The sequence below is a fragment of the Camellia sinensis genome, chromosome 1 (genome assembly GCF_055761805.1).
Source record: "Camellia sinensis isolate YWXY chromosome 1, ASM5576180v1, whole genome shotgun sequence".
NCBI lineage: Eukaryota > Viridiplantae > Streptophyta > Magnoliopsida > Ericales > Theaceae > Camellia > Camellia sinensis.
In genome coordinates, this window is record NC_138961.1 from 38057420 (window position 1) to 38179315 (window position 121896).

Genomic DNA, 121896 nt, shown 5'->3' on the forward strand with positions numbered 1-121896 from the left:
GGCATTCGCCAATGCTCAAAACAGTGCATGCCATCCACCATATCTGGAGTAAACTGAGCGCTGCCCGCAGGTGGTTCATCCCTCCAATCACATCACATTATCCCCTACAAATTCACTGATCAAGTGCCGATAGACTTTGCAGGACCTGGTGCGGGGATGACCCCATTGTCAAATAGATCCTGTACTTCATGGCGAAGACGGAAGCAGGCATTGGTAGTATGGCCAGTTTGTTGATGGTACGCGCAGTACTGGGTAGTATCATGTGTAGCCGGAAGAGGATTCGGGAGAGGCCGAGGCTCAAGGGGTTTGAGATGGCCTTGTCCAACAAGGATTTGGAGAGCTTTGGACAAAGGCATATAGAGGGCATGGAAGACCCTCCGACCTCGGGGTTGGTATTTCAAGGTTTGTGGATTTTTGCTGGGCGTACCAGCAAAGGGATTGGCAGATGCTGGCCTGGTTTGCCGATCTCTTCCGAGTGGAGGATTAGAGACAGCAGGATCGTCTCTAGTATGACAGTCCTTCTCCCGATGTTCCCTTTGATTCAGACCGCCCCCAACTTGAGCAGCGAAAGTGTCATCCACAGCTTTTGCAACAACTGCGAGGACTTGCTCTTTGTTCAGTCCCTCAGCTTTCAAAGCCTCAATATCCCACCGAAGGTGTTCATGGGGACCAATGCCTGCCCCTACTTTGCTCCTACTAGTCGCTTCCACTTTGTCAAGAGATTGGCTTTCCTCAAACGCAGCCCGTCCCAACATCGGGGAGTCTTTCGACATGAGGTTCCCGGTATGTGGTGTGGTCGATGATGGAGCCAATGTCTCGGAGGCCAGATCCGTCACGGTTTTTTGAAGATCTTTAATCATTCCCATCAACTCAGAAGTAGTGGGTTCACGGGTTTGAAATGGTTGAGGTTCGGGTGTACCCATCATGCATAAGTCCATGCTTTCTGGGATAAACACCTCAGGCTTGGGTAGATGGGCCGGGGTGATGTATACGCTGGGGTCAAAGGTGGATGGCAGTATGTGGATGTGATTGAGGTAGGCAGGAGATGTTTGGTCATTGGGGTCCGAAGGTGGAGCTATCGTCCGGTCGTCGATGAGATTTTGGATCTCATGACGAAGGCGGTAGCAACGGTCGGTGCCATGACCGCGCTGCTGATGGTACACACAGTACTTGGCGGGGTTATGCCTGGCTGGGAGTGGGTTGGGAAGAGGTTGAGGATCGAGGGGTTTGAGATGCCCTTTTTCCATCAAGGCTTTTAGTGTGCTAGTCAGGCTCATATAGAGGGGGGTGAAAGTTCTACCCTGAGTTCGGGCTGGGCCAGCTGTTTGTAGGCTCGGTTTGGCAAAAGGGTCGGCTGTGGCGACCGTATTGATTTCGGTGGGTTTGGGAATAGCGCTACTACCAGTGTTGGTACTCCTTGAAATCACCTTCCTTGTCAGTTCCCTTGTCCTGGGAATGATCCCGCTGTTGAACGCATTCTCGACTTGAACCCCCAGTTCATGCAAACTTTTGAAAGTGAATAGTGGAGCGACTATCAACTTTTGCAACATATCATGCTCGAGGTTTCGGACCATCATCTGCACTTGATCCTTCTTAGAAGGGCGACGATCTGTCATTTGTGCTGCCTTTGCTCTCCACCTTGCAATGAATTCCACAAAAGGCTCTGTTGGGCTTTGGCGAGTTGCTTCAAGCTCTTGGATGGTCATTTCAACTTGGGTATTGTAGGAATACTGATCGACAAAGGCCTCAGCCAGTTCTTCCCAGTTTTGCTTCACTGTATCCTCCAATTTGGTATACCAAGTGGCTGCCACACCCGACAGGGTTCTTCCATACAAAGAGAGTTTTTGTGGCTTAGTCAGACCCATCGGCTTCAGGACATCTAAGAAAACTCGGATATGTACCATTGGATCTCCAGACCCGTCGAAACGGTCGATATATGGCATTTTGAATCTGTCTGGGAGCCGGATGGAAGCCTCGGTGTGCCCATCCTCAATGCCAGGAATGGAGTTAAGGCCCTGTGCCCTTTTGAATTGCTTCTCAAGGTTTGCAATTTTCACTGCAGTCGGATTGAACTCATCAACATGAAAGGGTTGAGTTTTCTCATTAGGCTGCACCAGGGGTCTGAGCACCTGAGCTTGAGCCAACCCTTCTTGAGGATTCAGACACTGCAAATCTTCAACTGGCGGAATTGGATCAAAGTTCGGCTGGGGTCCCAAAGCTAGATGTGAGGCAGATGCTCCAGATGGGCGCTGCGTTTCAATACTGGTCTCAGCCTGCATGGCAGTTCCCTGACTTAGCGCTGCTGTCACGGCCGCAAACTCTTCCGAACCTTGTGCCATCACGGCCTGCTGAGTCTGAACAAAGGTGATGTGACTGGTGACTGACGGATTAGATGAACATATGAGCCCTGACCGGCTTTTCTTTACCTTGCCTCAGCGAAAGAACACTGATTACCCTTGAACTGAATCTCTGACCTGACAAAGTCTATCAGCACAAGTTCGATGAACCTCAGGGGATATCGGAGCCTTCTGAAGCTATGGTTCCCAGACTACCTTGCAAAAGAGAAAACAGACAGCATCTCAGCCTGATTCCACCTGAATAGATATGAGCCTATTTGAATGAGTGTGCTCTCTACTGAATTCTGCCCCAAACTTCGGCCTCAAAATCTGAGTCTGATACCCACGGGTAAAGCTGACTCCCAAATACTGATAGTAATGCCCGCAGGCCTGATGCCAAAATTCGCAAACTGGTGCCCGCAGGCCTGGTGCCCAAACTCATACACTGATACATGCATTCCTGTAGAGACGCACTCTAAAGCACATAACAGATAAGTGAGAGCCAAAACACCCCTATGTTGGGGTAGGGTTTCCCTGTCCTATCGTGTCAGGAGCTAGGGTTTCACTACGCACAGAGCGGTTTCAAACAACCTATAAACGGGTAAGCAACCTGTCCTAATTTGGAATGGTCACTATGGATCCGAATATGCACTAGGTCGAATGGTCAAAGAGGGTGCCCTGGTAAAACCGGGGTTTGTGTTCCCATACTGGCAGAGCCCACAACCGGTCAGCCTTATGGTCATGCCTTGACAAGACAAGCCTCCGGTAAACCGTTCAGGAATAGCAGATGGCAAACACGGTGTCCTAGGCGCACCAATGCAAATGCAATGCAAAGAAACACACAAGTGTAGTCAAAAACAGATATCACGAGTTCGAGTCAAGTTCTCTAAATCCCCAGCAGAGTCGCCAGAAACTGTAACAAGCCCGCGGGGGGACCTCGCTACAGCTCGGACTCGACTTTTCGTAGTCACGGTTCTAAGTCTGAACCAAAGAGTCCAAATCCGGCAAATCGTTTTGAGAAAACAGATTTTTGAAAGAAGTGCCAAACATGGACTGCTTTGCCAGATACAGAGTCGCCACCTAAATATTTTATTTTGGGAAATTTAGGAAACCCTGACTCGGTGCCAAAAGGCCACGTGTCCGTCATCACCAAAGTTGCCTCGGCTCGGGAACTTGGGTACGATTGGGGAAGGTCACTTCGTGAGCACCCCCGCTCGCCCGGTCATAGACCGGCCTCTACTAACCATGATATCAATTTTTGAAAACATTGTGAGTTCTTATTCCGGTTATTAGCCTAGGTTACTATGTGATGCACACAGCATATAAGTATAGACTGGATCGCCCGAATTGGAACAAAACATTTCATGCTTGTTTATTTGAAAGATGATTTGCTACTCGCAAGTAGGCTTAAAATGCAGATTTTACCACCCGCAGGTGGGTTTAGAAAAGATGGTTTTGCCACTATCTAGTGGGCTTAAAACAAACAGTCGATGATTTATTCCAATCTAAACAACTCAACCTTCACCCACAGGCATTCAGGCAGATATATCACATAAGCACATAGCCTCATGGTAAGCATGCTATTCATGGCAGTCACTCACACGCATGCGAGGATGCTAAAGCATAGAACTTACCGAGTACTCCAAGCCAAAATAGGAACTACATTAGAAATCATGCATGATCCTAAGTATACAAAAATGCTTAATGCAACACATGCAAAATGCAACTATAGCGGGCTCGGCTGTCCTAAGATGGTATATGAAATGCTACAACTATCATGTATTCAATTTAGAATCGAAAGTACAATGCAGTTAGTATGATGCGCCGAGCCCGGTGCATGCAATACAGATGAATGAATGCAAACATGCTGTCATACTGTATGCTAATTGAAACATGCCCTAATCTAACCATCATAAGCGGATAAATAAAAGGGAGAAAGACGTGGGGTTGGAAGACATGCATCACACACACGCACACTTATTACAGTTGTGCCCTCACTCGGAGGGTCCGAATAAATATACAGTCCAAATATTACAGTCCCCAAATAAAAGAATATTACAGTCCAAAAATATTACAAAATTCTAATTAATTAAAGAATTAACTAAGAAAGCAAATAAAACTGGCGTGCAGGCCAGGGACTGCCTTGCTTCTGATGGATGATGCATGTCCGGATTGTCTTGCGCGGAAATCCACCGGAATGCCCCAATTAGCCTCTGTTTACACCTGTTCTTGAAATGCGTGCCAAGCCCCAAAAGGTTGCTGATTCCTGGTTTTGCTGCAACAGAGAGCAGGAAAGGGGCATAGCAATGTATTTGCACAGATATATGCATGTCTCGATCCTCGTGCCACCAATCACGCGTACTGAGGCATGATGGCCGAGGAGTCGAAATGCACAACTCAATATAGGATGAATGCACATGAAACTACAGCTAAAACCTAACTCCATCATGGATAATCCGGAGTGTCGGTGACTGGGGAATTGAGACACATTCCGTCACTCGGAGTACGAAATGTACCTCGTTTCCCGTGCCCGGGCTAACTCTTATTCCGGACACGATGCAATATGCATGATATGCATGAAATGCAACTAAGATACAATCCTAACATACTCAATGCTATGAAAATGAGATGCCTCGAAATGCGTGCACACGGGCACGCAAACTGAGAAAATGATATGTCTCGAAATGCGTGCACGCGGGCACGCAAACCGAGAAAATGATATGTCTCGAAATGCGTGCACGCGGGCACGCAAACCGAGAAAATGATATGTCTCGAAATGCATGCACGCGGGCACGCAAACCGAGGCGATGATATGTCTCGAAATGCATGTATGCGGGCACGCAAACCGAGGCGATGATATGTCTCTCGAAATGCGTGCGCGCGGGCACGCAAACCGAGGCGATGGCGGAATGCAATGTAATGACATGAAAACATGATGTGGGCTTATACCAACATGAGTGAGCCTCAGCCACACTCACATGGGATGCCGGTGGATAAAAATAGGGTGCCTCGAAATGCGTGCACACGGGCACGCAAACCGAGGCAATGATGGAATGCTATGAAATGACATGGAAATGACAAGTGGGCTTATACCAACATGAGTGAACCTCAGCCACACTCACATCGGATGCCGGCGGATAAAAATGAGGTGCCTCGAAATGCGTGCACACGGGCATGCAAACCGAGGCAATGACAGAATATGATGAAATGACATGGAAATGACAAGTGGGCTTATACCAACATGAGTGAACCTCAGCCACACTCACATCGGATGCCGGCGGATAAAAATGAGGTGCCTCGAAATGCGTGCACACGGGCACGCAAACCGAGGCAATGCTAAAATGTGATGAAATGACATGGAAATGACAAGTGGGCTTATACCAACATGAGAGAGCCTCAGCCGCGCTCACATGAGATGCCGATGGCAAAAAAATGAGGTGCCTCGAAATGCGTGCACACGGGCACGCAAACCGAGGCAATGCATACGCAATGCAAATGACATGGAAAATGACAAATGGACTTATACTAACATGAGAGAGCCTCAGCCGCACTCACATGAGATGCCGTTGGCAGAAACTGAAGTGCCTCGAAATGCGTGCACACGGGCACGCAAACCGAGGCAATGCATACGCAATGCAAATGACATGGAAAATGACAAATGGACTTATACTAACATGAGAGAGCCTCAGCCGCACTCACATGAGATGCCGTTGGCAGAAAATGAAGTGCCTCGAAATGCGTGCACACGGGCACGCAAACCGAGGCAATGCATACGCAATGCAAATGACATGGAAACTGACAAATGGACTTATACTAACATGAGAGAGCCTCAGCCGCACTCACATGAGATGCCGACGGATAAAAACGGAGTGCCTCGAAATGCGTGCACACGGGCACGCAAACCGAGGCAATGATGAAATGTGATGAAATGTGGCAAAAATGATATGCAAGCATGCCAATGGAATTTCAGCACTAAAATATGGGGGAAAACAGTCCCGAAATGAGGCGAAATGACATGAAATGCAAGGAAATGTCCCGAAATGCAACATTAGGCACCCGAAATGACCTATAGCTATGCCAAACATGCACAATATGGATATGCAATGCAAAGACAGAAGCTAGAAAGTCCCAAAAGATGCACTTTTACAGTTATAAACATGGCCAAACAGCAAGCATAGGTAGGGGAAAAATAGCATGCAAGAATAGGGGCCAAAAGAGGGGTAATGAAGCAAGTGGTATAAGAAAAATCCAAACTGAAAAATTTCCTTCTACAACACTGAAGATGGACCAAAAATATGAACATTTACAGTATATGGAAGCCTCAAAATCAGTATAAAAACATGCTAAAAATATGATGCAAAATGAGGCTCAAAAGGTGCTAAAACATGAAGTATACAAAATAATCACCAAACAGAAAAAAAGTGTGAATGAAACATGAAGTATAGGCCAAAACAAGGCCACTTTCAGTTCGGAACAAGGTCCAAAAACAGAAGCAAAGAGGGCTACTAATTTATGCAAAAATGGGGCCAAATAAGGGATATAACTACAAGTGACACATAGAGACACCAAACAATGTTGAGCCCTTCTCCAATGTTGAAGAGGGGCTCAAAATAAGCCTTATATCAGTTTACAACATGCTCGAAAATAAATTGCTCATGGGTCAAAAATAGCATGCAAAACTATGACATACAAGATGGTCAATGAAGCAAGTGTATCATGGAGGGCTCAAACAGGGTTGAGCCCTTAATGAGAAGTGAAGATGAGCTCAAAAGATGGCCCTTTTCAGTTAGGGCCGGAGCTTGAAACAAAAAGGAAGTGAGGCTTAGAAATGGATCAAGAAAAAGGGTCAAAAGGGTAAAAGTGTAACTTACCCTTGAAGATTCGAATTTTTGTTGCTTCTTGGATGGATTTGCAGCTTCTTTAGCCTTCAAGAATCCCTCCTTGCTGCTGGAAATGAGATGGTGGTGGTAGAGCTTGGTGGTGTAGAAGGAATGAAGGTTATGGACTTAGGGTTTTTTGAAGAATTGAAGAAGAAGAAGATGGAGGTGGCTATGGAGCTTTGAAGAAAAGTTTTTCTAACCCTCAAACACTACAAGACTTGCTTGCTATATAGGCCAAAGAAGGGGTGTAAAGGTGGGGCATAAAGGAGAGCAAAATTCCCCCAAAAGGGTTCCCCCGGATGCAGATATTTTTGGGAGAAAACCAAGGCACAGCTGGAATGCACTCAGCCTGAAGAAGCAGGCCGGCCTACCACTTTTGTTGCAGGTGGCCGGCCGGCCACTTAACATAGCCGGCCGGCTAGGTCAAAGAAAAAAAACGGCCGGCCGGCCAGAAAAAATGGCCGGTCACCCCCTAGGATGAAGCCCCAGAAGTTAGCTTTCCAATGGCGCAAACCTTGCATTAAAATTCCTCCTGTAGAAAAAGTTATGCCCTTTTCCGTGAAGCCGCGCAGATTCAGTCCAAGCGGACTTCCACCAACCACATCTCTCCCCCCCGGACTTGGACTTGGGAGATTATTGAGTGCAAAATGAAGCCCCGGAAGTAAGCTTTCCAATGGTGGTGGCCTCATATCTTAATTCCTCTTGTGCAAAGAGTTACGCCCGTTTCGGTGAAGCCGCGCAGCTTTTTCTCCTTCCTGGATTCATGCTGAACCACTTTTGACCAAAAAGAAGTTGGCTTTTCGGCAAAATTACTAGCCTCCCACCAACTTTTGGTGTCCTCTCATGTGTGTAGATCACATATATGTGGTTTGGGGTTGGCAACAGTGACTCCAGGGTGTTCAACATTGCATTTGAAGAGGAGGGGCAAAAATGGAAAGAAAAATTAATGGCCGGCCATAAACTTTTAGGGTCCTCCCAAGTGTGTACATCACAGATATGTGGTTCAAAGTTCAAGAAAGTGGGCCCAAGGTGTTCAACATTGGCCCGGAAGAGGAGGGGCAAAAATGGAAATAACAATTAATGGCCGGCCATGACTTTTTTGGGTCCTCCAAGGTGTGTAGATCACAGTTATGTGGTTGAAAGTTGGCAACACTACCCCTAGGGTGTTCAACATTAGCCCGGAAGTTGGAAAAACGGGCGCCGGGAGGCTCCGGAGGAGAGATAACTGGTTGCTGCAACAATTACTAGCCTCCCACCCTTCAGTGACCTTCCTGGTGATAAAACAGAGGTACCTGCCAAAAATGAACGAAAACCGATGCAAAATGAATGTTCGGGGGCCAAAACACGCAGTTCGGGGCCCCGGAAACTGCCCGTTAAACACCGAAAGTGGCGTTCGGCCACGAAGTGGGTTTCTCAGACCCCAGTGTCCCTCAAAAGGGAGAAAATAAGATGTATGCCAGAAATCGGGGCAAACGGAGATGGTTAGGCGGTCCCGAACCGAGGCACACGGCCTGACGGCTCCGAAAACCGGAAACCGGGCTCCGAAATGGGAAAAATGGCCTACGGCCACCAAATGTAGCCCACGGGCACTGAGAGATAGTCTACGGGACCTCTCCCTTCCCTCAGGAAAAGAAACAGAGAAAACCGAGTCTGGTTCGCAAACCGAGACAAGGCACAGAAAAGGGTTCGGGAGTCCGGAGGCAGGGCTCACGGCCGCAACTCCGAAACTTCTGAACGAGCACATCATGCAATATCACCAAGTGCTCAACTGGTGACGTCTGAGTCTCAAGGTCGGTCAAAAATGGGGTGTCTACACCATACTCCCCCATTTACATTGTATTTACTACAGACCACCTTCTTCTATAAAGCCTCATCTTCATTAGCCAACCTCCACCACCACTTTATCGAAAGACAATCATTAAAATCTCTAATTCTTCGAATCCCCAGCCCTCCTTGCATCTTGCTTTTAGTAACCTCCTTCCACTTCACCAAGTGTAATTTCCTCTTCAAATCTGGTCCTCCCTATAGAAAAGCAGCCTGAATTCTTTCAATCTCCTTTGCTATTCCTGCTGGCATTTTAAATAAACAGAGATAGTACACTGGCAAATTGGATAACGTAGCCTTGAGCAAAGTCAACCTACCAGCAAATGATAAAAGCCTTCTTTTCCATCCAGCGGGCTTTAGGCTTGACCTTATCAACAATTGGTTTACAGGATTTCTTCCTACTTGGGCTAGCACCCACTGGCACCCATACTGATCAAAACAGTAATGTTAATAATACAAAAATTAAACACAGAATGGGATACAATCCTCTTACAAGGGGTGGGTCCCACATACATGTGTGTTTTGTCTCTTTTTGCAATTGTTGTTGCTAGATAGGCCATTTCATGTTTGTTCCAATAAATGAGATTGTGCTTGTTGTATTCAAGATTTGGAATTTGAACTTTGAATGATGTCTGGCCATGAAAATAATCTATGAATGAATGTGGAGGTGAGGTCTATTACATTAAAAACAATAATGACACATAATTTTCTAAGAAAATTTGATATAAAAATTTAGTTATATCTTGGCATTACTCAAAAATATAATTGCTAGCTTGTTGTGATTAAATTTTCTGAATTTGAAAAATATCACACAAAACCTCTTCTAATTCAGGATTTCATTTTTATTAATCTTTTGCTAAGATTATTATTATTAAGAAAAAAAACACACCTAAAGTTTGACTTCTGTAACAAAGAAAATACTAACTTTTTGATTGTTTGAAATTGTTTTCATCAGCAAAAAAAAAAAAGGGCAACCGATTGTATTAGTGAACAGTGGAATATTATATAAAAAATAATACATCAATACAATCCAGAACAACAAGAAGGAACAACCAGCAACACTACCACATTGGAAAGGTTCCAAAATAGGTAGCAAAGCATACCACATTGGAGAGGCTCCCAAATAGGTAGCAAAGCATAAGAGACACTGAAACAAAGAAACTCATAATTGTTTCAAATTAAACCATCAACATTTAAAAATATATCAATTCTAACCTTTGAAATCCTTATCACGTGGTTTCCTCTACATCTGAATATGAGTTTCTTTTTTTTTTTCTTTTTTTTCCTCTTTCAAAAGACTCATAGACAAATACACTTAACATGCACTGTCATGAATTAATTAATGAAATGCTATTATATACGATTTTGATACTATTGATAAAATATTTCAATTTGAGATTTAAAAAGGGCAAAAAATTCTTTGCAAGAACCATCCCAATACATTACAATAATTGGAGGAGACGTTATTTTTAGCAAACAACCACTAATTCCATACATACATAAGGTAAAGAAATTAAAATTTCATGTTCAACTTCTCATTTCTTCCCAACATTACGATTTGGGTATCACAGATTTAAATCAAGAAAACATTCTCTCTCCACACAAGAGAAAAATGCTTTCTATATTTGACCCCTCTCAAATCTTCTTGTGCAATACATTGGCACAACCCTCTAGTGGCATATATGTGATAGGGACAACAGTTTATTTCACAACACTAAAAAACTATCCATCAATCTTGGAAAGCACTAGGATGATACTTGTGGTCTTCGGTAGCTTTGCTTCCAAATCTGAAACTACAATGTGAGTGAATTTGTCATATAGTTTGTCCATGATTTCATGTCCAAACTGGTTTGAAATTATAGGCTCTGTGAAGGCCCTGACAACCTTGGTAAACTTTTCCCCTCTAACCCATTTATCATTCTCCTGCATTTCTAGGCTATCAAGATCAAACCCCTCTATATGATCAATTGTGAATGATCCGTCCCTCTCCACTATATCTTTCACTTCCTCAAGTGATGCAAAATAGCTGGGTATATTGAAGGTGTCTAATTTATCTTCATCTATCAATCCCTATTATCACGAAGGAAAGACAGAAAATCAATGGATTAGAATAAATAAAGCACATAATTTTAGGGTAGTGCTATGCCAAATATATATATATACACAAATGATGGGATAAGTATTGATTTTATCATTTTAAAGGAAAGAACTCATCAAGATGACTTATATTTTTAAAATGTTGGGGAGAAAAATTAAACAAAAAATTATTAATTTTGGACACATTGAACTCTGTTTTTCATGATCCGAAATAGTTGGAAAGCTTTAAGAATCTAACTGGTTTGAGCACCAAACTCTTAGTACGTTTTTGAGTTATGAATATTTTACCTTCAGAGAGTAAAATATGAATCAATGTGATAACATGTTCACAATAATTTCATTTTAACTCTGATTAAAGCGTAGTTTATATGTATGAAATGCTTTTTGAGAGCAATGAAGAATACTCATTTTTGTAAAATGCTAATAACTATTTCATGTAGCTGATCCCATTTGATGAGACTTAACGCTTGGTTTGGTTTGGTTTGGTTTGGCTAGGCTAATAACTATTTCATTTTAACTCATTTAAAGAATAGTTTATATATGTATGTAACTAATTTTGAGAGTAATGACAAATGATTGAAACCAATTTTAAGAAATGAGAGATTTTGCAAAAGAATATATATAACAAGTGAAATCAGACCTTTGTGGATGGCACCTAAGGGAATTTTCGGTTTATAGTTTGCATGTTTTACCATTTTTAGGCCTAGAAAAATTGTGTTCTAGAGGTATGTAAGAGCTTGTGAACATCAAACGAAGACATTTAATGGTAAAGAAGTGTTAAAAATTGCAACTACCTGTGAAACCAATTCAGCAATGGCCATAGCTAATAGTTCCCAAGTAAAGCAGCTCTGCATGTCTGAAGGATCAGAACATTGCCTACCACGAAGTATCAACACCATACAACCATTTGGAACCACCTCTTGGGATCTAGCATTGAGAAACATTGTGAAATCTTCATGAAATTGAGATAAGTAGGCTTCTCTTACAACAGGAGGGCTTGTCTTTGATATGTAAATCTTCCCCTTGTTTAATGCCAAGCCTTCTCTGCTTGTGAGTCCTTTTGGTGCCTTTTATTTCACCAAAGAAACCATTGAAATGGTTAGCGTGCAAGCTTATTACACATCAAAAGCAAATGGGTCATATGAAATAAGTAATACAACTTATACAAGCAGTACAATGATATTACATTAACAAAAAGAGAGTAGGATCGAACCATCATTCACTGCTTAAGAAGCACTTCCTAATTAAGTTGCACATGCACCAAGCCCATCATATGAAAATTCCAGACTTTATGAAATTTTTGGTAAACACTAGGAAAGACATGGAGAAAGACCTTTTTACACGTGTTTATATTGCCCATTTTTTGGGTCTACATATTTTGAATAATTTTACAATTTTTTAAAAACTTGTATATGTATCCATACAACAAATACAAATAAATACATATAGTACCGGTCATATAGTTAGAGTAAATATTGATCTTTCTCTAGTGGCATGGCATGGTCAATGAAAATTATTCATGTGTCCATCACAGTATGTGACCATCATCTAACTCCTCTGCTCATATTGTGATAGGAATTAACATAGGATAATGTGATAAGTACAAGGTTAATTACTAGTTGAAACAAATGGATGTACAAACCTGAGTAAGCCAATGAACACTGTAAGAGGAATGAACTAAATGTAAGCTGTTACGAGGAAAAAGCCGGCCATGGAAAGACCCCGGTACTCCCATCACATAACACGAAACTTCCTCACATTTGTTACCAATAACCTCAGACGACAGGCCTTTGAAGAGGGTATTGAAATCATTTCCAAAAAGATCATTCAAGTAAACCTGAAGTTCCAGTGTTTGGCAATTCAATTCCCTGCATTTCTTTTCCATCATTCTCTTGATCGTAGAAATCACTGCGAATGTGTTTGGACCCGCTGCACAACCCAAGTCCGCTGCGTTAAGAGCTTGAAGGTGGAAATCTCTGGAGAAGAGAGTTTCAACTGCATTTTCTAGCGCTGGCTGTGCCATTGAGGCCACTTGTTGCTACAAGAGAGAACAACTTTTGAGTTTGTTTCGAAAAAAGTTATATGAATCTGAGCACATATCACTAACGGTATATTTGATTGACAGGATTAGAGTATGAGATTGAGATTATGATTATTAATCTATAAGCCCAATAATCATGTGTTTATTTTAAAATTTTGTTTCAGGATTATTAATCCAATGGATAATTAATCTAACAAATTTGTAGGATTATTAGTATTGGGGTAGGGGTAGGATTATATATCCTGAGTTGGGAAATAAAATAAAAAGACTCTTTTACCCTTGACTAAAAATTAAAAAAACTTATTATTCTTATATAATTTTATATTTTAGAAGGCTAAAAATAATTTTTTTTTTTAAATATTTTTTGATATTTATTTTATCAAATTAGTTCATATTTGAAAAAATAAAAATAAAAAGCAAACCAAACATGGCCTTTGTATTTTGTATTTTGTATTTTTATTTTGCTTTTATTTATTTATTTATATTTTTTTTTCAAAACCACGTTTATGAAGAAATTTGATAAAGTAAAGATTGTAAAGAAACATTGATGGATTGTAAGATTGGAAAAAAAGATAAATATAGTTGTAATTGTACATTCATATGCTTTCTTATCTAATGCAAATCAAACAATGGGCAATGGAATAATTTATCCTACTAATCCAAATGGATAGTAAATACCATACTAATTTGAGATTATTAGTACCTTCACTATTAGTCTTGTGAATCAAACATGGCCTAAAAGTATTAAATTGTATTGTAAATTTAAACTTGTATGATGTATGTTAATTTTAAAATAAATTTGGTTCACACATTTCATTATTTAAGTACTTTTTATGGTGTGAATGATAGAGTTGTTACTTATCAAACTAAAGATTAGCATTTTTTTTTCTCTTAATTTATAAATATTGGAAAAAAACAAAATTATTTATAAAAAGTGCTACACTTTTCTAACTATTTAGCAAGTTAGTGCATTTTTTTGAAATCCTATTTCAAAATGCAATTTCAATATAAACTCGCAAGTTAAAGATATGATTTCATTGTGATATGACCACCCTAAGCATCCACTAACATTGCATAGGGTGCCAACGTGACATGTTGAAGATACGATTTCAATCTTGCAATGTCTTATTAAAATTATGTTTTTAAGATGCGATTTAACATGTGATTGTAATATGCACATTGTGACAAATTAGCCGAGTAATTGAATTGTAAAATTATAATACAGGTCTTGGAGTGTTGTTTTTCAATTTCACTCCAAACGATCTATTTTTAGTCTTTGAAGTACATATGAGTTTTAGAATTTCCTTGTAATTCTCTAATCGGGAGTTCTATCAATGTCGCATATGATTCATTGTAATATCTATTTTTTTTGTTTATTAAATTCAATAAAAATAGACATAAAATCACAGACAAAAATATTATAAAGTGACATGAATCAATTCATATCAGTGACTTGTCGTGCCATGCTATTATCAATGACAAACTACGTCATTCTATCTTAATGATATCAATATAATTTAAATGATTACAATTTTTAACTATCAACAACTTATTTTTATTGTCGGTGACTTATCAAGTTGTACTATTAGTAACATGGCTACAGTTTCTATTGTAGCTAAAATTAAAGGCATGTTTGCTTTGGCGGATTAAATTAGGTTGGATTGGTATTTTCATGACTAATAGTCTTAGAATTATGAATTCCTTTGGATTGTGTATCATATCCTATGTTTGAATTGAATTAGGATTATAAGGAGGGATTAACAAAATATTATCCAATCCGATATTTGTTTGAGGGGATTGGTATGGATAGGACATGACAGGACATAGGACATCCAATATATTGACCATAATACTCCTACGACAATTATTGTAAAATTTTGCACTAGCATGTGTTATAATTTTTAAAAAGCAAATTTCCCTATTCTTGTTCTACATTCATTTCGATTCATTTGAACAAAATTTAACATTCTTTTTTTTTTAATAGAAAAAAAATCAAAAATCATTCAACTATAAAATTTATATATATATATATATATATATATAAGCAACCATTAAAAAAAATACACTGCTATTTTAATCATCTAACCATTCATTGCCAAAATTCAAAAAAGTATTTATTGGAACAAAATTTAACCCTCACTTTTTTTTAATAGAAAAAATAAAAAATCATTCAACTATAAAATTTATATATACACACGCAATCATTAAAAAATATGAACTACTATTTTAATCATTCATTGCTAAAATTCAAAAAAGTATTCATTTAACCCCATTTTTTTAAACAGAAAACATCAAACATCAAAAATCATTTCACTATAAAATTTATATACACAAGCAACCATTAAAAAATATGCACTACTATTTTAATCATCCAACTACTATTTTAACTTTTTTTTTTTTTTTTGGAACAAAAAATATCAAAAATCATTCAACTATGAAATATAGCTATTTAGAAAACTAATGATCTCAGAAATATAGAAAATGAAGCAAATATATTTATGAGAAGATGCATACAAAATACCAATTGTAGACATGTTGAATTAAAAGTCTAGGGTGGTAATTAATGATTACTTCCATTCATAATTGTTAAAAACAATAATATTATTCACTATGCTTGGTTACCATTTTTTAAAAACATTTTTCAGAAAATTTTACTTTTTTATTTTCCTTATTTTTTTTGCTTTTACTGAATTTTTTTAATATTTTGAGCAATTTTTTTAATTTTTAGACATAACTAACATAAATATACCTAAAAAGTAAAGAAAAATTAAAAAAAACCTTTTAAAAATTCACTAAATACCAAAAATACAAGAATTCAGTACATATTTTGTATTTTTATGTATTTATTAATTTTTAAAAATATTTTTTCACAAATTTTATACTTTTTAGATACATCTAAGTAAGGTGCATCTAAAAAAGTAAAAAAAAAAATGTTTAAAATTTTAAAAATACCCACTAAAAACAAAAAAAAAATACGAAAACCAAAAAACTCAGTTTTCAAAAAACTTAATTCAAAAAATTCAAACCAAACACACTGATTGTTCTTAGATCATCTCTAGCCAAGAATATGTCAATATCATGTTCTTAGTTGCATTTTGAAATTGTTTTGGTTTTTTTTTTTAAATATTTAAAATTTTCTTAATTTTTTAAAATATTTACAAATTAAAAAAAAAATTATGGATTTTTTTTTAAATATTTCAAATATTTTTAAAATATTTAAATGAGGGTTAATATATATATAGTCATGGTTAATTTTGTCATTTGATGAGTTAGTCCAGACTTTTGCTTAATTCTCCAATTTATATCCTACTCCCTCTATAGGATTAAATAGTCCATCATATATGGGATACTATCTGGATGGATTATTAGTCCATACTTCAATTTTTTAACCAAACATCAGATTAATAATTTTATTAGACTATTAGTCCAATCCCAAACACATACCCACCCAAATAAACACGGCCTAAAGGAATAAAGTTTGATCCACAATTATTTTAGTGAGTGGAAAAAAAAAAAGACCTAACAATCCAATAAAACTTCAAAACTGTTATTTGATTAACAAAATCTATAACTTCATACAAAGTGCAAGGTATAACAATTGTTGAGTTAGCAGAAATTTTCACAGAAGTGAGAATTGGATATCAACAATGATACATCTCATTAATTTGAGAGCACTAATAGACTACTAATGAGGTGAAAATTCAAAAAAAAAAAAAAAAAAAAAAAAAAAAAACTTAAAGTCAAAACATCACAGTCAATGGGACCCATTCTCTAGAGCTCCTTTAGTGCTCCCAAACATTTTTTTATTGGATATACCATGAACATGAAGAGTAATGCTACTATACAAAGATACAAACATTATCTTACCGTGAAAGAAGAGTTTTGTGCATAACTACTTTCTCCTTCTCCTCTGTTCATGAACAACACTTCGTTCACCTTCCCCGCAGTAGCTAGCTCCATGCCTCGTCGGAAAAGTAATTTTTATAGCAAAGAGGCCAGCTGCCACAGCAGTGATATGAATATGAATAACCAGAAAAGCACTAATTTTTATAGCAAAGAGGCCAGCTACCACAGCAGTGATGTGAATAATGGCCTGAAGGCCTCTCTATAGTCTGGGTGCTCGGGTACGCCTAAGTTAGGATTTTTTTTTGGAGATATTATTGGTTGATTTTGCACGTGATACACAAGTATTTTAATTAATAAAAAAAATGAGATTTATAATTTTATATTAAGTGATTAAAAAATAATAGAAACATGACATATTATTATTGGTAAGTAGTACGCCACGTGACGTCCAATAAAACCAAATATTTTTTCAGTTTTTGAAACTAAAAGGGTGTGTTTGGTTTTTGTTTTGAGATAAATTTTTAATTTTTTTTTTTTTTTGAGAGATAGTTTAGAAATTTTTTTAGTTTGTTTGGTTGTATATTTTGAAAATAATTTGAGATTTTGGGATGATTTGATATTTTATTGTAGTTTGAGTAGATGTGTGTGAGAAAAAAAAATGATTGAGAAGAAAAGATAAGAAAGAAAAAGTGACTGATTGATATATACAGAAAAAAAAGTGATTTTGAAAAAAAAAATTCAAAATATTTAAACCAAACAAAATTTAAAAAAATAAAAATTAAAAATTATATCATGAGATACAAATCAAACAAACACAAAATCCCTCCCAAGCTAGCGTTAAAATCTTGCTAGTACAATCTCGAACTTGCCCAACAAACTCATATAAACAATTTAAAATATTATAAAACTGAAAAATGATAATTTTGTGGGTGAATTACACGGATGTCCTTATATTTTATCTTTTGTTTTATTTTAGTTTTTACATTTTTAATTGATTTGATTTTGATCCTTAATTTTAGATTTTACGTCAATTTGATCAAATTAATAATATCATTAGTGTTTTTTAAGAAAAATTATCACTAAATTAGTTGAGGTTTACTTACTGAGTTAGATAAATTCATAATTTTGAGACACATGACACTTATATACATATTTTTTTATTAAAAAATATTAAGAGTTGTAATCCATTTGACCAAATTGAGACAAAGTTAAAAATTTAAAATCAAAATCGAGCTAATTAAAATTACACCTTAATATTTAGTCATTACATCTTAAATATTAACTTAAATAAATACATTTTTCATTTTAAGTATATCTTTTTATTCTAAAAAAGTAAAATTTTGTAAATTATATATATACAGATATTAATATGTACATATGTACATACAAGAAAATTTTAAAGGGTATGTATCGTATGCACCTTATAACTAAAAAAAAAATGACATAATTTCATATTTTAAAGTCAAAAAAAAAAAAAAAGTCAACCAAATAATACATGAGATATTATGAGTCATAACTAAAATAAGATCGCAACTACAGAAAAAAAATTAATTATAACTGAAAAAAAAAATTTGTATAACTTAAAAGTATAATATAAGTTAAGAATACATACAATAAGAAGTATTTATAGTAAAATTTTACATGTACATAATATATATTAATAATCATGCTAGGGCGAGCAGGAAGAAACATTTCCAAATCCAACCCATCTACGAAAAACTTTAAAAAATAATTCTGATCCAATTTAATGAGTTTAAATATCAATCTTAAGACTTTAAAAGAAGTATTAAAATTGACAAACACTTATAGAGAAATTATTTAATACTCTAACAACAAATTTAGTTTGTTTGGTTTGAATTTTCAGGATTCACTTTTTAGAAAATTAAAATTTTTTTTTTCTTTTTTTTTCTTTTTTGTTTTCACTAAATTTTTTTTAATATTCTAAGCAATTTTTTTAAAATTTTTAGATACACCTAACACAAATATACTTAAAAAGTATAATATTTGTAAAAAAAATCTTTAAAAAATTCACTAATTACCAAAAATATAAATAAAAAAAATACAAAAATTCAGTACACTTTTCGTATTCTTATGTATTTTGTTAGACATATTTGATTTTGATAATTTGTTTTGGTTTTGATTATGTTTTTGATTATTTGAAAGAATTAATTTGATTGACCTATCTCAAATTATTCTTATTAATCTATCCTATCATAATTTTTTTTTTTTTTTTTTTTTTGAGTTCAAAATGAAGCTTAAACATATGATAAATCAGCCCAAAAATAACAGCAAATCAGCCCAAAAATGACAGCAAAACTGTAACGCCTTCAAAATAATGCATATAAACCCACATTCTTGACCTACATAGTCATAAGAGAATAAAGCATATTTCTATTTATCAGAGTTTTCATTACAAAAATATTACATGTTGATAACAAAAGTAAATGCCCTATGGGCTTACAACTTTCCAAGCCGACACTTGGTTACAAAAGGAGATACTAACTCTTACACATTAAACCCTCAACTTGAATTTACGTGTAATACCAAAATAACAAAACAACCAAAAGAGTCTTCAACTCCCAAAACCTTCCAAATTATGCCCTTGGAGGTGGCATGTCACCTGAACCTGAAAATGATGTCCCATATAGGGTGAGCTAATGCCCAGTAGAGATATACTAATCCAAGTATGAAAAATAACTAAAATATTAGCATTTGATAGATGGCTAGCACTTATAAACCAACTTATATCACAATACAGTTCCATGACAATTATGTCCATGTTTCAATCCACTTTCCTTTACTTATCCAATGAATTCATAACACATGGCTCGGAACCTAGCCAAACAATTAAATGAAACTACATCTCATATTAAAACACTTTCTTTATTCACAATTCAAATGAGTCTACAACTCATATTAAAACACTTCCACACTTCAATTAATATACATATTTGCTGTATTAATACTTTAATTTAATACGCATATTTGCTGTATTAATGGAGTCCATCCCCTATCTCCTCCCAAACAGGTTTGAGAGTCCATCCCCTATCTTCCCTCAAACCATGGAATACATCCTCTATCTCCTCCTAAACAATACGCATGTACAATGTATTTAAACAGTTATCATATACAATGATCAATTAATACACATATTTGTTGTATTATTCCAACCGTCATATTCAATGGCATAACACGTTTGATTAGTTTTAGTTTTCCCTAATCAACATGCGGTATCTACAACAATCAAGACTATCCTCCACTGATAGCCCAAAGCAGTTATCTCTAAACAGATAATAAATTTATCAACAGATAAAATATCAACATTTTCATAGGTGAGTGATTAAATTATCCAACTACACCATTTACTTCCACAATTTCCCAATTTCATTTTCCTCAACCCAATTTCACATTTTCCCAAATTAATTATTCAACGTAATTAGGGCTTTTTTCACTTATTCACAAGATTGCCCCCAAAGGCTCATATTTCACTCATAATTCATAAACAACTCCCAATTTCAAGTCTTTAACACATGTTTGACTCACACATGAAGAACTCCTCTTTTATAAATTACAAATCAAACCCTAACTTTTCCAAAATTACCAAACAACACCAACTAATCAAAATGACTAAAATTTATGTCCAGACTCATAGATTAGAGTAGGTTATCCCTACCTCAAGTGGAGAGACCAAAAGGAGAAGATGATGAAAACTCGAGGTGCTCCAAACTCTAAGATTTTCGGATCAAAAAGTAGCCCACATCAGGTCCACCATTTTTACAAAGAGATTAGGGTAGAAACACACTAGAGCTAGATGGATTTGTAGAGAGAAGGTAAGTAGAGAGAGAGGGAGCAGCCGGATCTAGGGTTTGAAGATAATAGAGATGAAAAAAATGATGTTTAACCCACTGCTGTCAACTGATATATTCGAAGCTCACTCGAGCAAAGGAATGGTCGCTCGAGCGACCAGACACAAAGAAACCTCGCTCGAGCGTAGAAAGCCTTGCTCGAGCCAACAATTCGAAGCTTCAGGTCTGCAACCCAGAAGCAAGTTCGAGCGAAGAAAAGCTCGCTCAAGTGAAGAAACCCAAAACATACAGCTTGCTCGCTCGAGCGAAGGAAAGCTCACTCGAGCCAAGAAATGCAACCTTCAAGTCAAAAAGAGACGCAGACGCAAGCTCGAGTGCAAGACTTCTCGCTTGAGCCACCAGACACATCACCCAACTCTCGCTCGAGCGAAGGATCCCTGGCTCGAGCAAAGGACCTAAAACACAGAGCTCGCTCAAGCGACAAAAGCATCGCTCGAGCAAAGAACCAAAATTCTGGACAGCAACCATTGGTTTAAACTCACTACCAACCTGTAACAAACCTGCCCATTACATTCCAAAATTCGAAAACAAGGAATTTAAGGACAGAAACAAGATATAAACAATAACCAACACCACGGAACCTAAGTCCGGAATACAACAACCAAAGGAGAGAAAATCGGGATCGCTATAACCTCCCCCCCCCCCTTAAAGAATTTCGTCCCCGAAATTGGTTACAAGTTTTAAAATTGTGATACTCAATTCTCAACAATATTATAATTCAACATTCAACATCCTGACCCATTACCGATCATCCCATCTCTTTGAAGAGGCAATTCACAATATAATTCAATATGCATTAAAATATGCTTTTCTTTGAAATTCAACAATTTCCAATACCATATTCCATCATTTCATAACATACTCAATGTTAATGATATATTTGCATTGCTACAGTACATTCAACATATACAATGCTAAATAAATTTCCATTTTCAAGGCATAATCCAAAATACTTCCATAAACCAAAACATATACAATGCTTTACAACTTAAGACACATTCAATGTTCTTAAAGTTTAGTAATACAACAAAATTCCCAATACATGGTTAAACATTAACAAACAAGTCCGGATATTTCTCACGGACATCCAACTCACGTTCCCAAGTGGCTTCCTCAATCCAGTGATGTTTCCACAAAACTTTTACCAAGGGTATCGTCTTGCCTCGCAAGATTTGATCCCGCCTATCCAAGACCCGCAACGGTCTCTTCTCATACGAGATATCCTCGTCAACCTCTAAGTCGGTCCAATCCATTACATACGATGGATCCGGCTCATACTTCTGAAGCATGCTAACATGAAACACGTCATGCACTCCGGACAACTGTGGCGGCAAAGCTAAACGGTAGGCAACCTTGCCAATCCTCTCAAGGATCTCGAAAGGGCCAATAAATCGAGGGGACAACTTCCCACTCTACCAAACCTCATCAATCCCCGCCTAGGTGATATTTTCAAGAAAACATGATCACCCACCCCAAAAACCAAAGGCCTCCTCCTACGGTCGGCATAACACTTTTGACGACTCTGGGCTATAATGAGTATCTTACGGATAAGCTCAACTTTCTCCGTCGTCTCCCGAACCAACTCCTGGCCCAACAAAAGTGCATCACCCACCTCGGCCCAACAAACTGGAGACCTACACGGTCGGCCATACAAGGCCTCAAATGGTGCCATACCAATACTCGATTAGAAACTGTTGTTGTAGGAAAACTCCACTAAAGGCAAGTGCCTCTCCCACAACCCACTAAAGTCAAGGACACAACCTCGAAGCATATCCTCAAGGATCTGAATAGTATGATCAGACTGCCCGTCAGTCTGAGGATGATAAGTCGTGCTAAAGGTCAATCTAGTGCCCAAGACACTCTACAAACTCAGCCACAACCTAGCAGTAAAACGTGAATCTCTATCTGAGATGATCGACACTGGGACCCCGTGCAACCTCACTATGTCCCGAATATACAAGTCGGCAAGATGATCTACCGAATCTCTCATGCACATAGGAATGAAGTACGCCGACTTAGCCAACCGGTCTACAACCACCCAAATAGCATCACTACCCCGCTGAGTCCTCGGAAGACCTACAACGAAGTCCATAGTGACATGCTCCCACTTCCACTCGGCTATAGGCAAGGGTTGTAACAAACCCGCTGGCCTCTGGTGCTCAGCCTTCACTTGCTGACAAGTAAGGCACTTAGACACAAAAACAGCCACATCTTTCTTCATACACCGTCACCAAAACTGGCGACCCAAATTACGATACATCTTAGTGCCTCCCGGATGCACCGCAAGGTGCGAATGGTGAAACTCTCGGAGTACCTCCTCTCAGCAAGACTCCGGCATAAACAAATGGTCTCGGTATCTCACACTCATGTCAGGATACACAGTCAGACCCTTCTTAACCTTCCCACTGGGGATCTTCTCCCAGAGGGATTCTACCTCAAGGTCACCTCGCTGTGCCTCTAACACTCGACTCACAAGTGTAGGCTGCGCAACTACAGAAAACAAGGCCGCAGACTCAACAAATTCACCCAGGAGCAAATCAAACTCGTCAAGTGCACCCAACATTTCCCACTTCCGAATGGCTATACAAGCTACATCACTAATGGATTTCCTGCTAAGGGCATCGGCCACAACGTTGGCCTTCCCCGGATGATAATGCAACTGAAAGTCGTAATCCTCAATAAACTCCATCCACCTCCTCTGCCTCAAGTTCAAGTCTTTCTATGTAAACAGATATTTCAGACTCTTATGATCCGAGAACACCTCGAATCTCTCACCATAAAGGTAGTGCCTCCAAATCTTCAAGGAAAAAATCACAGCTGCTAACTCTAGATCATGGGTAGGGCAATTCCTCTCGTGTATTTTCAACTGCCATGAGCCATCGGCTACCACTTTCCCCTCTTGCATCAACACACAACCCAAATCCTCTCGTGAAGCATCACAATACACTACATAACCCAAACCCCTCTCTGGAATAATCAACACTGGAGCGGTGGTAAGTCTAACTTTAAGCTCTTGGAATGACTTTTCACAAGTCTCACTCCACACAAACTTGACCCCTTTCCGCGTCAAAGTAGTCAACGGCGAAGCTAGCCTGGAGAAATCTTTCACAAACCGGCGGTAATACCTAGCTAATTCCAGAAAGCTGCAGATCTCAAAAACACTCTTAGGCTGTGCCCAATCCTGCACTGCCTCTATCTTGGATGTATCAACAGACACCTCTTTCCCGGAGACCACATGGCCTAAGAATTTCACCTCTCTTAGCTAGAACTCACACTTCCCAAACTTAGCATACAGCTTATGGGCTCTAAGCAACTCAAGCACTACTCTCAAGTGTTCCCCGTGCTCCTCCTCAGAGGGTGAACAAATCAGAATGTCATCCACGAAGACGACCACGAAGCGATCTAAAAACTCCCAGAATATCCGGTTCATCAAATCCATAAACATTACCATTGCATTGGTGAGCCCAAAAGGCATCACCAGAAACTCGTAGTGGCCATGCCGCGTATGGAATGCCGTCTTCGGAATATCTTCCTCCCTGACCCTCAACTGATGGTAACCCGATCTCAAGTCTGTCTTAGAGAAACAACGGGACCCTTTCAACTGGTCAAACAAATCATCTATACGGGGCATAAGGTACTTATTCTTAACCGTAGCCCGATTCAATTTCCGGTAATCGATACAAAGTCTCAAAGCCCTATCTTTCTTAGCAAAGAGGGTCGGTGCTCCCCACGTCAAAGTACTAGGGCAAATGAAGCCCTTATTTAGCAATTCCTAAAGTTGAATCTTCAACTCACTCAACTAGGCTGGGGAAAAACAATATGGTGCCATGGAAATCGGTGCCGTGCCGGGCACTAAATCAATAGAAAACTCCACCTCTCGATGGGGTGGCAAACTAACAAGGTCCTCGGGAAAGACGTCCGAGTACTCACAAACCACTCTGGGCAACTCAATCTGGATCTCATCACACTCACTACTCATAAAGCTAGCGAGAAGACCACTAAGCTCACTCTGCCCTCGCGGATCATACACCTGTGGCAAAACACTACAAACCCGATCCCCTAAGAAATGGAAACAATCCTCGCTCAAGGTACATACAGTGACCCTCTAGCGGTAATAATCAATAACAGCCCGGTATGACGATAACCAGTCCATACCCAAAATCACATCAAAACCCAACATAGCCATAACTACAAAAGAAAATGGAAGCCGGAGGTCGGCAACCTCTATATCATAGCCCCGACACCCTTGTTTCAAAATCAACTCACCCCTAACAGGAGATACAACACAAATAGGAGATGCTAACTGCACCAACTCCAACCCCAAAACAGATGTAAATGCAGCAGATATAAAGGAATGGGATGCACCCGTATCAATCAACACATTGACAACTGAGTTGCAAAACAAAAAGGTACCTCTCACAACAGATGGAGCCGATACAAGATCCTGCGCGGTAACAGCATACACGTGTCCTGAAGGCCTCTAATCTACCTGTTCACCTCTCAGAGCAAAAGACTACTGTCCAGACTGAGACGATGAGACTCCCTGATTGGCCCTCGTGGCCTAAACAGACTGAGTTGGCTGATAACTCTGCCTAACCACACTAGTAGCAAGAGAGCGGCTGACCTCTGCCCTGACTCTGGCTCTAAGGACGAGCCGAAGATAAAACTGTTCTCTGCCCTTCTCCCTTCTGCGGGCAAGCTGGAGACTTGTGGCCCAGCTGACCACATTTGTAACAAGTAATGTCTCCCTGACTGCCTCTCTTAGAGCCAGAACTCGGTACTGGAAAGGTAGACCTCACAAAAGCACCCTGGGACTGCTGAGGGTTAGAACCTCTCTGCCTCCTACCATCCCCCTGGCCATCCTGACTCCTCTTGGAGCCCCTCAACCTTTTCTCCTCCTCATGCATGATAATCTCCATATGGGCTACAACATCCACAATGCGCCCATACTACCAAGTCATGGACCCTGCAACTCTCATCTTGAGCCCGGTCCTCAACTTCTTCTCAAATTCCAGACAACGGCGTTCCTCAGACGCCACTAGCTCAGGTGCAAACCTGGACAAACTGGTAAATGCGGCCTCAAACTCGGCCACTGATGAACTCAGCTGCTTAAGCTGACAGAACTGATCTCTCAACTTCTCCCTGACAGCGAGAGACAGAAACTTCTCCTGAAAGACACCAACGAACGCCTCCCAAGTCCCACCAATACAGCCCCGAACAAACTTCCACCACTGACCCGCGTCTCCCTTCAACTGAAAGGACGCCAAGGTCACCTTCAATGCCCCGTCTTCGATGCCAAGCATCTCAAACGTATTAGTCATCTGCTAAAGCCACTCATCAGCCTTAAGTGGCTCTTTCGGATCACCCACAAACTCGTCTGGATTAGACCGAAAAAACTCCCTCTTCAAAAAGAAAGGCCCTGCCTAAACCACATGGGCCTGGACTTGGTTCTCTGCTCTGAGAATGTCCATGGATTCCCTCAATGCTCCTGCCATCTCGTGAGCTAAGGCGCCCATGGCCTGCTGACCTACTGGGTTGACCACATTGGCCTGACCAACACCTTCTTGCTGCGCCGGAATCTCATCCGGTATAGGCATCTCCTGCCTCCTAGGCCTACCACGCCTACCTTCATGTCCTCGACCTAACATCCTAATAAAGGTAACGAAAAACATTAGCACATTCACAAATGTGCCAAAGCAATAACACTCGCGCCCTAATGCAATAGACAACAGTAATTCATTCCACGTAAGCACATAATCACATAAGCACCTACAAATTTCATTTTCGGATATTGACAGTCCCGAGCCGTTGCTAGAATTCCGATTAGAAACGGCATTGATCAAGTGCTTTTCCAACAAGACTCCTAGAAACCCAAGGATCCAATCAACATCCTAGAAACTACATTTCATACCCACATAACCACTTAAACATGTTATCAATTTAAACACATAACATCATACATAAGTCCCTAACAAGCGAGACAAACCCATTGTGGTACTAACCACTTCCCGCGTACCCAAAGTATTCGAGCTCGGTACGCTCTAATACCAAGTTGTAACGCCCTCAAAATAATACAAATAAACCCACATTCTTGACCTACATAGTCATAAGAGAATAAAGCATATTTCCATTTATCAGAGTTTTCATTACAGAAGTATTACATGTTGACAACAAAAGTAAATGTCCTATGGGCTTACAACTTTCCAAGCCAACACTTGGTTACAAAAAGAGAGTACTAACTCTTACATATTAAACCCTCGGCTTGAATTTACATGTAATACCAAAATAACAAAACAACCAAAAGAGTCTTCAACTCCCAAAACCTTCCAAGCTATGCCCTTGGAGGTGGCATGTCACCTGAACCTGAAAGTGATGTCCCATATAGGGTGAGCTAATGCCCAGTAGAGATATACTAAACCAAGTATAAGAAATAACTAAAACATTAGCATTTGATAGATGGCTAGCACTTATAAACCAACTTATATCACGATGCAGTTCCATGACAATTATGTCCATGTTTCAATCCATTTTCCTTTACTTATCCAATGAATTCATAAACATGGCTTGGAACCTGGCCAAACAATTAAATGAGACAACATCCTATATTAAAACACTTTCTTTATTCACAATTCAAATGAGTCTACAACTCATATTAAAACACTTCCACACTTCAATTAATACACATATTTGCTGTATTAATACTTCAATTTAATATACATATTTGCTGTATTAATGGAGTCCATCCCCTATCTCCTCCCAAACAGGCTTGAGAGTCCATCCCCTATCTCCTCTCAAACCATGGAGTACATCTCCTATCTCCTCCCAAACAATACACATGTACAATGTATTTAAACAGTTATCGTATACAATGATCAATCAATACACATATTTGCTGTATTATTCCAACCGTCATATTCAATGGCATAACACGTTTGATTAGTTTCAATTTTCCCTAATCAACATACAGTGTCTACAACAATCAAGACTATTCTCCACCGATAGCCCAAAACAGTTATCTCTAAACAGATAATAAATTTATCAACAGATAAAATATCAACATTTTCATAGGTGAGTGATTAAATTACCCAACTACACCATTTACTTCCCCAATTTCCCAATTTCAATATCCTCAACCTAATTTCACATTTCCCCAAATTAATTATTCAACGTAATTAGGGCATTTTTCCCTTATTCACAAGATTGCCCCCAAGGCTCATATTTCACTTATAATTCATAAACAACTCCCAATTTCAAGTCTTTAACACATATTTGACTCACACATGAAGAACCCCTCTTTTATAAATATAGCGATCCCGGGTTTTCCCCTTTGTGTACAGTATTCTGGACTTAGGTTCTGTGGTTGAGTATTGTTGCATTTGTTTCATTTTCGCCCTTTAATTCTTTATGTTTGAGTTTTAGGATGTGTTAGACAGGTTTGTAACAGGTTGGTTGTGTTTAGGAACAAATGGTTACTGCCTAGATTTTGGTGTCTTCGCTCGAGCGAGACTTTTGTCGCTCATGCGAGATCTTTGTTTTAATTCCTTTGCTCGAGCCAGGGTTCCTTCGCTCGAGCGAGAGTTAAGTTTCATGTCTGGTGGCTCGAGCGAGAAGTCTTGCGCTTGAGCTTGCGTCTGCATCTTGTTCTGGACCTAAGAGTTGCATTTCTTGGCTTGAGCGAGCTTTCCTTCACTCGAGCGAGCGAGGTCTATGTTTTGGGTTCCTTCGCTTGAGCGAGATTTTCTTCGCTCGAGCGTGCTTCTGGTTGCAGACATGAATCTTCGAATTGTTGGCTCGAGCGAGGCTTTCTACGCTCGAGCAAGGTATCTTTGTGTCTGGTCGCTCGAGCGACCACTCTTTCGCTCGAGTGAGCCTCTGTTATATCAGTACACAACAGCCGTCCCCTTCATCATTTTTTGATACACTTTTCATCTCAAAACCCTAGATTCGGCTCTCTCTCTCTCTACACTTACCTTCTCTCTAGGGTTTTATCTATTTCTAGTGTGTTCCTACCCTAATCTCCTTACAAGAAAGATAGAGGGTCGTGTGGGCTACATTTTAATCTGAAAATTTGTGGATTTGGAACACTTTGGATTTTCATCATCTCCTCCTCTGGTCTCTTCATTTCGAGGTAGGGATACCCTACTCCATCTTATGAGTTTTGTCATAAATTTTGGGCATTTTGATTAGTTGGTGTTGTTGGGTAATTTTTGGAAAAGTTAGGGTTTGATTTGTAATTTATAGAAAATGGGGTTTTCAAATGTGTTAAATCCCATGTGTATAAGAGACCTTGGAAAATGGAATTATTTTTGTTATATTAATGAATTTGAACCTTAGGGTTGATATTAAGAATTCGGGAAAAATGCCCTAGTTATGTGATAAATTAATTTGTGGGAATATGAAATTAAGTTGGAAATTATGAAATTGGAGAATTATAAAGTTGAATGGTGTAGTTGGATTGATTAATCGCTTACCTATGTAAATGTTGATATTATATCTGTTTAATGCATTTATTTTCTGTTTAGAAATAACTGCTTTGGGTTATCGGTAGAGGATAGTCTTGATTGTTGTAGACACTACATGGTGATTAGGTGAATTAAAACTAATCAGTTAAATATGTCATTGAATATAACGGTTGTAATAATACATCAAAAATGTGTATTGATTAATCCTTGTATATGATGAGTGTTTATATACTTGGAATATGTGTATTGTGTGGGAGAAGATGGGAGATGTACTCCATGGTTTGAGGGAAGATAGGGGATGGACTTTCAAACCTGTTTGGGGAGGATATAGGGGATGGACTCCATTAATACAACAAATACTTGTATTAAAGTGAAGTATTGATACAGCAAATACGTGTATCACTTGAAGTATGGAAGTATTTTTTTTTTTTTAAATGAGTTGTGATCTCATTTGAATTGTAAAGTATGGAAGTGTTTTAATATGAGATATAGTCTCATTGAATTGTTTAGCCAGGTTCTGAGCCATGTTTATGAAATGATTTGGATAAGTAAAGGAAAGTGGAATGTAACATGGACATGATTGTCATGGAACTGTATTGTGATATAAATTGGTTTATAAGTGTTAACCATCTATGAAATGCTATTGTTTTAGTCATTGCTCATATTTGGTTTAAGTATATCTTTACTGAGCTATGGCTCACCCTATATGGGACATCATTTTCAAGTTCAGGTGATATACTACCTCCAAGGACGTAGCTTGGGAGGCTTGGGACTGATAGTTCTTTTCGTTGTTCTCTTTTGGTATTATATGTAAATTCAAGCCACGGGCTTAATGTGTATTTGAGTTAGTACTCTCTTCTTCTGTAACCAAGTGTTGGCTTGGAAAGTTGTAAGTTCGTAGGGCATTTACTTTTGTTGTCAACATGTAATACTTTTGTAATGAATACTCTGATAAATAAAAATATGCTTTATTCTCTTATGTCTATGCATGTCAATAAATGTTGAGTTTTATGTATTATTTTTTAGGGCAATACAATAAATTACAAATCAAACCCTAACTTTTCCAAAATTACCAAACAACACCAACTAATCAAAATGACTAAAATTTATGTCAAGACTCATAGATTAGAGTAGGTTATCCCTACCTCAAATGGAGACACCAAAAGGAGAAGATGATGAAAACTCGAGGTGCTCCAAACTCAAAGATTTTCGGATCAAAAAGTAGCCCACACCAAGCTCCACCCTTTTTACAAAGAGGCTAGGGTAGAAACACACTAGAGCTAGATAGATTTGTAGAGAGAAGGCAAGTAGAGAGAGAGGGAGCAGCCGGATCTAGGGTTTGAAGATAATAGAGATGAAAAAAATGATGTTTAACCCGCTGCTGTCAACTGATATATTCGAAGCTCGCTCAAGCGAAGGAGTGGTCGCTCGAGCGACCAAACACAAAGAAATCTCGCTCGAGCATAGAAAGCCTCGCTCGAGCCAACAATTCGAAGCTTCAAGTCTGCAACCCAGAAGCACGTTCGAGCGAAGAAAAGCTCGCTCGAGCGAAGAAACCCAAAACATACAGCTTGCTCGCTCGAGCGAAGGAAAGCTTGCTCGAGCCAAGAAATGCAACCTTCAGGTCAAAAAGAGACGCAGACGTAAGCTCGAGCGCAAGACTTCTCGCTCGAGCCACTAGACACATCACCCAACTCTCGCTCGAGCGAAGGATCCCTGGCTCGAGTGAAGGATCCAAAACATAGAGCTCGCTCGAGTGACAAAAGCCTCGCTCGAGCGAAGAACCAAATTCTGGGCAGCAACCATTGGTTTAAACTCATTACCAACCTGTAACAAACCTGCCCATTACATTCCAAAATTCGAATACAAGGAATTTAAGGACGGAAACAAGATATAAACTATAACCAACACCACGGAACCTAAGTCCAGAATACAACAACCAAAGGAAAGAAAACCAGGATCACTAAAAAAACAGCCTAAAGCAGCAACGTAACAGCAGCAACTCAAAGCTGCAGCAAAAGAAGAGCAGCCAACTGAGGAGGCGGTCGATCGGTCGGATGACCGATCGGACGACTAGGTGATTAACCAGTCAGGCCAATTTTCAGCAAACTTTTGCTTCTCTGCAGGGACATCCGGGTGGACATTCGAGAGGACATTGGGTGGATGACCGGTGGGTGATTTCAGCTCTGCTTCGCTCCGGTTGTCAAACCAGCGATATACTCGGCAACCGCGATAGTCATTCTTAACGAACGGGACTTGACCAGACATCCGGGAGGACGTCCGGGTGGATGACCACCAAGAACAAAACTTCATCTGGAACATCTAGGTGGACGACCACTCTGTGTTGTAACAGCTCTTTTTCAAATGTTCTTTTCATTAATCAGACCCATCTTTCAACATCTAATCATGTATGGGAAATGCAAGTTTGAGTAGAGTAGAGTAGATTTAACCAAAATCTCACTCAATCTTCTCAACACAAGTAATAGACAACGGTCGATGAATTTCTCCTTAATAAATAGAAGTGCTCCTGCTAAAGAAAGACAGCAACAACACGAGTAAGAAAATATTTCCGATCTTTCATCAATCTCTTTCTCTCTGATCATTTGAGAAGTTCTTTATCTAGTTTTCATTTTTCTCTCAAAAATTATACGTTGAGTCTTATAGCGTTGAGCCCATTTACTTGTATGAGGTTTACTGATACACATACAGAGCTTCAACATTTTATATCTACCTTTGAGAAATTATCCTTGTAGCTTTCTTTGAAAACAAAAACACCTTCATTAAATCTTGTAAGAGTGTGGTACATTCAGTGTTCTTGATTCCTTGAGACTGATTGAGAATTACCTAAAAAGTGCAGGGTTTAGGACTTAGAAAGTCTATGTAAAATCTGTGGAGGTTTGCTCCATTTTGTAAAGAGGTTGCTAGCACTCTTGCAAAGCTAGAAGATAATGGAAAATCTCAAGTGAAACTTGAGGAGTGGATGTATGTAACGCCCTCAAAATAATACATAAAACCCAACATTCTTGACATGCATTGATATAAGAGAAATAAACACTCTTCCATTCATCAGAGTAGTCCTTACAGATGTATTACATGTTGACAACAAAAGTAAATGCCCAACGGTTTACAACTTTCCAAGCCAACACTTGGTCACACAAAAGAGAGTACTAAGTCATATCATATTAAGCCCTTGGCCTGAATTTACATGTAATACAACAAAAGATAACAAAACAACAAAAAGGGTCTTCAACTCCCAAAACCTTCCAAGCTAGGTCCTTGGAGGTGGCATATCACCTGGACTTGAAAATGATGTCCCATATAGGGTGAGCCACAGCCCAGTAGAGAAATACTATACCAAATATAAGCAATGACTAAAACAATAGCATTTGATAGATGGTTAACACTTATTAAAACCAGTTATATCACAATACAGTTCCATGATACTTGTGTCCATGTTACGTTTCATTTTCCATTACTTATCAACTCATTTCATAAACGTGGCTCAGAACCTAGCTAGATAATTTAAATGAGATTACATCTCATATTAATAGTACATCCATTTCAATTGGGATAACAACTCGTATTAAACACTTCTTACTTCACAATAGATACACATAATTGTTGTATCAATCTCAAACAAAACACTTCCATACTTTATATATGATATACAAATTTGCTATATCAATACTTCAATAGATACACATATTTGCTATATCAATGGAGTACATCCCCTATCTCCTCCCAAACAATGTCCAATTTAGGAGTCCATCCCCTATCTTCCCCTAAACCGTGGAGTACATCCCCTATCTCCTCCCACACAACACAATTTATATAAACACATATCATATACAAGGTCAATCAATACATAAATTTGATGTATTATTCCAACCGCCATATTTGATGACATATTCAATTGATTAGTTTTAGTTCGCCTAATCATCATGCATTGTCTACAACATTCAAGGCTATCCTCCACCGATAGCCCAAAGCAGTTATTTCTAAACAGAAATTAAATGCATCAAATGGATATAATATCAACATTTTCATAGGTGAGTGATAAATTAATCCAACTACACTATTAAATCCCATAATTTTCCAATTTCAATATTCTCAACTCAATTTCTCATTTTCCAAAATTAATTATACAAATTAATTTATCATAATAATTAGGACATTTTCCCATATTTCACATATCAACCCTAAGGTTTGATTTCACCAATACAACAACATTAATTTCATTTTTTTGTTGGTCATATACACCCATAGGAGTTAATACCTTGAAAACCCCCTTTCCATAATTTACAAATCAATCCCTAACTTTTCCAAAATTGCCCAACAACCCCAATATATCAAAATGCCAAAAATTAAAGACAAAGCTCATAAGATGGAGTAGGGTATCCCTACCTCGAAATGAAGAGCTCAAAAGGAGAAGATGACCAAAATCCAAAGTGCTTCAAATCCAAGATTTTTCAGATTAAAATGTAGCCCACACAACCCTCTAACTTTCTTACAAAGAACTTAGGGTAGAATCACACTAAAAATAGATGAAACCTTAGAGAGAAGGTGTATAGAGAGAGAGAGAGCTCGGATCTAGGGTTTTGAAATCAAAAGAGATGAAAAAGTGAAGTGTTTACCCGCTGCTGCCTACTGATATAACACAGGCTCGCTCGAGCGAAGGATTGGTCGCTCGAGCGACCAGACACAAGGAACCCTCGCTCGAGCGAAGAAAGTCTTGCTCGAGCCAACAATTCAAAGCTTCAGGTTTGCAACCCAGAAGCACGCTCAAGCGACAAAATGCTCGCTCAAGCGAAGAAACTCAAAACATACACCTCGCTCGCTCGAGCCAAAAAATGCAACTCTCAGGTCCAGAACCAGATGCAGACGCAAGCTCGAGCAAAGGACTTCTCACTTGAGCCACCAGATACAAAACTCAACTCTCGCTCGAGCGAACAAACCCTGGTTCGAGCGAAGGATCTAAAACAAAGAGCTCGCTCGAGCAACAAAATTCTTGCTCGAGCAAAGACACCAAAATCTGGGTAGCAACCATTTGCTCCCAAGCACACCAAACCTGTAACAAACCTACCCAACACATCCTATAACTCAAAAATAAGGAATTAAAGGATGACAACAATATATAAACAACAACGAGCTCCACGGAACCTAAGTCCGAATACAACAACCAAATGGGGAAAGACCGGGATCGCTATAATATAGGCTTGGTTGAAACTGAATCACTATAAATCTGTTTGTTTCTTCTTCTCTAATCTCTTTACTTAACTGATATAACTATTTACCGTGATTAGCTGCCTACACTGTTAAAGTTGTTCATTGTGATTAATCATTAATTGTTATTCATCAATTTATCCTCAGTTAATCATTTGCCGTACTAGTTATTTTTATTGGGGTATTATTAATTTTTTTTTTTATAGAAATCCAATTCACCCTCTCTTGGATTGCCTTTTGGGTAATATATTTATTAATTTTTTAAAATATTTGTTTACAAATATAATTAGTTTTTAAATACATCTAAGTAAGGTGCATTTAAAAAATAAAAAAAATTACTTAAAATTTTAGAAATATTCACTAAAAATAAAGAAACACAAAAAAATAAAAAATTTAAATTTAAAAAATTTAAATCTAAAAAAATTAAAATCAAACACACTAAATAATATTTTAAAATAATAATGATTTGTCTAAATTGTAGGACCTACTAATTTTATATTAAAATTTTAAAAGACAATTAATTAAATGTCAATGTTCAATAATTAAATAATTTCTCCTCCATGTTGATAGTTCTACTTTGGCCCAGTTTGGTAGAGTTGTGGGATCATGATTATAGATTATAACTTAATAGATTATAACTTACAGCTGTAAACATAAGCTGGTAACCTGTTTGGTGCAGCTGTGGGATTATAGATTTAAACAGCAGAGTAGTGTTTGATAAATAAGCTATAGAATAGCTTTTTGCTGTATAATTGTCATTTTTGCCCTTATGAAAATAAAAATTGCAATTTTGTCATTTTCTTCACTTTAAATTTTGAAAAAGTTATTTCATTAATGGAAGGTAATATAATTAGTACCTAATTTGGTACATTTTTCCATTACCTCAATTTTTTATTTTTTTTTAATTTTAATATTGAGTTCACAAGAGAAGCCTAGCCCTTACTCATAATTTCTTTTGTTATACCTCATATTGTATTTAATTATGATACATATATATATATATATATATTTTAATTATAAAATATATATGGTTCATACATAGCGTTTCCTCTTCTTATTTATACTTTATAACCTGAATGTTATTTGATCAAATTAGATAAACTTGTGATGAGAGCAAAATTAGTAAATAAAATAAAATAGAGAAACAACTAGAGGACATTAAAATTGATAATTGCCAAAAAAATCATCAAAACTTTTTCCTTTTTAAAGGTAACAATAAAAGAACAAAACTTTGAGGCACAGCCTCAACAATTTATATAGGAACACGAAAACAATACTAACAAGTTTTCATGATTTTAATTTTTTTTCTTTTCAAAAAACAAAAAGCTATAACAAACATCCCCTAAATTTGGCAGTAGCTGAACAATACAATCAAATTTAAATTCCATCTCTGAGTAGTCTTGAGAAAATTGTTGATGCTATTTGCTAAGCAAACCAAACATATTATCTCCACTAGTTTCTCTTCACTCCCAACAAATATGGAAGACAGAGAAGCTGTGAGCTCTGAGTATGTTGAAGTAGGCTTTGCTAGCTCAAACTGAGACCTGAAATCCATGTCCACTATCAACCTCTCTGTTTCATCACCACCACCATTGTTGTCCTTCATCAAAACATATATATATTCATAATGACCTGTAAATTCAAACACTTCATGAACACAACACCACACACATATCAGAAATGGGTCCTTACCAAAATCCACAAAGAGAGATGAGAGAGAAAAAGAGACCTGAAGGGCGATCAATGATAGCAGGCCAGGAAGTTCTACAGAGAGACGCTTCAAAACCATCCCTAATAAGCCTCAGGACAATCCATGTTGATGCTAAGTCCAAAAACATGCAGCACCATTAATAGGTACCAAGGTATTATATCAATGAATGTTATTATCCAGCAAGCTAGCAGATTGGGTTATGATAACAACACAAGTCCAAAGTAGTGGTGTAACGCCCTCAAGATAATACATATAAACCCAACATTCATGATATACATAGACAAGAGAATAAAACATATTTCCATTCATCAGAGTATTCTTACAAAAGTAAATACATGTTGACAACAAAAGTAAATGCTCTATAGGTTTACAACTTTCCAAGTCAACACTTGGTTACAACAAAAGAAGAGTTCTAACTCTCTACACAAAAAAGCCCTTGGCTTGAATTTACATGTATCACCAAAATATTAAAATAACCAAAAGAGTCTTCAACTCCCAAAACCATCCAAGCTAAGGCCTTGGGGGCAGCATAACACCTGAACCTGAAAATGATGTCCCATATAGGGTGAGCCAACGCCCAGTAGAGATATGCTAAACATAATATGAGCAATAACTAAAACATTGGCATTTGATAAATATTTAACTCATAAAAACGAACAAACATCTTTTTCCATTTCATTATCCAAACCAATTCATAGATATGGTTCCCTGTTCAATCAAACAGTTCATAATGAGCCTACAACTCATATAAACAATACTTCAACGATTCAATTTCAAATGAGACTACAAATCATATTAACAACACTTCAATTCATCTACGTTATGCAAACGCAATTAGGATTTCGGGACTTTCACCCTGGACACTCCGGCCAACTTAGTTATCACTGGAGTCCATCCCCTATCTCCTCCCAAATCCAGTTTAGGAGTTCATCCCTTATCTCCTCCCAAACCGTAGAGTACATCCCATATCTCCTCCCAAACCGTGGAGTACATCCCCTATCTTCTCCCAAACAACATACATATACAATGTATTTAACCACTTATCATATACAATGATCAAGCCAAGCACATATTCAATGTGTTATCTCATCCGTCATATTCTATGACATATTCAATTGATTAGTTTTAATTCACCTAATCATCATGCAGTGTCTACAACAATCAAGACTATTATAGCGATCCCGGTTTTCCTTTCCTTTGATTACTGCATTTCGGACTTGGTTTCGTGGTTATGTTGTTGTCTTATTCTCATTTACATCCTTTACTCTTTGTATTTGAGTCTTGGGTTGTGTTGGGCAGGTTTGAAACAGGTTGGTTGTGTTTAGAAACCTAGAGTTGATGCCCAGATTTTGGCCTTATGCTCGAGCGGGGCTTTTGACGCTTGAGCGGGCCCTTCGTTTTTGCTTCTTCGTTCGAGTGGGAGTTTTGACGCTCGAGCGTGGTTTTTTATCTCTCAGCATTTTTGCTCTGCAGGTCGTCGTACGCTCGAGCGGGAGTTTTGACGCTCGAACCGGACCTTTGTTTTTGTTCCTCCGCTCAAGCGGGGAGTCTGACGCTCGAGCGGGGACCATGGTCTGCAAAACTTTTGGAAGTGTGCAATTGATGCTAAAGTGGCAATTTTCACGCTCGAGCGTGAGTCTGTGTCTGACGCTCGAGCGGGGAGTTCCACGCTCGAGCAGAGCGACTTGTATATCAGTCCGAAGTTTGACTTTTTGGATCACTTTTTCAACTCCTTTTCTCTCTCTTACTTTTCAAAACCTCCATTAGAGAGCCTCTCTCTCTAAAACACAACTTATCACTAGGGTTTGATCTAGTTTGAGTGATCTCCTACCTTGGCGCCTTTGTAAAAAGTGTAGAGCTTAGCTTGGGCTACATTTCTATCCGAAAATCTTGGGATTTGGAGCACTTTGAGTTTTCATCATCTTCTCCGTTGAGCTTCGAACTTTGAGGTAGGGATAACTACTCATTTTTATGGCCTTTGACATAAACGATTGGTCATTTTGATTTAATGTTGATATTGGGTAATTTTGGGTGTTAGGGTTTTCAAAATGAGAAAAAGGGGTTTTGTTATTTTTGCCCACACTTGTGTATTTTGGGTCATAAAATGAGGGTATTAATGTTATTGAAGATATTTTGGGCCTTTGGGTCAATATTGAAAAAGAGAGAGAAAAGCCCTAATTTGATGATATGGATTAATTTATATAATTAATTTGGGAATGTTATGGAAATATGAAATTGAGTTGGAAATAATGAAATTGGCTCATTATGTAGTAGAATGGTGGAGTTAGATTCATTAATCACTCACCTTTGAAAATGTTGATAATTTATCTATTGGTGCATTTATTATCTGTTTAGAAATAACTGTTTTGGGCTATCGGTGGAGGATAGTCTTGATTGTTATAGACACTGCATGATGATTAGGTGAATTAAAACTAATCAATTTGAGTATGTCATTGAGTATGACGGTTGGAATAATACAACAAATTTGTGTATTGGTTGTCATTGTATATGATGAGTATGTGAATACATGGGTGCCGAATCCCGCGGATGAAATTTTCGTAAAATGGCAATTCAAAAATATCTACACATGGGTGTTGAATCTCGCGGATGAAATTTTCGTAAAATGACAATCCAAAAATATCTATACATGGGTGCCGAGTCCTGCGGATGAAATCTCCGTAAAATGACCATAAGAAAATAATTACACATGGGTGCCGAATCCCGCAGACGCAATTTCTGTAAAATGGCAGTTTGAAGTATTGTTGGCATGAGATGTAGCCTCACTTATGTTGTTTGGCCAGGTTCTGAGCCGTGTTTATAGGTTGAGTTTTGTTAAGTGAAGGATTATGGAACTGGATTGTACTGTATGTTGGTTTATATGAGTTAAACGTTTATCAAGTGCCAATGTTTTAGTTATTGCTCATATTATGTTTAGCATATCTCTACTGGGCATTGGCTCACCCTATATGGGACATTATTTTTAGGTATAGGTGTTATGCCACCTCCAAGGACGTAGCTTGGGAGGCTTGAGGCTGCCAGACTCCTTTTTGTTATTTTTGTTGTATTACATGCATATCAGGCCAAGAGCTTATTTTGTGTAAAGTTAGTACTCTCCTTTTTGTAACCAAGTGTTGACTTGAAAAGTTGTAAGCCTATAGGGCATTTACTTTTGTTGTCAACATGTAATACCTTTTGTAAGAATACTCTGATGATTGTAATATGATGTCTCTTCTATTTATTGTAAATATATGTTATGATGGATTTATTTTGAGGGCGTTACAACTATCCTCCACCGGTAGCCCAAAACAATTATTTCTAAACAAATAATAAATTATCAAACAGATAAATTATCTACAATTTCAAAGGTGAGTGATCTATCAATCCAACTCCACCATTAAACCTCATAATTTCCCAATTTCATTATTTCCAACTCAATTTCATATTTCCATAATTTTTCCAAATTAATTATACAAATTAATTCATCACAATAAATTAGGGCTTTTCTTCCCCTTTTCTCAAAAGGTCCAAATATCATCAATAAACATCAATAACCTTATTTTATGACCCAAAATACACATCAATTGGTCAAAAGAACAAAACCCCTCTTTATATATTTTGAAACCCTAACACCCAAAACTTCCCAACTTCAACATTAAATCAAAATGACCACAAGTTTATGTCAAAGATCATAAATATGGGTAGTAATCTCTGCCTCAAATTTCGGAACCCAAAGGAGATGATGAACAAACTCGGAAGTGCTCCAAACCCCAAGATTTTCGGATCAAAATGGAGGTCTTGCAAAGCTCTACCACTTTAATGGAGGCACAGGGGTTGGGTCTCACTAAACCAAGATCAAAATGTAGAGAGAGAGAGAGAGAGAGAGTTCTAGAGAGAGGAGCTCTCAACTTAGGGTTTTGAAAAGCTAGAGAGAGAGAATGGCCCAAAAAAGTGATTCAAAATGCTAAAATTCAGACTGATATAATACACAGTCCGCTCGAGCGTGGAACGCCCCGCTCGAGCATCAGACACAGACTCACGCTCGAGCGTGAAAAACGCCGTTCGAGCATCAAATGCATACTTCTAGAAGTTCTGCAGACAAAGGTCCCCGCTCGAGCGTGAAAGTGGACGCTCGAGCGTCCGATGACCTGCAGAGAAAAGTATTGAGGGTTGAAAAATCCCGCTCGAGCATCAAACTCCCTGCTCGAATGGAGGAACAAAAGCAAAGGGCCCGCTCAAGCGTCAAAAGCCCCGCTCGAGCGTGAAGGCTAAAATCTGGGCATTAACTCTTTGTTTCTAAACACAACCAACCTGTTTCAAACCTGCCCAACACAACCCAAACTCGAATACAAGAGTAACGTATGGGAACGAGAATAAGACAACAACACATCCACGGAACCGAATCCGGAATACAATAAATAAGGAAGAAAAAATCGAGATCGTTATAAGTGGTTGGATTTCAGATTTGATAACAACACAAGTCCAAAAACACATTGACAACCCAGTTTTTTATAAGTTTTTTTGGAGTTCTATAAGCAACTATTAAGTTTTTTATTATACTTTTTACCTAACCTCAATCAACGAATATCACAACCCAGTTTTTTATTATACTTTTTACTTAACCTTTATGAATGAATATCACAACCCAAGTCAACTCACATAATTATAAACTCTTTACTAGCAAGATTCTTATATGAAAACATAAACAAAGTGAATAATAAAAAAAAGAACTTGCAAATTGGCACTACAATCTAGATGCCATATATCCAAATTCCTCTCTATCAAGAGACCTAAATGCCTTACTGTAAGTAAGGGTGCACTACATCCTCCAAGCTAGGTTCTCTGTAAAACTCCACAGAAATAAATTACAAAGTAGTCTCCAAAAATCTTCAAACATGTCTTTAAACGTTTAGTACTTGCCTAGCCAAGTGACATCACTTGAAGCAATTCTATTGCAAAAGAAATAGTATCGCTCATTTTCAGTTTCAATCTATCGAAGGTTCGCTAAGCCAATTTAATTGATATATAGGCAACAATCAAAAAACAAAACGCAATAAACACAAATTAGAAAATATAACCATCCACAATTGGCATTTGGCCTACTTGAAAAAAAATAATAATGCTTTCTCTGTGTGAGGAAGTGTCTCAAGCTTGAGTCTCATTCAGGAAGAATTTTTTTAACCAATGTAGAGGAATTTATTTATTTATTTTAGAAAAAAAAATGGACAGATGATACTCCAAGTAAATTTCACAAGCAAGAAATTAGGTGAATCATCAAGTTAATTGCTACTACTACTACTACTAGTACTTTAAAAGTAGAAATGATTGACAAAAGAAAAAGAAAAGAACATTTGACGTATCTTTTAACATTGTAGTGCATACTTACGAACTGGTTGAAAATGGAATTTGAACTCTACAAATAATATATTAATTCAACTAATACAAAAATGTCACATTTGAACTCTTTTAAACCATTCCACATAGTTATGAGCGCAATTCACAGCAATTTTTTAATTCAAACCCTTTACTTTAACAGAAAGGTATGGAGTTCCCAAAGACTGCATTTCCTTTGTTCCAAAAAGGCCAGTCAACCAAAAGTTGAGAAGATTTGTCATAGATATTCCCTACTGTCTGAATCCACATGATCCTATCATGAGTAACAGAATAGAATGAAAATTCAATTTCCAAATCCCCAACCCCTAGTGAGCCCATGCCCCCCTTGTTAGGCATTAGTGAAGTCAACTCAAACCATAAAACTTATAGTTATGCAATATAAATGGTGAAAATGGGCAATAAAAAGCATCATGTGAATAATTAGAACTGGCTAATTAAATAGATTAATCCACTTGGTAAATTTTAATTGCTAATTTGTTTAAGAGTTTGGCCTATTCACCCCCCATTCTAGGCACAAACATAACTGTTTCCGCATTTTTAGCGAATAACACTACAAGCATAAATACATGTACATATCATACAGAAAAACTAACGAGCATGTATGGCAAATAATTTTTAGCATTAACCCAAAAATATATTCCTTGCAGTCCGCAAAGTCAACCAGAGCTGAATAACCAATTAAACTAACATGATTCAAAGGTTAGTGTAGTTTTAAAAAATTGTCATTTTTGGATCTTTTTTCTTTGAAATTTGATTTTGTAAAGTAGATTTTGCCCAACATATACAGAAAGAAAACAATTATAAGAGCTCAGTCAGTCACATGGAACCAAATTTATGCATTTAAAATTGAAAAACATGTAAGGATTAAATAAATAAATAAATAAATAACAGATCACAGTAAAAGGTGGGTTTTCTACCGTAATCAAAGAGTGAAGAAGAGAGAGAGGCGTTTTCAACCCTAATCACAGAGTGAAGAAGAGGGACATTTCACAGTAATTAGAGAGAGAAATCTTATATATATATATATATATATATATATATATATTTATATATATGTATTGTATATAACTTCTTAGTCATGAAATCAACCCTAATCGATGTCCATATACATACATACATATATATATATATATATATGTATTTGTATATATCACAGTCATGAAATGTTACCTTTTCGATGCAGATGAAGGAAAAACAGGGGACGACTGTTCTTGGAGAGGTAGACGATGTTCTACAAGTGTCGATCTGTTGCAATCAAAAAGCGGACGACTGTTCTTCTCGGTTGCTAGAGAGGAGAAGAGGAGAGAAGACTGTGAGAAGCGAGAGTGTGTTTAGGGCAACAGAGATAATGAGTATACATAATGGCAGTTTTCTAAATATTGAAGTTTGGGAGGGACATTTAAGTCATTTAACCCCCCAATCCCAGCTGCGCGCTTAAGTTGAAATCCTTAAGCACCCCATCACCAACTTTTGATATAAGTTGAAAAATAGCTTAGTTTAAGCTGTAAGTTGGTAACTTAAGCTGTACCAAACACACTATTTTAACTTAAATTAAGTTAAAAGCTGAAATAATCAGCTTATAAGCCCTATCAAATAGGCCTTTTGTTTGGCGATCAAAATGGTCAAAAAGAAAAAAAGATTTTCCGACCGCCACCATGTGTATTGACAACTGTAAAAGAAAAAGTTGCAATATTCAAATGAACGAGAATCATGCAGTTTTGTTTGGTGATCAAAATGGTTAAAAAGATAAAAGAGCAAGCCCTGGTTTGGTTTTCTTATTCGGCTAAATAATTATATATAGACAAAAATAATAATAATTAAAAAAATTAAAAAGTCAAACAAAAAAAATTTGGCATTCACAAGTAAAAAGTCAAGCAAAAAAATCAAACAATTAAAAGTCTTAGACTAAAAAAGTCAAAAAAATTAAAAAGCCAACTAAAAAAGTCATTGCCAAATGAATCCTAAATTATAGCATCCGCATAAGTCTTAGCAAATTTTGAGTCAAATTATAATCTAAAATCTACTTTTATATTTTAGCTAATATCTTTTTTTTATATACACACTCCATCAAACTCTCAATTCTAAAATTCTATTTCATTAAAATATTATTTTTTATTCTTTTATCTTTTTCAAACCAGTGCACTAGAGTAGCAGAATCACCCGGCCATGGGTTTTGTGACTTGGCTAGATTTCATTTCGGACATCGGGGGGACGATCGGCCATGGCATTTTGGCCCAGTTTCGCTTCAGTTCAGTTCTACTTCGCACCGGCATTAACTAATACATGATTGAGAGAGAGAGAGAGAGAGAGAGAGAGAGAGAGAGAGAAAGAGAGCCTGATGAACTTGCACGATGGTGAGAATGAAATTTGTGAGATGGCTCTGGTAAGTGTTGACAGTAATTGTGGTATGAGAGATGGTGTTATTGTTGGCGAGAGAAAGAAGCGCAGGAAAGAAAATAAAACAAAAAATAAATTAACCTATGAACAGTGTCTCGCTTAATCAGGTAAGACACTGTTGCAAAGTCAAAATGAATGGTTACTATAAAGAGTCTGATGGAGCACGTATTTATAGCTTTTGCTCTCTACAATAGCTTCAACGCTATTGTAGAGAGCCTTATGTGGATGCTCTTACACTCACCTCTTTCTGATAATTATAAGGATATCTTATAATTTTAATAATTACAAAAACTATTCTTACCTTTAAAACTATTATTAAAATTTCTTTATCGTTAATCTTCTATTAATTTATTTAACAGAATATGATGATATCATGCTGCCGTCATCAACTACAAGTAAAAAATTTCAAAATTACCCTTATATATTCAAATAGTAAATTTGATTCACCTCTTTTGAGGTTTTACAAAAACTTAATAAAGACCCACATTATTTTAATAATGTTAAATAAAATTATCAAATTCTATACAATATTTAAAAAAATTCTAAATTGTTAAGACAAACATATATATAGTAGAATAACCAAACATTATTTATCCCCCAAAAAAAAAATAGAGTTAATAAATTGATAACCATTAAACCTTATACTAGATTAAATACAATCATTTATTTGAAAATTACGAAACAAAGTATAAAAGATTTTTTATTTTTTAAAAAGGCCACCAATTTTAAAAATAATTATATTGAGAAATTAGAGTTTTAATAAAAATTTAAAAATACATATAGGTATTTGATTTTTTGTCATATGAAAAATACACATTTGGAGAAATTATCCCTCTCTTTTCATTTTATTTATTTTATTTCTTTCATTTTTTTTTTCTATTTATTTTCTCATTCATTTTTTATAGTGTCACTATAGAAAATAGCAACACCATATAATTTATTATTATTATCATTATTTGTGCTATTCTCTCTATTTTTTCCTCAATTTTTCTCTTTCATCAATGTTACCTAGTATCACCCAATATCATAGCAACTTACGAAGCATGAATTTTTCTTTCGTTTTGTAAACATATTTGTGTATTAATTTTTTTTAAAAAAAATAAACATAATAACATTTCATATTTATAATAAAAAAAAATTGACTTATAAAAATTAAATGTTACCTCATAAAACTTTTTTAAATAAATATAAAAGTAAAAAAAATATTTAATCACGTTACAATTGTAACACCCTCAAAAGAAACTCATAATTCATACATTCATGATACAAGAAATTGACAATATATTCAAGAGAATAAAGTGTACATCTATTTATCAGAGTATTTATCACAAAAGTATTACATGTTGACAACAAAAGTAAATGCCCTACGGGCTTACAACTTTCTAAGCCAACACTTGGTTACAAAAAAAAAAAGAGTGTACTAACTCATACACATTAAGCCCTCAGCTTAAATTTACATGTAATATACAAAAAGGTAAACAACAAAAGGGGATCTTCAGCCTCTAAGCCTCCCAAGCTATGTCCTTGGAGGTGACATATCACCTGAACCTGAACCTGAAATGATGTCCCATATAGAGAGAGTCAATGCCCAGAAGAGATATACTAAACCAAGTATGAGAAATAACTAAAACAATAGCATTTGATGTATGGTTGACACTTATAAACCAACTTATAACACTTTTCAATTCAACATCAAGTGCATCCATTTTTCATTTCAGTTTCCTTCCCTTATACAGTTTCGATTCATAATTATGGCTTAGAACCTGGCCAAACAATTCAATGAGACTATAACACATTAAAACACTTCCATACTTCACAATTCACATGAGAATATAACTCATATTAAAACACTTCTATACTTCAACACTTCCATATTTCAAGTGATACACAAATTTGCTGTATCAGTGGAGTCCATCCACTATCTCCTCCCAAACAATATACATATACAATGTATTTAAACACTTATCATATACAATGATCAATCAACATACACATTTGTTGTATTATTCCAACCGTCATATTCAATGACATATTCAATGTGATTAGTTTCAGTTTTTTCTAATCATCATACAATGTCTACAACAATCAAAGCTATCATCCACTGATAGTCCAAAGTAGTTATCTCTAAACAGATAATAAATTTATCAACAGATAAAATATTGACATTTTCATAAGTGAGTGATTAAATTATCCAACTACATCATTTACTCCCACAATTTTTCAATTTCATGAATTTCACTTCCATTTCACATTTCTCCAAATTAATTATTCAAAATAATTATTCAACATAATTAGGACATTTTTCCTTTTTCTCAATATTAGCCCAAAGGCTCAATTTCATCGATTTAACAACAACAATTTCATTTTTTAATGTCTCATATACACATAGGTTTTAACATTTGAAAGCCCCCCTTTTTATAACCTCAAATCAAACCCTAACTTTCTCAAAATGGCTAAGCAACACCATCTAATCAAAATGACCAAAATTTATGTTAAAACTCATAAAATAGAGGAGGTTATCCCTACCTTAATTTTCGGAGCTCAAAGAAGAAGAGATGTGAAACTCAAAGTGCTGCAAATCCATAACTTTTCAGATTAAAGCGAAGCCCTCGCGAAGCTCTACCTTTCTTCCAAAGGGACTAGGGTAGAAGACCACTAGAACTAGATGAAACCTTACAGAGAAGGTATATAGAGAAAGAAAGAGCAACTGGTCTAGGGTTTGTTTAAAAAAAGATGATGAAAAAGTGAAGTGTAACCCACTACTGCCAACTGATATATTCGAGGCTCGCTCGAGCGAAGGAGTGGTCGCTCGAGCGACCAGACACAAAGAAACCTCGCTCGAGCGTAGAAAGCCTCGCTCGAGCCAACAAATCGAAGCTTCAGGCCTGCAACCCAGAAGCTTGCTCGAGCAAAGAAAAGCTCGCTCGAGCGAAGAAACCCAAAACATAGACCTCGCTCGCTAGAGCGAAGGAAATCTCGCTCGAGCGAAGAATTGCAACCTTCAGGTCCAAAACCAGACGCAGACACAAGCTCGAGCGCAAGACTTCTCGCTCGAGCCACCAGACACATCACCCAACTCTCACTCGAGCGAATGAACCCTGGCTCGAGCGAAGGATCTAAAACACAGAGCTCGCTCGAGCGACAAAAGCCTCGCTCGAGCGAAGACACCAAAATCTGGGCAGCAACCATTCGTTTCAAACTCCCAACCTGATACAAACCTGCCCAACACATTCTAAAATTCAAATATAAGGAATTTAAAGGACGGAAATGAAACAAATGCAACAATACTCACCCGCAGAACCTAAGTCCAGAATATTGTACATAAAGGGGAAAACCCAGGATTGCTATAACAATAAATTAAAATTAGATGATAGGAAATGAAAGACAAAAAATTATTTGAGAATAATAAACTATTTAAATTTGTCATTATTTGAAATTAAGAAAGAATATCCATGTTTCTTATTTGAATTAAATTTGAGATTTAATTTAATAAAAATAATTTAAATGAAAGAAACAAAGATGCAGATATAGATTTTAGATGTAATAAATAACAAATTATTTAAGCATTTTATTATTTTCAAATAATTTATTTCTTGAAGTAAAATTCTATTTATTTCTTGAAGTAGCATCTAATTAAAATAGAATTTTACTTCAAGAAATAAATTATTTGAAAATAATAAAATACTTAAATAATTTGTTATTTATTACATCTAAAATCTATATCTTCATCTTTGTTTCTTTCATTTAAATTATTTTTATTAAATTAAATCTCAAATTTAATTCAAATAAGAAACATGGATATTCTTTCTTAATTTCATTAGTGGATGATTTTTTTTTATTTTAAACTTATAAAAATTCAAAACTTATAGTGGAAAAAAATATATAGTCAAGGGAATAGAAAAAAAAAATTGTTGTGAGAAATAAAATAATAATTTAATATATAGATAAATTATAATTAAAGAGTATTAAGTGTAAAGGATATTATGATTATTTGCATAACCAAGTTAACATTGTTTGGCTTAAATTAATGGGACGAGAGAATCTTAATAATATCAACAAAAAAAAAATAGAAATTTTTGTAATTATTAAAATAATAAGAGAGTTTTTTATAATTGTCAAAAATTTGGGGAGGGAGGTCAGTTTAATTTACTATAAAAAGATGTTCGGACCACCACCACGTGTATGACAACTGTAAAAGAAAGGGCTGCAATATTGAGAGCAACAGAATCATGTGGTGTCTTAAAAATTGATGGGAAATACTTCGTAATTAAAAAAGAAAAAGTGATAACTTTATATTTTTTTTAGTTTTTATTATAAAAAAATTATCATAATTAAATAGAACATAATGTATAATAAAAAAAATTTATAAGTTATAATTAAAATGTCGTAATTAAAGAAGAAAATTGATCATAATTAGAGTACATATGAAATACCTTTTTTTAAGAGATGTATATTAGAATTTCTCTAAATTGATTTAGTAATAAAATTCTTAATAAAATTTTTATTAAGGCCTATTTTGGAAAGTAAGAAAAACATTTTAATTTTTTTAATATTTTTTATAAAAAAAATGTGTAAAAAATTAAAGAACTAATGTGATTTAAATAAGTCAATTAGTCAATAAGTTGGATTCTTTCCTAATTGTCAAGATAAAACTAAAAATATATTGTATTTTTAATATAAAAAAATCAGTAAAAATGTTAATATTTATAGAATTGTTCCAATTATATTATTCTATGTTTGTTTCAGGTAGTTTAAAATTAAAATTATAAATGAAATTGTGAATGAAGTATTGACAAATAAAGAAATTATAGGGTTTGGGGTGGTTTTAGTTTGCTAGTTAATTGAAAATATTCTTCATAATAGTTTGCTACAATTATGAAACATTTACATTATATATAATATTAATTTACATAATATTTTTATATATATATAACATAAATTAATTTTATATAATATTTTTCATATATATAACTATTAATTTGTAATAAATTTCACATATTAAAATTTTCTTACACTTAATTTTATTTTAATATTCTATTAGAAGTTAATATATATATATATATATATATTAACTATAACGGAGCGAATTAATTTTAAAGACAAATTATAAAATTTAAAATTTAATTCGTAATTAGTAAATAAAATAATATGAATCGATTTAACGATATTTTATATAATTTTAATCCCGGGTGTACTTGTTATGTGAACCACGTGGTTACAGTTGGCCCACGCCATGGACAACCTACAATTATTGATGGAAAAATTGTAAATAGATGATATAGTTACAAAATAATTATATTATAAATAAAAATATATATATATATATATATGTATATATTTAAAATTTTATCACGTAGAAAGAATTGCATCAAGTACAAAAATAAATTTTGAGTTTATAAAAAAACACATAAATAAATTTATATCATGCACATGAGAAAATTACACTATTATAAAAATGTACTAAATTTTTTACAATTTCCCCATTAATAATTGATTTCAAGATTGACAAAGGCCTCATTCACTGAATAAATCAACTTTATTACAGAGTTAAAAATAAATAAAGATAACTCAAAGCCTGTATATTTTAATTTTAAGGATTATTTGAGAAGTGTTAAAAAATATACTAATATAGCTCTAAGCCAAACAACCCCTTAAAGACAACTCAATAATGCTTGTGCAGATGGCAACGACTTTGACAAGAATGACTCCCCGACAAACATAGACTTGAAGGCCTACTAGTTTTGTTGTTTCTGTGCCATGTCACATGGAGAGTCCATAAATTATATCATGTCTATATATATATATATATGAAGCGCTTAAATTTATTATTTTTTTATTATATTATTTTATTTTAAATAATTTATAAATGGTGACTTATATATTGAGAATTTTTTTTTTTGTAATTATAAAAATATTTTTGGTCAATTATGAAATAAGTTTTTTCATAATTACGTAAATATTTTTAATCAATTATGAAATATAAATTTTTTATTTTTGAATAAATTACAAATACAATCAAAAGATTTGTTTAAAATATGATTCGATCCTATAATACTAGAAATTACAACTATCGTTTATTATAAATTTTAATTTAATACAACACTCAGGAAATTTTTTTATTCTCCTATGCAATAATAAATTATCAAAATTGTATATTAAAAAATATTTCTCATATCATTAAAAACTGTTATTTGACTTAATAATTTATTTATTAACAAAATTATTAATTGAAAAATATTTTTCATATTATTAAAAATTGCTGATTTACTTATTAATAAAATTAGTTATTTGTTATGCAAGTATGATTTATGTATTAATAAAATTAGTCATTTGTATATATATGTATTTTCTTCTACTTCTTTATTAGTTTAGTGAATTATCTTATTAGTTTTTTTAGATGAGAGAATTATCTTAATATTTGTTTTATATTTATTTGTTGAGAAAAGTTACACACCATAATTTTTTTATTTTATTTATTTATTTTTTTATAAATTTGAAAGAAATGTTAAAAACTTATAAATTCATCTAAAATGATATAGTAATAGAATTGGAGTATATATTATTAGGTATATAACAAATCAAAAAATGATACATATCATACCCACATAATTTTATCATATATCTAATGATTATTCTATTCAATTTCATAGAACAATATTTTAATTTTTAAAAAATTATCAAAATACAAAATTTAAACATATTATAATAATAGCTCGTGTGTTGCATGCTTAATTTTTTCTAAAAAAGTCATATCAATATGTTTGTTTTTGTTTACATATAAAATTCTACACAAATTGAATTTCAATTATAATAACTAATTTTAGATGTACTCTATTTGAGAAATATTTATTTTTCATATATTTTTCATCATGTACTTAGTTTTGTCGTTGTGAGATTTCATTTATATAGTTGATATTTTAATTTAATTATTATGATATTTGAAAAAAAAACTTATGTCAATATATAAATAAATAAATAAATATGACAATGTGCTTAATTATATATATTGTATGGATCAAATTAATTTTCTTTTATATTTTATATATTTTTTTATCTTATTTTGATGTCTTCATATTAATTTATAGGAAAAATTACTCATAAATCCCATTTGGGGAAATGTTAGTCCATTTAGTCCTACATGTTTTTTTGCAAACCAAATAGTCATTTTTATTTGTAATATGTATTATTGGTTAGATTTAGTAATATTTGAGTTTACTTGTTTGTCCCTTATTGTGATTATATTTTTGATGTTTTTTTGTATAGCAATCCCTGTCTTCCCTCTGTTGTTTAGTGTATTCCGGATTCGGTTCCGTGAATGATTGTTGTCAGTGTCGCGTTTCTGTCCTTTAATTCTTTGTATTTGAGTTTTGGGATGTGTTGGGCAGATTTGAAACAGATTGGTTGTGTTAGAAACAAATAGCTTCTGCCCGGATTTTGGCCTCCCCGCTCAAGCGGGCCCTTTTGCAATTGCTCCTCCGCTCGAGCGGGCAGTCTGACGCTTGAGCGGGATTCTTCAGCCTTCAGTATTTTTTTTTCGAAGGTCTACAGAATCTGGAAGTGTGCTTTCGACGCTCGAGCGTCCGTTTTCACGCTCGAGCGGGAGTCTGTGTCTGACGCTCGAGCGGAACGTTCTACGCTCGAGCAAACTGTGTGTATTTCAGTCCGAGAAAAAGCCATTTTGAATCACTTTTTCGACTCTCTCTCTCTCTAAAGCGTTCCAAAACCCTAGGTTGAGAGCTTCTCACTCTAGAATACTCTCTCTCTCTCTACATTTTGATCTTAATTTAGTGAGACCCAATCCTTGTGCTTTCATTAAAGTGTTGGAGCTTCTCAAGACCTCCATTTTCCATCCGAATAGAAGTTGATTTCGTTACTTTTGGAATCACCACTTGCTTGGTTCATCTTCTCCTTTGAGTTCCGAAATTTGGGGTATGGATAACCTACTCCTTTTCATGAGTTTTAACATAAATGTTATGTATTTTGTATAAATGGTGTTGTTTGGGAGTTTTGGAAAGTTTAGACTTTGAAATCGAAATATATAAAAGAGGGATTTTCTATTTTTAGGATTTCAAGTGTATGAGTGGTCCCTAAAATAATGTTATTGTGTATGATTGATGACATTTAGCGTTAAGTGTAATATTTGAGAAAATGAGGAAGTAGCCTTAATTTAATGTGATTAATTAATTTATAAAATTAATTTAGAAGATATGAAAATGTGAAATTGAACAAGGACCTGTTTTGCTAATTTTTGTTTGGTTGTGAGTGGGCCCATTCATCGGTGCAGCACTCGCAGCATTGTACCACCAAGTCGTGCCATCCCTTTCAAGTCCACGTGATGATCATGTTTGGATCCACCATATGATGCTTTTATTTGTGGCCATTCATTCTCTGTTGTTTTGTTTTTGGGTGTGTATGTAATGAATTTCTTAGAAAATGTATTATATATCCAAGTAATATAATCCAAAAAAGAGGGGATGATGGTTGATGGGGCCCAATCAGAAGGTGGAGATGGGGGTGTCTGGTTCATTGCATTTTGTGTGGAGCCTGTAATATCAATTCGGTCACAAGACAATAATAACTCACCGACCAAACCAAACCAAGAGGGCAATTTTGTTTTTGAATGAGTACATATCACTGCTGTGGCAGCTGGCCTCTTTGCTATAGTTTCTGCCATAGTCGCTGAAGTCTTCTTCTTCTTTCCACTAATTCAACCAGGAACAAAAAATAAAGAAAGAAAGCAACAACAAAGCTTGATAGTAGCTAGCTCCATGCCTCGACAGAAAAGTAATTTTTATAGCAAAGAGGCCAGCTGCCACAGCAGTGATATGAATATGAATAACCAGAAAAGTACTAATTTTTATAGCAAAGAGGCCAGCTACCACAGTAGTGATGTGAATAATGGCCTGAAAGCCTATCTATAGTCTGGGTGTTCGGCTACGCCTAAGTTAGGAATTTTTTTTTTTTTTTAAAGAAAAAAGAAAAATCTCTTAATCCAAATCTCACCCGGCCGGACTTGGAGATAAATTATTGGTTTATTTTGAGTTATTGTCACGTGATACACAAAAGTATTTTAATAAATAAAAAAAAAATGAGACTTATAATTTTGTATTAAGTAATTAAAAAATAATAGAAACATGATATATTATTATTGGTAAGTAGTACGCCACGTGACGTCCAATAACACCAAATATTTTTTTTAGTTTTTGAAACTAAAAGGGTGTGTTTGGTTTTTGTTTTGAGATATTTTTTTTTTTTTTTTTGAGAGAGAGTTTAAAAATTTTTTTGGTTTGTTTGGTTGTACGTTTTGAAAATAGTTTCGGAGTTTGAAAGTTTGAGATGATTTGATATTTTATTATAATTTGAGTAGATGTGTGTGAAAGAAAAAAAAAAGATTGAAAAGGAAAGAAAAGAGAGAAAAAGTGACTGATTGATGTATACGAAAAAGAAAGTAATTTTGAAAAAAAAAAAATCAAAAAATTTAAACCAAACAAAATTTTAAAAAAAAAAAAATTTAAAAATTATATCATGAGATACAAATCAAACAAACCCAAAATCCCTCCCAAGCTAGCCTTAAAATCTTGCTAGTACAATCTCGAACTTGCCAAACAAACTCATATAAACAATTATAAATATTATATAACTGAAAAATGATAACTTTGTGGGTAAATTAGGCGGATGTCCTTATATTTTATCTTTTGTTTTATTTTGGTTTTCACATTTTTAATTGATTTGATTTTGGTTCTTAATTTTAAATTTTACGTCAATTTGATCAAATTAACAATATCATTAGTATTTTTTAAGAAAAATTATCACTAAATTAGTTGAGGTTTACTTACTGAGTTAGATAAATTCATAATTTTGAGACACATGACACTTATGTACATATTTTTTATTAAAAAATATTAAGAGTTGTAATTCATTTGACCAAATTGAGACAAAGTTAAAAATTTAAAATCAAAATCGAGCTAATTAAAATTGCACCTTAATATTTAGTCATTACATCTTAAATATTAACTTAAATAAATACATTTTTCATTTTAAGTATATCTTTTTATTTAAAAAAGTAAAATTTAGTAAATTATATATATACAGATATTAATATGTACATATGTACATACGAGAAAAATTTAAAGGATATGTATCGTATACACCTTATAACTTAAAAAAAATGACATAATTTCATACTTTAAAGTCATAACTATAAAAAATAAAAAATAAAAAATAAAAAAGTCATAACCAAATAATACATGAGATATAACCAAAGATCTTATGAGTCATAACTAAAATAAGATCGCAACTAAACAAAAAAAATTAATCATTACTGAAAAGAAATTTGTATAACTTAAAAGTATAATATAAGTTAAGAATACATACGATAAGAAGTATTTATGGTAAAATTTTACATGTACATAATATATATTGTACGGGAAAGAAATAATTCTCCTCGTATAATCCTGTTGACTATGTCCTCGCTTCACCGTACGACGTCGCTTTGTCACCTGAAAACACAAACGTGAGCTAGCCGGCGGGTGTGTGCCGGAAACCTCTCCGATGCCTAAGTCAGAAAACTTGACAAATAGACAAAGCTCAATGTATTCAAGAAACAAAATTGCAAGTTGTGTGCTGTCACCTCCTCCAAGGTGATGTTTGTGAGCTTTTATAGGTTTCGAGTGGCCCAATCCTAGTAGGACTTTTTATTTCTCCATGCAGAGTCCTCCTAGGATTCACACTCCTAAAGGATAATGCTTATCCTTTTACACCCCCCCCCCCTCACTGCTTAAACCAAGTGGGATGGTTTTCATCATGGCCGAACTTCCATACAACCGAAATAAACCTAGATATGTCGAGCCACAGATTAAGCCGGACTATCATTGGTTCGGTTCTCCCTTCATTCTTCCTTACCTCGGTTCTCTCCTGTTCAACCCATAGTACGTTCAAACCGAACCCACGATTCTGGATCGGTATAACTCCAAACTGTTTCCGGACCGAAGTACTTTATAACTCGTAAGCCGAAGTAACTTCTTCTTCTTTCGACCGGAGTAACTTTGTCCCTATTGGGCCGAAGTAATATTACAGTCTCTTTTACACAGTCCTTCGTACATTGGGCCACAAAATCCATCTCATAGCTTGGCCCAATTTTCACCAAAAATTACCCTCTCAATTGCCCCTTAATTCCATCTGCACAGCATGATTGGGATTACCAGTCTACTAGCCGAGCTGGAGTTTTTTAAGCTTTTCCAACCGAGCTAAAAACCTTTTAGCGTCTCCAGCCGAGCTAAAAAACTCCTAAGCCTTTCAGGCCGAGCTAATTTTTACTCCGGGCTCTGTTTTGTCCGGTAAAAACGTCTCTTCAATCACTGATTGTAACGCTTCACTTTCCAATGACACGTGGCAGGTTCTGATAGGCTGTGAGCTGTCACCACGCCGCCTTCGTGCTTCGAAATTTTTGAACAGTCCCGCCCTTTTTTGCCGCTTTTTCTCTCTCCCCTTTCACAAAATAACCTTTCCATTCTTGAATCATTCACCTTCTATTCTTCATCTTCTCTCTCTGTGCCTTTGCTGTTCTTCCGTTGCTTCTGAAGACTGATTTTGCTGCCACTTTCCCATCTTCAGATCCCTCTTCTTCAACCTGGTAAGTAAACTCATTTTGCTCCCTTTATTTTGCTTTCGTATCTGTAATACGTATTTTGTTCACCGTATTTTTGCAAAACATGTTCTTTCCTTTCTGCTTTGCTTCTGTACTTCTATGAAAAAAACAATAGCAAAACTCATGTGCGTATGAACTTCTGTAGAAAACTAGTCCTAGATCCAAAATAATCACTACAACAAAAGTAACCTATGGTGACAAAAAATAGTGAAGAAAATAAATTTCGTCACTAAATAAGAATAATTCGTGACGAATTATAAAATTTTGTCACATATAATAAAAAAATAAAAATAATAGACGACGAAATTTATTTTCGTCAACAAATACTTCTTTTTAGGTGAGAAAAAATTAAGTTTCATCACCAAAGGTTTTCCTGCTAATTTTTTTTGATGGCGCCAAAATTTTGAGACTTTTGGTGAGAAAAAAATTTGTCACAAATTATAAAATTATTAGTGAGGAATACATTTTTGTCACCAATAATTATATATATATATATATATATATTTTGAGAAACTTGATTTTAAACATTTTAAGACCATTTGGTGAGAAATATATTTTTGTTACTAATAATTTTTAATATTTTGAGACTTTTTAGTGAGGAAATTATTTTGTCATTAATTTTGGAGGGAAAATTTTGACATATTGGGCTGTAATGGAAAAAAAGAGACTACTAACTTTTTCTTCCCCCCATTTTTTTTGTTTATTAGTTTTCCTCTCTCCTCTTTCTCTCTCTCTCAAACCAAAGCACAAGTTAATTAGCTCTCTAAGTAATCTATGTGACGAAAAGTAGTGAAAAAAATAAATTTCGTCACTAAATATAAATAATCCGTGACGAATTATAAAATTTTGTCACATATAATAAAAAAGTAAAAATAATAGGTGACGAAATTTATTTTCGTCAATAAATACTTTTTTTTTAGGTGAGAAAAAATTAAATTTCGTCACCAAAGGTTTTCCCTCTAATTTTTTTGGGTGGTGCCAAAATTTTGACGCTTTTGGTGAGAAAAAAATTTGTCACCAATTATAAAATTATTAGTGAGGAATATATTTTCGTCACCAATAATTTTATTTTATTTTTTTGAAAATTTTGATTTTAAATATTTTGAAACTATTTGATGAAGAATATATTTTTTGTCGTCAATAATTTTAACATTTTAAAATTTTTGGGGAGAAAATTATTTTATTACCAATTTTGGAGGGAGAACTTTGTGATATTGGTGGTAATGAAAAAAAAAAAAAAAAAAACCCTACCAATTCCCCTACCTTTTTTTTTTTTTGGTGCTTCAGTTTTCCTCTCATTCCTTTCTTGCAAAACACACGTTCTCTGCCTTCAATCCCCCATTCTCCTCTTTTAGCTTGTTCTCCTCCTTTAGTGCTGCCACCAACATCACCCCATTCTCCTCTTTCAGTGCTGCTACCAACGTCACCCACGTTCTCTTCCGAGCAATCGTCAACGCTGTCGGCGTCGCTTATTCGATTGTTTCTATTTTTCTCTTTTCAGGTATGGGCCCTCTCTGTCTCACTCAATTTCTCTGTTTTTCAATCTTTATTTTTTCTAATTTTCAAAACTAATTTCATTGGTTTCCCTAATTTTGAAAACTACTAAGACACACAGTGTCCCATCACTATAAGAAAATGCAATTTTGGTGACAAGGTCATTTTTTCGTAGTAAAAGCCATATTTTTTGCAACACAAGGATCAATTTCGTTGGTAAAGGTTAGCCTTTAGCGACATCATTTCCATCCATTGCTAAAAGTCCAAACCATTCACTTGGTGCCAAAAACCAGGATGTGCGACAAAAGCGAATTAGTTTTAGCGAGGATTTTATAGTTTTGGCGACACATTATGTGTCGCTGTTAGTCTCCTTGTATTGGCAACAATGACCATGCATTGGCAAAAAGCTTTTCTTTTAGCGACAAAATAAATTTGTGTTGCTGAAAGTCAGCCACTTTTGAAGATTACGCAACTACTTCGTTTTGATGTGTTTTAAAAATTAAAAAAAAAATTGAAAAAAAAAAAACAGAAAAAAAAACCCCAAATCTTTATAACATAAATAAATAAACATATCAGTGTAAACCCTCTAGCTCCCAACTCCCCCTCTCTCTCTCTCTCTTCCCTTCTCACAGTAGCGATACGGTTTCCTGTAGGTCTCTTTCTCAATCGCACAGGCAAACCCTCCTCCATTGTTGTTGCGGCCTTCCGCCGTTGTATTCTTTCGGTTCTTTCGATTGCCTTATTCCAATGTGAGTTTATTGTCTCTGTTCTCTATCACTGTCTCATTCTGCCTCTGTTTCTTATCTTTCTTTTATTCATTTTCAAAACCCTGCCTAAAAATGACTACCTCGCTTCGATCATCTGAGAGAAAATTCGTCTATGAAGAGAGTTCACTCACATTCCTCTTCTTCTTCTTCTTCTCTATAGAGAACGATTTTTTTTCTGTAAAAAAAATCTCAGACTTTAAAAATGGAGAGAAAAGAGGGATTCTTTTCTGCTTTGAAAGAAGAAGTTGTGCGAGGCTTATCGTCAGCGAGATCGCGAGCCAAGAGTCCTGTGCGAACCAGGTCGCCAATGTCGGGTCTGCTCCGACGGAGGAAGCACCACCGCCACCACCACGTGGCTAATCGGAGCCTTAGATCGGGAGATCCGGAAGCTTAAGGCCCGTCATGGAGGGTTCGGATCCGAATGGTGGCAAAATCAGGGATTCGAAGCGCAGCTTAGGGTTAGGGCAGTGGATGAAGGGGCAGCTTTCGAGGACTCCATTAATGGCTTCGAATGCTTACAAGCGGTCTGATCTGAGACTCTTGCTCGGTGTTTTGGGTGCTCCTCTCTCCCCTGTGCAAGTTGGCACCAATGACCCTTTGCCTCACCTCTGCATCAAGGACACTCCGATTGTATGTCTCTCTCTCTCTCACACACACATACATTGTCTCTTACATGTTTTTGGAGTTCTGTTTTGCGTATAGTCTCTCTCTCTCTCTCTCTCTCTCCCCTAAAATTTGACTATGTGGGCAGTAGACTTCAAGGAAATTATAATGTTATTCAATTTCATGAGTTATCACCATGAAATTTTCTTTTTTCCTCCTTAGATTGCACCATATGGTTTTGGGTAATTTAGATTAGCTTGTAAAAATGATTAATTTTCAAAAGATGGATCACTTCCATTGTTTGATGCTTTTAGCTTGACTCGAAGCAGGGGCAACAGGGTTTAAGGTCTTTCCATTGTAAAACATAACACCATAGGTTTGAAAATAGGCATTTGAAGGGCATAATCATGAAATAGCCATGGAAATGCTTAGGAATCAATAAGAACACCTTAGCAAGGATAAAAGTAACTTGTAAAAAGCTAGCTGAGAGAGTTCAGTTAATCAATCTGAATTCATTCAATTAATTGCCAAATTCTGATGATACAACATTCCTATTAAAAATAAAACAAAATCTTCAACCTTTTGATGACTTGTAGTCAAATTAATAGAGATATAACAGAAACTGCCACATTTGGATTCTTTTCTGATTCACTTAGCTTTTGAAAGTACTTATCCATATATAAATATACTATACCCGAAAACCACCATTTACTTTATGGTTGAGGTGGCCCATACATATCACTCTTATATATGTTTGACTAACATTGGTCTCACTTTGGATTGGAAGAACCATATCAACCATAGATAGCACCACCAGTACTCATCACTTTGAGTGGCCATCCTCCATGTATGGCTCGAGAAATCCTATGAACTGCAAGAATACATAGATACATTACAATAGATTTAAAAAAAAAATAGAACCAACTTACTATTAAAATAAATATGCAAATCTTGATCCTTACTGCTTAGACATACTTCTAAACAGCCTAGTTCTACTGCTCACCCAGGTTTTGCTGCTCTGCACCCTATTTTTTTGGTCCAGCAACCCAGTTCTGTTGTCCTACAGCCCAGGTATGCTGCCCTGCAGCCTCCAACTCTACAGCTCAATTCTGCAATTCCTAGGTCTCCTTCTATGCCTCCAACTCTACAGTCTAGTGCTGCCGTTCCACAACCTAGTTCCCTTTTGCTACAGCCTAGTCCATTTTTTCTAGCTACTTCTATCCCTCTGCAACCTACTTCTTCAGACCATCTGATCTTGTTGTCTCCCCTAATCTTTCTATACCTATATAGTCCATTTCTATACAACTTCCTTTCCAGCCTTCACCTCCTCCTACCAACACTCACCCTATGATCACTCGATCTAAAGCTTTTTTTTTTCTGTCATCAAGTCTTCTTCTCCTAACATTCTGCCTAATCAATGGTTTGCATCATTTAAACCTTTCTGAAAGATCAAAAGTTAAGCATCTTACCTACTGCCTTGGCACCTATAGCTTCTTGATAGACATTAGTCGCAAATAAGATCTCTGATGGCCTATCTACTCCCACAAATTTTGATATTTCAACCTAACTGCTTGTTTCTTTCTTGTTCCTGCACATAATAGTAGTGAATGATGATTTACCTAGAATGAAATAGTAATATAATAGCTTTTTAAAACAAAGAAATGCATTCAAGGAGTGTGTAATATACCCCCACTATGGTATCGAAAAATCCACACAAGTATTTTCTTTCATATTGCCAAATATGAGCCTTTGTGCCAATCTGCTACTGTTGGAATATATGTAACCTGAGAAAAGAGAAGCAAGAGTTGACATATAGTAACTTACACAAACAGCCATGGGAAATTAATTGAGTGCATGTCGAGGGAAATCAAAGTCACATAATCAAACCACCAAATCAATAAAGCAACAACAAATGACCACAAGTCTTGCAAGATAATTGAAATCAAAGTCACATTATCAAACCACCAAATCAATATTACCCTTAATTTTTTGTCAAACTTCCTTGTCTATGACATCACTACCAACTTTGTCTCTCTAGTTTTTTTCTTCTTTTTCTTTTCTTTTCGTTTTTCTTTCCTTTCTTCTTCCCTTTCTTGTCCCATGGTCTGTCCTATATCATTCCTCTCCCTCCTCTCATATAACACCTACACAGCTCTTGCCCTGAAGGATTAATTTATTTACAGTGATTTTTTTCAGTACTAATTTAAGTTGTCTATTGTTAATTGTTAGTAATTGCTTTCTTGTCCCTTGTTCCTAACATGAAGTTTGTTTTTATTCTTGCAATCTTTTGTTTTCAAATTTGTTATCCATGTTGCTTATCATCAAGGATCACTTCAACTCTTTGAAGTTTCGGATTTTTATATGCATTTCTACTAAATTGGTTTATAAAATAAATTATTTAAATATGAGTTTAGATGTAATTGCTAATATATTTATGTTTTCCTTGTTTATTTTCTTTGTAGATTAGTTTTTAACGACGTTTGGAGGTACACTTGCAAATCAAGATCAAGTGTTAAATTTTTTTTCTTTTCTTTCTGAACTGATATTTAGTTCTAGTTGTAAACCAAGATCTAGTGTTAATTTTTTGTGTGGACTCCACGTTAATTCATTTTGGGATTTGCTATGATAGTTCTTTTTTTTGTTATACTTAATGGATTATTACAGAAACCATTCTGTGATTGGCTTTCATGTTCCTATAGTAACAAATTTGGTTTCTTGTTTTGGATTGAAACTTTTGCCTTGCAAACAGATGCTTCAATTGGAATTCATTAAATGGGCCTGTTCCTTCAAACCTCAACAACCTTACAAGTGTCAGGGAGCTGTAAGTACACACACAGAAAATTTTCCAACTTCATGTAGAATTCAAGTTGTGTCATTAAGAAAGTGTTTTGGTTATGCCTTTTCAGGTACTTGTCGAACAATAATTTAAATGGACCCTTGCCTAATCTCACAGGGATGAACTTTCTCAACTCTCTGTAAGTTGTTGCAATTTCCTTCGATATTCAATTTTGTTAGCAATGCATGTGAAATCTATTTGCGTTTTCTGACCATAAGATGATGGTATGCAAGGACATGAGCAACAATAGTTTCAATTCATCAGCTGTTCCTCCATGGCATACAAGCCTAGAGGCTTTGACGACATTATACCATCTTAATCCTCATCATCTGTTGATCTAGTTCTCACTAATAGTTTAGGGGATCTTGGAATAATTAAACATAAAAACTATGGATTGATTAGTTTGTGAACACGTCATGTGATTCTCTTTGGTTCTTGTTGGCATTAGTGCTAGTGATACATGATATTCTTGCAATCTTTTGTCATCTTCTGTTATCTGTGTTGCTTATCATTAAGGATTACTTCAACTCTTTGAAGTTTTGGATTGTTATATGCATTTCTATTAAATTGGTTTATAAAATAAAATTATTTAAATATGATTTTAGATGTAGTTAATAATATATTAATGTCTTCCTTATTTATTTTCTTTGCAGATTGGTTTTTGATGATGTTTGGAAGCATATTTGCAAATCAAGATCAAGTGTTGAATTATTTATTTATTTCCTGAGCTGATACTTAGTTGTAGTTGCAAATCAAGATTGAGTGTTGATTTTTTTTGTGGACTCCACATTAGTTTATTTTGGGATTTGCTTTGATGATTTTTTTGTTTTACATAATGGATTATTATTAAAGTTGTTTGATGGATACATTTTGATTTATAATATAATGGTTTAGTGAATTTTTGTGTGGAGTGGTGTATAATAGCTAGTGGATTTCTTAGTACAATTAAAAGGCTATTGGGATCTGAGCAGGGATATTTGTGAAATAATAACTTAAATTGAATATAAAATATAGAACAACTTTAGTGACGAACTTTTTCGTCATTTGTACTTGTTATTATGACAAAGTGATTATTCGTCACTAATAAACTTTTTTTGTGACAAAATTTACTGCAGTTTATATATGAAAGTTTTTATTTATTTTGTTGTTTGGTGACTAAAAATTTTGTCACGTGTATATATATTTGTGACGAAATATATTTCGTTACCCATATATGACTTTTGAAGACAAAAAATTTCGTCACCTTTACATCTTATTGTGACAATTATTTCCTCATCAATGATCAACATGCGCGACAAATTTATTCGTCAACTAAAGTTATAAATATGGTACTGAACAACTATTTGGTGACGAAAATGAGAATTTTTGGTGACAAAATTTTGTTTTATTGGTGACAAAAAATTATGACTTTTGAAGATGAAAAATTTCGTCACCTTTACATCTTATTGTGACAAAATTATTTTCTCATCAATGATCAAAATGCGTGACAAATTTATTCGTCAACTAAAATCATAAATATGGCACTGAATAACTATTTGGTGACGAAAATGAGAATTTTTTGCGACAAAACGTTGTTTTATTGGTGACAAAAAATTTCGTCACTGAAGTAATTTCATTGGTGACGAAATTATTTTTCGTCACGTTGGTTTTTAGTGACAAACATTCAATGACGAAACCGGTGACGAAAATATTTCCTCACAAATATCTATAGTGACGAAATTAGCTCTTTGGAGACAAAAAAAATTCGTCATTCAAGACCCAACTTGTTGTAGTGAATGTAGCGACCGAACTAGGATACTGTTTGTCTTATATATGTAGATCATTGTAGTCAATAACCGAACTAGAACTTGAATGAATCAAAAGTTTTCAATGAATCATCAACTCTTGATTCACTTTAGCCGAAATAAGATCACCGAGGTTTGAACATACTAAACTAAGAGCCTCGGTTTTCAACCGAACTAAGCTTTTGGGGCTAAGCCAGCTTTCTTAGTTTCTTAACCGGACTCAGAAAGCTGCCCCTAAAGGCTCAACCGAAGTAACTTTTATTCATACTTCAACCGATTTAGGCCTTTTGGGGCTAAACCAGCTTTCTGAGTTTGTTAGACCGAACTTAGAAAGCTGCCCCTAGACGATGAACCGGTCTAACAAGTAACCTGCTCAAACCGAGCTACCAAACCTTTTGATGAACCGAGGTAGAACCAGTCCATTAGGCCGGAGTAGGACTCGTATACCTTGCTTTTAATTTGTAGCACGGTCGAATGATCTGTGCTTAACCCCTTTGTTTTCTACTTTGCAGACTTAGGTTACTCAGGCACTCCTGCGTGCGCTCAACCGAGCTACTGAGCACGATTTTTGCACCGATATAATTTATTCGTAATTTATACATCAGATGGGTAAGTATAGGTATTTGGTAGAGACCCCTGGTGGCATGGCCGAATTCCGAAGGGATTATGGCATTCCAGACGATGTACACCTTACCCTAGCCAAGAAGGATATCATACCCTGGGGTGAGGCAGGCTTTGTACCCTTTACCCTGCTTTCAATAATAGAGACCGGACTAAGGTTCCCTGTCCAGCCTTTAATTTGTGAATTTCTTAGGCAAACCAGGCTATGCCCAACCCAGCTATCCACCAATACATACCGAATAATAATGGGTATAGCCGAGCTAAACCGCCAAGCAGGCCTGAACCTCGGTTTTTGCCGAAATCTTCCACCAGTACGCCATTGATTCCAAAGAAGATGGCTGGGTTTATTACCTTAGGATACGCCGCCGTGGAGAAAAGATAATACAAGATACGCCGGATAAGGACGTCAATGATGATGACTTTTTCTGGGTATCGGGCAATTTTGAAGATCAGCAAGCCCAAATCCCAGGCCGAAGTATAAACTGGAAGAAAGGAAAACCTGGTAGACTTTACTTTGGTTTTATGTATTTTCTATTACTTCGGTTTCAGATTTCACAACCGGTCTGACAGTTTAAATCTTTTTTGCAGACTCAGCTCATCTTGCTTCCCATTATAGTTATCCAAATCTGAACACACTTCGAGCCGCACTACGGATTAAAGAAAGAAGTTGGTCAAAGCTTCTAAACTTTGAGCCGACCTATAGATATAGCGGTCGTCGAAAAGCCCGAGTGATCGATTTCCTTCTTGAAGAAGCACCTGAACCGGACCCAACCTTGCCCGAAATACGACTTGTCCCACTAACCGCTGAAGAAGAAATGGCAAAGAAAAGCAGAGTTAGGGCCCTTCTGACCGCCACAACCAGGGCCGAAGTAGAACCATCCGTACAAACGCAGCCTGCCGTTGTGGCCCTCCCTTCTCAGCAGCCCTCTTCATCTCGCCCTTCTAAACGCGCCCGATCTGCATCGACCGAACAACAACTTGTTGATGAGGTTGAATCCATCCCCCAAAGTCCTCAACTTACTCTTCAACCGGAGCGAACTGACCGAGCAGAATCTGCAAAATGGGCTCCGAAGCTAACCTTCAACGATCGAGACATCAAAGCTTATGATTCGGTTGTTGCTGAAAAGGATCATCAATTGGCCTTTAATCTGGCCAAATGTGTGTGCCTCCCCAAGGACATGGAGCACCACCTAAAGCAATTAAACACCGAAATGAAGTCAATCCGGTCTACATCGAAGTCCATGATTTTGGTAAGTAGCTCTGTCCGCTTTTTCTGTCTGATTTTTCCAAACTTTTACTTCGGCTCAAGAGATGTCTTTGTTTCGTCAGGCCTTACAAAAAAATAACATTACGTACAAGAAGGTCCAAGAGCTTAGAAAAACCACAAGGCAGGCAATGGCGGAAGCCGAGGCAAAGGTGGCCGAGCTAGAAGAAGCTGAAAAGAAAATGGCCGAGATGCAAGCAAAGAACGGCCGACTTGCCGATCTGGTTAATTCGGCTGAAGCGGAGAAGCAGAAAGCCGCCATCGCTATGAAAGACAAGTATCTGCGGGAGTTGGTGAAGCTTGAGAAGAGAAAAGACACCGAAATAACTCAACTAAAAAAGAGCGCGGAGGGAGCCGAAAAGCAGGGGTACAAGCAGGGTTACAAGAAGGCAGAAGACGCTTATGTCAAACAGTGCGACGCTGCCAAGGAGCTGTTCTTCAAGTGCGGCTAGAGGGCGCCTGTTGAGAAGCTCGGTCATGATCAACAGACCGAGGTCTTCAACCCTCCAGCTTACTTTATACCGAAGTCCCTTGCGGAGTATGCGGATGCCTTGCAACAAGAGTTTCTGGAAGACTCAGATTCTGATGACTCCTCTGCATCTGAAGACATTCCGGTTGTTAGTGCAGACCCATCACTTCGGTTGGAGCCCATGGTAGAGGACCTACCTATTGAACAGCCAAGTGACACCGTGGTTCCAACCGAAACCATCCTGGCAACCGAGAGCGAACTTCCTCTTGAAACCGGTCTTCAAGTTGATGGTGATGCGGCTTTTGACGCCGAAATTGAAGAACTTTTTTCCTGATTTTTTCTCCTTTTTTGTTACCTTTTCTTTGTAACCGGGCTATGTTCCTCTTGTACTTGCTTTTCAATGAATGAAAATTTTGTTGGACTCTTATTCCGGTTCTGATATGTATGCCTGTACTTCGTAATGCCTTCTAATACTCCAACTTCTATTTCGGTTTTTACTTGTTAAACTATGCTTACCAGCCAACCACTCCTTAGCCGACATAATTACTGCGGCTGAGGAGTACACAGATTTTTGGTTAATCCAGCCAACCACTTCTTCAGTCATACCCTTACTTTGGCTGAAGAGTAATAAGAGTTGGTTTTATTCTAGTCAACCATTTTTCAGCCGTACCCTTACTTCGGCTGAAGGGTAACAAGTGTTGGTTTATTCCAGCCAACCATTCTTCAGCCATACCCTTACTTCGGCTGAAGGGTAACAAGTGTTGGTTTATTCCAGCCAACCATTATTCCAGCCAACCATTCTTCAGCTGTACTCTTACTTCGGCTGAAGGGTAACAAGTGTTGGTTTTTTCCAGCCAACCACTCTTCAGCCATACCCTTACTTCAGCTGGAGAGTAAAAAGAGTTGGTTTATTCCAGCCAACCACTCTTCAGCCATTCCCTCACTTCGGCTGAAGAGTAACAAGTGTTGGTTTATTCCAGCCAACCACTCTTCAGCCATACTCTTACTTCGGCTAAAGAGTAACAAGTGTTGGTTTATTCCAGCCAACCACTCTTCAGCCATACCCTTACTTCGGCTGAAGAGTAACAAGTGTTGGTTTATTCCAGCCAACCATTCTTCAGCCATACCCTTACTTTGGCTGAAGAGTAACAAGTGTTGGTTTATTCCAGCCAACCATTCTTCAGCCATACCCTTACTTCGGCTGAAGAGTAACAAGTGTTGGTTTATTCCAGCCAACCATTCTTCAGCCATTCCCTTACTTCGGCTGGAGAGTAAAAAGAGTTGGTTTATTCCAGCCAACCACTCTTCAGCCATACCCTTACTTCGGCTGAAGAGTAACAAGAGTTGGTTCATTCCAGCCAACCTCTAAGTTAGTTTTTCCAGCTAACTTAGAACAATGTTTGGTTATTCCGACCAAAACGTCCTGCAGCCTGGATCCTTATCCTGGGCTTAGGAAGGGTGTTGGTTTAATCCAGCCAACCTCTAAGTTAGTTTTTCCAGCTAACTTAGAATAGAATGCTTGCAATATACCTAATCTTTACTAAAGCTAACTTTTACAAAGGACAACTTGTGCTAAAAAGAATTGCTTGTTTTATTGAAGAAAGAAAAAATTACATATGTTTGAAAAAGAAAAGCTAAAAGTAAAATAACTTAAGATTGGCCGTATTCCATGGCCTAGGGATTGCCTTGCCATCTTTGTCTTCTAGGTGGTATGCCCCTTTGCCTGCTAACCCAACCACCTTGTAAGGACCTTCCCAGTTTGGCCCTAACTTTCCATCTCCTGAGATCAAGGTGTTTCCCATTACTTTGCGCAGTACCCAATCGCCTATCTTGAATTGTCTTGGATGCACTTTTTTGTTGTATTTTCTGATCAACTCTCGTTGGTATGCGGCGATGTGAACTAGTGCACTTTCTCTTCTTTCTTCTGCAAGGTCAAGTTCCAATGTTATGGCATCTCCATTCAAGTCTGGATCAAAATTTTCGCTTCGAATTGTGGGGAGGCCAACTTCCAGTGGGATTACTGCTTCCATTCCGTAGGCTAAGGAGAATGGCGTTTCTCCTGTTGATCGCCGAGGTATGGTGCGGTAAGCCCATAAAACATGAGGAAGTTCATCCGCCCACTTGCCTTTTGCCTTTTCTAGCCTTTTCTTTAGTCCATCCAAGACGACTTTGTTTGATGCTTCTGCTTGCCCATTTGCTTGTGGATATGCTGGTGTAGAATTCTAGAATTCTATCTTGTACTCTTCACAAAAGCTTCTGAATATCCTGCCGTCGAACTGAGTACCATTGTCTGAGATTAGGGCTTTTGGTATGCCAAACCGAGTAATGATATTCTGCCAAACGAACTTCTTCACATCTTTTTCTTTGATTGATGCTAATGCTTCTGCTTCCACCCACTTTGTGAAGTAGTCTGTTGCCGCGAGAAAGAACTTCCTGCCGCCGGGCGCTGTTGGAAGTGGTCCTACGATGTCCAAGCCCCACATTGCGAAAGGCCATGGGCTAGTCAATGGTAGGAGTTCTCTTGCTGGTTGATGAATTTGATGTGCGAATTTCTGGCATTTTTCACACTTCTTTACATATTTCTCTGAGTCTGCCTGCATATATGGCCACCAATAACCTTGTGAAATGGCCCTGTAAGCTAGCGACCTTCCCCCTTGATGGCTTCCGCACACTCCTTCGTGTATTTCGAACAAGAATGCTTCCACTTTGCTGGGATGAACGCATTTTAGGTAAGGTCCTGAGAATGACTTCTTGTATAATGCCAAAGATGGAGATAGCCAAAATCGCTGCGACTTCGCTCTTATTCTGTTGGCTTCTTTTTTCTCTTCTGGTAGGATGCCGTCTTTCAGGAACAGGATGATGGGATCCATCCAAGAGGGGCCTAATTCTGCACAACATATTTCTTCTGCTTCAGGGTCTTCTATGCTTGGTCTTGGTAAGAAGTTGATGAGTAATGGATGAGGGATAGATGTATCTGCCATTGAGGCAAGGCCTGCTAGTTCGTCCGCTCGGCTGTTTTCCTCCCTGCCAATTTGTTCTATCCTTACTACATCAAACTTCTTGATCTCTGTTCTGACCAGCTCTTGGTACTTGGCCATTCTGTCATCCTTTGCTTCATATTCGCCAGAAATTTGGTTTACTACCAGTAGAGAGTCACTGTACACCATTAGTTCGGTGGCCTTCATGTAGTAAGCTGACTTGAGCCCTGCGAGAAGCGCCTCATACTCCGCTTCATTGTTGGATGCTGGGAAGCCAAGGTTGATTGCTTGCTCTACAACCAGGCCGTCTGGAGAGATGAGGACTATGCCAAGTCCTGCACCATGCCGGTTGGATGCTCCATCCACAAAGAGTTTCCACATCTCTCCAACGAATAACTTCCAGCAAGTGGAGGGGTCAGATGATGTCGTGGGGTCAAGAATGGTGTTTTCTTCAAGGTCCATGCCTGTTGTCTGTTCCTCGCCATCTGGTTGGGCTGTTGATGAGTTTTGGTTTGCTTCTTCCTTGCTGTCTTTAGTCTGGTCTGCTTTGGAGTCTGACTGAGTGCTAACTGCTAGGGGGTGCGCTATTCCGGCGTCAACTTCCTTCCCTAGTTCGGTCGTGTCAGTTAAGTCGACTGGGCAGATATGATGACTACCCGGAGTGAATTCTGCGACGAAGTCTGCCAAAGACTGGGCCTTTACTGCAGTTCTGGGTTGGAACTTGATGTCGAATTGCCCCAACTCCACTGCCCATTTTAAGATTCGCCCAGAAAAGTTCGCCCTCTCAAACAAAGCTTTTAGTGGAAAAGCTGTGAGGACGACTATGGTGTGGGCATGAAAGTAGTGTGCCAATTTTCTAGATGCCATCATTAATGCTTATAGCGACCCCGGTCTCTTCCTTTTGGTTGTTGTATCCGGGCTTAGGTTCCTTGGGTTCTCTCAATGTATAATTGTGGTTGTCATCCTTTATTTTTCTCTTTTGAGTTATCGGATGTGTTGGGCAGGTTTGTTTTGTTTTGGTTGGGTTTTGAAACCAGGGGTTACTGTCCAGAATTTGGATTGGTCGCTCGAGCGAGAGTTTGGTCGCTCGAGCGAGGGTTGAGTTTTGTGTCTGGTGGCTCGAGCCAGGGTTTATTTGCTCGAGCGAGTGTTTGCGTCTAGTATAGACCTGTGAGCAGTGTTTCTTCGCTCGAGCGAGAGTTTCTTCGATCGAGCGAGCTTCTGGGTTGCAGACCTGAAGCATCGAGTTTTTGGCTCGAGCGAGCTTTTCTTCGCTCGAGCGAGGCTTTCCTGTGTCTGGTCGCTCGAGCGACCAAGTCTTCGCTCGAGCGAGACTGTCCAGTTTAAATAGGCAGCAGCGGGTTTTGATCAGTCTTTTCATCCTCTTCTAGTTTCCAAACCCTAGGTCCGACTTCTCTCTCTCTAAACTCATCTTCTTTCTAGGTTTTCATCTACTTCTAGTGTGAATCCATCCTGGGTCCTTTGTTAATAAGATAGAGGGCGGCTTGGGCTTCATTCTAATCTGAAAAATAGTGGATTTGGAGCACTTGGATTTTGGGTCATCTTCTCCATTTGTGTTCTTTGTTCGAGGTAGGGATTCTCCTTGTTTCTTTTCAATACTTCGTCTATAGATAGACATGTGGTAGTTTTTGTATTGCATAAAAATTGTATCATGTTGGACTTGTGAAAATCATGGGACTGAACCTTGGGTTGGTTATTGAATTTGGGTTTATTATCATTAGTTATGATTTGGGCTAATTGGGGTGTTAATTAGCATGTGGTTGTTGAAAGGAGAGGAAACCCTAAATTTTCTTATTCGATTTAATAGATTAATTGAGGGGTTTAGATCTTTGGGCAAATACTTAGGTATTTTGAGTCTTAATTGTGGTTATTGTTGTTTGTTGATGTTAATTAGGCCTTTTTGGTCAATATTGAGAAAGATGAAGGAAAGACCCTAATTTATTGTTTATGACTTAATGTGCATAATTAATTTGTAATGGCTTTGAAAAGAATGTAGTGAATTTAAATGAAGTATGGCTTTTGTCCATAGGAATGTTTTTTGTGAAAACAAAGGAAGTGGAATTCATTTTGTGAAATGGGAAAGGTATTTTGAAACAAGTATAAGAGAATTGTAATGTTGTATCTTGAGTGTTGAACACACTTGTGTGGGGTATAGCTTTAACTACCATGTTCATGTTTTTGCTGAGTTTTGTACTCTCATGTTAGTTGGGTCTGTTAATAGATGTATAATATGCATGCATCGGGATATTTTGGTCATCGGTGGAGGATGATAAGGTTGTGTTGAATTGTTGTGTATGTATTACACCATTGTTGATTGAACATCATATGTAATGAAATGCTGAACTACATTATATTTGTATACTGGTTGAGGAGAAGAGAGGGGTTGTACTCCAGTGTGTGCGAGAAGATAGGTGATGAACTCCACACACTTATGTGTTCGGCGCTTATAATCAGAGGTATCATACCCTTCCAGCTAGCGCCTGGAGAACTGACGCGCTGATAATCTAAGGTACCATACCCTTCCAGCTAGCGCCTGGTAAACTGGTAGATTGTGGTGAGAAGTGTATCTTTGGCACGCATATAGCTAGTAGTGCAGTGTTGTTTTGTTATTGTTTCAGTGTATCTGGAAACATTGTGGATTGTATTTGTTACAGTGTTGGAGGGATGAGTTGACTCATTGATTGATTTTTTGTATGTAGTTGAGTTGTTCTCTTTTTATAGAGGTGTGCATGAATAATTATGATATAATTGGAATTGCATTGAAATGCCAAATATGTTTTGAAAAGGCACATCTGTTGTATGTGTGGCAAATGGAAGAGTAATGGGCTTAGTGAATCTATGTTTATAAGTAGTTGTTAATGTTATAAAAGATTGGGAACGGGGGTTAATGAAAGGAAAAAGGAAGGAGAAATCGCTTATAGCGGTGAATTAAATGATTGTTTTCAAGAAAAGTTCATATATATATTCATATATATATTTTGTATAAACTGTCACATTATTATTCTAGTATGAGAATGGGTGTTCATGATCATAGCTATCTGTAATGTTATTATTGTTAAGGAGCATGTTGAGTTCCCTACTGGACTATATGTTCATCCCACGTTGTTGAATCTTTTTCAGGTGTTTAGCAGGGTGTACTACAAGTTTTGGATCTTCTTATTCGTTGGCCACGGGGCCTCAGTTATGTTGGCGGAATGCCATTGTTGTAAAGGGTTACACCCTTTTTCTTGTATTTTTAATGATGTAAGCCCAAGGGCAATTTATTAAGTTAGTTCATGTAATATTTACTTTGCATACGAATGAGAGTATTGTTAATCACTTCTACGGATTGAATGTATGAGTTTATTTCCGCATGTTATCTCTGAAATTGAATTAAGTTAAAGAATTTGGTAATGACTCCGAGTAATAAAAGGTGGGGCGTGACAACTTGGTATCAGAGCTGCCGGGTTTGAATACCTTGAGCTCGTGGGAAGTGGTTTTTACCACAGTGGGTTTACTACGTGTAGTGAGGACGTTGCATATAGATACCATGAGAATTAGGACTTATGTGTTGCATTTATGTGAGCATGGGATTCAGTCTCCTGGATAGTATTCATAGCCGGTGAACTTGCTTTGAGGTCCTTTTGGAAACACGCCTGATCAACGTGGTTTCTGATAGGAGTTCCTTGAGAGTTCCGGGATGAGTGGCTATCTTTGTGGACTTGATTCGATTATGTGTTTACATGTTTAGTTGATAATATGCAGTAGAGATGTAAATTTTATGACTAAGTGTGTCTTGTGACTTAACAGTAGTGGAGTGTGCCTCGGAGAAGGCTATAGTTTTTTTTGCGCTAAGTGTAATTTACTTTGTGCTTTATAGGATGTCTACACGAGGGAGTAGAGGACGGTTGAATAGTAGGAGTGTCGGTAGGGGCACATCAGTTCCTTTAGTACCCGTCGTTGCAGCATCGGCTGTCGGCGAGGATGTAGCACGTGAGATTGCGAGAGCAGTGCAAGATGCCCTAGTTCGCACTGAGGGCGGCAACGGGCATGCTCTCAAACTTACTAAGGAGTTTTTCCGTTCCGGCCCACCAGAGTTTGTGAGGGAGGCTAAACCGTTGGAGGCAGAGAGTTGGTTAGAACAGATTACCAAGACTCTTGATATGCTCAGAGTCGAAGATGAGGAGTTGAGGGTCTCTTTGGCGACTTTTCAGTTGAAGGGTGATGCGAGTTATTGGTGGAAGTATGCTAAAAATAATGTAGGTAGCACGTGGGTTGCTTTTACCGAGGCCTTTTGGGCCAAGTATTTCCCTCCTTCTGCTCGGGAAAGGTTGAGGGATCAGTTTTTGGAGTTGCGTCAGGATGATACTCCTGTGGCGCAGTTTGAGATGCGGTTTGCTAGCTTGTCGAGGTTTGCTCCAGAGTTGGTGGCAACAGAAGAGCGTCGTTGTTTTGAGTTTGAACGGCGGTTGTGTTTCGATATTCGGGAGAAGGTAGCTGGATCCTTTTTGAAGGATTATTATAATCTAGTCGAGGCAGTGGCCCATGTGGAGGCCATGGTTGCAAGTGATGATAGGGTTGAGGAGGAGATCATCTCGGTAAGTTCTACGGATCCTAAGCACTCTAGGCTCAGTAAGGGGTGGAGGCGGAAACATGCTCTGTCTGGGGCTGGTTCCTTTTCTTCACCAGGGGTTTCGGACCCTTCTGTTGGGGGTTTCGGGGAGGTTCAGGTTCCAGACCAGCCTCAGAGTAGAGGGTCTGGTGGTTGTTTTGTTTGCGGTCAGCTGAACCATGGTCGACGTTTTTGTCCTTTGCGCGTAAATTCTACGAGTGTTTCAAAACCTAGTCAGACTCAGTCGTACCCGTCCGGTCGGGGGCGGTATCGGTACCAGAAACGGTCAGGCCAGGCTTCGGGAGCCTTGCGAGGGGCGACTTATTAGTTAGCCCTACAGTGTTACCCTGGAGAGGGACTTTTTGTATGATGGCCGATGGTGTATCATGTTTATTGATTTTGTTGTTGACTGGTGTACTGTTGGATGCTGAGGCACTATGTTTATGTATCGCATATGTATGCATAGTATTGTTTGTTTAATCCTCATGTATTGGGGAGTATGTATGGAATTTCGAACCCTCTAGTATTTATATTGAGAAGTTGTTGATGGGATCAATGATCCTAGTATTGTTGCTTGCTTGGTACTGTATATTGAGTTAGTCTTGTGACGGCCTGTGGGCCTTGTTCACTTTTGGAGTTTATTGGTTGAGAATGGGAATCTGTGAGTGGATGTGATTGATGAGATGGTTTAGAGAATTGCGTGGTATTGGCAAGGTTATGTGGGATTTGTGTCTCAAGTTAGAAGGAATGGTACTTGTATGTTGGTTCGTGTTTTGGGCCTTGCTATCCAGTGAGTCCGTGGTGACCCCATCGGTTGTGTAGGGGTAGTGTTTGTATTGTGATTGGTTATCAATTATTGGGTATGGTTTGAGTGGCACATCATTGTGTGGATTACTGAGTGTGGAGTTTATTGAGTTGATTAGTCAGCTCGTTGGTATCGGGTTTTGGGTTGACATTGGTCACCATGAGATTAGCCTCGTTTGTTGTAGACTTTGTGTGTTGATTAGGGGAAAACTGAAATTAATCATCCGGTTGAGTCATTGAATATGACAGTTATTATAATACAGCAATTATGTGTATTGAATTATCATTGTGAATGATTGGATTTTTTTTTTTTATATACATTATGTGTATGTATATTGTTTGGGAGGAGATAGGGGACGGACTCCGATGATACAACGCCAAAATGTGTATCTATTGAAAGATTGATATAGCTCATATGCTTATCTATTGTGAAGTGAAAAATGTTTTAAATGAGTTACTATTTCATTTAATTGTTTGGCCAGGTTCTGAGCCGGGTGTATGTTATTTAATTGGATAAGTAAAAGAGGCGGAATAGAATTGCAAAACCATGAATTTCTTATGCCTTATGTGTTGATAGTATTGTTGTAATTTCTATTAACTATCATTATAGAAATGTTATGTTCGGTGTTGGCTGTGGCATCACTGTGTGTGTGATGGTTGTTGATAATGTTATTTTGGAAAGAATAGGAAAACAAAACTTTTTTCTAGTGTTTGGGCCATCTAAGGGCGTTGTTGAGAAATTGATTTAATTCAAAGGTTTTGAGGAATTCCAAATGAATCTTTTGGCAAATAAACTGTGGAGGATTTTTGTGTTTGGACAACACCGTATTTGTGAAAAATATTTACAAAACAGTTGAGTTTTGCATGGAAAATGAAAGATTTATTTTGGAATGTGTACATTGAGAAATGTCTCTTGAACAAGAAAGTGTTTTCCTATAACTTGCTCAAAAGATTTGCTTTGGTCGTATGGTTGAGAATTATGTTGTTAAATAGTGACTTAGCTTGTTGTGCTAGTCAGTTGTTGGTCATTATTTGGGGAAAGGTTTGGGTTGTTGAGGTTTTCGTACCTAAGTGTTGTCGTTTGGAATGTTTCCCTTGGTTAGTCTTTTCTCTGGTAAGAGTGGATTAAAGGTGTGTTGTGAGATCAGTCGGCTTTGTGTTTTGGCGTACCTTAATTTCGGGGACGAAATTCTTTAAGGGGGGGAGGTTATAGCGACCCCGGTCTCTTCCTTTTGGTTGTTGTATCCGGGCTTAGGTTCCTTGGGTTCTCTCAATGTATAATTGTGGTTGTCATCCTTTATTTTTCTCTTTTGAGTTATCGGATGTGTTGGGCAGGTTTGTTTTGTTTTGGTTGGGTTTTGAAACCAGGGGTTACTGTCCAGAATTTGGATTGGTCGCTCGAGCGAGAGTTTGGTCGCTCGAGCGAGGGTTGAGTTTTGTGTCTGGTGGCTCGAGCCAGGGTTTATTCGCTCGAGCGAGTGTTTGCGTCTAGTATAGACCTGTGAGCAGTGTTTCTTCGCTCGAGCGAGAGTTTCTTCGATCGAGCGAGCTTCTGGGTTGCAGACCTGAAGCATCGAGTTTTTGGCTCGAGCGAGCTTTTCTTCGCTCGAGCGAGGCTTTCCTGTGTCTGGTCGCTCGAGCGACCAAGTCTTCGCTCGAGCGAGACTGTCCAGTTTAAATAGGCAGCAGCGGGTTTTGATCAGTCTTTTCATCCTCTTCTAGTTTCCAAACCCTAGGTCCGACTTCTCTCTCTCTAAACTCATCTTCTTTCTAGGTTTTCATCTACTTCTAGTGTGAATCCATCCTGGGTCCTTTGTTAATAAGATAGAGGGCGGCTTGGGCTTCATTCTAATCTGAAAAATAGTGGATTTGGAGCACTTGGATTTTGGGTCATCTTCTCCATTTGTGTTCTTTGTTCGAGGTAGGGATTCTCCTTGTTTCTTTTCAATACTTCGTCTATAGATAGACATGTGGTAGTTTTTGTATTGCATAAAAATTGTATCATGTTGGACTTGTGAAAATCATGGGACTGAACCTTGGGTTGGTTATTGAATTTGGGTTTATTATCATTAGTTATGATTTGGGCTAATTGGGGTGTTAATTAGCATGTGGTTGTTGAAAGGAGAGGAAACCCTAAATTTTCTTATTCGATTTAATAGATTAATTGAGGGGTTTAGATCTTTGGGCAAATACTTAGGTATTTTGAGTCTTAATTGTGGTTATTGTTGTTTGTTGATGTTAATTAGGCCTTTTTGGTCAATATTGAGAAAGATGAAGGAAAGACCCTAATTTATTGTTTATGACTTAATGTGCATAATTAATTTGTAATGGCTTTGAAAAGAATGTAGTGAATTTAAATGAAGTATGGCTTTTGTCCATAGGAATGTTTTTTGTGAAAACAAAGGAAGTGGAATTCATTTTGTGAAATGGGAAAGGTATTTTGAAACAAGTATAAGAGAATTGTAATGTTGTATCTTGAGTGTTGAACACACTTGTGTGGGGTATAGCTTTAACTACCATGTTCATGTTTTTGCTGAGTTTTGTACTCTCATGTTAGTTGGGTCTGTTAATAGATGTATAATATGCATGCATCGGGATATTTTGGTCATCGGTGGAGGATGATAAGGTTGTGTTGAATTGTTGTGTATGTATTACACCATTGTTGATTGAACATCATATGTAATGAAATGCTGAACTACATTATATTTGTATACTGGTTGAGGAGAAGAGAGGGGTTGTACTCCAGTGTGTGCGAGAAGATAGGTGATGAACTCCACACACTTATGTGTTCGGCGCTTATAATCAGAGGTATCATACCCTTCCAGCTAGCGCCTGGAGAACTGACGCGCTGATAATCTAAGGTACCATACCCTTCCAGCTAGCGCCTGGTAAACTGGTAGATTGTGGTGAGAAGTGTATCTTTGGCACGCATATAGCTAGTAGTGCAGTGTTGTTTTGTTATTGTTTCAGTGTATCTGGAAACATTGTGGATTGTATTTGTTACAGTGTTGGAGGGATGAGTTGACTCATTGATTGATTTTTTGTATGTAGTTGAGTTGTTCTCTTTTTATAGAGGTGTGCATGAATAATTATGATATAATTGGAATTGCATTGAAATGCCAAATATGTTTTGAAAAGGCACATCTGTTGTATGTGTGGCAAATGGAAGAGTAATGGGCTTAGTGAATCTATGTTTATAAGTAGTTGTTAATGTTATAAAAGATTGGGAACGGGGGTTAATGAAAGGAAAAAGGAAGGAGAAATCGCTTATAGCGGTGAATTAAATGATTGTTTTCAAGAAAAGTTCATATATATATTCATATATATATTTTGTATAAACTGTCACATTATTATTCTAGTATGAGAATGGGTGTTCATGATCATAGCTATCTGTAATGTTATTATTGTTAAGGAGCATGTTGAGTTCCCTACTGGACTATATGTTCATCTCACGTTGTTGAATCTTTTTCAGGTGTTTAGCAGGGTGTACTACAAGTTTTGGATCTTCTTATTCGTTGGCCACGGGGCCTCAGTTATGTTGGCGGAATGCCATTGTTGTAAAGGGTTACACCCTTCTTCTTGTATTTTTAATGATGTAAGCCCAAGGGCAATTTATTAAGTTAGTTCATGTAATATTTACTTTGCATACGAATGAGAGTATTGTTAATCACTTCTACGGATTGAATGTATGAGTTTATTTCCGCATGTTATCTCTGAAATTGAATTAAGTTAAAGAATTTGGTAATGACTCCGAGTAATAAAAGGTGGGGCGTGACAATGCTAATGCTAGTTTTTCCAAGGGCAAGTACCTTGTTTCGGCTCCCAACAATGTTTTGCTGACATAAAAGATGGGCAAGTGTTGTATTCCTTCCGCATGAACCAACACTGCGCTAACTGCGTATTGAGAGACTGCCAGGTACAAAAAGAGTTCTTCACCAGGTACTGGAGTAACAAGCAGTGGTGGGGAAGACATGTACTCCTTCAAGGTTTCCAGAGCTTGGTCACATTCTTCATCCCACTCAAACTTGGCTTTTAAAGCTTGGAAGAATGGTCGTAGTCTGTCTGATGACCTGCTTATGAACCGGTTGAGCGCAGCCGCCATACCAGTGAGGTGCTGCACTTCTTTGACTGAGTTTGGTCTCTCCAACTCCTGGATTGCTTTAATCTGAGAGGGGTCTGCTTCTATACCCCGGTTGGTCACAAGGAAGCCCAAGAATTTGCCAGATCCAACTCCGAATGCGCATTTGGACGCATTGAGGCGCAACTTGTGTTTCTTCAAGATTTGGAACATCTCGCCTAGGTCTTTAAGATGGTCATTCTCATCCTTGCTTTTGACCACCATGTCGTCGATGTAAGCCTCCATTGTTCTGCCTAACAATGGTTCAAACATCTTGGTGACCATCCGTTGGAATGTCGCCCCTGCGTTCTTTAGGCCAAAGGGCATAACCTTGTAGCAATATAATCCCCTTGGTGTTGTGAAGGATGTGACCTCCCGGTCTGGTTCATGCATGGCGATCTAGTGGTAGCCTCTGTATGCATCCAGAAAGCTAAGTCGATTATGCCCTGCCGTTAGGTCCACCAGTTGATCTATCCTTGGTAGAGGAAAGCTATCTTTTGGGCACGCCTTGTTGACTATTTTGTAGTCGACGCAGACACGCCATTTACCATTCTTTTTTGGCACTATGACTGTGTTGGAGATCCATCTTGGATAGTGCACTTCTCTTATTGCTCCTGCCTCCAGCAGGTTGCCTACCTCTTCTGCCACTATTTCGGCGTGGTGGAGTGTCGATCTGCGTGTGCGTTGAATGACTGGTCTGGCGGATGGGTGGACATTGAGTTGGTGACTGATGAAGTTTGGATCAATACCTGGCATGTTGTAGGGCGTCCAGGCAAACACTTCGATGTTAGAGGTCAAGAATTCCAAGACCTCTAATCTCTCAGTGCTGGACAACGATGAGCCAAGTAAGAAGAACTTATCCGGGTTCTTCTCATCTATTTTTACCTCCACCAAGTCCTCCACCGCTTTCTGATCAGCCTCTTTACCGACGTCCGCGAATAGTTCATTACTTTCTGGTTCTTCCACCGAATGAACATATCCTTTGGCAACGCGGCTGCCATTCACCGTGGCGAAACATTGTTTTGACATGATCTGATCTCCATAGACTTCTTCAATTATACCGGCGTCGTTGGGGAACCGCATTACCTGATGGTATGATGACGCTACCGAACGCATGGCATGCAGCCATGTTCTGCCCAAGATGATGTTGTAAGTGGAGGGGACCTTCAATACCCAGAACTCCACTTGTTTTGTTACGCTTCCTACTCTGACCGGAAAAATTATTTTGCCGACGGGCCATTCTGGCATGGAGTTGAATCCAATTAGGGGAGAAACTGCAGGCGCCAAGTCTTTGTCTTGCAGCTTCAACTGTTTGAATGTTTCGTAGTACATGATCCCACATGAACTACCCTGGTCAATCAGAATCCGCTTGACGTCAAAATCCTTGACTCGGAGAGTGACCACCAGAGCATCATTGTGAGGATAGTATATTCGATCCAAGTCCTTATCCAAAAAGGGCATAACATTTGTTGCCTCTGTCTTCCCCTTTTTGATGACAGGTTGGGCACTTAACACTTCCCTAAAGTGCTCAGCCTTCTTGATTGATCCCCTGAGCTCGCATACATGCTCAGGTTCAAAGACTCCATGTATTACATTGATGATGCCTTGTGGTGGGGCGTCGATCGGCATCCCATTGGGGTTATTATGATCCTGGAGGGCTGGCTGTGTCCCTCCTTCAATATATTTGTCCAAGTGGCCTGCTGCCACCAGTTCTTCCAAGTGTTGTCATAGTGGCGTGCAATTCTCAGTTCGGTGCCCCTTTTCTTTGTGGAAGGTGCACCGTGATCTGTCGTCATAGTCTTTCTGAGCTTCTCCCAGCTTGGCTGGCCACTTGACAAAAGGCTCATCTCTTATTTCGCTCAGGATCCGATATATTGGTTTTTTGAACACCGTAGTTATGGCGGTGCGGATTCTTAACCATCTCTTGTCTGGGTCCTCTCCACTATCTCGTTTGCCACGTCCGTTCTTGTTACTTCGGTCTACCGTGTTGACCTTCGCTGAGGTTTTCTTTTCTGGTACTGCGGTCGCACTTGATTTTGCTTTGGCACGTGCGCCATCCTCTTCTACCCTGATGTGCTGATGCACTCTCTCCATTAGGGCTTCCATGGTAAGGGGTGGCGTCATGGTGATAGAGTCCCTTAGTCTGTTTTCGACTGGAAGGCCTCTTTTATACTGCGCAATGGCTAGATTGGTGGGGCAGTCTCCAATCTGGTTGAATGTCTCCCAGTAGCGACTGTTGTAAGATCTGAGGGTCTCTTTTTCACCCATGTCGATAGAGAGCAACTGGTCTATTTCCACCGATGTTTTAGTGTTTGTTCGGAACCTTGTTACGAACGCTTCTGCCAATTGAGCCCAAGAGGCTATGCCGCCCTCTGGGAGTTTTTCGAACCAAGTCAAGCCTAGGTCGCCAAGGCTTAACGGGAAGAGTATACACATTAAGGCCTCGTTTCGCCTGTACACAGCCATGACTTGGCGAAAGTGGCTCAAGTGTGAATACGGGTCCGTCTTCCCTTCATATGTAGTGAATTTCGGCTGAAGGAAGCCTGATGGTAGGGGCGCGTTTTCAATTGCTGGAACAAACGGCGAAGTCTGTAGTCTTGCTAAGGCTTTGTTCGTTGGTTCATACGCTGGGCGCGGTATTGGCATTCCAATCTCGACGCTTCCATGCGTCCGAGGAGCCAACCGTTGTAAGGCAGAGACTCTGTGTGGATCGCGCGCCCTGGCATCCTCCTTGCATCGTGCTTTTTCTTCGAGCATGGTTCGTAAGTCGGATGACCTGGGCAGCTCTGTCTGTCTAGATCTGGTTTGGTGTGAGTGCGAAGGCCAATATGTGCTTCCTTCAGTGTATGATCTTTCGGATCTCGTCCTCTCAGACCTGGAGTGACGAGTTCTGGAAGATAAGGAATGAGTGTCGCCTGTCCTGAGGCTTCTGCTCTCTCCTTGGGAGGGTGTAGTATTCCTACTACGATTTTCTGAGTGGCGAGGGGGCGTCTTGTGTTTGTGCCCCTCTCCTGTCGCCACTTCTTTTTTCTTCATCTGGCGTTTCAAAGCCTCCATGTCCGCCGCCATCTTTCTTATCAATTCATCTTGTTCCTTCACGCGGTCTTCCAGAGCTTGAGGATCAATCCTCCTCCTTTGTCTGTCAGGACTTTGTGAATGAGAGTGGCGGGGGCTGTTAGTTCGTCTTCCCCTTCCATCCCTCCTGGAGCTATGTCGTTGGGGTTCCAAGTCCGCCATGGGAGGGACAGAGGGTAATCCTTCACGCCTTGCGCCCCCATCTGGAGTTAGCCCGTCGACGGCGGACTGCGGTAATTCCTCAATGTGTGCCATTGATTGAGAAAATGAGAAGCTTAATCAAGAGGTTTTTGTTCTTGTCTGTTCTTCCCACAGACGGCGCCAATTGTACGGGGAAGAAATAATTCTCCTCGTATAATCCTGTTGACTATGTCCTCGCTTCTTCGTACGACGTCACTTTGTCACCTGAAAACACAAACGTGAGCTAGCCGGCAGGTGTGTGCCGGAAACCTCTCCGATGCCTAAGTCAGAAAACTTGACAAATAGACAAAGCTCAATGTATTCAAGAAACAAAATTGCAAGTTGTGTGCTGTCACCTCCTCCAAGGTGATGTTTGTGAGCTTTTATAGGTTTTGAGTGACCCAATCCTAGTAGGACTTTTTATTTCTCCATGCAGAGTCCTCCTAGGATTCACACTCCTAAAGGATAATGCTTATCCTTTTACACCCCCCCCACTGCTTAAACCAAGTGGGATGATTTTCATCATGGCCGAACTTCCATACAACCGAAATAAACCTGGATATGCCGAGCCACAGATTAAACCGGACTATCATTGGTTCGGTTCTCCCTTCATTCTTCCTTACCTCGGTTCTCTCCTGTTCAACCCATAGTACGTTCAAACCGAACCCACGATTCTGGACCGGTATAACTCCAAACTGTTTCCGGACCGAAGTACTTTATAACTCGTAAGCCGAAGTAACTTCTTCTTCTTTCGACCGGAGTAACTTTGTCCCTATTAGGCCGAAGTAATATTACAGTCTCTTTTACACAGTCCTTCGTACTTTGGGCCACAAAATCCATCTCATGGCTTGGCCCAATTTTCACCAAAAATTACCCTCTCATATATTAATAATCATGCTAGGGCGAGCAGGAAGAAACATTTCCAAATCCAACCCATCTAAGAAAAACTTTAAAAAATAATTCTGATCCAATTTAATGAGTTTAAATATCAATCTTAAGACTTTAAAAGAAGTATTAAAATTGACAAACACTTATGGAGAAATTATTTAATACTCTGACAACAAATTTAGTTTGTTTGGTTTGAATTTTCAGGATTCACTTTTTAGAAAATTGAAATTTTTTATTTTTCATATTTTTTTTTTGTTTTCACTAAATTTTTTTTTAATATTCTAAGAAATTTTTTAAATTTTTTAGATACACCTAACATAAATATACTTAAAAAGTATAATAATTGTAAAAATATCTTTAAAAAATTTACTAATTACCAAAAATATAAATAAAAAAAATACAAAAATTCAGTACAGTTTTTGTATTCTTATGTATTTTGTTAGACATATTTGATTTTGATAATTTGTTTTTGTTTTGATTATGTTTTTGATTATTTGAAAGAATTTTGATTGACATATCTCAAATTATTCATATTAATCAATCCTATCAATAATGTTATTTTTGAAGATCAAAATGAAATTCAACCTTGCCTGATATAAGTTCCTTAAATCATCTTAGATTAATTGATTATTTGATGCTCTAATTTTGTTTTTTGTTTTTTTAGTTCAAAATGAAGCTTAAACATATGATAAATCAGCCCAAAAATAACAACAAATCAACCCAAAAACGACAGCAAAATAGCCCAAAGCAGCAACGTAACAGCAGCAGCTCAAAGCTACAGCAAAAGGAGAGCGGCCAACTGAGGGGGCGGTCGATCGTCGGTTGACCGATCGGATGACTAGGCGATTAACTGGTCAGGCCAATTTTCAGTAAACTTTTGCTTCTCTGCAGAGACATCCGGGTGGACATTTGAGAGGACATTGGGCGGATGACCGGTGGGTAATTTTAGCTCTGCTTCGCTTCTGTTGTCAAACCAGCAGTATACTCGGCAACCGCGGCAGTCATCCTTAATGACCGGGACTTGATCGGACATCCGGGAGGACGTCCGAGCGGACGACCACCAAGAACAAAACTTCATCTGGGTGGACGACCACTCTGTATTGTAACGGCTCTTTTTCAAATGTTCTTGTCATTAATCAGGCCCATCTTTCAACATCTAATCATGAATGGGAAATGCAAGTTTGAGTAGAGTAGAGTAGATTTAACCATCTCACTCAATCTTCTCAACATAAGCAATAGACAATGGTCGATGAATTTCTCCTTAATAAATAGAAGTGCTCCTGCTGAAGAATGACAGCAACAACACAAGTAAGAAAATATTTCTGATCTTTCATCAATCTCATTCTCTCTGATCATTTGAGAAATTCTTTATCTGGTTTTCATTTTTCTCTCAGAAATTATACATTGAGTCTTATAGCTTTGAGCTCATTTACTTGTAAGAGGTTTACTGATACACATACAGAGCTTTAACATTTTATATCCATCTTTAAGAAATTATCCTTGTAGCTTTCTTTGAAAACAAAAGCACCTTCATTAAATCTTGTAAGAGTGTGGTATATTCAGTGTTCTTGATTCCTTGAGAGTGATTGAGAATTACCTAAAAAGTGCAGGGTTTAGGACTTGGAAAGTCTATGTAAAATCTGTAGAGGTTTGCTCCATTTTGTAAAGAGGTTGCTAGTACTCTTGTAAAGCTAGAAGATAGTGAAAATCTCAAGTGAAACTTGAGGAGTGGATATAGGCTTGGTTGAAACTGAATCACTATAAATCTGTTTGTTTTTTCTTCCCTAATCTCTTTACTTAACTGATATAACTATTTATTGTGATTAGCTGCTTACGCTGTTAAAGTTGTTCATTGTGATTAATCATTAATTGCTATTAATCAATTTATTCTCAGTTAATCATTTGTCGTACTAGTTATTTTTACCGGGGTATTATTAATTTTTATTTATAGAAATCCAATTCACCCTCTCTTGGATTGCCTTTTGGGTAATATATTTATTAATTTTTTAAAATATTTGTTTACAAATATAATTAGTGTTTAAATACATCTAAGTAAGGTGCATTTAAAAAATAAAAAAAAAATACTTAAAATTTTAGAAATATTCACTAAAAATAAAGAAACACAAAAAAATAAAAAATTTAAATTTAAAAAAATTAAAATCAAGCACACTAAATAATATTTTAAAATAATAATGATTTGTCTAAATTGTAGGACCTACTAATTTTATATTAAAATTTTAAAAGACAATTAATTAAATGTCAATGTTCAATAATTTATCTACTATGTTTTTGGATAGTGTCACTGTAGAAAATTGCGACACCATATAATTTATTATTATCATCATTATTTGTTCTATTCTCTCTATTTTTTTCTCAATTTTTCTCTTTCATCAATGTTACCTAGTATCACCCAATATCATAGCAACTTACGAAACATGAATTTTTCTTTCGTTTTGTAAACATATTTGTGTATTAATTTTTTCACTACAAAAAAATTGACTTTTAGCGACGGTAAAATACCGTCGCTAATACTCCTAATGCTGTCGCTAATACTTTTTGCGACGGCAAAATAACTTTTTGCGACGGCAAGAGGGGGGTCGCAACTGCAGGGGTTGCAAAAGAGTTTTTGCGACGGTAAGTGCCGTCGCTAATGTTTTGCGACGGCATTTTTACCTTTTTGCGACGGCACCATGTAGTCGCTAATAACGTTTAAAATTTCTAAACTTTTTTGCGACGGCCATATTTTACCGTCGCTAAAAATGTTATTTGAGACGGCAATAAATACCGTCGCTAATAGTCTTTTTCTTTAAAAAAAAACACTTTTTTTGCGACGGTGTGGTGCCGTCGCAAAAAGTATAAAAAATATGAAATTTTTTATTTTTGCGACAGTGTAATACCGTCGCAAAAAATATTAAAAAATAATAAAATTTTTATTTTAAATAATAAAATTTCTATTTTTTGCGACAGTATAATGTCGTCGCAAAAAGTAAAACCTATAACAAAATTAATAAAAATATTAAAAATTTCTATTTTTTCCGACGGTGGTGCCGTCTCTCACTCTCTAAGAGCTGATTATTTACATTCCATTCACAAAAACATCATAACAGAAAATAAAAATAAAAATAAAAATTGATCAAACCATCAAATTCAATATTTTACAAAGAATAATTAAACTGTACATGTTCATAAAAGCATATTTAAATTATAAAATTCACCCAAATCCTAAAAAAAATAAAATAATAAAATAAAATCTAAAATTCACCAATCAGCACATTGGATATTTAAATGCTCTTACAAAAAATAAAAAAATAAAAAATTTCCAACAAGATCTCAATTTTGAGCCTATTTCAAAAATCAAGCTACAAATTCCTTACTTCTAGAATCAGATCTTCCCCTCGGCAAAATTTTCTGTGACATCACTATCTCCTGAACATCACAAAGAACAAACCAAAGTTAACACCAATATTTCACTATCACATCATCATCAATTATTATCATTCAATTATAGATTAAGGTATACTTAGTTTCATGTATCATTCAGCTCCAAGGCACTAAACTAACAATGTGATCTCATCAAATATATGCTATATGTTGTAAATTCATGCATGAGCAACGATTATATAAATTTTGCACATGAAAGGAAAAATAATAATACAATCACCTAGGTTTGCCTAGGGTCTTGGGTGCTCTACTGAATTTTCTACAATATCCCCCACCAACATTGGGGCATTGCACTCCAGCAAAATCCGTAGGTAAGGCTACACATACACCTAGACCCGATCCATACCACAGAGCATCATTGACGATCCTTGCATAAAGAAAGATTTAATACCTTGCACATTGCCTATTAGTCTGTTGGTGTAGAGAGATAGAGCACATTGGGGCTTTGAAGTCTCACTAAATAGTTAAAATCCACAAGAACTACAAATCAAGGTAACAAATCATAAATTACAGCTAAGATGTCACATTGTAAAATATGTTCAAATCTAATTCGTGAACTGATAAAAGTTTCGAAGGAAACCACCTGATTGAAGAGATTGCCAAATTTTATATTTCTAGCGGTGACAATAAAATGGGGTTTTGTCATTACAGCGGGTGTGATTTATGGGAGAAATGAGAAATGATAAACAAGCATGAATAAAGCTAAGCTGCACAAAAAAATAGTAGTAAAAAATGGTACAAAGCTATCCACAAGAAGTCATAGACAAACAACCTCCACCCCTTATTTTCTAAATCTAATTGAAATTTAGTTATGGTAACATTTCTCAAGAATCTGTCTTATGTAAATTATACAATATGGTTCCTGTAGGTTAAGCACCTTTTCAAATGAAATATAGAACAAGAACAGTAAGTGAGTTTACACAAAAACTTTTGTGAAGGTTGAAGAATTAGTTCTTTCCTCCCCAAGGAACTTTTGAAAAGCATGTCACTGGGGAACAATCCTTTGATAATTTGGACTGATGATTACCGTGAGTTATGGCGCAGCATTATAGCCTTTGAGACATAGCTATCTATAATGGCAAGCTGGTCATCAAACTTGACTGCCAATGACAATCGACCCTTGCAACATGTAATGCAATCTGAATTTTATTATGTTATCTATTATAATTAGGTGCTTTTGTACTCCTTCCTCTATTTTTTAAATTTTACAGTCCATAAATTCATTATATTTGCACCAAAAGATTAAATCTCAGTAGCATCATCAACTAACAAAAAGCATAATTTAAAACCATGAATAAACAATGTAAAACGAGACACATGTGTTTCATAAAGGTGCCATAAAAAAACATTTCTGAGTTTACAAGTCTAAAACAATCTCAATACATATCACTATGATGTCCACTAAAAAATCCATCATATATATACATATATGTAAGTGTGTTTTGAACTGTATTAAGCTTTCGATTTCTTTTTTTTTTTTTTTTTTTGGAAGGGGGAAAGGATGTCCACCTAGAACAAAAGCTTGTGTGTGATGTTTTGTATAATTATGTGGCAAGTTATTCTACTTGCCTAACAAAAGCAAAGCAGCCTTTTGACAAATTGCCCAATTGTGGCCCTTTAAGGCCTAAGAAAAGGACCCTTCCTAGCTACTCATCTAATATCCAAGTATAAACTCCAAGTTATTACCAAGCGCGTTTGTTAAATATTCTCATTTGGTAAGATATTGTTTGTTTGCACAAATAAAGGACAGAAAAATACCAACAACTCTAAAACCAATGACCACAATAATGCAATGGAACAAGTGAGATTAGGGTGAATTCAGTACCCCTAACCTTGACAGAATTGTTATCAAGCTGAATGGCTCTTCTACAATCCTCCTCAACTTTTGTCCAATCACTACCAAAAAAAAAAAAACACCCAAATCGTAAAGCAAAAAAACAATGAATAGGATTATGAATAACACAAACAAAAGTTAATGATTAAAGTGGTAAAAAAATGAATTTGCAAGGAGGGTTTGTGTTCGTACATACTTGCGCTTGCGATGACATAAAGCGCGATTGGTCCAATATACAGGAACATTAGGGCACAAAGTAATTGCCTACAAAAATCAAATAAACTAAACAAAAATGAGAAATTTATGCAACACAAAGAACAAACCATAGACCAATAAAACTAAAAATTTTAAAAAATAAATAAATAAATAAAATCATCAATTTTTTTTTTTTTTTTAAAGATTGAATTTACAAATTGATATACATAGAGAAATAGGGTTGATAAAATAGAAAGATGAGATAGATGGATAGAGAAAAAGAGACCTCGGTGTAGGCATCAATGGCGGCGCCGAATCGATCTTTCTTGAAGTAGGTATTTCCATCTTGCCTGAGTTGTTCTGCTTGTTTCGACGCCGTAGCTACGGCAACACAAAGAACAAACCAAAGATGAGATGAGCAACGAGAGAGTAAGAGAGTGATCGGTGCAGAGATGAACGAGATCGGTGCAGAGATAAATGAGAGGGTGAGAGACACACAGAGAGAGAGAGAGGCGACTGAGAGAGTGATGGGTGCAGATATAAACGAGAGGGTGAGAGAGAGAGAGGCGACTGAGAGAGTGATGTGAGGGAGACGATTAGATTTAGGGTTTTATTTGGTTCTAAAGAGATTGGGGATTTTGGGGGCGCGGGAGTGGAAAAAATGAGGGTAACCGAGCGGGAGGGATGAAAAAAAAATAAAATAAAATAAAAAAAATAATTCATTATAAATAAATATTTAAATAATAAAAATAAATAAATAATAATTTTTATTTTTTTTCCGTTATTAAAGTTGATTTGTTTCATATATATTTTAATGAAAAATATTTTCACTAAAATAAAAGTTAATTTTCTGTAGTCAATGAAAAATATTTTTCTGCGGTCTATTTTTTTTTATTATTAAAAATCATGAACTAATTTTTTGTAGTAGAGGAAAAGGAGCGGCAGCAGTAGTGAAGGTGGTGGATAAGAGATGATGGTGGTGGCGGCGGTGATGGTGATGGCGAAACAGATTAGTGGTGAAGTTGTGGTAGTGGTAGTGTAAATGGAGTGGCAGGGGTGAAAGAGAAGTAGTGGTAGTGGTGGTAGTGGAGTGGTGGCGATAGTAGTAGTAATGGTAGTCGTAGAGGTGAAGTGGCTACAGTAGAAGTAATGGTGGTGGTGGAATGGTGTTTGCAGTAGTGGTGAAGGTGATAGAGAAGATGGGTGGTGAGAGAGAGAAATGAGTGAGAGACAGATAGAGAAGAGAGAGAAAGACAGAGTGATGAGCGAGAGAGAGAGAAAGAGATATAGAGAGAGATAGAGAGGCAGAGAGAGAAATCAATAGAGAGAGACATATAGAAAAATAGTGATAAACAAGAGATGAGAGAGACATATAGAAAGAAAGCGAAAAGAGATGAACGATAAAGATAATAGAAAAATAGAGAGATAGAGAGAAAAGAGATGAGCGAGAGAGACAGAGAGAGAAAAGAGATGAGAGAGATAGAGAGAAGAGAGATGAGCGAGGGAGACATAGAGAGAAGGCAAATGAGAGAGATAGAGAGAAGAAAGATGAACGAAAGACACACAGACAAACAGACAAACAAATAGATAGACAAACAGACAGAAAAATAAGAGTGATGAGTGAAAGAGAGAAAGAGAAGAGTGGTGGTAGTTGAATGGCATTTGCAGTAGTGGTAAATGTGGTAGAGAAGATGGGTAGTGAGAGAGAAAGATGAGTGAGAGACGAATAGAGAAAAGAGATAGAGAGACAGAGTGATGAGCGAGAAAGAGACAAAGTGGTCGCTAAAAGTGTATTTTCTTGTAGTGGATCGATAAATCGATAGGGAGCTCAATAAATAAAGAAGACAGATAATTCAAAACTCTGTTCAAAACTTAATTCAAATCAATTTTTTAAATATTTTAAATATTTAAATATTTTAAAAATATTTTAATTTCGTGAGAGACAGATAAAGAAGAGAGATAGAGAGAGAGAGACACAGAGATAGAGTGATGAGCGAGAGAGAGATAGACAAAGTGGTTGCCAAAAGTGTATTTTCTTGTAGTGGATCGATAAATCGAGAAGGAGCTCGATAAATAGAGAAGATATGAGTAAGAGAGTGAGCAAGTCGAACATAGTGAGGGAGAAATAGACAAATAGACAAGTAGACACACAGAGAGAAAAGAGTAATGAGTGAGAGAGAGACAGGGAGAGAGAGATAGACAGAAAAAGAGATAGAGAGAGAAAAAAAGAGAGAGATAGAAAGATAGAAAAAGAGAGAGAAACAAGAGATGAGCGAGAGATAGACAAAAAAAGAGAGAAATAGAGCGAAAAGAGATGAGCGAGAGAGAGACACAGAAAAATAGAGAGACAAAAGGAGAAGAGAAATGAGCGAGAGAGATAGAGAGAGATAGAAAGATAAGAGAGAGAGAAAAAAAAAGAAATAAGAGAGATAGAGATAAGAGAGATGAGCGAGAGAGACAGAGAGAGAAAACAGATGAGAGAGATAGAGAGAAGAGAGATAGGCGAGAGACACAGAGAGAAAATGAGAGAGAGAGAGACACAGGCAGACATAGAAAGAGAGAGAGATAGAGATAGAGAGAAATGAATGAAAAGAGATAAAGAGAGGAGAGAGAGATAGAGACAGAGAGACAGGAAAATGAAAAAATGAATGAAAAGAGAAATGTTATATCAAAAGAGTAAGACGACATTGTTTTTTTTTAATTTTTTTTGCGACAGAAAAATACCGTTGAATTTATTCAAATCATTTTGTGACTGTATATATATGAAGCTATCTCAAAACCACAATCACCAAAATCTTTTAAAAATTCACTAAATACCAAAAATACAAAAAAAAAAAATCATAATTCAATACATTTTTTTTTTGTATTTTTATGTATTTATTAATTTTTAAAAATATTTTTTCATATATTTTTTATTTTTTAGATACATCTAAGTAAGGTACATCTAAAAAATATATTTAAAATTTTAAAAATATTCACTAAAAAAAAAACCCGAAAGCCACTTTTTTGTGACGGCAGAAAATGCCGTCTCAAAAAAGCAGAGTATTTGCGACGGCACCATTTGCCGTCTCAAAAAAGCAGAGCATTTGCGACGGCACCATTTGCCGTCTCAAAAAAGCAGAGCATTTGCGACGGCACCATTTGCCGTCTCAAAAAAGCAGAGCATTTCCGACGGCACCATTTGCCGTCGCAAATACTCTCATTTTTTGAGACGGCAAATGGTGCCGTCGCAAATGCTCTGCTTTTTTGAGACGGCAAATGGTGCCGTCGCAAATACTCTGCTTTTTTGAGACGGCATTTTCTGCCGTCACAAAAAGTGACTTTTTGAGACGGCAAGTGTGCCGTCGCAAATAGTTCCGTCTCATATACCCAGTTTTCTTGTAGTGTTTTAAAAAGAAAAATAAGCATAATAACATTTCATATTTATAATAAAAAAAAATTGACTTATAAAAATTACCAAATGATACCTCATAAAACTTTTAAAAATAAATATAAAAGTAAGAAAAATATTTAATCACGTTACAATAAATTAAAATTAGATGATGGGAAATGAAAGATAAAAAAATATTTGAGAATAATAAACTATTTAAATTTGTCATTCTTGCATCTAATTAAAATAGAATTTTACTTGAAGAAATAAATTATTTGAAAATAATAAAATGCTTAAATAATTTGTTATTTATTACATCTAAAATCTATATCTTCATCTTTGTCTCTGTAACGCCCTCAAAATAAACCCATAATTCATACATTCATGATATAAGAAATTGACCATATATTCAAGAGAATAAAGTGTACATCTATTTATCAAAGTATTTATCACAAAAGTATTACATGTTGACAACAAAAGTAAATGTCTTACGGGCTTACAACTTTCCAAGCCAACACTTGGTTGCAAAAAAAAAAAAAAAAAAAAAAGAGAGTACTAACTCATACACATTAAGCCATCGGCTTGAATTTACATGTAATACACAAAAAGGTAAACAACAAAAAAGGGATCTTCAGCCTCTAAGCCTCCCAAGCTATGTCCTTGGAGGTGGCATATCACCTAAATCTGAAAATGATGTCCCATATAGGGTGAGCCAATGCCAAGTAGAGATATACTAAACCAAGTACGAGAAATAACTAAAACAATAGCATTTGATGTATGGTTGGCACTTATGAACCAACTTACAACACTTTTCAATTCAACATCAAGTACATCCATTTTTTATAGCGATCCTGGGTTTACCCTTGTTGTACAGTGATCCGGATATGTGTCCGTGGATGTTGGTAGTTGTTTATTATCTTGTTGCATCCTTTTTACTTCGTATTTGAGTTATAGGATGTGTTGGGCAGGTTTGTTTCAGGTTGGTTGTGTTTGGGAGCCTAGTGTTGCTGCCCAGATTTTTGGACCTTCGCTCGAGCGAGGAGTTGGTCGCTCGAGCGAGAGTGAGGTTCGTGTCTGGTGGGTCGAGCCAGGGTGGCTTCGCTCGAGCGAGTGTTGCGTCTGGTTCTGGACCTGAGAGTTGCCTTTCTTGGCTCGAGCGAGCTTCCTTCGCTCGAGCGGTCTGGGTTTTTCTTCGCTCGATCGAGAACTTCTTGGCTCGAGCGAGCGTTTCTGTGTCTGGTCGCTCGAGCGACCAAGTCTTCGCTTGAGCGAGCGTGTTTTATATCAGCGGACAGTAGCGTTTTTGAACATCACTTTTTCACTCCCTTTTTCTTTCAAAACCTAGATCCGACACCCTCTCTCTCTAAACTTACATTCTCTCTAAGAATTGATCTCCCTAGAGTGTGAATCTAGCCTAGGGCCTTTGTTAAAAAGATAGAGGGCGTTAAGAGCTTTGTTTTAATCTGAAAAAGTTTGGATTTGGAGCAAGTTGATCTTCGAGTCTTCATCTCCTTTGTGGCTTAAACTTCGAGGTAGGGATACCCTACTCCTCTCTATGGATTTTGTCTTTAAATTTTGGTATTTTGAGATGTTGGGCTTGGTTTGGTAAGTTTGTGAAAGTTGGGGGCTTTTGTGTAATTTTACAAAAGTTGGGGTTTTATTCATAATAAACCTGAATGCATGTTTGGCATAGAGAAATGGAATTGATGTTAAATCATTGATGAAAATGGGACCTAAGGGTTGAAATGGTAATTATGGAAAATGGCCTAATTACATTGTTTGATTAATTGGGATAATTAATGGTGAGAGATAAGGAAATGTAATGTTGATTGAATATCCATTGTGCATTTATTTTCTGTTTAGAAATAACTGCTTTGGGCTATCGGTGGAGGATAGTCGTGATTGTTGTAGACAATGCATGATGATTAGGCAAACTGAAACTAATCAATGAAGTGTGTCATGGAACTTGACGGTTGATAGAATACATTAACTATATGTATTGAGTGATTGTATATAGAACCATTGTGTTTGTATACGTTATGTGTAGAGGAGGAGATGGGGGATGTACTCCGCGGTTTAGGGGAAGATAGGGGATGTACCTCTAAACCGGATAGTGTTGGGAGAAGATAGGGGATGAACTCCGTAGATACAGCTCATATGCTTGTCTAAAGAAGTGAAGATAGAGCTTATATACTTATCTTTGTGATGTGTGGATATAGCTTATATGCTTATCTGTGGATATTGTAGTATACATATCTGTTGTAGAATGTGGATATAGCTTATTTGCTTATCTGAGAATGTGGATATTGTTGTTGTACATATCTGTTGAGAATGTGGTTAGTGCTTATATGCCTATCCGTTGAAAAAGGGAAAATGAAAGGAAACTTGGACTCATAAGTCGTATGACATAAATATGTGATTTATGTGATTGTATCAGTGTTGGCCATCTATCAATTGCTAATATTTTAGTCATTGTTCATGGTTGGTTTAGTGTATTTCTACTGGGCTGTGGCTCACCCTATATGGGAATATCATTTTCAGGTGCAGGTAGCATGCCACCTCCAAGGACATAGCTTGAAAGACTAGAGGCGGACACACTGTTGTCGTTTTACTTTTTGATGTATTACATGTAAATTCAAGCCAAGGACTTAATGTGTACGAGTTAGTACTCTTTTGTTGTAACCAAGTGTTAACTTGGAAAGCTGTAAGCCCGTAGGGCATTTTGTTTTGATGTTAACATGTAATACTTATGTAATGGAACTCTAATGAATAAAAGAATGTGGTTAGTTTATATGTAAATGCATGTCTTATCTGATGGGTTTAATGTTATTATTTTGAGGGCGTTACAACTTGGTATCAGAGCGTACCGGGTTCGAATACTTTGGGTACGTGGGAAGTGATTAGTATCACAATGGGTTTGTCTCGCTTGATAGAGACTTAGATGTAGTATCATATGCTATGTGCTTACTTGATAACATGCTTATGTGACTATGTGGGTATGGGATTTAGTTTCTAGGATGTTGATTGGATCCTTGGGTTCCTGAGAGTCTTGTTGGAAAAGCACTTGATCAATGCTGTTTCTAACCGGAACTCTAGTAACGCCTCGAGACTATCATTATCCGGAAATGAAATTCGTAAGTGCTTATGTGTTTATGTGCTTACGTGGAGTGAATTACAGTTGTCCATGCATTAGGACGTGAGTGTTTAGTTTCGGCACATTTGTGAATGTGCTAATGTTCTGTGTTACCTTTATTAGGATGTCAGGACGAGGAAGAGGTGCTAGGCGTGGTAGACCTGCGAGGCAGGAAGCACCGTTACCGGGTGAGATTCCGGCAGTACAGGAGGGAGTTGGTCAGGCCAATGTGGCTGAGCTAGTGGGTCAGCAGGCTATGGGTGCCTTGGCCAGAGAGATAGTAGGAGCTTTGGGTATTCTTAGAGCGGGGAATCAGGCCGCTGAGGCAGGGCCTTCTTTCTTGAAGAGGGAGTTTTTCCGGTCTAATCCGGATGAGTTTATCGGGGATCCGAAGGAGCCACTGAAGGCTGATGAGTGGCTAGAGCAAATGAGTAAGACGTTCGAGATGCATGGCATCGAGGACGGAGCACTGAAAGTGACCTTGGCATCCTTCCAACTGAAGGGAGATGCGGGTCAATGGTGGAAGTACGAGAAGGCTCGTGTTGGTGGTACTTGGGAGGCGTTTATAAATGCTTTTCAGGAGAGGTTTTTGTCTGCAGCAGCTAGGGAGAAGCTGAGGGATCAGTTTAGCCGGCTTAATCAGCAGGGCTTGTCAGTGGCCGAGTTTGAGGCTACTTTTACTAGTTTGTCCAGGTTTGCACCTGAACTAGTGGCGTCTGAGGAACGCCGTTGCTATGAGTTTGAGCGGAAGTTGAGGCGGGGCCTCAAGTTGAGAGTTGGTGGGTCTTATATCCGAAAGTATAGACACCTAGTGGACGCTGCAGCTCATATGGAGCTTATGATGCAGGAGGAGGATGAGGGGCAGAGAGGCTCCAAGAGGAGCCAGGATAGTCAGGGTGATGGCAAGAGGCAGAGGGGTTCTAACCCTCAGGAGTCGCAGGGTGGTGTTGCTAGATCGACCTTCCCAGTGCCGAGTGCAGGCTTCGAGAGAGGTGGTCAGGGGGAATTCACCTGTTACAGGTGTGGCCAGCTGGGCCACAAGGTTTCTGTTTGCCCGCAGAAGGGTGGGGGTCAGAGAGCTGCTTCTTCTTCAGCTAGACCGCAGAGTCAGAGTTTGGGCAGGGGACAGCCCTTGTCTTGTTATCAGTGTGGACAGCTTGGGCACCTGAAGAGGTTTTTCCCGCAGTTGAGTGCCACTTCGGGAGCGTCTAGTTCTAGGCAGTCGCAGGGTTTTCAGCCAGCTCAGTCTGTGCAGGCCTCGAGGGCCAATCCGGGAGCTTCGTCATCCCAGTCTGTGCAGCAGTCTTTTGCTCCGAGAGGTGAGCAGGTAGACCAGGGGCCTACGGGGCGCGTGTACGCTGTTACCGCGCAGGATTTAGTACCGGCTCCATCAGTAGTGAGAGGTACTTTTCTGTTTTGCAACTCGGTTGCTAGTGTGTTGATAGACACGGGTGCATCTCATTCTTTTGTATCTGCTGCATTTGCATCTGTTTTGGAATTGGAGTTAGCACAGTTAGCATCTCCTATTTGTGTGGTATCGCCTTTGGGTGGTGAGTTGATCCTGAAACAGGGTGTTAGAGGATGTGATATAGAGGTCGCCGACTATAGGCTTCCTTTTCCGTTTGTTGTCATGCCTATGAAGGGTTTTGATGTTATTTTGGGTATGGACTGGCTATCGTCATACCGGGCTGTTATTGATTGCTACCGCCAGAGGGTCACGTTATGTACCTTGAGCGGGGAGTGGTTCCATTTCTTGGGAGACCGGGTTGGTAATGTTTTGCCACCGGGGTATGATTCGCGAGGGCGAAGTGAGCTTAGTGGTCTACTTGCTAGCTTTGAGAGTGGTGAGAGTGGTGAGACCCAGCATGTATTGCCGAGGGTGGTTTGTGAGTATTCGGATGTCTTTCCCGAAGATCTTGTTAGTTTGCCACCTCACCGAGAGATTGAGTTCTCTATTGATTTAGTGCCTGGTACGGCGCCGATTTCTATGGCATCTTACCATTTTGCTCAAGCAGAATTGGTTGAGTTGAAAGTTCAGCTCCAGGAATTGCTTGATAAGGGCTTTGTTCGCCCTAGTGTTTCGCCGTGGGGAGCACCGGCCCTCTTTGTTAAAAAGAAAGATGGTGCCTTGAGATTGTGTATTGACTACCGGAAGTTGAATCGGGCTACGGTTAAGAATAAGTATCCTATGCCCCGTATAGATGATTTGTTTGACCAGTTGAAGGGTTCCCGTTGTTTCTCTAAGATAAACTTGAGATCGGGTTACCACCAGTTGAGGGTCAGGGAAGAGGATATTCCGAAAACGGCATTCTGTACGCGGTATGGCCATTATGAGTTTCTGGTGATGCCATTTGGGCTCACCAATGCGCCGGCAGTCTTTATGGACTTGATGAACCGGGTTTTCCGGGAGTTCTTAGACCGATTTGTGGTCGTCTTCGTGGACGACATCCTTATCTATTCGACGTCAGAGGAGGAGCACGAGGAACACTTGAGAGTGGTGCTTGAGTTGCTTAGAGCCCATAGGCTGTATGCCAAGTTTGGGAAGTGTGAGTTCTGGTTGAGGGAAGTCAAATTCTTAGGCCATGTGGTATCCGGGGAAGGGGTGTCTGTTGATACATCCAAGGTTGAGGCAGTGCAAGATTGGGCACAGCCTAAGAGTGTGTTTGAGATCCGCAGTTTTCTGGGATTAGCTGGGTATTACCATCGGTTTGTGAAAGATTTCTCCAGGTTAGCGTCACCGTTGACTAGACTGACTCGGAAGGGAGTCAAGTTTGTGTGGAATGAGACTTGTGAAAAGTCGTTCCAAGAGCTGAAAGTTAGATTGACCACCGCTCCGGTGTTGATTATTCCGGAGAGAGGGTTGGGTTATGCGGTTTATTGTGATGCCTCACGAGAGGGTTTGGGTTGTGTGTTAATGCAAGAAGGGAAAGTGGTAGCTTATGGCTCACGTCAGTTGAAAATACACAAGAAGAATTACCCCACGCACGACCTAGAGTTAGCGGTTGTGATCTTTGCCTTGAAAATCTGGAGGCACTACCTTTATGGTGAGAGGTTCGAGGTATTCTCGGATCACAAGCGTTTGAAGTATCTGTTTACACAGAGAGACTTGAATTTGAGGCAGAGGAGATGGATGGAGTTCATCGAGGACTATGATTTTGAGTTGCATTATCATCCGGGAAAGGCCAATGTTGTGGCCGATGCCCTTAGTAGGAAGGCCATTGGTGATATAGCTAGTATAACCATCCGGGAATGGGAGATGTTGGGAGCACTTGGCGAGTTTGATTTGCTACTGGGCGAATTTGTTGAGGCTGCGGCCTTGTTTTCTGTTGTTACGCAGCCTATACTTGTGACTAGAGTGTTAGAGGCACAGAGAGGTGACCTTGAGGTAGAATCCCTCCGAGAGAAGATCTCCAGTGGGAAAGTTGAGAAGGGTTTGACGCTGTATCCCGACCTGAGTGTGAGATACCGAGACCGTTTGTTTGTACCGGAGTCTTGCCGAGAGGAAGTACTCCGAGAGTTTCACCATTCGCGCCTTGCAGTGCATCCGGGAGGTACTAAGATGTATCAGGATTTGGGTCGCCAGTTTTGGTGGCGGGGTATGAAGAGAGATGTGGCTGTTTTCGTATCAAAGTGCCTTACTTGCCAGCAAGTGAAGGCCGAGCATCAGAGGCCAGCGGGTTTGTTGCAACCCTTGCCTATTGCCAAGTGGAAGTGGGAGCATGTCACTATGGACTTCGTTGTGGGTCTTCCGAGGACTCAACGGGGTAGTGATGCTATTTGGATGGTTGTAGACCGGTTGACTAAGTCGGCGCACTTTATTCCTATGCGCGTGAGAGATTCGGTGGATCATCTTGCCGATTTGTATATTCGGGACGTAGTGAGATTGCACGGGGTCCCAGTGACGATCGTCTCAGATAGAGATCCTCGTTTTACTGCTAGGTTGTGGCAGAGTTTGCAGAGTGCCTTGGGCACTAAGTTGACCTTTAGTACGGCCTATCATCCTCAGACTGACGGGCAGTCCGAACGTATTATTCAGATCCTCGAGGATATGCTTCGGGGTTGTGTCCTGGATTTCAGTGGGACGTGGGAGAGGCACTTGCCATTGGTAGAGTTTGCCTACAACAACAGTTTTCAGTCTAGCATCGGTATGGCACCGTTTGAGGCCTTGTATGGCCGACCGTGTAGGTCTCCAGTTTGTTGGGCCGAGGTGGGTGATACACCTTTGTTGGGTCCGGAGTTGGTTAGGGAGACGACGGAGAAAGTTGAGCTTATCCGTAGGAGGCTTGTTACAGCCCAGAGTCGACAAAAGAGTTATGTCGACCGTAGGAGGAGGCCTTTGGCATTTGAGGTAGGTGATCATGTCTTTCTGAAGATATCACCTAGGCGAGGTCTGATGAGGTTTGGGAAGAGTGGGAAGTTATCCCCTCGGTTTATTGGTCCTTTTGAGATCCTTGAGAGGATTGGTGAGGTTGCTTATCGGTTAACCTTACCGCCGCAGTTGTCCGGAGTACATGACGTGTTTCATGTGAGTATGCTTCGGAAGTATGAGCCAGATCCATCACATGTGTTGGATTGGACCGATTTAGAAGTAGATGAGGATGCCTCGTATGAGGAGAGACCGGTTCGGGTCTTGGATAGGCGGGATCAGGTCCTGCGTGGCAAGACCATTCCTTTGGTGAAAGTCTTGTGGAAACATCACGGAGTGGAGGAAGCCACTTGGGAACGTGAGTTGGGAGTCCGTGAGAAATATCCGGACTTGTTTGTTGATGTGTGATCTTGTATTTAATTTTTGTATTGTGTTGAACTTAAGAGCTTTTATATATGTCTTAAGTTGTGAAACATTGAAAATGTTTGGTTTATTGGAAGTATATTTTAAGAACTTGCCTTATATGGAAGTTGAATGTGACACTATATATGTTGAATATATTGTTGAAATTGGAAAGATAGTGCATAATGTTGATGCATGTTGAAAATACATATGTTGTTTACATATTGTGATATGCCTCTTGTTAAAGGAGGGGATGACCGGTAATGGGTCGAATTGTTGAATGTTAAAGTGTAACATTGTTTAAAATGGAGAAAAACTTGTTTTTGCAAACTTGTGCTTAATTTCGGGGGCGAAATTCTTTAAAGGGGGGACGTTATAGCGATCCCGGGTTTACCCTTGTTGTACAGTGATCCGGACATGTGTCCGTGGATGTTGGTAGTTGTTTATTATCTTGTTGCATCCTTTTTACTTCGTATTTGAGTTATAGGATGTGTTGGGCAGGTTTGTTTCAGGTTGGTTGTGTTTGGGAGCCTAGTGTTGCTGCCCAGATTTTTGGACCTTCGCTCGAGCGAGGAGTTGGTCGCTCGAGCGAGAGTGAGGTTCGTGTCTCGTGGGTCGAGCCAGGGTGGCTTCGCTCGAGCGAGTGTTGCGTCTGGTTCTGGACCTGAGAGTTGCCTTTCTTGGCTCGAGCAAGCTTCCTTCGCTCGAGCGGTCTGGGTTTTTCTTCGCTCGATCGAGAACTTCTTGGCTCGAGCGAGAGTTTTTGTGTCTGGTCGCTCGAGCGACCAAGTCTTCGCTCGAGCGAGCGTGTTTTATATCAGCGGACAGTAGCGTTTTTGAACATCACTTTTTCACTCCCTTTTTCTTTCAAAACCTAGATCCGACACCCTCTCTCTCTAAACTTACATTCTCTCTAAGAATTGATCTCCCTAGAGTGTGAATCTAGCCTAGGGCCTTTGTTAAAAAGATAGAGGGCGTTGAGAGCTTTGTTTTAATCTGAAAAAGTTTGGATTTGGAGCAAGTTGATCTTCGAGTCTTCATCTCCTTTGTGGCTTAAACTTCGAGGTAGGGATACCCTACTCCTCTCTATGGATTTTGTCTTTAAATTTTGGTATTTTGAGATGTTGGGCTTGGTTTGGTAATTTTGTGAAAGTTGGGGGCTTTTGTGTAATTTTACAAAAGTTGGGGTTTTATTCATAATAAACCTGAATGCATGTTTGGCATAGAGAAATGGAATTGATGTTAAATCATTGATGAAAATGGGACCTAAGGGTTGAAATGGTAATTATGGAAAATGGCCTAATTACATTGTTTGATTAATTGGGATAATTAATGGTGAGAGATAAGGAAATGTAATGTTGATTGAATATCCATTGTGCATTTATTTTCTGTTTAGAAATAACTGCTTTGGGCTATCGGTGGAGGATAGTCGTGATTGTTGTAGACAATGCATGATGATTAGGCAAACTGAAACTAATCAATGAAGTGTGTCATGGAACTTGACGGTTGATAGAATACATTAACTATATGTATTGAGTGATTGTATATAGAACCATTGCGTTTGTATACGTTATGTGTAGAGGAGGAGATGGGGGATGTACACCGCGGTTTAGGGGAAGATAGGGGATGTACCTCTAAACCGGATAGTGTTGGGAGAAGATAGGGGATGAACTCCGTAGATACAGCTCATATGCTTGTCTAAAGAAGTGAAGATAGAGCTTATATGCTTATCTTTGTGATGTGTGGATATAGCTTATATGCTTATCTGTGGATATTGTAGTATACATATCTGTTGTAGAATGTGGATATAGCTTATTTGCTTATCTGAGAATGTGGATATTGTTGTTGTACATATCTGTTGAGAATGCGGTTAGTGCTTATATGCCTATCCGTTGAAAAAGGGAAAATGAAAGGAAACTTGGACTCATAAGTCGTATGACATAAATATGTGATTTATGTGATTGTATCAGTGTTGGCCATCTATCAATTGCTAATATTTTAGTCATTGTTCATGGTTGGTTTAGTGTATTTCTACTGGGCTGTGGCTCACCCTATATGGGAATATCATTTTCAGGTGCAGGTAGCATGCCACCTCCAAGGACATAGCTTGGAAGGCTAGAGGCGGACACACTGTTGTCGTTTTACTTTTTGATGTATTACATGTAAATTCAAGCCAAGGGCTTAATGTGTACGAGTTAGTACTCTTTTGTTGTAACCAAGTGTTAACTTGGAAAGCTGTAAGCCCGTAGGGCATTTTGTTTTGATGTTAACATGTAATACTTATGTAATGGAACTCTAATGAATAAAAGAATGTGGTTAGTTTATATGTAAATGCATGTCTTATCTGATGGGTTTAATGTTGTTATTTTGAGGGCGTTACATTTTTCATTTCAATTTCCTTCACTTATACAGTTTCGATTCATAATTATGGCTCAGAACCTAGCCAAACAATTCAATGAGACTATAACATATATTAAAATACTTCAATACTTCACAATTCACATAAGAATATAACTCATATTAAAACACTTTCATATCTCAAATGATACACAGATTTGTTGTATCAGTGGTGTCCATCCCCTATCTCCTTCCAAACAGGTTTGAGAGTCCATCCCCTATCTCCTCTCAAACCATGGAGTACATCCCCTATCTCCTCCCAAACAACATACATATACAATATATTTAAACACTTATCATATACAATGATCAATCAATACACACATTTGCTGTATTATTCCAACCGTCATATTCAATGACATATTCAATGTGATTAGTTTCAGTTTTCCCTAATCATCATACAATGTCTACAACAATCAAGACTATCCTCCACCGATAGCCCAAAGCAGTTATCTCTAAATAGATAATAAATTTATCGAACAGGTAAATAATCAACAATTTCATAAGTGGGTGATAAATTAATCCAACCACACCATTTAATTACAATTCCATCCAATTTCATGATTTCCAACCCAATTTCACATAATTATTCAAATTAATTATTCAACATAATTAGGGCATTTTTTCCCTTTTTCCATTATCAACCCTAAGGTTCAATTTCATCAATTTAACAACAATAATCCCATTTTCCAAGGTCTCACATACACATGGAGTTTAACATTTGAAACCCCCCTTTTATGAATTATACATCAAACCCTAATTTTTCTCGAAATTACCCAACAACACCATCTAATCAAAATGACTAAAATTTATGTTAAAACTCATAGAATGGAGTAGGTTATCCCTACCTCGAAGTTAGAAGCCCAAAGGAGTAGATGAAGAAAACCCACAGTGCTCTAAATCCACTATTTTTCAGATTAAAGTGAAGCCCACACCGCCCTCTATCTTTCTTACAAAGAGATTAGGGTAGAAACACTCTAGAAGTAGATGGAATCTTACAGAGAAGGTATGTAGAGAGAGAGGGAGCAGCCAGATCTAGGGTTTGTGTAAAAGAGATGGTGAAGAAATGAAGTGTAACCCCATTGCTGCCAACTGATAAATTCAAGGCTCACTCGAGCGAAGGAATGGTCGCTCGAGTGACCAGACACAAAGAAACCTCGCTCGAGTATAGAAAGCCTTGCTCGAGCCAACAAATCGAAGCATCAGGTCTGTAACCCAGAAGCACGCTCGAGCGAAGAAAAGCTCGCTCAAGCGAAGAAACCCAAAACATAGTTCTCACTCGCTCGAGTCAAGAAATGCAACTCTCAGGTCCAGAACAAGACGCAGACGCACGCTCGAGCGAAGGAACCCTGGCTCGAGCGAATGAGCTAAAACACAGAGCTCGCTCGAGCGAAAAAGCAAAATTCTAGGCAGCAGCTATTGGTTTAAACTCACTACTAACCTGTAATAAACCTGCCCAATACATCCCAAAACTCGCATACAAAGAATTAAATGATGAAAACAACATATATACAACAACCAACACTATGGAACCTAAGTCCAGAATACGACAACCAAATTGAGGGAAAATCGGGATCGCTATAGTTTCTTTCATTTAAATTATTTTTATTAAATTAAATCTCAAATTTAATTCAAATAAGAAACATGGATATTCTTTCTTAATTTCATTAATGGTTGATTTTTTTTATTTTAAACTTATAAAAATTCAAAACTTATAGTGGAAAAAAATATAAAGTCAAGGGAATACAAAAAATAAAAAATAAAAAATTGTTGTGAGAAATAAAATAATAATTTGATATATAGATAAATTATAATTAAAGAGTATTAAGTGTAAAGGATATTATGATTATTTGCATAACCAAGTTAATATTGTTTGGCTTAAATTAATGGAAAGAGAGAATCTTAATAATATCAAAAAATAAATAAATAAATAAATAAATTTTTTGTAATTATTAAAATAATAAGAGAGTTTTTTATAGGAAAATGCCTCGTAGCTCGACTTTTAGAGGCTCGAAATGGCTCGAAATGGAGAAAGAGGGAGAGAAGAGAGGAAACAGAGGAGAAAAAGGGAGAGAAGAGAGGAAACAGAGGAGAAAGAGGGAGAGAAGAGAGGAGGAAGAGAAGAAGCAGAGCCTCGCCACCGCCACCGCCGCCGCCGCCGATCGTCGCAGCAGACCGTCGCCTCGCCCAGCCCCGGTCGTCTGCCCAGCCCCACCAACGTCGCAACACCACCGTCGTCTGCTAGCCCCGGTCGTCTGCCCAGCCTCCCTCCTCCTCCAACCGATTTTTATGGCCCCCTCCCCTCCCCCTCCTCCTCCTCCTCTGCCTCCTCCTCCTCCTCCCTCTCCCTTCTCATCTTCTCCCTCCTTCTTCTTCTTCTTCTTCTTCTTCGTTCTGCAACAAAACCAGGGAAGAAAGAAAAAAAAAAAAAAAAAACTCGACACAAAAACGACGTCATTTTAGTGTCGAGCCAGATTTCGAGCCGTGTTATTCGAGGTACCAATCGAACCGTTTTTTATAATTATCAGAAATTTGTGAATGGGAGGTCAGTTTAATTTTACTATAAAAAGATGTTCGGATCACCACCACGCGTATGACAACTGTAAAAGAAAGGGCTGCAATATTGAGAGCAACAGAATCACGTGGTGTCTTAAAAATTGATGGGAAATACTCCGTAATTAAAAAAGAAAAAGTGATAATTTTATATTTTTTTTAGTTTTTATTATAAAAAAATTTCATAATTAAATAGAACATAATGTATAATAAAAATTTTTATAAGTTATAATTAAAATGTCATAACTAAAGAAGAAAATTGATCATAATTAGAGTACGTATAATATACCTTTTTTTTCAAGAGATGCATATTAGAATTTCTCTAAATTGATTGAGTAATAAAATTCTTAATAAAATTTTTATTAAGGCCTATTTTGGAAAATAAGAAAAACATTTTAATTTTTTTTAGTATTTTTTATAAAAAAAAATGTGTAAAAAATTAAAGAACTAATGTGATTTAAATAAGCCAATTAGTCAATAAGTTGGATTTTTTCCTAATTGTCAAGATAAAACTAAAAATATATTATATTTTTAATATAAAAAAAAATCAGTAAAAATGTTAATATTTATAGAATTGTTCCGATTATATTATTCTATGTTTGTTTCAGGTAGTTTAAAATTAAAATTATATATAAAATTGTGAATGAAGGATTGACAAATAAAGAAATTATATGGTTTGGGGTGGTTTTAGTTTGCTAGTTAATTGAAAATATTCTTCATAATAGTTTGCTACAATTATGAAACATTTGCATTATATAAAATATTATACATAGTATTTTATAGGGAAAATTAGTCTAAGGTCCCTCTCCCACTTTTCATAATGGAAGAGATCCACAAAATTATTTTTTGATGTCTAAGATCCTTAAACATACAACAGAGAAATTTTAGTCCTTTATATTATCTTCATCATCTGACCCACTGCCACCCCTAACAACCCGACTCTCAGTCCTCCTCATCTTCCAATACTTTCCAAAGCTTTACCCAGTGGAGATTCCCGACCTCGTTCTCCTTCTCTCCTTTCCTCTCATCGCAATCGCATACATCTTCGTCTCCGAAGCCCTCGTGATCCAGGCGCTCATCTTCATCTCCTACGCCGGACTGAAGATCCGCGACATCGAGCTACTTCGTCGGCTCCGGACATGTGTTTTGGTGCAGCGTTGATCCAGGTTCGCTTCCGACGGTGCTGGGTTATACTCTATGATATTTTTGATCGGCACTGGTTGCGTCAATAGTATTTTACTTAAGTTCACTTCTGAAGATTCTTCTAGGTGAAGTCGTCTTTGTTGAAGATTACAGTTTATATCTAACACAGTAATTATTTTGTTTGATGAACTTCCAATAAAGATGGATACCTGTATGGAGTCAAGTACTTGGTGTGGTTCTACTTTGTTCTAAGTTACACGTACAGTTCTGTGTATTTGTTCTCTTTTAGCATTTCCAATTATGTTTTGACAAAAAGCAATACATTGACTATTGAAATGTTGGTGTGCTGTTGTACAGGAGGATCTGAATCCTATATTCTTAAGTTCACAAAAATAGAAATTGAAGCCAAGTGTAGATTAATGAGAAAAGTGATCTTCTAGTTGAAACTAGAAAAATTCTTTGATTTTTTAATTGAATTTGCTCTGGGTTGAAACTAGAGAAATTCTCTGGTTTTTGAACTCAATCATCAAGTTCTGTTCATAAAAATACAACTTTATTGTAAATAGAGAGAATTTCTCTGGTTTGTCTAGTTTGAAGAAAATTTCTCTGGTTTTGAACCAGAGAAATTTGTGGGTTTGTGGGTTTGTTAGACATGGGTTTAATTGTAGTTAATAGAGCCAGAGAAATTTGCGAAGTCAAAGAAATTTCCTGGATAGCCATACAAATTTCCTTTTCACAATTTTCTCTGGATTTATTTGGTACTCAGAGAAATTTCAATTTTCTCTGGAGAGAATTTCTTTGGAACTGAAATTTCTCTGGATGTGTATTTGTTCTCTTTTAGCATTTCCAATTATGTTTTGACAAAAAGCAATACATTGACTATTGAAATGTTGGTGTGCTGTTGTACTGGAGGATCTGAATCCTATATTCTTAAGTTCATAAAAATAGAAATTGAAGCCAAGTGTAGATTAATGAGAAAAGTGATCTTCTGGTTGAAACTAGAGAAATTCTTTGATTTTTTAACTGAATTTTCTCTGGGTTGAAACCAGAGAAATTCTCTGGTTTTTGAACTCATTCACCAAGTTCTGTTCATAAAAATACAACTTTACTGTAAATAGAGAGAATTTCTCTGGTTTGTCTGGTTTGAAGAGAATTTCTCTGGTTTTGAACCAGAGAAATTTGTGGGTTTGTGGGTTTGTTAGACATGGGTTTAATTGTAGTTAATAGAGCCAGAGAAATTTGCGAAGTCAAAGAAATTTCCTGGATAGCCATACAAATTTCCTTTCCACAATTTTCTCTGGATTTATTTGGTACTCAGAGAAATTTCAATTTTCTCTGGAGAGAATTTCTTTGGAACTGAAATTTCTCTGGATTTCAATTTTCTCTGGAGAGAATTTCTCTGGGACTGAAATTTCTCTGGATTTCAATTTTCTCTGGAGAGAATTTCTCTGGGACTGAAATTTCTCTGGATCCTGTTAAGGGACCTTAGACATCATGAAAATATTTGATGTCCTTTATACTATAAAATCATAATATCAGGGACCTTAAAAAAATACCCCAATTTTATATATATATATATATATATATATCTAACACAAATTAATTTTATATAATATTTTTCATATATATAACTATTAATTTGTAATAAATTTCACATATTAAAATTTTCTTACACTTAATTTTATTTTAATATTCTATTAGAAGGTAATATATATATATATATATATATATTAATTATAACGGAATGAATTAATTTTGAAGATAAATTATAAAATTTAAAATTTAATTCATAATTAGTAAATAAAATAATATGAATCGACGTGATTTTACATTGTTTGATGATATTTTATATAATTTTAATCACGGGTATATTTGTTATATGAACCACGTGGTTACAGTTGCCCACGCCATGGACAACCCACAATTATTGATCGAAAAATTGTAAATAGATGATATAGTTACAAAATAATTATATTATAAACAAGAATATATATATATATATATATTTAAAATTTTAACACGTAGAAAGAATTGCATCAAGCACAAAAATAAATTTTGAGTTTATAAAAAAACACATAAATAAATTTATATCATGCACATGAGAGAATTACACTATTATAAAAATGTACTAAATTTTTTACAATTTCCCCATTATTGACAAAGGCCTCATTCACTATATAAATCAACTTTATTACATAGTTAAAAATAAGGGATTTTTATTGAAAAGTCCAATTTAGAAGTGTTTTAATCCAAGAAGTCCATGAAAGAATTTTTTAACCCATTTAGTCCCATGTATGTATAATTGTATTCCATAAAATCCATTTTCTTGATTTATACTATTTTCTTGGACACTTATGCCCTTATATTTAATTTTGATACTTAATTTTGATACCCTTATAAATATTTTTTGAACGATTAGCAATTTAATGATGTAAACATTCATATTTTAAAATTCACATTGGTTGGAATGTAAAATTACCCGTGGGCGACCCGAAATCCGCTCGCGAGCCAGGGCGGGCCCGGCCCGTTGACAATGTGAATATTCACATTGACATGTTAACATTCACATTAATAGGAGTGTAAAATTGGCCCCCGTCCTGTGGCGGCGCGAAACCCGCCCATGGGCGGCCCGGGACGGGCCCGGCCCGTTGACAATGTGAATATTCACATTAACATGTTAACATTCACATTGATAAGAGTATAAAATTGGGCCATGGCCCATGGGCGGCCAAAAGCCCGCCCGCGGCCCGGGGCGAGCCCGGCCCGGCCCGTTGACAATGTGAATGAATACATTGACATGTTAACATTCACATTGATAGAAGTGTAAAATTAGCCCGCGCCTCGTGGCTGCCCGAAACCCACCCACGGCCCGTGGGCGGGCCCGGCCCAACCTGTTGACAATGTGAATGTTCACATTAACATGTTAACATTCACATTGATAAGAGTATAAAACTAGACAACAGCCCAGGGTGGGCCCGACTCGGCCCGGCCCGTTGACAATGTGAATATTCACATTGACATGTTAACATTCACATTAATAGGAGTGTAAAATTGGGCCCCGTCCCGTGGTGGCGCGAAACCCGCCTGCGGCCCATGGGCGGCCCGGGGCGGGCCCGGTCTGGCCTGTTGACAATGTGAATATTCACATTGACATGTTAACATTCACATTGATAAGAGTATAAAATTGGCCCGCGGCCCATGGACGGCCAAAAGTCCGCCCTCGGCCCGGGGCGGGCCCGGCCCGACCTGGCCCGTTGACAATGTGAATATTCACATTAACATGTTAACATTCACATTGATAAGAGTGTAAAATTAGCCCGCGGCCCATGGACGGCCAAAAGTCCGCCTGCGGCCCAGGGCGGGCCCGGCTCGGCCTGGCCCGTTGACAATGTGAATATTCACATTGACATGTTAACATGCACATTGATAGGAGTGTAAAATTAGCCCGCGCCCTGTGGCTGCCCGAAACCCGCCCACGGCCGGTGGGTGGCCCGGGGCGGGCCCGGCCCGGCCTATTGACAATGTGAATATTCACATTGACATGTTAACATTCACATTGATAAGTGTGTACAATTGGCCCGTGACCCGTGGGCAGCCCGAAGCCCGACCTCGGGCCGGGGTGGACCCGGCCCGTTGGCAATGTGAATATTCACATTGACATGTTAACATTCACATTGATAGGAGTGTAAAATTGGCCCGCAGCCCGTGGGCAGCCCGAAGCCCGACCGCAGCCAGAGGCGGGCTTGGCCCGACCCGTGACAATGTGAATATTCACATTGACATGTTAACATTAACATTGATAGGAGTGTAAAATTTGTCCGTTGCCCGAAGCTCGCCCGCGACCCGGGGTAGGCTCAATTTTACACTCTTATCAATGTGAATGCTAACATGTCAATGTGAATATTCACATTGTCAACAGGCCGGGCCGGGCCCGCCTCGGACCGCCCACGGGCCGTGAGCGTGTTTCGGACAACCATGGGGCACGGGCTAATGTTACACTCTTATCAATGTGAATGTTACCATGTCAATGTGAATATTCACGTTGTTAACGGGTCGGGCCCGCCTTGGCCCGGGGTCGGGCCTGCCTTGGCCCGGGGCCGGACTTCAGGCTGCCCACGGGTCACTGGCCAATTTTACACTCTTATCAATGTTAATGTTAATATGTCAATGTGAATATTCACATTTTCAATGGGCAGCGGGCGGGCTTCGGGCCGCCCACGGGCCACGGGCCAATTTTACACTTCTATCAATGTGAATGTTAATATGTCAATGTGAATATTCACATTGTCAACGGGCCGGACCGGGCTCGTCTCGGGCCGCCTACGGGCTTCGGGCGGCCCATGGGACGCGAGTCAATTTTACACTCTTATCAATGTGAATGTTAACATGTCAATGTGAATATTCACATTGTTAACAGGCCGGGCTGGGCCCACCCTGGGCCGCCCACGGGCCGTGGGCTAGTTTCGGGTAGCCACGAGGCGCGGGCTAATTTTATACTCTTTTCAATGTGAATGTTAACATGTCAATGTGAATATTTACATTATCAACAGGTCGGGCCGGGCCCGCCCAGGGCTGCTCATGAGTCGCGGGCGGCTTTCGGGCCGGCCACAGGGCGCGGGCTAATTTTACACTCCTATCAATGTGAATGTTAACATGTTAATGTGAATATTCACATTGTCAACGGGGCGGGCCGGGCCCGACCAAGGTCGGGGCTTCGGGCTGCCCACAGGTCACGGACCAATTTTGCACTATTGTCAATGTTAATGTTAATGTTAATATGTCAATGTGAATATTCACATTGTGAACGGGCCTACCCGGGCCCGCCCCGGGCAGCGGGCTGGTTTCGGGCCGCCCACGGGCCACAGGCCAATTTTACACTCCTATCAATGTGAATGTTAACTTGTCAATGTGAATATTCATATTATCAACGGGCCAGGCCGGGCTGGGCCTATTTTTTTGGCCTGTGGGCCGGCCCGGCCCGACTCGAATTTTTCCGGGCACCCACGAGGATCGACATGGGCCGGGCCCTTTCACATTGACGATATGAACATTTACATTGACGGTGTGAACATTCACATTAAGGGTATTTTGGTAATTATGTCACCCATAAGACTTATTGAAACATAAGAAAATAATATGAATTAAATGGAACATAAGTAGATGAAAAGGGTATTTTGGTCTTCTTATCTCAAATTGGACCTAATGGAATAGTCAAAAAGAATATGGGTTGGATGGAATAAAACTCTTAGAAAATGGATTTATCAAAAAAGCTCCCTAAAAATAAATAAAGACAACTCGAAGCCTGTATATTTTAATTTTAAGAATTATTTGATAAGTGTTAAAAAATATACTAATATAACTCTAAGCCAAACAACGCCTTAAAGACAACTCAATAATGCTTGTGCAGATGGCAACGACATTGACAACAATGACTCTCCGACAAACATAGACTTGAAGGCCCACTAGTTTTGTTGTTTCTGTACCATGTCACATGGAGTGTCCATAAATTATATCATATCTATATATATATATATATATATATTTGGAGCGCTTAAATTTATTATTTTTTTATTATATTATTTTATTTTAAATAATTTATTAATGGTGACTTATATATTGAGGAATTTTTTTTTTATAATTATAACAATATTCTTGGTCAATTATAAAAGAAATTTTTTCATAATTACGTAAATATTCTTAGTCAATTATGAAATATAAATCTTTTATTTTTGAACAAATTACAAATACAATCATAAGATTTGTTTAAAATATGATTTGGTCCTATAATACTAGAAATTACAACTATCGTTTATTATAAATTTTAATTTAATACAATACTTAGGAATTGTTTTATTCTCTTATGTAATAATAAATTATCAAAATTATTTATTAAAAAATATTTCTCATATCATTAAAAACTGTTATTTGACTTAATAATTTATTTATTAACAAAATTATTAACTGAAAAATATTTTTCATATTATTAAAAATTGTTGATTTACTTATTAATAAAATTAGTTATTTGTTATGCAAGTATGATTTATGTATTAATAAAATTAGTTATTTGTATATATATGTATTTTCTTCTACATCTTTATTAGTTTAGTGAATTATCTTAGTAGTTTTTTTAGATGAGAGAATTATCTTAATATTTGTTTTATATTTATTTGTTGAGAAAAGTTACACACCATAATTTTTTTATTTTATTTATTTATTTTTTTATAAATTCGAAAGAAATGTTAAAAACTCATAAATTCATCTAAAATGATATAGTAATAGAATTGGAGTCTATATTATTAGGTGTATAACAAATCAAAAAATGATACATATCATACCCACATAATTCTATCATATATCTAATGATTATTCTATTCAATTTCATAGAACAATATTTTAATTTTTAAAAAATTATCAAAATACAAAATTTAAACATATTGTAATAATAGCTTGTGTGTGGCATGCTTAATTTTTTTTTAAAAAGTCATATCAATATGTTTGTTTTTATTTACATATAAAATTCTACACAAATTGAATTTCAATTATAATAACTAATTTTAGATGTACTCTATTTGAGAAATATTTATTTTCCATATATTTTTCATCATGTATTTAGTTTTGTCGTTGTGAGATTTCCTTTATATAGTTGATATTTTAATTTAATTATTATGATATTTGAAAAAAAAACTTATGTCAATATACAAATAAATAAATAAATATGACAAAATGTGCTTAATTATATGTATAGTATGGATCAAATTAATTTTCTTTTATATTTTATATATATTTTTATCTTATTTTGATGTCTTCATATTAATTTATAGGAAAAATTACTCATAAATCTATTTGGAAAAATGTTAGTCCATTTAGTCCTACATGTTTTTTTATAAACCAAATAGTCATTTTTATTTGTAATATGTATTATTGGTTAGATTTAGTAATATTTGAGTTTACTTGTTTGCCCCTTATTGTGATTATGTTTTTGATGTTTTTTTGTATAGCGATCCCGGTCTTCCCTCCGTTGTTTAGTGTATTCCCGACTCGGTTCCGTGAATGATTGTTGTTGTCAGTGTCGCGTTTCTGTCCTTTAATATTTGTATTTGAGTTTTGGGATGTGTTGGGCAGTTTTGAAACAGGTTGGTTGTGTTAGAAACAAATAGCTTCTACCCGGATTTTGGCCTCCCCGATCGAGCGGGACTTTTCAAGCTCGAGCGGGCCCTTTTGCAATTACTCCTCCGCTCGAGCGGGCAGTCTGACACTCGAGCGGGATTCTTCAGCCTTCAGTATTTTTTTTTCGAAGGTTTGCAAAATCTGGAAGTGTACTTTCGACGCTCGAGCGTCCGTTTTCACGCTCAAGCGGGTGTCTGTGTCTGACGCTCGAGCGGGGCGTTCCACGCTCGAGCGGACTGTGTGTATTTCAGTCCGAGAAGAAGCCATTTTGAATCACTTTTTCGACTCTCTCTCTCTCTCTAAAGCGTTCCAAAACCCTAGGTTGAGAGCTTCTCACTCTAGAATACTCTCTCTCTCTCTCTCTCTACATTTTGATCTTGATTTAGTGTGACCCAATCCTTGTGCTTTCATTAAAGTGTTGGAGCTTCTCATGACCTCCATATTCCATCCGAATAGAAGTTGATTTCGCTACTTTTGCAGTCACCACTTACTTGGTTCGTCTTCTCCTTTGAGCTCCGAAATTTGAGGTATGGATAACCTATTCCTTTCCATGAGTTTTAACATAAATGTTATGTATTTTGTATAAATGGTGTTATTTGGAAGTTTTGGAAAGTTTAGACTTTGAAATTGAAATTTATAAAATAGGGGTTTTCCATTTTTGGGGTTCCAAGTGTATGAGTGGTCCCTAAAGTGATGTTATTGTGTATGATTGATGGCATTTGGCGTTGGGTGCAATATTTGAGAAAATGGGGAAGTAGCCCTAATTTAATGTGATTGATTAATTTGTATAATTAATTTGGAAGATATGGAAATGTGAAATTGAGTTGAAAATCATGAAATGGGAAGTTATGAGATTGAATGGTGGAGTTGGATTGATTAATCACTCACCTTTGAAGTTGTAGATAATTTATCTGTTTGATAATTTATTATCTGTTTAGAAATAATTATTTTGGGCTATCGGTGAAGGATAGTCTTGATTGTTGTAGACACTGCATGCTGATTAGGGAAAACTAAAACTAATTGACTGAGTTATGTCATTGAATATGACGGGTGGGTTAATACATCGAATATGTGTATTGATTGATCATTATATATGATGAAGTGTTTAAATACATTGCATATGTATATTTGTGTGGGAGGAAATAGGGGATGTACTCCATCGATTGGGAGGAGATAGGGGATGTACTCCAATGTGTGGGAGGAGATAGGGGATGTACTCCATTGTTTGGGAGGAGATATGGAGTATACTCCATTGATAATTAAGTTGGTCGGAGTGTCCAGGGTGAAGGTCTCGAAACCTTATATGCATCTGAATGATGTTGATATTGGAAGTATTTTAATATGAGTTGTAGTCTCATGTGAATTGTGTGTATGAGAAGTAATTTAATATGAGTTGTAGTCTCATTTAAATTGTTTGACTAAATAACGAGTCATGTCTATGAATTGAATTGGATAAATAAAGGGAAGTGGAATGAAACACGAATGTAAATGTCATTGAACTGGGAAATGTTGTGAATTGGTTTACAAGTGTTAACCATTTATCAAATGCTAACGTTTTAGTTATTTTTCACGTTTGGTTTAGCGTATCTCTACTGGGCTTTGGCTCACCTTATATGGGACATCATTTTCAGGTACATGTGTTGTGCCGCCTCCAAGGTCTAAACTTGGAAGATTCTTGGGAGTTGAAGACTCTTTTGGTTGTTTTGTTATTTTTGGTGTTACATGTAAATTCAAGCCAATGACTTAATGTGTTTAGAGTTAGAACTCTCCTTTTTATAACCAAGTGTTGGCTTGAAAAGTTGTAAGCCCGTAGAACATTTATTTTTGTTGTCAACATGTAATACTTTTGTAATGAATACTCTGATAAATGAATATATGTTTATTTCGCTTATGTCTATGGATGCCAAGAATGATTGATTTATATGTTTTATTTTGAGGGCGTTACATTTTGGGATTAAGTGTATGTGGATAAGATATGATTTAACATTTTCATTTTTTTTGGGATCTTGCGGAGTGATTATGGGGATTTTTGATGTTACCTACTTGGTGTTACATTATTGATGTTAAATCATTTGCGTTTTCTTGGGGAGGTGTGTAGGTTGTAACATTCCCATTTACCTACAAAACATCATCCCAAAGCGGCATTGTCATACCATTAAGCCTCCCACTAACAATCTATAATATTAGTACCAAACACCAACCACATAACATAAAATTGACATAGTTCGACAATCCCTCGACAATTAACAGCCTGTAACGCCCTCAAAATAATACATATAAACCAATCATTCAAGACATCCATAGACATAAAAGAATAAAACATATTTTCATTCATCAGAGTATTTAGTTCAAAAGTATTACATGTTGACAACAAAAGTAAATGCCCTACAGGCTTATAACTTTCCAAGCCAACACTTGGTTACAAAAAAATAGAGAGTTTTAAATCTAAACACACTAAGCCATGGGCTTGAATTTACATGTAACACCAAAAATAACAAAACAACCAAAAGAGTCTTCAACCCCCAAAACCTTCCAAGCTAAGGCCTTGGAGGCGGCATATCACCTGTACCTGAAAGTGATGTCTCAAATAGGGTGAGCCAACGCCCAGTAGAGATATGCTAAACATAATATGAACGATAACTAAAACATTAGCTTTTGATAAATGTGTAACTCATATAAACAGACGTACATCTCTTTCATAACCAATCCATATTCACAGATATTTATAAGTATATCAATCATTTTTTCGTTTCATTATCCAAACCAATTCATAGCTATGGTTCTCTATTCATCCAGACAGTTTATAATGAGGCTACAACTCATGTTAACAATACTTCGATCATGATCAATTAAAATGAGCCTACAACTCATATCATTAACATTTCCATACATCAATTCTAAATGAGGCTACAACTCATATTAATAATACTTCAACACTTCAATTCATCTACGTTATGCAAACATAATCAAAATTTCGGGACTTTCACCCTGGACACTCCGGCCAACTTAGTTATCAATGGAATCCATCCCCTATCTCCTCCAAAATCGGTTTAGGAGTACATCCCATATCTCCTCCCAAACCATGGAGTACATCCCCTATCTCCTCCCAAACAATATACATATACAATGTATTTAAACACTTATCATATACAATGATCAAGCAAAGCACATATTCAATGTGTTGTTCCATCCGTCATATTCAATGACATACTCAACTGATTAGTTTTAATTTACCTAAACAACATGTAGTGTCTACAACAATCAAGACTATCCTCCACCGATAGCCCAAAATAATTATTTCTAAACAGATAATAAATTATCAAACAGATAAATTATCAACATTTTCATAGGTGAGTGATTAATCAATCCAACTACACCATTCCATCTCATAATTTTCCAATTTTATTATTTCCAAACCAATTTCACATTCTCATAATTAATTTCATTAATTACACCAATGACCTGATTAAACCCAACTAAAGCATTTTCCCAATTTTTCTCAACATTGACCCAAAAGTCCAAATATCATCAATAACCTCATTTTAAGACCCATATACACATGTATAGTTCAAAAGGAACAAAACCCCTCTTTATACTTTTCAAGTTTTGAAACCCTAACACCCCAAAATCTCCAACTTCAACATTAAATCAAAATGATTACGTGTTTATGTCAAAGGCCATAAATATGAGTAGTTATCCCTACCTCAAGTGAAGAGACTCAAAGGAGATGATGAACAAACTCGAAAATGCTCCAAACCCAATGTTTTTCGGATCAAAGCGAAGCCCACACCAAGCTCTACCTTTTCTTCAAAGAGACTAGGGTTGAGACACCCAAGAACCAAGTGTTTTTCTAGAGAGAAGGTGTATGTAGAGAGAGAAGCTCTCAAAATAGGGTTTAGAAATGCTAGAGAGAGAGATAAAGTCAAAAAAGTGATCTAAAAAGCTTCTTCTCGGACTGATATACATCACAGTCCGCTCGAGCATGGAACGCCTCGCTCGAGCGTCAGACACAGACTTCCGCTCGAGCGTGAAAAGCGCTGCTCGAGTGTGGAATGCACACTTCTAGAAGTTCTGCAGACGAAGGCCCCCGCTCGAGCGTGAAAATGGATGCTTAAGCGTCCGATGTCCTGCAGGAAAAAATACTGGAGGCTGAATAATCCCGCTTGAGTGTCAAACTGCCCGCTCGAGCGGAGGAACAAATGCAAAAGGGCTCGCTCGAGCGTGAAAAGCCACACTCGAGCGTAAAGGCCAAAATCTAGGCAGAAGCTATTTGTTTCTAAACACAACTAACCTATTTCAAACCTGCCCAGCACATCCCAAAACTCAAATATAAAGAATTAAAAGACGAAAATACGATACGGACAACTACAATCATCCACGGAACCGAGTCCGGAATACAATAAACAATGAAGGAAAAACTGGGATCGCTCCCCTTAAAGAATTTCATCCCCGAAATTAGATAAGTAAGTTTCAAAATTATGATCTTTTCCAATTCTCAACACATTATAATTCAACATTATAACTTCCGATGCGATGTGAAATCATTACAACTTCCGACGCGATGTGAAATCATTACAACTTCCCGCCCCATCGTATCTGACATTCATTTAATGTGATTTGAATACTATCACTCCGTATGCTTTGAATCGAAAGGCTCTTCTCTCATTTCTTTGGTATTCTTCACATCAACCTTTCTTCTTCAAGACTTCTGCAATTTTGATTCCGCTTCCCACTGTTCATCTTCTTCTTTAACCTGTAAGTTCCCTCTTCTCTTCCTCTGCGCTCATTCCAGTCCCTGTGTCTTATTTAGTACACATTTTGTTTTTATTCCGTCATTAATGGCAAAACATTTGAAAGCAAAGTCTCTTTGAGGAACGAGTCACAACATTGTCATTTTTCAATCCTAGACGACGTCCAACTATCACTTGTTGCAGGCACCGCAGTTGATATGGAGAGGGCTGATACGAACACCATTATCTTCTCTCTTCTATTAATCGCTGAGGGTGGGGTCCATTTCCCCCTCCATTCTCTTCTTAGGACCGTTCTACGTTATTGGGGGTTAATCCCTTCCGAGCCTAACGTGAACTTTTTCTGAATAATTATGTATATAGTAGAATTGAACCAGTGGTTAAGACTTAACCTAGGAATCCCAGCTATTCGGCACTATTACATTATGGCAAAGTCAACCGGTCGGTAAGGTCGTTATTTCCTGAGAGCCAAGAATGTAGATCACCACTTGGTGACTATGCTTGCCAGCTTTGGTAAAAGAGTTGATGATGTCATGATGTAGCTCGACTTTTCGCGCTCCTTTCGAAAGACGAACAGCCCTACAGTATCGGACTCCCGCGGTTCTGAATCTGATCTCACAAGTGCAATGTGAAATAGATAAACATCAAAGAGTCCAAATCGGACAAATCTTTTGGAAAGTCGATTTTGAATCAAATTGCTGAAAATAAACTGCTTTGCCAGATACAGAGTTGCCACATAAATATTTTTGAGAAATTTAGAAAATCCATGTGTCCATCATCACCAAGATTGTTTCGGCTCGGGAGCTTAGGTACGAGAGGGGAAGGTCATGAATTGAGCACCTCCGCTCGCCCGATCAAAGATCGGCCTCTACTAATCATGATGTGATTCTTATTTACATTATATGCTCTTGTTCCAATTATTAGGTTAACCTTACTATGTGATGCGCACAAGTATAGACTAATTTGCGAAAATTAGAATATTTGATTTCATGTTTTGTTTGAAAAAAGTTTTGAATATGTACCACTTGAAAAAGTGATCGCATATGAACAATACTCAAATTATTCCAATTCAAGCAACTAGCCTTCATCCACAGGCATTCAAACAGTTTATCATTTAAGCATTTAGCCTCATAGTAGACATGCTTTGACATGACAACATTCACACTCATGCAATCATGCTAAAGCAAAATAAAAGCTCACATAGTACTCCAAGCCAAAAAGATAAAAGAGTTAGAAAAAATGCATGATCCTAACTATGCAATATGACTAATGTAACGCACACGATATGCAATTACTGCGGTCTAAGCACTTATTTAAAGAAGTATTAACTAACAATGCAAGTTGGAATGATACGCCAAGCTTAATGCATGCAAGACAATGGATGCAAGGCATGGGAGATACTAAACAAAACATGATGCCCTAAACTAAGCATCATAAGCAAGTAAATAAAAGGGAGAAAAACGTGGAGTTGGAAAATATACACATCATTACAATTGTACCCTCGTGTAGGAGGGTCCGAATAAACTAACTAACTAAGCTAATTACTACGAATTAATTTAATTATTACAAACCAAATAAAATAACTAACTAAGCTAATTATTACAAAACTAATTAATTAACTATAACTATTCTATGAAACTAACTAATTAATTACACTAATTAATTAATTATAAATTAAAATTGACTAATTAATTACTTAGCTACTATCCCCATAACTGGCACCGGTATCAACCCAGCAAGGAGTCTTGGTGCTGCAATCGTCTTCAACAAGGACCGCGCTTGGGATGACCACGTAAGTAAATCATTCATTTAGGTCTCGTTTGTTTAGAGTTATAAGGAGAGGATTGGGTTTGATAATGAGGAGGGGATTGAGAATGAGGTATTTGTTTTGAGAGATAGGGAGGGGACTAGTAATCCCTTGGGACTAGTAAGGAGGAGGAATGAGGATTGATAAGGAGGAGGTAGAGATGGTATTAGAAAAATAGTGAGAGGATTAGAAATTTTTTTTATTATTTTTATTTTTTATATATTGAGAATTTTTTTTAAATATTTATGTTTAATATTAATTCCCTCATTATCAATTCTCTCACTATCAATTTTTTTTATTCTATTTCTCAAAACAAATAGGGTCCACACATGTACAAATAATAAAGCATTGAGAGACGTTGATTAATGTTTTGCTAATTTTTGTTTGGTTGTGATTGACAGTGGATTTTCTGGGTGGGCCCATTCATCGGTGCAGCACTCGCAGCTTTGTACCACCAAGTCGTGCCAACCCTTTCAAGTCCACGTGATGATCATGTTTGGATCCACCATATGATGCTTTTATTTGTGGCCATTCATTCTCTGTTGTTTTGTTTTTGGGTGTGTATGTAATGAATTTCTTAGAAAATGCATTATATATCTATGTAATATAATCCAAAAAAGAGGGGATGATGGTTGATGGGGCCCAATCAGAAGGTGGAGATGGGGTGTCTGGATCATTGCATTTTGTGTGGAAAAATGTTTGACAGCACTAAAATAATTTCTGCCATAGTCGCTGAAGTCTTCTCCTTCTTTCCACTAATTCAACCAGGAACCCGAAGAAAAATGATATAGACTATTAATTAGTGGTTGCATTAGTAAGGTGACAGTAGGTTTCATTCATTGCCACATATATTTTGTGTCTTAGGAATTATTTGGGGTATCATAAATAAGTATATTTTTTATTTTTTTGAACTAAAAAATTGAGGAAGAAAATATAGATGTTTAAGTTAATTTTTTTGACTTTTTATGAAAAAATGTGTAATAAAAAATTGTAAAAATTGGTTTGTAAGAGAAAATTAGAATTGGGAGTTGTGCAGCCGTAATTGTTGACTTTTGGTAAATAGTATTAACTTTTTAATTTTTTGAGTAACTTTTTAGCTTTTTGACTTATTCTGGACTTGTCAAACTTGGCCTTAGTTTTTTTTTTATTTTTTACTTATTATATCATTAATAATGGTGTCAATGATAAAAATTTAGTAATTTATAACATTATTGGAAACTAGAAATAAAGAAAGAAAGCAACAACAAAGCTTTGACAGTAGCTAGCTCCATGCCTCGTCAGAAAAGTAATTTTTATAACAAAGAGGCCAGCTACCACAGCAGTGATATGAGTATGAATAACCAGAAAAGTACAAATTTTTAGAGCAAAGAGGCCAGCTAGCTAGCACAGTAGTGATGTGAATAATGGCCTGAAAGCCTATCTATAGTCTGGGTGTTCGGCTACGCCTAAGTTAGGAATTTTTTTTTTTTATTATTTTTTTAAAAAAAGAAAAATCTCTTAATCCAAATCTGCCCGGCCCGACTTGGAGATAAAGGTATTGTCACGTGATACCACAAAAGTATTTTAATTAATAAAAAAAAATGAGACTTATAATTTTATATTATGTGATTAAAAAATAATAGAAACATGATATATTGTCATTGGTAAGTAGTACGCCACGTGACGTCCAATAACACCAAATATTTTTTTCAGTTTTTGAAACTAAAGAGTGTGTTTGGTTTTTGTTTTGAGATAAATTTTTAAATTTTTTTTTTTTTGCAGAGAGAGTTTAAAATTTTTTTTGGTTTGTTTAGTTGTATATTTTGAAAATAGTTTGAGAGTTTGGAATGATTTGATATTTTATTGTAATTTGAGTAGATGTGTGTAAGAGAAAAAAAATGATTAAGAAGGAAAGAGAAGAGAGAAAAAGTGACTGATTGATATATACAAAAAAGGAAGTGATTTTGAAAAAAAAAAAATTTAAAAATTTAAACCAAACAAATTTTTTTTTAAAAAAAGTAAAAATTATATCATGAGATACAAATCAAACAAATCCAAAATCCCTCCCAAGCTAGCCTTAAAATCTTGCTAGTACAATCTCGAACTTGCCCAACAAACTCATATAAACAATTATAAATATTATAAAACTGAAAAATGATAATTTTGTGAGTAAATTACGCTGATGTCCTTATATTTTATCTTTCGTTTTATTTTGATTTTTACATTTTTAATTGATTTAATTTTGATCCTTAATTTTAAATTTTACGTCAATTTGATCAAATTAATAATATCATCAGTGTTTTTTAAGAAAAATTATCACTAAATTAGTTAAGGTTTACTTACTGAGTTAGATAAATTCATAATTTTGAGACACATGACACTTATGTACATATTTTTTATTAAAAAATATTAAGAGTTGTAATACATTTGACTAAATTGAGACAAAGTTAAAAATTTAAAATCAAAATCGTGCTAATTAAAATTACACCTTAATATTTAGTCATTACATCTTAAATATTAACTTAAATAAATACATTTTTCATTTTAAGTATATCTTTTTAGGATAAAGCTTGGGAGCTCGAATTCCCTCCCCCCCGAATCCCCCGAAAATGGAAACAGAGAGAGAGGGAGAAAGAGAGAGGAGATGAGAGAGGGAAACAGAGAGAGAGAGAGAGAGAGAGAGGGAGAGAAGCTCCGCCGTCGCAGCAGCTCGGCCGATCGTCGGCCGATCGCAGCTCTCCGTCGCAGCTCGGCTTAGCGTCGGCCGATCGCAGCTCGTCGCAGCAGCTCTCCGCCGCGCCTTCGCCCCTGGTTGATGGCCCCTTCAGTCCAGTGCTTCTCCTTCCTTCTCTCCTTCCTCTTTTTCTTCTTCCTTCCTTCCTTCCTTCTTTGTCTTCTTCGTTTCTGATTCAACCCAAAAAAAAGAGGCAAAAACGACGTCGTTTTTGCCTTTAGGGGGATTTGGGGGGACTGGTTTCGAGCTACGTAGCATTACTCATCTTTTTATTTAAAAAAAGTAAAATTTAGTAAATTATATATATACACATATTAATATGTACATATGTACATACGAGAAAAATTTAAAGAGTATGTATCGTATGTACCTTATAACTAAAAAAAGTGACTTAACTTCATACTTTAAAGTCAT

At 37.3% G+C, this 121896-nt stretch overlaps 3 protein-coding genes and 7 long non-coding RNA genes across 12 annotated transcripts; 6 read left to right on the top strand and 4 right to left on the bottom strand.

The window, feature by feature from the left end:
• Positions 1-9153: 9153 nt before the first annotated feature.
• Positions 9154-9495, bottom strand: LOC145823730 (uncharacterized). Of its 2 annotated transcripts, none has more exons than XR_014365879.1 (2): positions 9358-9495; positions 9154-9285 (listed from the first exon to the last, which is right to left on the bottom strand). It is a non-coding gene; the product is annotated as an uncharacterized LOC145823730 (long non-coding RNA). The 2 variants fall into 2 exon arrangements; XR_014365880.1 differs by having other exon boundaries at positions 9154-9282; positions 9358-9493.
• Positions 9496-10462: 967 nt separating this feature from the next.
• Positions 10463-17256, bottom strand: LOC114285352 (caffeine synthase 1). Its single transcript, NM_001426675.1, is given in 4 exon segments — positions 10463-11110; positions 11932-12204; positions 12780-13175; positions 17046-17256. Coding segments are annotated over 4 exon segments (1110 nt in total). The 5' UTR covers positions 17139-17256; the 3' UTR covers positions 10463-10762.
• Positions 17257-51315: 34059 nt separating this feature from the next.
• LOC114285351 (uncharacterized) lies at positions 51316-84001 on the top strand. The gene is made up of 2 exons (XR_003637228.2): positions 51316-52003; positions 82878-84001. It is a non-coding gene; the product is annotated as an uncharacterized LOC114285351 (long non-coding RNA).
• LOC145823738 (uncharacterized) lies at positions 55573-62304 on the top strand. Of its 2 annotated transcripts, XR_014365882.1 has the most exons (5): positions 55573-55706; positions 57131-57222; positions 61335-61406; positions 61492-61560; positions 62075-62304. It is a non-coding gene; the product is annotated as an uncharacterized LOC145823738 (long non-coding RNA). The 2 variants fall into 2 exon arrangements; XR_014365881.1 differs by lacking the exon at positions 57131-57222.
• On the top strand, positions 63938-66614 carry LOC145789645 (uncharacterized). The gene is made up of 2 exons (XM_082866777.1): positions 63938-65076; positions 65156-66614. Exons 1-2 carry the CDS (start codon positions 64642-64644, stop codon positions 65540-65542), a joined length of 822 nt encoding a protein of 273 aa, XP_082722903.1. The 5' UTR covers positions 63938-64641; the 3' UTR covers positions 65543-66614.
• Positions 84002-85319: 1318 nt separating the features above from the next.
• LOC145791091 (E3 ubiquitin-protein ligase CHIP-like) lies at positions 85320-91424 on the bottom strand. Its single transcript, XM_082870958.1, has 5 exons — positions 91421-91424; positions 87970-88199; positions 87685-87752; positions 87487-87550; positions 85320-85639 (listed from the first exon to the last, which is right to left on the bottom strand). The coding sequence occupies exons 1-5, from the start codon at positions 91422-91424 to the stop codon at positions 85568-85570; spliced, it is 438 nt and encodes a 145-aa protein (XP_082727084.1). The 3' UTR covers positions 85320-85567.
• Positions 91425-91443: 19 nt separating this feature from the next.
• Positions 91444-104266, bottom strand: LOC145823744 (uncharacterized). Its single transcript, XR_014365883.1, has 2 exons — positions 102200-104266; positions 91444-91737 (listed from the first exon to the last, which is right to left on the bottom strand). It is a non-coding gene; the product is annotated as an uncharacterized LOC145823744 (long non-coding RNA).
• A 289-nt stretch (positions 104267-104555) lies between these two features.
• LOC145789648 (uncharacterized) lies at positions 104556-105392 on the top strand. Its single transcript, XR_014327793.1, has 2 exons — positions 104556-105070; positions 105249-105392. It is a non-coding gene; the product is annotated as an uncharacterized LOC145789648 (long non-coding RNA).
• Positions 105393-110671: 5279 nt separating this feature from the next.
• On the top strand, positions 110672-114105 carry LOC114266016 (uncharacterized). Its single transcript, XR_003630519.2, has 2 exons — positions 110672-112741; positions 113846-114105. It is a non-coding gene; the product is annotated as an uncharacterized LOC114266016 (long non-coding RNA).
• Positions 114106-116783: 2678 nt separating this feature from the next.
• On the top strand, positions 116784-119497 carry LOC114266015 (uncharacterized). Its single transcript, XR_003630518.2, has 2 exons — positions 116784-118754; positions 119171-119497. It is a non-coding gene; the product is annotated as an uncharacterized LOC114266015 (long non-coding RNA).
• The last annotated feature ends 2399 nt before the right edge of the window (positions 119498-121896 follow it).

Bases quoted from the DNA above. Each gene is read 5' to 3' on its own strand.
- LOC145789645 (XM_082866777.1), top strand. From the start codon at position 64,642: ATGGCAAAGAAAAGCAGAGTTAGGGCCCTTCTGACCGCCACAACCAGG. The intron at 65,077-65,155 runs GTAAGTAGCTCT...TTGTTTCGTCAG, and splicing joins CATCGAAGTCCATGATTTTG to GCCTTACAAAAAAATAACAT.
- LOC145791091 (XM_082870958.1), bottom strand. The intron at 87,753-87,969 runs GTCTCTTTTTCT...TGATTTTTGTAG, and splicing joins CCATTGATGCCTACACCGAG to GCAATTACTTTGTGCCCTAA. The intron at 87,551-87,684 runs GTATGTACGAAC...TTTTTTTGGTAG, and splicing joins TTATGTCATCGCAAGCGCAA to TGATTGGACAAAAGTTGAGG.